Here is a 144,179-nt window from a genome sequence, read left to right on the forward strand (position 1 = left end):
TCCTGCAAGGGCCATGCACCTCTCAGAACCAATGTGACATTGTCCAGCTGTCCCCTCTGGCCCAGAATATCAACCTAGAGGAGTCTGCTATGCTGGATACCACTCCAACACAAGGGCCTGGCAGCAGTCCCACTGGCCTTTGAGTACCCCTCAGGGCCTATGCCAATCTGTCCATAACATGATAAATAATCGTGGCTCTCTGGGCACTACCATGTTGGATTGCCAGTTTACATTGATGGAGCCTTGACTGGTGGGTGTGGAGGCAGCCTTCAAGAGGGTCACCTCCCATAGTTTTATTAAATTGGAATGAAGATACTCTGCCTTCTGTTTTCCCCAGAATCACTACCCGTCCCTCTGGTTGTCTGCCCCTGCCTTTTTCTCCATTTCTTCTACCAGATATTGTGTGGCTAGAAGAGGCAAATTTATCTCTACTTCCCTTCTGCATCCATTGGGATTCCCATGTTGTATCTTGTCCCCTTGGCAGATGGGAACCTTGCAGATAAGGAGACCTAACTTAGGAAGAATTTATGATTGTCCTCATTACAAATTAACTTCCACAAATTCTTCTTTCACATGTTCTTGGCTATTCTTATCCATTTACTCTTCCAGTAGCAGAATCTAGAAGACTTACAATTCTGGAATATAGTTCTTTCTATTAGACCTGTTACCCTTTGAGGCAACAGGCAGTCACTTAGAGTGGCCCAATTCTGTAAGATAAACTCCACTGTGACAGTACTGGGGACATCTGCAAGAGCTCCTTGAGTGTCATAGCTGCTATAAAAGAATCTCATATTTGGCTTAGAAGAAAAGGATATGATATTCACCAGAGCTGTTCAAGATGTTCTGGCTTTCTCTCTTTCTGGATGGAAGAAATCACATCTTCACCTGCTGGGAATTAGCTGTGGTCATGAGACTTGCTTTGGCCAAGGAGATACAAAGGCTGATTCTGGCCAGCCATTGGGAGCCACTTTGAGCTTCACCATTGCCTTGGTGTACCCTTCCAATATCTTAGGCAATGTTCCAGGTGGAGGCTGCTCTACCAGCTGGGATCCTGGCTGGGATCCTGGATGGAGAACATCACTCAGTGGAACCCCACATGACCCTCAGTAGACGTGTGGCATGAGTGAGAAATAAACCTTAGTCTTTTGAAGCCTCTGAGATTTGATATAGTTTGTTACAGCTGAGCCTATCCTGAATGAAGAGAAGAATAAGAAGCATGGTGTTTGGTATTTGTGCATATGCAACCACGAACAAGTACCACAGCCTCCACCCAACTCAATCCTTTTTTAAAATTTACTGTGCCTCTTTTAAAATTATTTTATACGTATTAAAAACAGATAAGTCCAAATTCACTCTTTTTTTTTTTTTTTTTGAGACAAGGTCTCACTCTTGCCCAGGCTGGAGTGCAGTGGTGCAAGCATGGCTTACTGCAGCCGTGAACTTCTGGGCTCAAGCGGTTCTCCTACCTTAGCCTCCTAAGTAGCTGGGACTACAGGTGTGCACCACTGTGTCTGTCTAACTTTTTAATTTTTAGTAGAGACAAGGTCTCCCTATATTACCCAGACTGGTCTGAAATTCCTGAACTCAAGAGATCTTCCTATCTCAGACCTATAATCCCAGCACTTTGGGAGGCCTCCCAAAGTGCTGGGATTATAGGTGTGAGCTACTGTGCCCAGCCTTCAAAATCACTCTTATCAGAAAATTGAACCCTTTTGCATTGTTGATGGAAATGTAATTGGTACAGCCATTAAGGAAAACAGTATGGAGTTTCCTTTAAAAATTAAAAAATAGAACCACCATATGATCCAACCATCCTACTTCTGAATATATGTCTGAAAGAAATGAAATCAGTATTTCAATTCATGTTCATTGCAGCATTATTCATAACAGCCAAGATATAGAAACAACCTAAGTGTCCATTTACAGATAAATGGATAAAGAAAACATGATGTGTATATATACATATATACGTGTGTGTGTGTGTACATATATATACATATATACACATATATACACATACACACACACACACACACACACACACATATATATATGTATGATGGAATATTATTCAACCATAAAAAGAAATAGCCTGCTATTGGTTGACATCACGGACAAACATGGAGAGCATGATACTGAGTGAAGTCAGTGAGACATGGAAAGACAAATACTGCATGATCTCACTCATATGTGGAAAAGACAGTAGAAATCGAGAGTGGAAGGGTGGTTGCCAGGAGCCAGTGGTGAGGACAATGGAGAGGTGTTGGTTAACAGGTACAAAGTTTCAGTTAGAAGATGAATAAGTTCTGGAAGTCTAATGGTGGCTATAGTTAATAATACTGCATATTTAGCTGAAGTTCGAAAGATTTAAAGTGTCCTCAAGACACACACACTCACACACACACACATACACAAAGGGTAACTGTGGGTGGTGATGGACATGTTAATTAACTTGATTGTGGTAATCATTACACTATACATACGTATCGCAAATCATCATGTTGTAACCTTGAATACATATGATTTTTAGTTGTTGGTTAAACATTTTAAAATAAAAAAAACCAAAAGCAAAAAGTCATCAATTGAAGAAATAGTCTAAAACAAGGACTGTGGAAAATGAACAACTGCCACAGAGAAAGAGATGCTCTGCATCCTCCCCTCCTGCTCCGTGCTTGCCTCCACACTTCCTAACAAACACGGAGCAAGGAGTGCTCCAGGCACAGACGCAGCTTCCCCTGGCCAATACCCATCGAGATCCTGTCCTGCCTCTCGCCCTGCCCTATCAGACCCTCCTGACCAGTGTAGGGAAAAGCCTGAGGGACTCTTAGTCATTCTGTTTTTGGAATGTGGAATTGAGAGCTAGCTGGTCCCAAGCACGCAGCCCTCTGCGCCTTCTCACTGGGGCCTCACGTTGTTTTCTAGCCAAACAGCGCACAGGAATTTTTAAGCACCCCCCTCCTCTATCACAAAGCCTGTGATTCCTTTAAAGAATTTCAAAGCAAAGCATCTTTCTAGTTAAAAAGCCCAAACTGAAATGTGATGGCATCTAAATGTCTTTAACTATCCCCAATTATTAGCCCTTTTCCTGCCAGGCCCTCCCATCTGCCTCTATGCCTAGAAAGAAGCTGCCTGCTACTTCATCCCCGTTTTCTTTTCTTTTTCTTTTTCTTTCTTTCCTTTTTTTTTGAGAAAGAATCTTGCTCTGTTGCCCAGGCTGGAGTGCAGTGGTGTGATCTTGGCTCACTGCAAGCTCCGCCTCCCGGGTTCATGCCATTCTCCTGCCTCAGCCTCCCAAGTAGCTGGGACTACAGGCACCCACCACCGCACCCAGCCAACTTTTTTGTATTTTTTAGTAGGGACGAGTTTTCACTGTTAGCCAGAATGGTCTTGATCTCCTGACCTCGTGATCCGCCTGCCTTGGCCTCCCAACAGTTGTCTTATTTTTAAGGGATTTATCTTTTGGTCACTATATATTATTAGATTGGTGCAAAAGTTATTGTGATTTTTGCCATTAAAAGTAATGTACTTTTGTACTAATCTAAAATAAATATTATTTATTCCAAACTTACTTAAAAGAGGACTCAAGGAGGACAAGAAAGATGTGTTTGTATTTCAGATAAAAAAGGAAATATATGAGGCCGGGCACAGTGGCTCATGCCTGTATTCCCAGCACCTTGGGAGTCTGAGGTGGGAGAATCACTTGAGCTTAGGAGTTCGAGACTAGCCTGGGCAATATAGGGAGACCTCATCTCTACAAAAAGTAAACAAAAAAAAATTTTTCTTTTAAACTTTTAAGCCCAGGGGTACATGTGCGTGTTTGTTACATAGGTAAATGTGTGTCATGGGGGTTTGTTGTACAGATTATTTCATCACCCAGGTATTAAGTCTAGTACCCATTAGTTATTTTTCTGATCCTCTCCCACCTCCCACCACCCGACTCTCCAATAGGCCCCAGTAGGTGTTGTTCCCGTTTATCAGCCATGTGTTCTTATCATTTAATTCCCACTTATAAGTGAGAACAGGTAGTAGTTGGTTTTCTCTTCCTGCGTTAGTTTGCTAAGGGTAACAGCTTCCAGCTCCATTCATGTCCCTGTAAAAGACAAGATCTTGTTCAAAAAGTACAAAAATTAGCTGGGTGTGGTGGCACGTGCCTGTAGTCCCAGCTACTCAGGAGGCTGAGGTGGGAGGATCACTTGAGTCCAGGAGGTCAGAGCTGCAGTGGGCCCTTATGGCACCACTGCACTTTAGCCTGGGCCACAAAGCAAGACCTTGTCAAAAGTAAGGAAGGAAGGAAGGAGGGAAGGAAGGAATGAAGGAAGGAAGGGAATATATGAAAGGCTGAGCAAAGTAGCCCTCAGCCAGAATGAAAAAGTGACATGAATGTACACCGTGAAATATTTTCTTCTTGCTGGATGTGGGCCAAAACCTGATTTTCCTAAAAATGTCTTTAAAGTGTCATAGTATCCATAGAATTAAATAAAATTAGTTCAGGAAAAGAATAACTATTTCTTATAGCGAGACTAAAGACAATTTCCCCAGGGCTCCTCACAGAAACGAGACCGAATAAAAAAATGACAGTAGGCCGGGTGCAGTGGCTTATGCCGGCCTGTAATCCCAGCACTTTGGGAGGCTGAGGCAGGCAGATCACCTGAGGTCAGGAGTTCGAGTCCAGCCTGGCCAACATGGTGATACCCTGTCACTACTAAAAAAATATACAAAAATTAGCCTGGTGTAGTGGTGTGCACCTCTAATTCCGGCTACCCGGAAGGCTGAGGCAGGAGAATTGCTTGAACCCAGGAGGAGGAGGTTGCAGTGAGCCAAGATCGTGCCACTGCACTCCAGCCTGGGTGACAGAGTGAGATTCTGGCTCAAAAAAAAAAAAAAAAAGACCGTATCCTTTTTCTATACATGTGACAGATTTCACAGAGTGGACACTTATATTTCTCTTAATATAGAATGATGATAACACCTGTGATTTCACTCTGGTAAAACACCATGGATAGTATGTCCTATCCAGGAACTCAGCTCCCAATCAGCTGGCTTGATGCAACAATGAAATTCGAAGTATCTGTAAGGGAAAGATTAGCCCTCCATGAATTCCTGTTTATGTGGCCAAGCTTCAGAAAGGCGTAGGGCAACAATGAATTTGCAAGTATCCCTGTTAACTAAACATGAACTACAGATATATGTGGCTAGTGAAGTGCAGAGCCGTATGTTCTTCGTAGCCAGCCTGCTTCATACAAACAATAAAATGGGATTGGGGCGAGGGACAGTTCACCAAAGAAATCTAACTAACTGGTTAAGAAAAAAAAAAAACAAAAAAAACGCAGGCTTTCTTAGTGCTGGTGGTCACATAAGCTGGTATAATATTGTTGTTGGGCATTTTGTTAATAGATAGACATACATCTTTGATCTTGCAATTCTATTTCTAGATTGTCACCTAAGGAATTATTTAAGAGTGTGTGCAAATATTAATGATAATGATATTTGTCCTAAAAGAATGAAAACACTGTAAATGTCCACCTCTAAATTGTGGTACCTGCATGTAATGGAATACGATTCCACTATTAAGTATGACGTCTTAGATGAACACACATGGGTATGGTCAGTGTTCACTATACATTGCTAAGTTTTATATAAAACAGTTTACTAAAGAATACAAGTATAATAATAGTACTAGTGTGTTGTTATGCTTGTGTAATAGTTATTTTTAATATCAGATTTTTTTTCCTTCTACATACTGCTTCCCACAAAGCCTTTTGAGTCCCATTCCTTTTTTCTTTAACTGCATCAGATCCCATATATGTCTAGTCACTTTCAATTATCAAGTATTCTCCAGTTTAAATTTCCAATCTCAATCCAACTCCAATGTCATCACCTGCCCCCTGGGTGTCAGCTTGAGACATTTGGAAGGTGAAGGGAGGGCCTGCTTCGCTTCTTAAGAGGAGGAGACAAGAAAGAGCTTCTTTTTCCTTGATGATTTGGTCATGGTCACAGTCGTCTGCTTGCTGGAGTCTTTGCTGCTCTGGCTAAAATACACTGACAGCGCTGCCCTCTATGGGGTGGGTATCCAAACGCAGACCCTTCGAGGGCCCCCAGCGGAGGCTCACTACGCCTGCCAACTGCACACTTCCCTGATGTGGTAGATCCACCCTTCCACTCCCTGTCAATTCCCACCATGCTCAATCACATGGGCTTTCCTCCTGGTTACCCTTCTAAGTGGGGCAAGATGAGCTCTACTCAGGTCCCTTCTGCGGTTTCCCCATGAGCACACAGGAGGCACAGGCCTTCAGGACATGCCAGTGCCACTGTGCAGACGCAAGCGGCCCCACTGACACCCCCTCTTGGTACCCTGCTCTCTCTCTTATGTTCATTTCCTTTTCCAATTAGGCAGAGTCAGGCAAGCCAGTCCTCCACCTGAATAGATATCCAAGTGGAGCATAGGCCAGTCATTCCTTGTTGCAAATACTCCCAAGCTGCTTCAGTAATTCTCTTGGAGCTGCCCCACTTGACTTTGAAGAGGAAAGTGCATGACCACCTCACCAGACAAAAAGACACACACAAAATTATTCCTACTCTACATCTAAATAACCTACAAAGCCAACAATCTCAATACTTCCGCCTTCCTCTGCTTACACAGACTCTGAAGGAAGGAGCATTGGGATGGTGCCTGGCCATGGGGGTGAGGATTCTGTCACCTCTTACTAAGTCTTGGGATACAGTGTCTAGTCTCAGGGATTGACTCTTTGTCTCATTAGGGGATCTTAGTGCTTTTTTTTGTTTTTTGTTTTTTGTTTTTAATTTCAGCATTGGAGCTTTAGGTAAATTTCAGGAAAAAAATGGAAAAGGCTTCAAATATCTTAAAAATAGAAACATACTTATACACGGCCCCAGAAAGAGTTTTGAAGCTATACATCAAAGTGTTAACATTTCCATAGTAAAATATGAGTTTTATAATTTTTTGCCTCTTTGTGGCCTACATGTTTTAATTTTTCTATCCAAAACCTGTTTTGGTTTTATAATGAAGGGGATACACAAACATTATTTTTATAAAAAAAAAAAAAACTATTCATCCCGAAAGGTAAAAGGTTAAATAAGTTGTAGTATATCTATCCAATCAAATACTACTAAGTAATAAAATGGAGCAAATTACTAATAGAAGCAACAACATAAATCAATCAAAATATATTATGCTGAAAAAAAAATCTGACACAAGGAGTTCATCATTTGTATGACTTTATTTATATGAGATTCTAGACCAGATAAAGCTCATCTATAGTGATACAAATCAGATCAGTGATTGCATAGATGGGAGGGTTGGGAAGACTGACTGCAAGGGGGTCAAGGAAGCTTTCTGGGGTAATGGAAATGTTCATGTCTTTATTGTGGTTAATTGGGGTAGACACTTGTCTAAACTCATTAAATTGTATACTTAAAATTGAGTGCATTTTTTAAATTTTACTTTAAGTTCTGGGATACATGTGCAGAATATGCAGGTTTGTTACAGAGGTATACATGTGCCATGGTGGTTTGCTGCACCTGTCAATCCATCACCAGGTTTTAAGCCCCACATGCATCAGGTATTTGTCTTAATGTTCTCCTTCCCCTTTCTTCCACCCTCTGACAGGCCCCGGTGTGTGATGTTCCCCTCCCTGTGTCCATGTGCTCTCATTGTTTACCTCCCACTTATGAGTGAGAACATGCAGTGTTTGCTTTTCTGCTCCTGTGTTAGTTTGCTGAGAATGATGGCTTCCAGCTTCATCCATGTCCCTGCAAAGGACATGATCGTTCTTTTTTATGGCTTCATAGTATTCCATGGTGTATATGTGCTATATTTTCTTTATCCAGTCTATCATTGATGGACATTTGAGTTGGTTTCAAGTCTTTGCTATTGTAAATAGTGCTGCAACAAACATATGTGTGCATATGTCTTTATAGTAGAATGATTTATAATCCTCTGGGTATATACCCAGTAATGGGATTGCTGGGTCAAATGGTATGAGTGCATTTTATCATATGTAAATTACACTTCAGTAAAGTTGATGTTTAGAAAAAGTTTTGGTTTTGTTTTATTTTTGGAAAATCAGTGAGATTTCAGAGCTAAAACTATGAAACTCTTAGAAGAAAACATGGGATAAATCTTTATCATCTTAGCTTTGGCAGTGTTTTCTTAGATATGACATCAAAAAGCATAAGGAACAAAAGAAGGACAGATAAGTTGGATTTCATCTAAATTAAAAATTTTATGCATTGAAGGATACTATCAAGAGAAGGAAAAGATAATCCATAGAATGGAAGAAAATATTTGTGAATTATATGTATGATAGGGTCTATTGTTCAGAATACATAAAGAGCATTTACAACTCAATAACAAAAAGTCAAACCAGCCAATTAAAAAGCGGTCAAAAAACTTGAAAAGACATTTTACCAAAGAAGTTATCCAAATGGCCAAGAAGCACATGAAAAGGCATTCAAAATCATTAGTCACTAGGGAAATGCAAATCGAAACCACAATGAGCTACCATTTCACACACACTAGGATGGCTGTATGAGTACAAAAAGGAAAACAAGTATTGGGGAGGATGTAGAGAGACTGGAACTCTCATACATTGCTGGTAGAAATGTAAAATGGCACAGCTGCTGTGGAAAAGCTTAGTGATTCCTCAAAAAGTTAAATATAAAATTACCACAAGACACACGCAATTTTACTCCTGGGTATATGCACAAAAGAACTGAAAGCAGAAGTTCAAGCCAAAACTTGTACACAAATGTTCACAGCATATTATTTACAAAAGCCAAAAGGTGGAAACAATTCAAATGTTCATCAACAGATTAACAGAGACAAAATGTGGTATATTCATACAATGGAATATTATTCAGCCACAAACAGTGAAGTTCCGATCCATGCTACATCATGAATGAAGCTTGGAGACACTAGTCAAAATGAAAGAAGCCAGATACGAAAGGTCAAATATTGTGTGATTTCATTTATATGAAACATCTAGACTAGATAAATCCATAGAGACTGGATGCAGACTGGTCGTTGGCAAAGGCTGGGGGGCAGGGGAGTGATTACTTAATGCATAAGGAGTTTTTTGGAGAGGTGATGAAAATGTTCTGGTGATAGTGGTAATGACTGTACAACAGTGTTAAGGTACTTAATGCCACCGAATTGTGCACTTTAAAAGGTTTGCATTAAAAGTGCACCTTGTGATTAAAATGGTAAATTTCGAGTTAGGTGTATTTATCACAATAAAAAAATAGTCAAATGTTACAGTGAAACTATCACATATGTTTCACCCCTCCTGTTATCATGTGAAAGAACTTCCTCAGAGTTATACTGCTGGCTTCCCAGGCTTGGTTCAGTCCCTTCCTGAGGAAGGTGTTTCTCAGGGCACTCTCCACCATGGACCTGCTCCTGCTCAGCACGCCCTGTGACTGGCTAAGTCGGCCTCATTCGGGGAGAAGTCTCAGCAAGACCATTTGTCCTATATCTAAACCATGTCACCCAGACTCGTTTTTATTAATAACAAAGCTAGCGCATTGGTCTCATCTGGATTCTTCATCTGTCTGTCTGCATTTCCGATGTTAAGTTGAAGTTGGGTGGCAAGAGGAATATTCTTCATTGAAATCTCCCCCGACCACTCTTCCTTGGCACTCAAACCCCAGGAGACAGAGAGTTTTAAACCATAATGCATGGCCACAATTAACCTCTAAACTGCTTAAAGTATGTGCAAGGAAACCCTCACCTGGGCCATTTTAAAAAGGATCAAGCCAGAAAAAAAAAAAAAAAAAAATGAACATCTATCTTTGAGCACTGAAACTTCCTGGGGTCCAAGCTAAACTTATAAAATGTGGCTTGTATAATCAAATACGTCAGGCTACTCCAAGTGGTTTATTAATTATAAACTAGTTAAAACTATGGAGACATTTAGAAAAAAACATTTTAATCTCCTTATCATTCCGTGTTTTTCTTCATTCCTCTCTATTTTCCTCCTTTACAATTTGTCACCCTTATTTGAAGAGTATGACTTCAGGGTGTTAATATAGGATTGTGAAGGCAAAATAGCATTTAGAATTGAGAAATAAGTTATCTGCTTTTCTGCAGAGAATTGCTAAAACGAAGAGAAAACAAACAAAAATAAGTTCTTAATAAATCAATAAATATGGTATCACTCTTTTAATGTTGAGAACTTCTTATTGGAATTCACCAGTGTGTTTCAAAACAAACCAAAAAACAAAAACAAAAAGAAAAAACACTCACATTTTTTAAAACTAATATCTGATTGGATGCTTTTAAAATGTTTAGTTTCACACCAAATGGCCTATAGAAAACTTGAAAAGAAATAGTATAAATAGTGTCAAGAAGAGTTAAAGAGTTCCCTTACCTTCATGGGAAGATAAGATTTGAAGAAAGAAAAGTATGATTGGCAATAAAATAAATGCCTTGAAACATCTGAAGAGCTTTTGCTGAGGGAATAATGTATTATAGTCTTTGTTTCTTTGGTCATCATTATTTAATTTTCTCCTAGAAAAGCAATGGCTGCTTTACACTGAGAATCACTAAATATAAGAGTGAATTCTCAACAGTGGCTGGAGAGTTTGAGAACAGATGGTTGGTGTCAGAGGGACATCACATTCTGATGGCTTGGTGCAGGCTTGTTGAAGGCATGGATGAAGCAGATTGGTTGACTTCCATTCTGTCCTCTAATTCTGTTAAGAATGTTACCAGCTGCTAAAGGGATGCCCAGTGGGCTGAAAGAAGAGAGTAAGACGGCAGCCTAACTGCCCCCAGAAAATTTTATTTTGTTTTCTTATAATAACAATTCTGGTTGCTATGACTATGTTCTTTACACCTGGGGATTTTTAGTACTCCTATCTGTAATCCACATGAGCTCTAATTTTATATTCTGTAATGAACTGTGCCCTCTTTCTAAGACAGGACTGTGATTCCACATTCCTGTCATAGATACAATGTGTATGAAAGTGTTAGTAACAAATGGGCTATACACACTGATACCAGTCGGATTCTCATGCCTAACATTAAGTATGACAAGCTGTGTCCCTAGACCTCACTGAAATAAAAGTGGAAAAACCCAAATTCATATGGTTAGGAAAGATATAATTTGTCCCTGTACAAGTTATTTTTTTTAAGAACCATAATGTCTATCAAAATTAGCGATGACCATAGCCTTCTGTGCAGGAATTCCTCTTCTAGGTATTTATCCTGGAGAAGAATCCATATGTTTATACAACAGGGTTTATTGAAGTGTTATCTGTTACTCTGATGAATTGACAGCAAACTTAACAAAATGAAATGGTAAATTTTCTGTGGTATAGTCATCCCATAAAATATTATACAATAATGGCTGGGCATGGTGGCTCACGCCTGTAATCCCAACACACTGGGAGGCCGAGGTGGGTGGATCACCTGAGGTCAAGAGTTCGAGACCAGCCTGACCAATATGGTGAAACCCCATCTCTACTAAAAATATAAAAATTAGCTGGGCATGGGGGGCATGCACCTGTAGCCCCAGTTACTCAGGAGGCTGAGACAGAATTGCGGGAACCCAGGAGGCGGAGGATGCAGTGAGCTGAGATCGCGCCACTTTACTCCAGCCTGGGTGACAGAGCGAGACTCCCTCTCAAAACAAACAAACAAACAAAAATTACACAATAATGACAAAGATGGAGGTAGAGCTACGTATTTGGACATAAAAGATATCTTAGATATATTGCTAAATGAAAAAGCAAGTTTCACAAAGACACGAAGAGCATGATTCCACTTGTGTAAAAAACAGAAAATAAAACCAAACTATATAGCAAGATTCAGACTTAAGAATGTTTGAAAACTCCCAATGTGCCCATCACTGTAACAATGACTTTATATATACTATCTCATTGGAAACCCACAATTGCTTCTTAGAAAGTGAACTATTATTATCCACATTAGAGATGAAGAAAGTGAGGCGCAGAGATTAAGTAATATATTCTCCAAGGGGAATAATGTAAGTAAGTGAAAATACATAGAAAGAATCCAAGACAGGGCTTGGTGCAGTGGCTCACACCTGTAATCCAAGCACTTTGGGAGGCTGAGGTGGGTGGATCATGAGGTCAGGCGTTCAAGATCAGCCTGGCCAAGATGGTGAAACCTCGTCTGTACTAAAAATACAAAAAAATTAGCTGGGCACGGTGGCAGGCGCCTGTAATCCCAGCTACTCAGGAGGCTGAGGCAGGAGAATCGCTTGAATCCAGGGGCTGAGGTTGCAGTGAGCCGAGATCGTACCACTATACTCCAGCCTGGGTGACAGAGTAAGACTCCATCTCAAAAAAAAAAAAAAAAAAAAAAAAAAAAAAAAACACTTTGGGAGGCCAAGATGGGCGGATCACTTGGTCAGGAGTTTGAGACTAACCTGACCAACATGGTGAAACCCTGTTTCTACCAAAAATACAAAAAATTAGCCGGGTGTGGTGGTGCATGCCTGTAATCCCAGCTACTCAGGAGGCCGAGGCAGGAGAATCGCTTGAACCCGGGAGGCGGAGGTTGCAGTGAGCCGAGATCGCGCCATTGCACTCCAGCCTGGGCAAAAAAAGTGAAAACTCCGTCTAAAAAAAAAAAAAGAAAAAGTCCAAGTCCAAGTCCAAGACAGGCTATATTAGTCCATTCTTGCACTGCTATAAAGAAATACCTGAGACTGGGTAACTTATAAAGAAAATGAGTTTAATTGGATCGTGGTTCTGCAGGCTCTCCAAGAAGCATGGCTGGGGGCCTCAGGAAACTTACAATCATGGCAGAAAGTGAAAGCAGGCACCTCATATGGCCAGAGCAGGAGGAAGAGAGAGAAGAGGGAAGTGCTATGCACTTTTGAACAACCAGATCTCATGAGAACTTGCTCACTATTATGAGAGCAGCAGGAGGGACCTCTGCCCCCATGATCCAATCACTTCCTATGAAACTCCTCTTCCAACATTGGGGATTACAGTTCGACATGAGATTTGGGTGAAGACACAAATCCAAACAATCTCATGTGTATACAGACAACTGATAACAGAATTTTCTTCCAGAGAGAGAATGGGATTTGATAGGATTCGGTGGTGGCTGTATTCTATATATGTATATGTATTGATGGCTTACACAACAAAGATTTCTCACAGTTCTGGAGGCTGGGAGGTCCCAGATCAAGGTGCCAGCAGATTTGGTGTCTGGTGAAGGCCCTCTTCCTGTCTTGTAGCTGTCTTCTTGCTATGTGCTCATTGGTCTTTCCTTGGTGTATGTGTATGGGGAGAGAGAGGGCTCTGATTTCTTCCTCTTCTAGTAAGAACACTAATCTCAACATGGGGACTCCATCCTCAAGATCTCATCTAAACCTATTACCTCCAAAATGCCCTGCCTGCAAATATCATCAATTACATTAGGGATCAGGCCTTCAACATGAATTTGAGGGGAGATAAACATTTTAGTCTACAACCTCACACACAATTTACTTTCTTTTAAAGTAAGAAGAAATAAAAATAGAAAGAAAACAAATAAAAAGAAAAATGACTATTGGCCGAGCAGGTAGCTCATGCCTATAATCCCAGCACTTTGGGAGGCTGAATTGAGCTGGTTGCTTGAGCCCAGGAGTTTGAGACCAGCCTAGGCAATCTAGCAAGAACTGATCTCTACAAAACAACAAAACAAAACAAAACACTCACAAAAGTTAGCTGAGCATGGTGTCACACTCTTGTGGTCCCAGCTACTCAGAAGGCTGAGGTAGAACGATTGCTTGAGCCCAGACAATGAAGGTTGCAGTGAGCCATGATCACACCAATGTACTCCAGCCTGGGTGACAGAGCAAAACTCTGTCTCAAAAAATAAACTTTTAGAAAAGTGACTATTCTTCTTTGTTTTAATTTTCCATTGACCTGAAAGTTTCCCTTTGATCCATGTCTATAATGCTCTCCTAAAGCTCTGTTAGAATCTTTTGGCCATATCTTTTGGCCAACTCTTGCTTCCTCTGGTCACACCGGCCTCAGCAATGGTGAAACGTTAAGGATCCACTAACAGTCACGGGGATAGTACAAATATTACTCTTCTCCCCCAGGCTCTGACCAAAAGATGTGAGGAATTCAAAGACCGGGAATAAATTCATTGATCTGGTATTTTCAGGCCCCACTTTGCAGAGTCACTGAGACTCCCCTCAAGTCTACATCATTTCCCTGGCAGAGTCCTTGGTAGCCCACAGAAATGGTCCTTTACGTCTGTCTTACTTCCCTGCCTGAACTAAGCCATGTTATCCTGTATGCCATGACTTTGTTCAACATTCACCTAGTGATTCTCATTGGTTCCAAGTCTACAGATCATCAGTGAAAGAATTCTCTCTGCTACCAGTATTGACCTTTTAAATTTTCCTGGTGTATGCATGCAGGCTCTTCAAAGGAAATTGTAGCACCTTCTATTGCAATAGCCCTGCTCTGGAGCACATTGTGTCAAATTCTCTCCAGAAGAACCACAGGACATTTTAAAGAAACTAACTAAAGTGTTTCCTTTATGCTTACCTCTAACCAGGAGTCAAATACAGCATCCACAAAATGAACCTCGGGATTATTCTACCCTGAGGTGTTTTCCCTGTCTACTTGGGCACTCTGCTGTCAAGTTAGGGGAAGACTTTGTCAAATTTATTTAGGAGTCTATATTTGAGTGTCCAAGAACCCCACCTTAATTTATTTTCATTAATTCTCTAAGAAGGCCTATCAGAGCCACATACGGAATTATCCCGATAAATGACTTTGGATCCCAAATTTCCAGAATTGGATGTGCCAATTAGTCTTCCCACTCTTCTTGGTCTGCTGATGCCTATACAACACTTTCCTAAGCATCAAGTTGAGAAAACAGGAAATGGTCTGGAATGTGTGTGTTCCTTAATCTCTTGAAAGGTTTTTAAAATTGGGATGCATTTTTTAAATTATACATTTAATCTTGACAGAGATAAAATTTCGAAAAACACATTTATGAATGTAAACCAAAAATAAAAACCTAAGTCCCCCAAGCGACTGAATGCACTCCCTCTTGGCTAAAGGGACTCCAAAGAAACCTGAAAAACTGCATTCCAGGCCGTGATGGGAAGGGAAGGGAGAATGAACACACCTTGTTATACCCCCTTCCTTTTGGAGTTTAGGCAAAACTGACCAGCATTGACGTTAAAATGGAGATCATAAGACTGACAGAATGGACTCTGTGGCAATAAGGTATCAAATTCCAACCTGATATGACAGATAGCAGACTCTGAAGGAAATACTAATATTTTAACTCAAATATATTTCTTTGACATGTTTTGAAATGGCCCTGCAAAGCCAACTTTCAGGAAGGAAATTTGTATCTGTAGAGAATCTCCATTAATGCAGCCAGGGCTTTCCTGGATTTAGGAGAGTCTAACTTAAGAATCAAACAGAAACATTTGCTGTTATTTATTCTCTCTGAGAATAAGAGAATAACACCTTAGTCTTTTAGACTAAGAGTCTAACACCTTTTAAGCTTCAAACAGAAACATTTGCCGTTATTTATTCTCTCTAAAGTTACTACCTGGAGGCTTCATCTACATAACTAAAACTTTGGCCTTCACAACCCCCTTATCTTAACTCAAACACTCCCTTTTACTGGCTTCAGCCTTTAGACAAAGCTTAACTCTTTCAATCAATTGCCAACCATAAAATGTTTGAATCCACCTATGACCTGTTTATTAGTCTGTTCCCACATTGCTACAAAGAACTACCTGAGACTGGATAATTTATTAAGAAAAGAGGTTTAATTGACTCACAGTTCTGCAAGCTGTACAGGAAGCATTGCTGGGAGGCCTCAGGAAACTTACAATCATGATGGAAGGTGAAGGGGAAGCAAGCACATCTTACCATGATGGAACAGGAGAGAGAGAGAGAGAGCAAAGTGCTACACACTTTAAACAACCAGATCTCATGAGAACTCCATCACTAGAAAAGCAAGCGGGAAGTCCGCCCCCATGATTCAATCACTTCCCACCAGGCCCCTTCTTCAGCACATGGGGATTACAATTCAACATGAGATATGGGTGGGAACACAGAGCCAGAGCCAAACCATATCAACCTGTAAGCCCGCACTTCAAGATATCCTGTCTTTTTAGGCTGAACCAATGTACACCTTCCATGTATTGATTTATGATTTTACCTACAATTCCTGTCTCCCTACAATGTATAAAAGCAAACTGTATTCTGACCACCTTGGGCACACTTTCTTGGGACCTCTTGAGACTGTTTCCAGGGCCATGGTCCCTCATATTGAATCGGAATAAAACTCTTTAGCTATTTTGCAGAGTTCATTTTATTTCTGTCAACATATACATATTCCATGAAGATAAAAAACAATATTTCTGCCTTCTCCTACCAGTTCAAAGCTACTACCAGTTAGTTACGTATGTGGTACACACATGTAAACACATTAACACAATACACACATAGGCAAATACAAAATGCTGAAATGAATTTACAAATATATGGAAAATAGGTCTACCCACAGAGTAGTAATCAATTGCATTATACTGGGCTTAATGAATACGCATTTCTAGGAACAAAGATAATTTGCATTATTACTCATTTTCCACAAACATAAATAATTTTAAAATAGCCCAAAGACCAAAAAAAAAAAAAAAAAGTAAAGATAATCTGGATGGGTCCATTAGACAGAACTCCAGTAGTTTCTGGCTTCATTTTAAAGTCTTTCACAATGTTTCTCTATATTTATTTCTTTGTATATTTTAGTGTTTTAGCTCTGTTGCCTAAAAATTCCCTTAACAATGACGAGCATCTTATATCTTAGGAGCAGCTGGACAGTTGAGGAGAGAAAAATAGTTATCATGTCTGATTTTAGAACATTTTTTTAAAACGTTAAAGACGTAGAAATGGAAAAAAAAGAAAAGGATTCCTGGGTGCCTTTCAGTGAAATGCCAAGCATTGCCTAGCGAACCCTCCTCTGGGAATTATCTCATTTTATAATAATGTTCAACTTTCACTTAACTATTAGCAAATATTGTACAGGAGAAGTTAACATCTAGAAGGTTGATCATAATGGAAAGAATTCATGTCTACAGCAATTCAAATGATTCCTGTTCATAGCTATTCAAATGAATTTGTCCAGTACAGAATATAAGCCTTTGTAAATCACATTCTCACTTGAAGCAGTTTTAACATCTTACTGGTTCCATTATTAACTTATAGGTTAACTGAAAGTCTTTGACACATGATCATTTTATATTTATATGAGAGTTATGATTCCAGTGCTTTGAAAACTATTCCTTTGTGATATCCTCTAATTAAACAGTTTGGAGCTATAAATAGATGGCCATCTCAGGAAGCTCACTAAATATCTCAGAGCTTTCTTCTACTCTCTTTTCAAATACATTAAAACTCAGTCTACAGAAGTCTTAGTTCAAAGGATCCAGTGTTGCTTCTAAGTACCTCCTGGAGAGGTAAGTGGAAAATCTGGAAAATCTACTAGCCTATTTTCTGTTGTCCTTTCTTCTGTCACTATGACTCAGTATCATTCTTGAATATAATTGGTCCTGCCCAGTCTGATGCAATTTCCTGCTACCTTTGAGATGCCACTGTTGGTTTTACTTAGTAATTGCTCGGTATATAGTGAGGGTAAGGAAAAGAAGAGATCCTGGCTTCTGGTGTTAACAGTTTTTCAAACACAGTGCTGCAGCAGATCAGGGTTTGAATGGGTCACAACGGTTCTTCAAGGGAGGACAACTCCATTTCCTGCAAAACGGACTCCAAAAAAAAAAAAAAAAAAAAAACCATTTGCCAAAGGAGAATGTGGGTTCTGGCTCCCTGAACCCACATTCAGAGGGCCTGGGAGCATGTTCCTAAGCAGATCTTCTGGAAGAAGGTCGGTGCTCTGGGAAAGCCATTTATGTATATTGAAAGTGTAGCTAGTTGGATGCCCAGTACAATTCTCTCTTACTGATATATTTAAAAACTAGAAAGTCTACTGGCTGCATTTTAGGAAATTTCATCTAGAGATCTGTGACTTGTCAAGATCAGTCTGTTAGAGGCTTGTGAACCAGAGCAACTCCATCTTAAACAGGAGCTAGGTAAAATGAGGCTGAAACCTACGAGGCTGCATTCCCAGACGGTTAAGGCATCTCACAGGATGAGATAGGAGGTCAGCACAAAATACAGGTCATAAAGACCTTGCTGATAAAACAGGTTGTAGTAAAGGAGCCGGCCAAAACCCGCTAAAACCAAAATGGTGATGAGAGTGATCTCTAGTCATCCTCACTGCTATGCTCCCACCAGTGCCATGACAGAGTACAAATGCCATGGCAATGTCAGTAATTTATATGGCTTAACAAGGGGAGGCATAAATAATTCACCTATTGTTTAGCATATCATGAAGAAATAACCATAAAAATGGGCAACTATCAGCCCTCGAGGCTACTCTGTCTATGGAGTAGCCATTCTTTCATTCCTCTACTTTCTTAATCAACTTGCTTTCACTTTGCACTGTGGACTGGCCCTGAATTCTTTCTTGCGCAAGATCCAAGAACCCTCTCTTGGGGTCTGGATCAGGACCCTTTTCCTGTAACATCTTTCTGGTGACCACAGAAAGGACTATACTGTGGAAAACCCCAACCCAAAGGCTAACTTTGGGTAAGTGGTGGGGTCCAGTAACATCTTTCTCGTGGACCACAAAAGGGACAATACTGAGGAGACCTCCTGTCCCAAAGGAAATAGACTGCAGCACTGATTGGATGACTTTAGGTAAGCGGTGGGGTACCCATGTAAAGAATGGGATTGGGTTAGAGGCCCAAATTGGGGGAGTTAGAGTTCTCTCCTAAGACAGAGTGGGTTAGAGGCGCCCTCTTAATAAAAGGCAAGGGCCCTTGACCAACCTTGGGTTAGAGGCCCAACTTGGGAGGGTTAGAGTCCCTTCTAAGATTTAGGAGGTTAGAGGCTCCTCTCGGGAAAAGTCCCCCTTGGCTGAGAACAGGTTTGGCACTATGGGGGCTTAACTGCTATTCTCTTTGGATTAATCTTCCTTGCACTCTTTGCTGATGGCTGTGGGTGACAGGGTTAGGCATATATAGGATTGTGGGATATGGGGAGTTTTTTCCTCCCTAAAAGGGGAAACTTGAGAGCTGATGGGACTGCAGGAAAAGATCCCTTTGCTACTGACAAGCAGCTGCCTGAACTTCTCATTGTCAGCTTCAATGAGTAGGTCTTTTCTCTGGCCTCCCTAAGCTCTTCACCTTCCCCACCCTGCCACAGGAAGTACTTTCCTTCTCTACTTTTCCTTTCCGTATTTTCTGTTACCCAGGGCAACCATCTTGCCCAGAGGCCATGTGTTGAAACTCCAAGTCAAAGGTTAGATTAAAGATGACAAGGCCCACCTGGGGGCAAATTTAAGCCTTGACAGTTTAATATTGGGTGCTAAGCAGAGTGGATAATGTCTATGTTTCATCACACATATTTTGCTCTGACCATAATGAAAAAAAATAATTTTCTTTTATGACGTGGCGTGGCCCCCAGGGTGATGGTTTCGCAAGCCCGATCACTAGGGCCACCCAGGGAAAGGGAACCCAGAAGCCTGGCATGCCAGCAAAAGGGTGAAATTTCTTACCAGTCGGGTTTCTGGTTTCTCTCTCTCTGTGCAAATGGTTAAATGAATGGAAAAAAAAAATCAGTGTTTATCTCCTCTGTAAAAGTTTGGATTAATGCGAAAAAGAATTCTAAGGCTAGTCTTAAGCTGGTGTGTTTTGTGCTATGAATTCTTTTTTCTGTGTCAAGGGGTATTTTAGGATAAAACACGAGCTTGAGCACCTGCTTTTCAAGATGACCTAGCAAGCTGGTCAGTAACAAACTTGGTTGCAGATCCCTGAAACAAACAAAAAAACTGGATGAAGTCTCCACCTTGTTTTATGTCCTTGGGAGCTTGACATTTTAACCATGTGGCAGTACTTTCTCTAGGTCTCTGCCTTCCAGGGAACAGGGATTTTAGGGTTCAAGTCATAGTTAACTATAAAAATCACATTAAATAGTTACAAGCCTTTGCAAGCCCAAAATCAACTACTCTAGACTACTTCTGGGAAAGAAAATGGAGACTGCCCTGTGCTGTAGTTCAGTAGCTAAAGTTTTGCACTTTCACAGTGGTGGTCTGGGTTCGATTCTTCACCCAGGAATTAAGTTATTTCTGGTTTAATATATACATGACCTTGTCTACTCTCTTCTCCGCCTTGGACTGTCTTAAATTTTCCTTTCTCTAAGCACCTGGGAGGTTACCTTTGGTAAAGTTCAAAAACCAGAAATATTGGCGGTTTGGCATAAGAAATTCTAAAAGAACTTTATTAAAGAATGCTATGGTTAAAAATCAGTTTAATTAAAAGCAGATATTCAAGCTCTTAGAGCCTGGGCTCCTTGGGAAAAACAGGAGGCACCAGAGACTCCTTTCCTGGCCCTGTTTTTCCAAGGGCTCCACCCTAAAGCCAGTAATCCAATAAGAAACTTAAAGACTGACAAATAAAAAAATCTTGCAATTACTGCAGTAATCTTCTTCTGTCTTTCTGTGTAGCTATATATGTGTTGTGGGTAATGTTTATATAAAAGGGCTCTAATTAATCGGCTTAAACAAAAATAAGCACTTAAATATCTTGAAAGCAAAATAAAAACTTAATGCCTTTTAATTCATGTAACTTTAGTAATCTTTGGGAAATAAAAACAGCTTCAAAAAGTATTGATAAAAATATTTAGACTAAATTATGTAGGTCAGATATTAAGTTTGCTAAATGCTTTAAAGTTATAAACTGCCTCTTTAGCTTTTAAAAAAAATTACTTACCTTAAAGCCATTAGATTCTAGATAAGGTCTGGGGACATGTGGAATTAGCCATGCCCCCTAGCTATACAAGAAGATTATAAAGAAAGAGATTTTATATAAGAAAGGATCTTGTATGGTGAATTCTTGTCCTAAAGTAAAATGACTGGTTGTTTAAATGGGCAAGTCAGAAAGTCCAATAATGTCTCAGATGGTCGTGTAAGTCATGAAAAGATTTGTGAAAGGGAATTTATGCAAGAAATGTTTTACAATTCAAAGATTGTTAGGCCTCCTAAATGCTTCGTGAAATGCCACTATGACGCTTACTGAACAACTTGACTGCTTTACAGCTAGGCAAGGCCTGGGGACATGTGGAGTTAGCCACACCCCTTAGCTATGCTGGAGACTCAGCTCTTATCTGCACCTTTGCCTGGTGTGTCCTAGGCTAGGCTCCACACCTAGTACACAATTAAAATCTCGAACTTACCAAGGTTTTCACCAAAAATAAAAGTTGCTAAGGGTTAACATTATAATATGTAAGTGAAACTACTAAAGAAACAATTTTACATGGAAGTTGTGTAAAGAAAGTAAAATGTGTTTTTGGTGAAAGATTATAAGAAGTCACAGAAGTGTGGATTTTTTTCTGCCTAAAGTGTTAAAGGATTGTTTTAAGTAAGAAAAAAAATCTAAAGGTTTAAACAAGTTGTGGAAGGTTTATAAAAATTAATCGTAAGAGATTCTGTATGTGAATATATTGGCTAAAGTTAAAGGGGTATTATTCATTTTTTCTGTGAATTAAACATTAGAATAAAAGCACAATGGGTCCAGGAGCAGTGGCTCATGCCTGTAATCCCAGCACTTTGGGAGGCTGAGGTGGGTGGATCACCTAAGGTCAGGAGTTCAAGACCAGCCTGACCTATATGGTGAAACCCCATCTCTACTAAAAAATACAAAAATTAACTGTGCACCTGTAGTCCCAGCTACTTGGGAAGCTGAGACAGGAAAATCGCCCGAACCCAGGAGGCGGAGGTTGCAGTGAGCTGAGATTACACCACTGCATTCCAGCCTGGGGCGACAGAGTGAGGCTCCATCTTAAAAAAAAAAAAAGCACAATAGATTTTTCTTAGAGCACTGAGCTGCTCTTTCACACACACAAAAATGTAAGTGGTTATAAAAGGTTTATAAGAATCTTACCTTACGGTTAAACACTAAAATTGGGTAAATATGTCCATAAGGTTTTATTAAAAATTGTGTTTAACATTAATAGTACATTAATGTATAGGTGAAATTAGGCTTATTTGGTATAAAGGTCATACAGGAAGCATTATCAAATGTAAAATGGTGTTTTGCTTTCTTTGGGCTATATTTGCATAAATATGTTTTTGTTATATGTTTTAAAGTTTTAGGAAACTCCTATAATTCTAATGACTTAGTGTATGTTATTAATAATTATAATTGTTATGTAAAATTTTGTGTGCCACAGAAGTAACCAATTTCCTTATCAATTGTGGCTTTAATAGTGGCTGTCCTAAAACTTTTTATCATCCACAGACAATTGTTGCCTTCTTTTAATTCTCTTTAGAAGGTGGTTTATAATCAACTATAGAACTCTAGCAGGTGTTCTTAAATGCAGGTTTCTAATAACTTTGGAAATTGTAAAATTTGATTAGAGGAAACAACTTTCAGAACTCTCATGAAGAGCTGGAATGTTCATGAATACCAAATAGAATGTTCATGAATACCAAACAGGAGTTAACTGAATTAACTGAACCAATCAAAAACTGAAGTAATCTTTTTAACTTTGCTGAAAACACTGCTGATCCTTTGTTTTGTTTTTCAGAGTCATGGAAACTTTTCTTTTGAGCTATTTACAGCTTTTAGCAATTGAGTAAAGTATACTCCTGTGAACAAAATTTGGAGTATATTTGTTCCTCTCTACCTGATTCCTCCAAAATTTGGAAACTATTTTTGAGTATTCTTGATTTATGGCAATATAGTTACTTGCATAAATGCAATAAGAATCTGTTTTCTTTTGTAACAGGACACAATTGGAGAAATTGGTTATTTTACCAATGCTTTAACTAAAATGTTGTGTTTTCCTTTAAGGAATCAAACTTGACTTTTAAAGCCAACAAAAACCCCTTGGAGAATTGGCCTCAGACCTTGTCTGCAACAGTCCCTGTACAGGGTTTCTGAGCTGTGGTAAGTAAAGAATGTGACTTTCTGACAGGTCCAGGAGCCCCAAGTTATCTTGAGACCACAAGGGGAAAGGAATTTACTCAACTCATAGGTGTTTGAGGGTACAAACCCATGGCTGAGCTTGGTTTTAAAAAGTCTTATGTAAGATTCCTTCTGTAAAACAGAGTTCCATCAAGGCCCATTTAAAAAGATCCTACGTGAAAATAATTATTGTTGCTACACTTAATACAAATAACCAGGCCAAATATAATAAAGCAAATCAATCTTACCATGATTTGTCTTTAGTAAAAATGGGAAACTGGAGAGAAAAATATTGTTTCAAGAACTATGGTACACTTGTTATTAAATTCTAGTCTCATTTGTTGTTTTTAAGTTTGTTTCTGCAATTTAGGCTAATGCTGCTTATTCCTGTGACCCAATCAGTTTTTTTTGTAGGAAGACAGGACAAGCTTACTGAATGTTTTCTTAAATTAAACACTTATTAATCTTCCAGATATCACCTTTTGTTGAAACTCAGGAGTTATGAATGGACCTTGCCATACTGATGCTTTCTCACTGAAGTCATCTCTTCCCTGAATGCAAGAGACACCCATAGTTAGGCAGGAATATCATTGCCTCTGTTCAGCCTGAAGAAGTTACAGAAGATGGATCTTTGTCTCTCTGCAACCCTTAGGATTAAGTGTTCTCTTACAAAAGGGAGAGAGTAAATGTGAGAGGCATGTGAACCAGAGCAAATCTATCTTAAACAGGAGCTGGGTAAAATGAGGCTGAAATGTACAAGGCTCCATTCGTGGACAGTTAAGGCATTCTAAGTCACAGGAAGAGATAGGAGATCAGCACAAAATACAGGTTATAAAGACCTTGCTGATAAAACAGCTTGCGGTAAAGGAGCTGGCCAAAACCCACCGAAACCAAAATAGCAATGAGAGTGACCACTGGTAATCCAGACTGCTACACTCCCACGAGCGCCATGACAGTTTACAAACGCCATGTCAATGTCAGGAATTTACGCTATATTATCTAAAAAGGGGAGGCCTGAATAATCCACCCCTTATTTAGCATATCACCAAGAAATAACCAAAAAAATGGGCAACCATCAGCCCTTGGGGCTGCTCTGCCTATGGAGTAGCCATTCATTCATTCCTTTACTTTCTTAATAAACTTGCTTTCACTTTGCACTGTGGACTCACCCTGAATTCTTTTTTGTGCAAGATCCAAGAACCCTCTCTTGGGGTCTGGATTGGGACCCCTTTCCTTTAACAAGTCTTGTGTGTCCTTCTCAATTTAGCCTGGCTTTCCCCATGAGAATAAAGTGTTTAGACAAATGTGATGTTCACATCTTAGCTAATTTCCTTTATCCTGATCAAAGAATTAAATATGTGACTGGAAATTCCTGATTCCATTTAAAAATCTCATTACTGTCTGTCTCATTGTTTTAAAAATATTTTTAAAGAAGCAAATCTTAGGATGATAACTGCCCATTCACATGATTATTTATATCTCTTCCAGCATCACAACTAAACTTGTTTTCTTTTCCTGGTGCCGTTTTTCCCCTTCTGCTTCTTTATTGCTCTTATTCTCATTGCCAATGTTTCATTTTCTCACCAGTGCCCCTCCAATGAAAGGAGTCCTTCATATTTTACTCCAAATAACTTATCTGTCCTTAGCCCCCTAGAGACCTTCTTCATGTTCTCTGTAGTTAACCTTTTCTTAACTTTGGCAGTTCTATGAGCCCTCAAAAGAGCTCTTGAGAATCTCTCTTTCTGAGGTTATTACCTGGTAATCAATGTCACTGCCTTGCATTGTAAAAGGCATAAATTCTATGAGCATCTTTATAAACTTCCAATCATTTCGGCAATAAGCAACTATAACTTCTCACTATCTTCTAAACTACACATTTTCTCTTTAGAAAAAGAAAAAAAATGTTTCTGGGATATTAGATGGCTGGATGCTTTGCTTTGCTAACTCTTACCATTTAGTTATTTATTGGAAAATATTTATCAAGTGCTGACTATGTGTCAGGTACTGGTATCAATACTTAGAATAGAAAATGGGGAATTTACTAGCTCTGGCTGCTAGGAGCTCCTGGTCTAGTGGCTGCAGCAAATACATACGCAAGTGTAAGATAGTGAGGTTGTCAGAGATTTTTGAACCACAGCGACTCTATTTTGAGTGAAGGTTAGAGAAATGAGGTTGAGACTTGCTGGGCTGCATTCTCAGAAAGTTAGGCATTCCTGGCCTCTAGATGTTTATGGTTAAGGGAACAAACTAATAATGTTTACTAAACAGACCAGACTTGAGAGTGTCCAGATATTCTGATATCTGGACAATAAAGGCCTTCCTAATTTTGCTTTAAAGATAATAATACAAATTATTGCAAAATATAATAATTAAGACAAGTAATCCTTTATCACAAACCCTTGTAGCAGAGCACATCTCCTCATATATACAAGCATTGTACTTAGGGTGGATGCCTTCCTCCTCTTACTTTAGGGAACATCCTGCTCTGTCTATGGAGTAGCTGTCCTTTCACCACTTTACTTTCTTAATAACCTTGCTTTTATTTGCACTGCAGACTCACCTTGAATTCTTTCTTGCGTGAGATCCAAGAACCCTCTCTTGGGGTCTGGATCAGGACCCCTTTCCTGTAAGAAGATTACTAATAGAATTAGAGAAAAATCATCTGACAACACCATAAATGCCTTCTGTTGAGAGACTGGAGATGAAAGAGCGCATAGAAGGGAAAAGAATGTCATCATATTCCCACAAAATATTTGAACAAAGTTTTGAGAAATGACTAGGAGTTCTCCAGGCAGGGCACACAGCTGGGGGTGGGGCATACAAGGAAGAAAAAGCAGCAAGTGGGAAGGTAAGGAGACCTGGAGAACCCTGGTATTCTGAGAAAGCCATAGTTAGCTGTAATGGAGACTCTGTTTGGGGGCATAAGAGGAGACGAGGGTGGAAAGGTACTCAGGGGTCAGAGAAAAAAACTGAAAGTTTGCTGAAAAATCATCTGATAAAAGGCAGATTAATAAGGGGGAAGGCATATGAATTAATTAGTCTGCAGAGGGGAAAATCACAGAATGATTACCCAATATTCCACAGAGGCCCAGGTACTTACGTAGCTAATTTAGGGGGTTGGGAAATATAGGTAATTCTATTGAGGGGCAATAAATGATTACTAGGGAAAAATAAATGGATCAGAGAATGAATATCAACTTGTAAATAGTTTGCTTTGGAAATTGAATGAATCTGATAGCCAGACATTATCTTGTGAAAGGGACTGTTGAGGTGTGGTTACATTCTTCACCAGATAAGATAACAGGGAGGAGAAAGAAAAATAATTATTTTCCTTGGTGGGCACCTTGGGTCTTCATGTAGGTAGGGGAAAATTCTTGAAACCACCTTTGCAAAAAAAAAAAATTATGATCTCAGGTGAAATATGACATAGCTAACTCCATCTTTCTTCTAACCTCACTAGCTCACTACCTTTGTTAACTTTAAAACATAGCTGATAACAGTCCCTTCCCAAAATAAACCCTCTCCTTACTTGGGGACCAAAACTGTCCTTGTAAGACTAATGAAAGTCCACAAGTTTAGGATTTGGGAGGGGCCTGAATTCTGCCAAGATGTAGGTGTAGTTTCAAGATAACCAGTCATTGTTCCTAGAATTTCTTACTGTTTAATAACCACGCAGTTGGAGGTCACAAGGTTTGTAACTTCCCCAATTGCTTCTCTAGATGATATCACTGTCAGAGACGTTTGAACCAGAGCAACTCCATTTTGAACAGGGGCTGGGTAAAATAAGGCTGAGACCTGCTGGGCTGCATTCCCAGAAGGTGAGGTATTCTAAGTCACAGGATGAGATAGGAGGTCAGTACAATATACAGGTCATAAACACCTTGCTGATAAAACAGGTTGTGATAAAGAAGCTGGCCAAAACCCACCAAAACCAAGATGGCAATGACAGTGACCTCTGGTCATCCTCACTGGTCATTGTATGCTAATTATAATGTATTAGCATGCTAAAAGACATTCTCACCAGCGCTGTGACAGTTTACAGATGCCAAGGCAACATCAAACAGTTATCCTTTATGGTCTACAATGGAACTCTCAATTCTGGGAATTGCCCACACTTTTCTGGGGGAACTCATGAATAATCCACCCCTTGTTTGGCATACAACCTAGAAGTAACAATAAGTATCTTTGGTCAAGCAACCCAAGCTGCTGCTGTACCTATGGAGTAGCCATTCTTAATAAATTTGCTTTCACTTTATGAACTCACCCAGAATTCTTTCTTGTGCAAGATCCAAGAACCCTCACTTGGGGTCTGGATTGGAACCCCTTTCCAGTAAGATCTTTCTAGTGACCACAAAGGGACAATACTGAAGAGACCCCTGACCCAAAGGAAAATTGTCTGAATGCCCCAACTGGCCAACTTTGGGTTAGTGGGGTGCATTTACACGGGTAGAGGATGGGATTGAGTTAGAGGCCCAACTTAGAAGAGTTAGAGTCTCTCCTAAGATGAAGAGAGTTAAAGTCCCCTTTTAATAAAAGGAAGGACACTTGACCAAACTTGGGTTTAAGGCCCAATTTAGGAAGATTAGAGTCCCTTCTAAAATTTTGGGCATTAGAGGCCTCCCTCAGTAAAGTCCCTCTCAGCTAAGAAAAGATTTGGCACTATAGGATGTTAACTAGTATTTTCCTTGGATTAATCTGCCTTGTACTCTTTGCTGATGACTATGGGTGATAGGATTAGGCATGTACAGGAACATAGGGCATGGGGAGCTTTTGCCTTCCCAAAAGGGGAAACCTGAGAACTGATGAGACTGCTGGAAAAGATCCCCTGTGAGCGGCCACCTGAGCTTTACAGTGTCTCTGCAATGGGTGGGTCTTTCTCTGGCCTCTCTAAGAATGCTTTTCTCCCTTTCTCTTCTTTGCCTTTGTTATCTTTTCTGCTACTCAGGGCGACCATCTTGCCCAGAGATCACATGTTGAAGAATGTCACTGAAAGCTTGACCTTTTAACCATGTGACGGTACCTTCTCTCTGCCACCTGGAGGACAGAAATCTTGGGGCTCATGTCATAGCCCTAAAAATTATCTTGAGCAGTTAAAAACCTTTGCAAGCTCAGAATTGACTGCTATAGGCTCCTTCTGGGAAGGGCAATGAAAACTGTCTAATGGCTGTAGCTCAGTAACTAAGGCTTTGTCTTTTCACAATGGTGGCCTGGGTTCAGGGTTCAGTTCCTGACTTAGGGAATGAGTCCTTCCTAATTGACATATGTGTGACCTTCACCACCTGTTAATTCTCTTCTCATCCATGAACCATCTTGAATTTTTCTTTCTCTGAGCACCTGGGTGGTTACTTTTGGTAAAATTTAAAAGCCAGAAATATTGGCCTTTTGGTCTGGCTGAAGTTGGGTAATAAGAAATTTAAAAGAATTTTTTTTTTTTAAGAGCACTATGGTTAAAAGTCAGCTTAATTAAAAGCAGCTATTCAAGTTCTAACAGCCTGGAACTCCTTGGAAAAAAACAGAGGAGGTGGCATAGACCCTGTTTTGGGAAAAACATCTGTTTTCCTCATGAAACCTCAAGAATGGAAAGTGGATAGATCTCTCTCTCAAAAATCTAAGGCTCTGATCTGTTTTGCGTGCATTATCTGATGTTTTTGACTTTTGGGGATATCAGAAATTACCTTGCATTATGAAAGAACTTTGGTGTGTAATAACTACTACGGAGGAAATACACTTTTGGGGATAGCTAGTGGCAATTATGGGGAAATACATGGCTTTTTGCACGTTTGGATCAGAGAAACATGCTCCTGGCCACTTGGAAGGTATGAAGATATTGCCACCCTCTCACTGAGAGGTAAGACTGTCATGGGGGATCAGCTAATCACAGAATGGGCTTTGGGTTATTTTGCAATGAAATGCATGGTAAAACCATGTCACTGTCTTGTTCTGTAGCATTTCTCTTTTTGGGGATCTAGGATCTGATATAAAAATGGGACCCTTAATTTTTAGGATCTGTTTTGTCTTCCAGCTGTGCCTGCTTATTGAGCTGTAGAAACTGCATGCTTTCCTGGCCCTGTTCCTCTAAGAGCTCCACCCTGAAGCCAATAATCCAATTAAGAAACTGGCAAATGAAAAATCTTACAACTATTGGATCTTCTTCCGTCTGTCTGTGTATTTATGTGTGTTGTGTATGTGATGTTTATATATGAAAAATTTCCAATTAATTGGCTTAAAAATAATAAGAGCTTAGGCGAGTTATTGTGGCTCATGCCTATAATCCCAACACTTTGGGAAGCTGAAGCGGGTGGATCACCTGAGGTCAGGAGTTCAAAACCAACCTGGCCAACATGATGAAACCCCATCTCTACTAAAAATACAAAATTAGCCCATGCCTGTAATCCCAGCTACTCAGGAGGCTGAGGCAGGAGAATCACCTGAGCCAAGGAGGCAGAGGCTGCAGTGAGCCGAGATTGCACCACTAAACTCCAGCCTGGGCAACAGAGTCAGACTCCATCTCAAAAATAAAAATAATAATCGTTAAGTGCTTAAATAAAACGTGTCAGAAAAATAAAACTAATGCCTTTTAGTTCACATGCCTTTGGTAAGCTTTGGGAAATAAAGGCAGTTTTAAGGATTATTGATAAAATAAAAATATCTTCAAAATTAAGACATTTGGTTAAATTATGCAAGTCAGATATTAGGTTTGCTCAATGCTTTAAGGTCATAAGCTTTTGACCTTCTTTAGCTTTTGAAAACAGTTCAACTCGCCTGCTTAACAGCTAGTTAAGGCCTGAGGACATGTGGGGTTAGCCACACCCTCTAGCTATGCTGGAAAAAGTCAGACCTTATCTGCACTTCTGTCTGGTGCCCCAGGTGCCACACCTGGTACATAATTAAAATAGCTTACCATCCAGGTTTTTCACCAAAAGTAAAAGTTGCTAAGAGTTAACAGCGTAACATGTATTTGAGACTACTGAAGAAACAGTTCTATACACAGGCATGTAAGGAAAGTAGAATGCAATTTTACCAAAAGAAGGCATGGGAATGTGGATTTCTTGCCTAAGTTTAGAGGGTTAAAGGATTGTTTTAAGTGAGATAGGAAAAATCTAAAGGTTTGAACAAGTTGTTGAAGATGTATGAAAATTAATTGTGAAAGAGATTCTGTGTGTGACTATATTGGCTAAAGTGAAATGGGTATTATTCAGTTATTCCATAAACTGAACATTGGAATAAAAGCACAACAGAGTTTTCTTAGAACATTGTTCTGCTCTTTCACAACAACAACAACAACAACAAGTTGTATAGGGTTATAAAAGGTTTATAAGAATCTTACCTTATGGTCATACTGATTAATATTGGATAGATTTGTCTATAAGGTTTTATTAGGAATTAGGTTTGACATCAATAGTGCACTCATGCAAGGGTAAGACTGGCTTTCTCTCTTGAACAAGATTTTCATGTAATGTTTTTTAAAATGAAAGATTTTTGTCTTCTTTTTTTTTTTTTTGAGACAGAGTCTCACTCTGTCACCCAGGCTGGAGTGCAGTGGTGCCATCTTGGCTCACTACAAGCTCCGCCTCCCGGGTTCCCGCCATTCTCCCGCCTCAGCCTCCTGAGTAGCTGGGACTACAGGCACCCGCCACCACGCCCGGCTAATTTCTGTAGTTTTAGTAGAGATGGGGTTTCACCGTGTTAGCCAGGATGGTCTCGATCTCCTGACCTTGTGATCCGCCTGCCTCAGCCTCCCAAAGTGCTGGGATTACAGGCATGAGCCACTGCGCCTGGCCTTGTCTTCCCTTTTGAATAAACTGTAGGAAAAAGAAAGGAAAGAAAAGAGACACATTGTTTGGAAAGCTAGGTCTCCCCTTGTAACGAGGAAAAGTTTTTGCCTTTTAAAATTTTTGATTGATTATTTTGGCTAAATTCCTGACTTATGGTTACCTGGGATTTGATATTTGACAGTTTCCAAAATCAAATGATAAATTATGTCTTTTTCTGACCTGATTAATCTTTTAGTTATTAGGTCCTCTAAAGTCCAAATTGGCTTATTTAGTATAAAAATCATACAGGATGCATTGTCAAATATGAAATGGTACTTGGCTTTCTTTGGGCTTTGTGTAAATATGTTAGTGGTATGTGTTCCAAAATTATGGGAAACTTTTATGATCGTGATATGACTTAGTGTATGTTATTAATAGTTATAATTGTTGTGTTAAAATTGTTGTATTCCACAGAAGTAATCAAAATTGCTAGTCCATTGTAGCTTTAATAGTAGCTGTCCTAAAACTTTTTGTCATCCACAGACAACTGTTGTTTTATTTTAATCCTCTTCAAAAGGTCATTCATAATCAGCTACAGGGCTTTGACAGGTGCTGTTGAATACAGGCTTCTAATAACTTCGGAGATTGTACACTAGAATAGAGGAAAAACTTTCAGGACTCTCATGGAGAGCTGGAATGTTCATGAATATCAAGCAGAACAGGAGTTAACTGCATGAACTGAACTAATAGAAGACTGACATAATGTTTTTGACTTTTTTTGCTTAAAACTAAGGGTCTTCAACCCAAAATACTCTTTTGTTTTTGACTTTTTTTGCTTTTTTTTTGCAAAAAAGGAAAAAACACTTTTTTTTGCTGATCCTTTGTTTTGTTTTTCAAACTCAAGGAAACTTTCCTTTTGAGCTATTTACAGCTTGTAGCAATTGAGTAAAGTATACTCCTGTGAACGAAATTTGGAGCATTCTTGTTTCTCTCTACGGATTTCTCCAGAATTTGGAGAAGACAAGAGTGATAACAGTGACCTCTGGTCATCCTCACTGCTCATTGTACGATAACTGTAATGCATTTGCATGCTAAAAGACACTCCTGCCAGTGCCATGACAGTCTACAAATGCCATGGCAACGTCAGGAAGTTAACCAATATGGTCTAAAATGGGGAGGAAGCCCCAGTTCTAGGAATTGCCTACCTTTCTCAGAAAACTCCTGAATAATTCACCGTTGTTTGTCATATAATCGAGAAGCAATAATAAGTATCCTTGACTGAGCAACCCAAGCAGCTGCCCTGCCTATGGAGTAGCCATTCTTTTATTCCTTCACTTTCTTAATACACTTGCATTAACTTTATGGACTCACCCTGAATTCTTCCTTGTATGAGATCCAAGATCTTCTCTTGGTGTCTAGATTAGGACCCCTTTCCAGTAACACCAGTATTGTCAAAACCTAAGACTGGTCTTTGAGATATTTTTCAAACTTTTGCATTATGGCAACCAAATGATTTCAGTCAGGCCTGTGAGTCAGACCAAGAAACTGACTCCCACCCAGGAACTTTCATCCAGAAACTGACTTAGCACAAAGACAGTCTGGATACTTCCATTATTTCATCCTATCCTATCAGCAGCACTAATTCACTAGCCCTCACCTGCCAAATAATCTTTAAAACCCTAACCTCTGAGTTTCCTAAGAGGCAGACTTGAGAAATGTCTCCTGTCCTTTTGCTTAGCTGGACTTGCAATTATTAAACTCTTTCTTTGCTGCAAAACCTGCTGTTCTCAGTGCACTGGCTTTTCTGGGCAGTGGGCAGGAAGAACCTGCTGGGCTGTTATAGTCTGTTGTTTTCTAAGGGTCTTTAACTCAAAATAATCTTTATAGCAAGGAGCCATATTTTGGGGTGATGTTCCCTACACTCTTTCAGATGCTACTGGATTTCCATTTACTCTGCAAGTGATGATAGGATATTGAAGACTTTAAAGACTGAATGGGCTTGAAGTGAGGAATCAATTTGACAGGCTCTTGGAGAAATGAGAGTCCCAGGAAAGGAAAACTATTTCAGCAGTTTAGGTGAGAGATTAAAGGCCATGGCAATGGAAATGAGAGAGCAAATTTTTTAACAACAGGCATTCAACAAAGCCTTGTTGACATCCATCAGCCAGACACTACAATTAAAGAAAGCAAAATGGCAGAGCATGGGTGCTGATGAAATCTGTGGAGGGAGGGACAGGAAAGAGTTAAAGTTCTTTGACAAGATTTTGACTTGGGGCCCCTGTGTAAACTCTGGTGCATTAACCAAGATGTGAATTCAGAAGGAAGAGAAGGATGGGTGGTGGTGAAGTGGGAACTTGGTTCAGTTTTCAACATAATAGAATGTGAGTTTCCTAATGGTCATCAGAGTAAGGTCTGAACTTAAGAGAGAAGACATTGCTGGAAAGGAAAAGGGAAGAGATAATTCATTTTTTATGCTAGATGCTAAGCCTTGTTCTAGTTACTTAGGCTGCTGCAGGGGCCCAGTGGAAAGGGATTTTAATGATTTAGTGAAGGTATTAACATTCTGGGTTCTGGTCGTTTCCTGTACTGGAGATTTCGCTTGATTTTAAAAATTCACACTGGGCCCTCTAGTTACATAAAAGTAATGAAAAAAATTACTCCATGATTCTTGGATAAAAATGTAAAGGCATTATAAATACAAATGCAGATGCCGTAACATAAGATGCTAAGTGGTCTGTTTAATCATGTAAATTGGGTATCTCCGTGGCTGAACTATGGCCTTGAAGGGTTACAGGCAAGTTTTCCATACATTCCAACTTAGTCTGGCCCTTTGGTATTTCCCACGTGGTATTTTTTAAGACTGACAAATCTAGACTTTGTCAAATTCACGACAGACAATTATGGGCTGTGGAGGACACAAGAGCACACAGCCTGTGGGAAAAATGCGGGTGGGAGTCCTTCTGAAAGAATCCAAAGAAAACGAGTACAACTCTTTCTTTCTTTCAATAAGAATCTGGTAAAAACAGACACAAAAGTAAAATCCAAAGAAAACTGGTGATTTCAGTGAAAGAGACAGAGATTTGAGCAGGGCATGTGGGACCCTTATGGGAGATACACAACTCAGTAACAGTTGGAATAAGGTAGGGGTAAGGGGGAGACCCGGGAAATGCTTAAAGGAGGTGATGTTGGCCCTGAGTCTTGGGTGGTGAGCAATAGTTAGCCAGATCAAAAGGTGTGTGGAAGGCATTGCAGGGAGAGAAAAGGGTGAAAGGCAGCATGTTGCAGGGGTACACAGGTGCAGAGGCAAGACAGCTGAATGAGCAGGAAGAGCTTCATACACTTCAGTGTCCTAGTCTAGAGGATTAGAATGGGAAGGGTGGGGAGTAGTGGGTTGGGCTAAAAAACTTGAGCTACATCTATGGAGGATCATAGTAAGCCATTGTATGATTTTAAGCAGGGGACCAATATGCCATCCCAGCAGTTGGGTGGAGGATTGAGTGGAGAACAGTCTAGAGAAGGGGAACACAGATAGCTCTCACAGTAGATCAGGCCAAAAAAGTTGAAGACCTGAATCAGGTCAGGGTAACAGGGTTGGAGAGGAGGAGCAGATCTAAAATGGATATTAGGGTGGTAAAACTGATGGTCAGCTGAGACTTTGGTGCTATTGATCAAAGTGTGGAATAAAAAAATAGCTTTAGATGTACTAAACTTGAGTTTCTATGGACATCAAGAGAGACATCTAGGCTAGAAACAGACTAAAGACCCTCATAGCAGGTGATGGGGAGGACTATGATAGCATTTATTGAGCACTTAATTTATGTCAGCCTCTGTGCTGATTGCTTTGCATTTATCAGGTCATTCATTCTTGCCTTGCTTTATTCTTCATAGCTCCTATGACTGTTATGTATTAAATAATTCATTGGCTCATTAGTTCAGTGTCTGCCCCACACCATTAATAGAAGTGCACCAATGATGAGGATTTTTAATATGTCTTGTTTATTCCTGCATGGCATATATGAGGTATTCAATACTTTTGGTGAATAAATAAGGGAAGCTTTGTGATAACTGTATCAGGTAGGGATGATTATTTTGCCCATTTGATGGATGTGAAAACTGTGGCTTAAGAGATTACATCTATTGTCCCACATCGCATGGCTAGCCAGAACAAATATAGACCTTCAGATCTATATTTGGATAAATGACCTTTGAAATCACAGGGAAGTATTGAACTGGTTTCCTAGAAAGAATGCAAAGAGTGAGAAATGGTCAAAGAGGAAATCCTAGGGGAGCCCCAACCACTGTGGGAGAAAGAAGAATCTCCAAAGGAGACTGAAGAGCAGTGCCAGGGACGTAAGAGGAAGCCAGGAAAGGAACTGTGTTCTAGAAACCAAAGAGGGAGAGCCTGCCCTGAATGAGGGGATTGTAGGCAATGCCACACTCAACTTGGGTTTTAGGGAAGATGTGCTCTGGAAATCAGGGATCTCTGTGGCAGAACTTTGGCCTTGAGGAGTGAGAGGCCAAGTTTTGCTTAGGGCACTAATGAGTGTTGGAGGACATGGTGAGTGCTTTGTCAGTGGGATGGCAGTGACAGAGTTGGCCTGGGGTAAGAACTGAAGGGAAGGGAGTGGAGACCCTGGGGGTCAACAGTGTCCATGAGTCACCCATTAGAGAAAAGAGGAAAACAGACAGTGACAAGTAAGAAAGAGGTGATTAAAGATTCCCTTATTACATGGGAGAGGATCCAGTTCTGTGGCTTGTGCTTGCTGCAGAATAAAAATGTGTGCATATGTGGGGGATGTATATGTATGTGTGGGTGTGCGTAGGTGGGGTGGGTGTATGTATGTTTGCATGTGTGTGTTTCATTAGTGAATCAATAAAATCTAATAATGGCTGTAAACCTCCTTTGTACATTGCAGAATGCAAAACAAATTTGAAGACTTATTACTTTCTGCTTAGTTTAACTTTGAGGAGATGATGCCTTCAGACTTCCCACCTTATGCCACATAAGCAGAAGGTTATGGCTGTGGCAAAGATCCTCATCACTCCTCCTGTCACAGGGAACTGTGCATTCTGCCCAATGCTGTTGTTTAGAGGGAGGTTATGTGAAGGAAATTTTTCCTCCTTTTAAGGAGAGAAAGTGCATCGTGCATCTGTTACTGAAAAACCAGGGGTTCAGTCTAGGTCCTGATGCCCACACACAAAAAACCAATCACTGAGACAACAAGTATTGCCAGGGAAGAAGGCTTCAATTGGGTGCTGCAGCAGAAAAGTGTCAAATCCATCTCCTCGACTGACAAAAATTGGGGGGCTTTATATGATGGGTAAGGCAAGAAAACAGGAGTTAGAGAAGGGCAAGGGCAAGGGAGCAATCATAAAAAATGAGAGGCCCAGATGCAGTGATCTGGTGAGTTTCAGTCCCTTACCTTAGGGTCAGTTTCCTGAGGAAGAAACTCAGATGAGACAGATGTTAAGTTTCAAATTTTAAGACCAGGGAAGGTCAACTTCTGTGTTTATCAAAAAAACCTGTAAATATCAGTGCTATGAGACAATTGAGCTGATATCACATCATTCCTCTCTCTGCAAGTGTTCCTATGCCTGGAGCAGACCTGAGAGGAGCCGCAGTGAAGGCCTCCCTGGCAATGTGGTCAGTGGGCTCCTCCTAAGCTTAGGCAGCAAGCTGCCTTCTCACTTCTAGCAAAAAGAGAAAGTGGAGATGGTCCTCCACTCCATTCCACACACAGGCTTACCTGTGGACACAACCAACTACACAATTTGCAGGGCCCAGTGCAAAATGCAAATGTGAAGGCCCTTCTTTAGCTATGATTATGAACACAAAGTCAGTGACCACAGAGCATTAAACCAAAAGTGGGTCCTTCTCAGCACACCATCCTTTCCAAGGGCCCAGGCATGAGCTCTGCAGCTGGCCCTGCTGCAGACTGGACTATGAAACATCGTCAGTTTGGATGGATGCTTGAGTTCTCAGCATGTGTGATATCTTTGCAAACCTGGCCATTACAGAATTTCTTATATTACCAAAAAAAAAAAAAATTATTTGCTCAGACTGATGCAAACTCAGGTGATTTATCCCCCCCACCTTTCTGGCAGGTTCTTTTCACTCTCTGTTGTTGTGGGCTCCTTGTCCCTGCATCTGAAGTACCATCTTCGACTTTCTTTTCTCCTTACCCACTACACTATTTAGGCAGTATTGGAAATTTAATTACTTTCAATCCTGGGAACCGAGACAAAAATATCCTTTGCTTACATATTTGGTGAGTTCCTGAAAATGTGAGCCCACAGCTATTATTTATATTTGATATTTTATCCTCCCACAGGTGTCCATTACATTTTCAAAGACTTCCCCACAGGTGACTGCAGAGCATCCCAAACACTTTAAAGAACACAGGTGCACAATCATTCAAAAATCTGAGAAAGAAAATACAAGTCTGCAAACTTTTTAAAAAAATTATTTGATTTAAATGATCAAATTATGTGAAATAATTTAATAGTGTTTATCTCACTTAGTGTGAATATTTTCATGTTTTACTGAAGAAAATTTAATGTGTTTGAATGCTTCCCCCAACTCCTGATGGGGGGTGTTACACAATACACAGTTTGTGCTCACATTACCATTCAAAAAATACAACAGATCCCAAAGTATGGCCCACATGGGTTATGGTTCAAGAATTGTAACCCTATATTAATATTCACTTTGGGAAGCAATTTGTGCCAGTCAATGTATAATCTGTTATCATCTGATTTGTACACAAACTCTCTAGGAATGTAATTTAACGGTCATTTAAGCCACCTCTTTTATATTCAAATAAAGGCCAAAAAACATGGTTATATACTTCCAAGATATTTCCATTTCTTTGGGAATATTTAGTGACTGCATGAAATTTTAATATTTAGCTCATAAATCTTTATCTACCAATTCCTCATGAATTTATTGGAGTTAATAATCCTATATGTAAATACTACAATAAAGAGGTTTCTCTTTTAAAAAATTCTGACATTACTGCAATTAATAAACATTTCTAACTTCACTGTAGACAAACAAACAAACAAAATATAACCCACAAACAGATGTATTCTATAGGTTGAATCATTTAGGAAGAAATGAAGGCATTTTATTTTTCTGGAAAGCTATGTATATGTATACACACCTAATGAGCACTTTTAGTATTGTAGTTAGTGAGTGAATACTAACAATAGTTATAAATTCTGCAAAGATATAAATCTCTACTAAGCAACGGTGATTTGAGCTGTTATCCCTATTTACCAGATAAGCAAATTGAGGCACAGGAAGAAGGAAAATATTCTGTATTCGACCTTCGAGTTTACTGTTGGTCCAAAGAGTAACTGCTTAGTTCCTATGTGTTCCTTAGTTCCTCCTCTCCCTCTCCCTTCCCTCCTCCCCCTCCTCCTCTCTTTCCCCTCCTTTTTCTCCTCCTCCTCTTCTTGTTCTCTCCTTCTTCTCCTGTAGTTGAATGCCATTAGCCCACTGTTCATTCTTTTGTGACTTAGATTTTCTATTATCTTCATTGTCACTAAGCATTTTTCATTCCTATGTGAAACATAAAATTGATGTCTTCAAGATTAATAGTTCTGTCTTCCTGAAGACAGAATTAAATACAGTGATAACTTATGAGAATTGGATGAGTTTTACTGGCCAACTCAAAAACCCATTACTTGATAGAGCCATTGAGGTTTAATACAATGAATGCCAAGAAAGATCTAGCAGCCATAATTACAAATGCTACTAAAATGCTACTAAAAATGAGTAATATTTTAAAACATTCCTGTAATTATGTCTTGGTAAATCTTAATTTATGGAGAGCCACAGTTCATAAAATATCAGAGGGGCTGATGCTGGACAGGTTGAAGAATCATACAAATCTCAACTAGACTTGACAGAGGACTTCACAATAATTTGGTGTTCCTTATAATTTGGTGAAGTGAGTTTTCCCTTCAAGGAGACAGAGGCATGGAGACATTTGATAGTATACCTATTACAGAAATGAAGTCAGTGGTAGAGCCAGAATTAAAACTCAGGGCATCTGAGGATCCTATATCTGATATCACCCATTTAGCCACATAGAGGATGAATTGAGTCACCAGTGAAAATTCTGGGGGAGGGGGCCCTAAAATAATTTCTTCTGACTATGCTACATCTTATCTTGCCACACTGTGGGTGACAGAGCCTGTCCTCATTATCTTATGCCCAACCATGAGCCCTTGTGTAGGAGAAGTGAGAAAAATGAAGTCTGTGGTGTGATTTTGATTGTCATGTGGGAAGAGGATGTAAACGGCTCCCTCCTCATGGACTGGGGATCTGAGTGTGCAGGCCTTTAAACATGGATCCAGGGCACGGCTCTCTCTTCTCTGCCTGACAGCTGAGAGCGCACCTCCTACTTCCTTGGCCACAAGCACACATTTTTAATAAGACATCAGTTGAGCAGTAGAATATCGGATATGAGTTTTAATTGCATTCTGCTTCCCATAAGTTCTACCCCCTCATTGTTAAGGAAAGTATCACTACCTTTGGGTTCACAAGGAAGCTTTCTTGATGGGCAGTCTCCAAATTTTACATAAAAATTCCGATGAAGATAATACCCACTTCACGAGTGTGTGGTGCAAAATAATGTCTCCTTTCTTCTGGTGTCCAAATTCTATTGACTCCAAGCCTTTGTTCCACTGATCGCAAGAAGGCTCTCCCTCTGCACGTGCTTCAAATACATTCTAAGTGTAAGGGGACCCATGGTGATTAATAACCCTTTGCAGAGGAGGAAACTGGGAAGTCTGGCCATTTTCTCTGAGGGAGTGCTTTCTCTACTGCCATTGCCACTGCCTGGTGTGGTCAGCAGGCAAATATTCTAGGGCAAGGCCACAAGCCCCAAAGCACTGAAGAGCACCTGGCCTTACTTCTGAATCCAGGGTGAGGAAGAAACTGCTTTTCCTCTCAGGCTTATTCTCATCTATGGGTGCTTCACACCACTCCCAGCCCAAATTCCAAGATATAATTCTATCACTTTATACTCAGACACAGACATTTTCTCCAGGGCGCATCATGGTGCCTGGACACTGGTTCGGGGGCGGGGAGGGGAGGTTACAGAACCTGCTTTGCCAGAAAGTGCTCATCCCACCAACAACAAGGCCCCGGCTTTAAGCCTAAATCCAACTCTCCTGGGAGCCCCTTGTCTCATCTGTTGGCCTCATCCAGAACAACACCATGATATCAGATATCCTCTAATAACTCAGAACCTCAAAGCTTTCATTTCTTTCCTTGTAGATGGCTATTTGGCCCTTAATAGAAATCTGTTGCTACAAATAGATGAAGAGGAGAAGGGCAGTGCCCAGCTTTATCCACCTGGGAAAATTGTGCCTCAGCAACTTGCTGTATTCACAAGATCATGGTTTGCTTGCCTCATATCACAAATGGCTACCTATTCTCCCCCCCAAAAAAATTATTTGTTTTGCTGCTAAAACTAGAAATAACTAGAGCTGTTTGATGTCAGTTTTCAAAAAAATAAAAATAAAAATAAAACAAACTAACTAATCAAAAATATCCACTAACATGTCTTGGGCTAAGTGGTCATCTCAATAGAAACGTTGTTGAGGAAGAAGAGAGAGCTCTGATAAAATAGTTTTGTGTATGAAACAGTAACCATCAACATAGATGTTCTGAATATGTTATGGACCAAGAGAAAGCTCATGAAATCTAATATGGCAAGGAAGTTGAGGGTTGGAGGAAGAAAACTCCACCTCAGTCATATAGCTCCCAGAAGATGCCCAAGTGCTGGATAATGAGGAAACAGATATGAGAGTGACCTGCCAGGACCAAAGCGGACCAGAGTTAAGAACATTCCACACATCCTTTCTGTGGACAAAGTTAAGGCTGGGCAGCTTGCACCCCACTCAAGCTTAGGTAGGGTGGAATAGCATCTAACATAAGACTAGATTCAGCATATAAGGCAAATGTTATGTATAATTAAAATGTCTTGAAAAATCTCACAATCCATCCATAGGTTAAGAAAGTATTGTTTTGTGGGCATAACCCCAAAAGAACATCAGGTTCGCATCTATTTCTCTATTCTTGGGCATATGCATTGAGTGGCAGGTGGTATCACCTACGATATTGTCATGTTCTCTCTTTTCTCAAGTGCCTAGAGTTGGAGTCACGTGAGTTGCGTGTGCATATGATGTGGCTACATTGTATGTGGGAAGGGGAAGCATGTCCATGTGGCATCTTGAAATAACTAATCACACAAGGGAAAGGCAGTATCTGTCAGAAAATACAAAAGAAAAGCATACCTCTAAAATAGTTTTGGTACTGAAACACAGAAAAACTTTTTTTTTTTTTTTTTTTTTTTTGGCTGTTGCCAATAATCTGCCTATCTGAGATAAAGCCAAAAAATTACAGGAGCTAAAGAAGAGATTGACACAATTCTTGAAACACTTTTTAGAACATTTCTAAACTTTCTAAACACTTTCTAAAGTGTTTCTAAATCTGGCTCCCAGGGCACTACACTAGTTCTGCTCTGATTGTACTGGTCATTCCCTGTCGGTCTCTGTTGCTCCTTCCCCCTCATCTTCTCAACCTCCAGAGATTGACGTCTCACTAGGCTTAGCCTTTGGATCCCTTCTTTTCCATGTATTCACTCACTTGCGTGGTGATTACTTTTGTTCCCATGGCTTTATATGCCACATAGCCCCACATGTGTACGCTGATGGCTCTGCATTTATGTCTCTAGCCCAGAGCTCCAGACTCACATGCATAACCAGTTACCTAACATTTCCACTTTGATGTAGCAAAAATCTTAGGCAAACGTGTCTAAAACCAAACCCTTGAGTTGTTGTTTTAATCATATTGGCTCTTCTTCCTCTAGTATATCCCCTCTCTGTCAAAGGCACCACTGTTCACCAAGTTGCTCAGGTCAAATATCTGGAGTCATTCAGTTCTCTCTCTCTCCCATGCAGTGTCTAATCTATCAGCAAATCCTGTTGTCTGGATCTTAAAATTTTCTGCATCATCATCTCTTTGGACACCACTCTCATCCAGGCCACTGACATCTCCTGCCTGGACCTTCGCTATCCTTCTCTAACTAGTCTTCCTTCTTATACTCTTGCCCCTCACAGACCATTCTCCTCACAATGGCCAGAGATGCCTTTTAAAGATATAAATTAGATTACAAGTGACTCCCTTGTTCGAAAGTTTTAGATGGCTTTCCATTGTGGTTGGGATAAAATCTCAAGTCTCTTCATGGCTTTCAAAACTCTTCATGATCTGGTTCCTATCTAACTTTTCAAACACATCTCATGCCTTTGGGTTCTTATAAAACTAATCTCAAGTTTATTTGGCCTCTAACAGTTTCTAGATCCACACCAAACTTTTCACCTCATCAGAACATTTGTGTTTGCTAGTCCCGTAAGCCTGGAACCACCTTCTGCAGTTTTAGCATAGATGGCTCCAAGCCTAAAAATCTATACATAGAGCAGAAGGAAGAGTGTAATTAAAAGAGCTAACCAGGTCTTACTTCACACTTCAGATCCTTAGCACCATGGATCAGACCTGTGTTGGGAAGAAAGAAGTCATTTAAATCGAGTTTATGATTGAATCTTTAATCTAGATACATGTTAATACAGAAAACATTGTGGAATTTGCTTAAGATGTTATTGAAAAATACAGATGGGAAATTCACTATACCATGATTGAAGGCAAAGTTTGGGGGAAAATTAAGAAAAAATAATAAAAAGTACATCATATCTATAGTGTCGCCATTTAACCCTTCTCAACAAACAGTTTTTGTGGTTTAGGAAAAGCCACAGATGCACACTCATATCAGAACCAAGCACATAGTGAAACTTCCGCCTTGGTTCTAATAATATTCCAGTTGACTCCTTTTAGTTTTCTAAGGAATGTATCTGGGATGTATTATAAGAATCTTATACCCTAATTAAGTAGTATTATGTGTTAAGCAATAAAAACAATTCTCACAATGCAAGCAGTCAAAAAATGGAACTCTTGAATATATTTACTAAAATAAAACAAAAAAAGTAAAGGTGTACTTCAACTGATGGAGGTGAAAACTTAAAACAACTCAAGAATAAAAAAGATGTATGGTAAATATTAAAACCAATAAGTATATAGAGTGATGTATACTGCTTATAAATATTAATTGGAAATATAAATGCACAAATCAGTATGGTTCTTTAAAAAACAATGGCATATTATACAATTAGTCATGTAGTTGAAAAATGGATTTAATATCCCAGGTGAATTAATAGCAAGTAAGAAGTAAAACAAGTAGAGAAGAGATGAAGTAAAAACGTACCAAATTCTTTACTACAAATATTGTCAGACTTAAAAGTTCTTGAGAATTAGAGACATGTAGATTTAGATGTGTGGCTTGATACTCTGAAAGAGATTCAAGTGGAATAAAAAATATATGTAACTTGCAAATCACTATAAAATATTAAAGAAAAGCCTTAATATTGATAGTCTCAAGAGTTTTTTGTGAACTGAAGGAAAAATCACTTTCATTTTAAACAAAAGTTGTTTGCAAATATAGGAAAACATAGGGAAATGTAAGAGTGTTGCAGTTATTAACACTGTGTCTGTTAAAGAAAGTTACTTTTTTAAGTGAAGGCACATAAAATACATATTAATATAATGATAAATTAGTATACATTTATTTACTTTTGACTTAAAAATAAGAGTATATCTTCTCTTTACATGTTCATAAAATATTTGTCATATATTAGTGTACAAAACAGTAATTTTCCAACAACAGATATTGCACAAAATATCAGATCAAAATTCCTTAAAGTTATACCAAAATATGCATTTTTAAAACTTCAGTCTCATTAGTTTCTTTGGATCTTTCGTTAGCATTTAATATATAAAATTTCAAATACCAACTCTCAGTTTTCTCCTTAGTAATGGAACCTCCAATTTTTGGCTACACAGATGGCCAACTAGAATAAGGACTCCCCTTGCACCTAGGTTAGACATGTGACTACATTCAAGCCAATGAGATGTGACATGTACCTTCTGGTACATGTCCTTCAAGAGAAGAGATATCCCTTTCCTTGTCATTTTCTTTTTCCTGCTGCCACAGCAATGAGTTGGAGCATAAGTAGCTGTCCTGGGCTCTGGAGCATCAGCTAACGATGGCTGAGCAACACAGCAGATAATCCTGGGAACCTGAAGGTACTGAGACCTCTCTGGTTACGTTTGTTGGGAGCCTTTTCTGGTTAGTGATAGAAAAATCAACCCAAACTGGGTTGTGTGGAAGCAGAAGTGGTTGACAAGAAGCAACAGCAAGGAGTGCAGGCTACTGTTTCTAAAAGTTTCACAGTGAAGCAAGGAAAATGTGGAGCAGTAGTTTGTGGGAGATCAAGACTGGGAGAGGGACAACCCTTTCTGGGGGCATTCCAGAAGAATCTGGAATGTTTATAGTCTGAGTTCAAGAGAGAATTACCTGGGAAGAGAGTGAAAAATTGAAAAAACTGTTGGAACAAAATCTAAGAAGGGCTAGGAGGGAATAGAATCAAAAGCAAACGGGGAAGAGACTAATCTCCTGTGGCAGAAGGGAAGAATACAGATAAAGACACATTTGGCTTAATACCTAGGTGATGGGTTGATCTGTGCAGCAAACCACCATGACACAGGTTTACCTATGTAACAAACCTGCACATCCTGCACATGTACCCCAGAACTTAAAATAAAAGTTGAAGAAAAAAAAGACACATTTTAAAGTTCAGGGTAAGTAAATTAAGGATGCAGTAGTCTCCATTTTTTCCCCAAAACTTGAGAAACAAAGCAAGTCTTAAGAACGAAGAAAGTAGTCAAGGTTTGAATAATCCCTGAGGGATTTGAAAGACAAGCAAACAGAAGAAAAGAAAAGAAAAAACCATTCTTGAGCATTCCCAAGGTCTCACCTGAAGGCCATAGAATTTGTCGTTTCCCAGTGAGCAAAGCAAAATGACTTCCTTCAGCAGTGCTTCACAGCTTAGAAATCAGAGTCAGTCAGAATGAATCATTAGGCTGTTGTAGAATAGACTATTTGCAAGGCTTATACAGCAGAAGATCAAAGGGGTGGTGGAAATGAGTGTGTTCATTACAGTGTGGTGGAAACAATAAACCATGAAGTCCAGACAAGTTAGGAAATACATTGAAATAAGAAGGGACCGAGAGTCTCATTCAATAGAGACAAGGTAAGGAGATTAGGCTTGGGCACATTGACAGTGAGTGGAGCAGGCATGAAGACATGGCGGTGACAATGGAAAGAGGGAACCTGGTGGTTCGCACCGGAAAGGTCATGGCAGAATACGGGAAGTCAGAGGTGGAGCGGAGAGGCCAAGGGGTGGCTGCAAATGAAGTTACAGCAGAGAGGGGGGACAGCGGTCAGAGCAGAGGGGATCAAATGACTGTGAAGCTGGGAAGTGAAGTGCCTCATCCAAATGAAAGTTGAAATCACCCTTGGTTTTGGAAGGAAAAGGCTTAGAAAAGAAAATGGATCCAGAGTCCAGCCTTGTTCCAGAGGCTATGACTATCAACCCAAAACTCATAACATGGAGACAAGCAGCCACTGGAAATAAGAGAACAGCCCAACTAGCTAAAGAGATGCTTCTTGTCAATATCACCCAGGACTTTCCATAAACGTAAAACCCACAAAATGCGCACTGTTAGGTCTGCTTTAAAGTAATTTTTAGAAAAATATTTTATTACTATTAAATCACTGTGAGTGAGATATGTTGAGTTCTTACTGTTATTATTGTTTTCCTAATAATCATATCTTAGTAGTTAACGACAGAACCATGCAAGATCAAGGTAGTATTGATTTTTTACTTTTTCTCTTGTTCCAGTAGAGGGCACTCAAAGCTCAAATAAATGCATGCAATCATTTTTAACAGCAATTGTTGTTTTATATAATTAAAACTCATCTTTAAATGAAAAAGAGAACGTCTAATTTAATAAAACTTAATTACTAGTCATGCATGTAAATTTTACTAAAATGAGATGAGATCTTATAAGTGTCTAAATGAGGACATGCCTCCCCAGACACACTTCTTTCATTTTCACTCAGCACACACTAAAAGCGGAAAGGAAATTCTCTTGTCTAAGAAGCAAGTTGGGCTTTTGAAACACCAAGTCTGCCACAGACACCTGATCCTCAAGTTCTATTTTCATTCCTCTCTGGACTTCTTTGATAAGCGTTTTCGATAAACTGGAAAATAATCCTGTGGGCTAATGGACAAATATCCTTCAATGGAGAACATCTAAGAAAGAGTTAATAAGACAGAAATGACATTGGAACTAGAGAAGCCACCCTCTGAAATATGTACAACCAATGAATGAGATGGTTAATACTGAGGTTGCTGCCACTGCACAGTCCACAAGAAGTTCTCAGGAAAGTTTCAAGAAGACCTTATGTTTTAGAGAGTTAAGAAAATGCAAGTATTATTACTGCTTGAGGGAAGACTATCTTCCAAGCACAAGATTAACTCTGTGTGGCTTTGGTTGCCATTTGGCAGAATGACGGTGGAAGATTTGAACAGTGGGGATGTTGCTGTCCTCCTAGAGGAACTAGGCCCTGGGGTCAAATGATTCTACCGCTGACGTCTTTGCCATGGTGGGGCTGCTATGATCCAAACATGGCAGCTTTTCCAGACACAGAGGACATTTCAGTTTGGATTTATTTTTTATGTTGGAGTAATGATTATTTGCGGGGAGCAAATGGGAATCATACCAGCATCCTTCAATAATGGTGATGCATCAAAATGAATCCACCTCTTCGGTAGGGTTCAGGATGCTACAGAGGGGAGAAGACTGTCTCCAGAAAAGTCTTTTTGGCAAGGATGGTAGCCCTGGCATTATAAAGAGTATGTTAGGACTTATTTATAACAGATTTTTTAAAACAACTAGTTGCAAGACTCTGAAACATTATGATTTAAGAACTCCCTTTATCTGCACCTCACCCTGACTAGACACACAGTCCTCCCTGCACTCAGAAACCAAGTCCCTTCTCCTCAGGAATAGTGCGGTGCTGGGATTCTCCTGTCATATCAGAGATCCATCAACGCTGTTACACTGAGGATGCAAAGGCCAAAGTCTAAGAAGCTATGCAAAATTGAGTTTTTTTTTTTTAAAGAAGCACTTTCCCTTTTTCCTAATAACATGGCAGTACAAGATAAGGGATTTAGAACTGAAGACCCTGAGGATGTCCACACATCAATAATGAAAATCAAAGTACTTTAAGACTATAGGTTAAATATAGAATATTTATGGGTTGGTGTTATTGTTGGCCATATCTAGCCTTGCCATCTATCGTTAAAAGACCAGGCAGCTGCTGTCTCATTGTTTATTCTTCTTCTCTGCTCTCTGACAGTGGCTTGGTTTATAGTTGTAGGCAATAAATTACAAGGTTGAGTCTAGTTTCTAACCTTGTAGCTAAAGAGTTCCCGTTACCTGGTTAGGCAAGCTAAATATTTTATTTAAAGTGACATCCATAATCATTATAAGAAAATCATTCAAATGAGAGTGAATGCTGATGGCCTTAACATGAACAAGCAATTCCCTATACAACAGTGTGGTAGAGTGGCAAACACACAGTAGTGCAGCCAGAAGGTCTGCCTTCTATAATTTAGGCAAGTGTTTCTTCCCTATGAGTCTCAGTTACTCTTCTTCACCCAAACCAAATAATATCTAGATTCTGTGCCTATAGGGATGATTTTTATATCGCCTAGGATGCATTCTGCTGCAAGCAACAATAACAACAAAAAACCTAGCTAAAAGTGGCTTAATAAATAAAGGTGCATCTGATCTTACCCAACAGGAAGTCTAGGCACCAGAAAATTCCAGGGAAGTTCAGTCAGGAGCTCAGTGATGTCAACCATCTCTGCAATCATCTTGGCTTTTGCTTCAAGATCACAAGATGGCTGTTCCCAGTATCATATCCTCACACAGTGACATTTAGAGACAGAAAAATTTGTATTTTTCTTATTTCCATTTTCTTAAGGGCTGGAAACACTACTCCAGAAGTTCCAGACTTCACCTCACTGGCCAGAATTGTGCAAACTGCCCATTCCTGGGTGAACCACTTGTCTAGGATATAGAATTACCATAGTTAGCCTGGATCAATCAACATTCTCCCCCTGTGGTGGGAAAGAGTTCCAGACTGCCCTGCCATACAAGGTGAGCATGAACAAAATCAGGGTTCAGTGAGGAAAGGGTGGTGGCAGGTGGCTGTGGTTCCTTCCCCATCTCTATTTGCATGGAAACATATACACAGATGTACTCATTCATACCCCTAATGACAAGTGTTTCTATCTAACTAACACAGTTCCATCAGGTAAACTCTGCCCTCTTTGCTGCACAGTTTGGAAACTCTCCTTTTTAGAACATAATCGCAGTTTGGTCAAAGTACTTAGAAGCACATACAAGGCCCTACATATTAAATTCCTCAAGCAGGATCTACTAAGCCTGCTTTAACTTTATTGAATCCCAATCCCTGTAATTAATGACATTCCATGATATCAGTTATGGGGAGAGTTGATCTCTCATCACTGCTAGAGCCTCGCTAAGTGGAGATGGCATAGAAGGGGAGAGGAACATAGGGTTGCTTTTAAAACTCATCATGATCAAAAGATCAACTTCATATAACCAGTTTTTTTCTGTCCCTGTGGTTGGATACTTTCCTTCAGAAAAGACCCAGAAGCCTCCCTTTACCATATATGTCCTCATCTTTCCATTTCAGGAAACTGCTTCAATTCACGATGGTCTCGCCTGTGTCCAGCATGGTCTTCTGTCTTCCCTTACCTCTACTAGGACGGTTCCACAGATGGAAACAGAGGCAATTTATGGCCGGGGCAAAGTGACATGGCTTCTATTCTTTACCCTTTTACCTCTGGCTTCAGTGTCTTTGTCTGAAATCCTGTTACTGGGGATGGAGGGGAATGGAGCTTTTCTTCTGGAGTTGGGCTGGAGTTCCTTCTCATTTCAGTCCAGCTGAGCTGGGACTGCAATTTGTTCTAGGAGACTGTCACACTGGAAGAGTAACCGAACTCATACATTAGAAGAGAGCTGAGGTCCAAAATACCAGAGAGTGAATCAGGATGTTCTCAACAGTCAGAGAAGCACGGCAGAGGCAGATATCAGTTGGGAAATGGATCCAGAAATTCAGCGCCAGGACAGTGTAAGTGGGAGAAAGCACCCCACAGTCAAGGAACAAATATCGAGAAGGGGACGGAGCAACTGATGGACATGTGGGTCAGCCAGTCTGGCTTAACCAAGAGTCGTTTGGATAAAAAAAGTCTTCCAAGTTGTTTACGTCATCAATCTATTGGGGCTTTGAGAATGGCAGTCATAAAAATAAGAATGCATTCCTAATTTTCTTGTTTGAAATAGAGAGCGATTGCTTTGGGATTGAAAGCTATTTATTCTTAGAGTAATCTGAAGTTCTCCCTTGTTCTCATACTTTAACCTCATCTTACTCAAGATTCTTTCTAGATTTAGGGATCATTATTGTCATGCAGTTAAATTGTATCTTCAGGGAAAATGAGTTGACATGGAATTTGTTGTGTCTGTCTCCCTATTATTGCTGTGGATTTAGATGTGCTATTTTGTAGAACGTGTTAAAGAAATAACCTGGAGACACTACGCATGTACATTTGGGTTCAGATGACAATTTAGTCTATCGATTCATTCTGTGTAGAGTAATTAAGCTGTATTTTCTTATACATGCCTGTATTGAAAAAGAATTGTTTTCTAGGGATAAATCTATCTATTGATAACTATATCTATATCTATGTGTACATCTATAGCTATACCTAATCTCTATCTATATTTACATCTATCTTAGTTGAGAAACCTTTTGGCTTCAAGGAATAGAAAACTTGACTAACTTAGCCAAGCAGAGGCTTACATGTCTCAGTTAACAATACACTTGGAGCCAGACAGTCCAAAAGCTGCTCTGTTTATCTTTTTGCTCTGTCATTCTCAGCATGATGGCATATTGCCTCAGTGTCAAAAGATGGCTGCTCCAGCTCTAGCCATCTCATCTGTGTCCAAGTCAGGAGAAAAAGAAAATTGCTGGCACCTTCTATACTTTTATCAGGAAACGATGGGCCTCAGTGGCCAGAACTAAGTCACATGGGCTTGCTACCTACAGAGAAAGCTGGGAAAATGTGCATTTTATTTTTCCAGCCTTTAGGGAAGAGGTGGCCCCGGAAGAATGGGGCTGAGGATGATTTTGAAGTAAAGCAGCTAACAATGACCCACACCTTGCTGCAGTGAAGGCCCAACACAGGGCAGCAGTGACAGTCTAAGGACAAGATCTTGTTTGTTGGTTTTAACTTGGGCATTTTTATAGGGTTTTCTTATTTAAAGGAAACTTTGCTTGGAATGCCATAACAGCCCTGAACAATAGTAGACGCATAGAGCTTCAGAAGCTGGATTTAGAAACAGCCTGAGGGCTGGCAAGTGGGAATGTTAAAAACAAATTTTTAAATCTAATGTTTACTTATTTGCCTTGCGTTTCTTCACTTATACCTATCTTTTCATAAAGAGATTTCAGGAGCCTTATAAAGGAACATAAATTATTACAAAGTAGCACAAGTTAAAGTTGGAGCAAAAAAGTGTATGGAGGAGAGCAAACTGGAAGCAGAAATTTAACCAGAAATGCACTTCATGTTGAGATAAACATGTACTCTGGGAGGGACCTAAATCTGCCCTTAATCTTTTTATCTGTCAAAAAGGACAATCATGGCAGTGACATACATAGGTCACAGGGCCTATGAGGTGCAAACAGAGCCAAGGTATCAAGGAAGAGCACAGAAGAGGATCCTACATCGAAGTATTTCATCTACTTGCCCAATTTCTCTTCCTTATTTTTTGCCGCCTGTTTTCTCTAGAACAGACCCCATCTAGGTTTCCTTCTGCTGTAGTGGGAATGACTCCCTGGGTCCTGGAGCTGAATCAGGGGGAGAGCAGGCATCATCCATGGGTGCCCTCCTGCCTCCCAGTATTATTAATATTTGCACCTCCCTCTTGGTCCCGAGGGCTCCACAGCTGTTTGGCCATGTGGAGTATTTTTTCTAGTGCCTCTCTTGTGAAGGGACATTATTTTTGCTTTACTTCTTTTCTTGGGTTACCGGAGAAAGAAGACGTATTTTTTAGAACACGTAAGGTATCAGGTACTGGTTCTATGTCTTCTAGAAGCTCATTTAATCTTCCTGCTGGCTGGGAAGGAGTCACATATTACAGTTGGGTTGAATTATTTGCCCAAGGTTAGAGCTAATCACTGGCAGAGCTGGGATTTGAGCTTGGATATGTCTCTGAAGCCTTTCCATTATACCGCTTTTTTTTTTTTTTAAACTTGCATTTATTTATAAAACCGACTTCCACTGCTGAAGTTGGGCATCTGAGGTTAGATTAATCTCTCCTCTTACCTCTACTCCCCAGCCAATTTCTCTGAAGCCTGTGCTCAGAAGTTTCCTGGAGTTGGAATTGGAAGGCTCATTTATTATTTCATATTCTTTTACTGAGTAGCTGTGTGACCATCAGTAATTCACTGAAGCCTTCTCAAAGCCTGTGGAGTGGGAACTACGATTACAACCCCACTGGCTCCATGGTAGTGGCAGTGGGAGGGAGGGGTTGGTGTCAAACTCAGACTAGATCGTATTTGTTGTAATTACTATGGAAAAATATAAGCTTTAATCACATTCAATGCATTATTTTTTACTTATTATTATGACCTCAAGATGTTGTTTTTGAGAAAAATCCTACTTCTCCTTTGGTTTTCAGCCCTTGGGTCACTTTTTAAGGAAAATCTGTCTGTCTTGTCTCCAGGAGTGCTGACTCCATGAGCTCCCTGTTCTGTTAATGTCTGCATTCTTCCTGCAAAAAGGGGAGGTTGGCTGTTTTATTCAGGGCTGTATTCCTAGCCTCTACCACAGGAGTTAATACAGATCAATAGGAATATCTCTGAATTTTAATATCAGGTTTACTGTCAGGTTGAGAGATCACTCCTCAAACCTAGAAGAGTGAAACTTTTTTAGCAGATATTTCTTGCAGTGAGGTAGTTGCTTTGGGAAGGAAGGGCTTTTGGGGTCATGTCAAAGGTGAATAGTTTGTAACTCAGACATCTCATAAGGCTGATCCCGCTCACAGCTCTAAGAGGAAGGACTCACGCTGGGGAAGTAAGCACAGGAGCTACTGGATAAAACAGATCCTAACTGACATTTTAGTGCCTCTCTAAAACAGAAATTGCTGATGTATTGTATTTACACACACAAAGCTATGTACACTTACACCCATCTCTGTGGGCTCATGTACACAGACACATGACACCGTAGTTGGACTCTGAGGAGCACAACCTGTGAGGAAAGGGCTTTGGAAATTCAGCTAATTATTCTTGCAGATCCCTCAGTTATTAGCAGGGACAGCGGCCATCCTGCAACCACAGTTGGGCAGCCTCTGCCCCTGGCTGCTCCACATAGCTCTGCAGCTCCCCAGTCCTCTGCCTTGGCAGAGTTTCCAACATTTAAAAATAAATAAGTAAAGAATTTTCTTTTTCTCATAATGAATGGTTGCAAATCAAGCTCAGCTTATACCTAGAATCCAGGAACATATTCTTGGACTTGACTACCTGGAAACAAGAAATTTGAGGCAATGTCTTCCCAGCATGACTTCCTAACCACCAACGTAGTTTAGGGTAGTATCCATGCACAAGACAAGGAGGAACAGGCTGAGCTGCAAAAAGAAAATGGAAACATTCAAGAGAGACAGTAGGAAAATTTTTTTGACTATGCAGCCAATCGGGCAATGGAATAAATGACTTGGGGAAATATTTGTGGCTCCCTAAATAGAGGTGTTCAGGAGAAAAGTGAGACGGAACACATATTCTCATTGTCATTATTAAGCAGCATTTATTGAGTGTGGACAGAGTACAAAGTAGCTTTCCAAAGGCTGAGACACCCCCAGTTCCTGTGGAAAAGTGTGGGGAAGAACTGCATTTTGGCAGCTCTGGGCCATGGCAGAACTCATGACTCACGAGGACCCTGCTGGCGGTCAGAGTCTGTGACTTCGTGGCAAGTTTACAAACTCTGAGATGCCTTCTGCTCAGAAAACTGAGTCTCAGGCTGGTTATGAACATGAAAACATTAGTAATTGCTGTGATCATTAACGGTAACTCTAACAGTTTAGTTAGAATTCTATGTGGGATTTTTGCTATTGTGTTTTAAAACATTATTAATCAGACACATCATTTTTCTTATTTGATAGAGAAGATTGTGATTGGGAATAACCACTAAGCATTGATGTATTCTGCCTCATTTTGAATTGAAACAGGAGGGCTAACAGAGAATGGTATGAATAAAGGGGAATGGGCTGGAAAAGTGCATGTGAGACAGAGAAAGGTATGAAAAGTCTAGGACTTTGTTCTTGTCCAGAATCTTATCATGTATTAGAAGGAGGAAAAGTAGTTGGTCAAAATGCTCTATGAAAACCTTCCTCATGACCTGCTTTTCCTTAGAACTATGGCAGGGGTAAAAGACAGAAACATAGAATTGTCTCATTATTTCACAGAAAAGCCATCCTCCTAGTTCCCTTTTTTGGTTACCTTAAATAACCAAACAACCAAACTGATAATTTGGGAGATATTTTCATTAACTCTGATTTCCTGGGGCCGGACTGGCTAACTTATGCATTGACTCATGAAATAAAACAGCACTTTTCGTCAGAAAGAAGACGGGGCTGGGTGTGGTAGCTCATTCCTGTAATCCCAGCATTTTGGGATGCTAAGGCAGGAGGATCACTTGAGGCCAGGGGTTCAAGACCAGTCTGGGCAACATGGCAAGACCCCCTCTCTACAAAAAAATTTTTAAAAAAATTAGCCAGATGGGGTGGTTCATTTTGTAGTCCTAGCTACTCAGGAGGCTGAGGTGGGAGGATCACTTGAGCCCAGGAGTTTAAGGCTGCAGTGAACTATGATCACCCCTCTGCACTCCAGCCTGGGTGACAGAATGAAACCCCATTTCTAAGGAAAAAAAAGTTGAAGTTAAAAATTTTAAATATTAAAGAAAGGAAAACACTATATCCTTCCTCCTGATTTTTGACTCTTAACTAAAACTAATCATCCTCTCCCCACTTTCACTGCACAGAGAGGACTTTCCAGATGGGCTATAACATTGCCTTTTTCCCTCTCTCCCCTCTTTTCTACCCTTGTTACTTTCTGCATCAATCTTGGGGCTGTCCCTTCCAGAAAACAAGGGAAAACTGACACATTAAATCTTGAAAACACCACCCCTTAGTGAAGCCTTCCTTTAGGGTAAGAAATGGAAGTATCTCTGTAGAAGTGTGTCTTGGGAATTGCAGGTTTCCGTGTATACCACTGATGTAGAATATCACAGAATCAATGATCCTAAGAAGAATGCTTAACAGATTCTAGGAATTACTAATTATCTTCCTTCCAGGGTATTTTACCAGGTTACAAAAGTCAGAGAACAAAGCCAAAGAATCTGTATTACCTGTATAATTGCAGACATCAAGTGTGAATGGCTCTCTTTCCAGATGAAAAGGAAAAAAGAAAAAACAACAACAGCAAAAGAACTATATGTTTGAAAAAGAGAAGTGTCCAGGATATTTAGCATTCAGTGGAAAAGCATTCTTCTTAAAGTTATTTACTAATAGAAGAACATTTTAGAAATCTGATACCCTGAAGCAGTCCATGAAAAAGTGGCCTGAAAAAGAGAGAATGATAAGATTAAAAGCAGTGGAATAATTTAGAAAGAAATCCAGGATAAAAAAGGGCCAAGTGAGATAAAAAGGATAAAAAGTTGACAATTGCAGAATTAAAATCTGTACTAGAGATTATAAAGGACAGGATGGGTATTGAATGAAATTCCACACAGATGAGAGTGATACACTTCAGTAGCTCTTCCAGTAAAAAGAGGAAATATACCAACAGTTGAATACTCACAGAGGAAGATATGGGGTTCACAAAATGGAAAACCAACCTAGGAACTGGAGAGGAAACCAGACTAATTGGAAGAAAATGTTCTTGAGCTAAAAGAAACCACCAAAGTGTGCAGACTGAAAAGGGCTAAACATGTTTCAGGAAATGTTAATAGAAAATATCACATATCATTCCACCACGGTGAGTTTTTGAATTATGAAGAGAAATGAAAACAAAATAAAATAGAGCTAAGAAGTATCCATGAAGAAAATTTAAAAAGACAGTAACAAGCTAACTTTGAGAACAGCAAAAAAAAAAACAACACAAAAATCAGGCTGACTTTAGACTTCTCCAGAAGCAAACAGAAGGCCATAGAAGGGTGACATCAATAGAGTGCTAAGATTAAAAGATTATTACCTGAGAATTTGATTCAATCAAGTCTTGATTCATGTCTGACAACCCAGGAACACATTCTCTGATATGTGCCAGTTAACACAGTATGTTATCACAGGCTTTTTTTGAAGGAACACTTGTAAACATAGGCTATGGTACAATTATGAGTTTAAAAATGAAGCCTGGTAAAGTGTATTTGTAAAATGAATTGTTTCTAAGATGACTGAAATATAAACTATTTACTTAAATTCCCACAAAACCCTGGGAAGCAAGCAGATAATGTTTAGGGCCTCTGTATTTACAGAAACTAAGATTTAGAGAGTTAAGGGATGTATCTCAGGATCTCACTAATAGAAATGGAATCAGGATTCATATCTAATTCTCAATGCAGAGGGTGTGAGCTATCAGATCAGCATTGCCCCTTTCTGTTTTAATTTGATTTTGGGAAGTTTCTGAAATAAAAGAACATTGGCTTGAAGGGTTGACCACGCTTAAAATACATTCCTCCTTCTTTCCCAGGATTAGCTTAGTGCCTATGTTTCATTAGAAGTCCCTTTAGATTCCATTAACAATCTTGTCAACTACAATAGGAAAAGCCCTTCAATAACAATGTGCTTTTATTTTGGGAGTCCTTGTTATGTGCCAGATACTCTTTTAGGCATAGAGTTCAAGATAAAGAGAAATAAACCAAACAAAATCACCTACTCATGTTTCCTATCAAGAATTAGATGACAGGAAACAAACTACTTAGACAACAGCAAAAGGCACTCACTCTAGCTCTGGTAATTAACATGCCCATTATAATAATTAGCATATTCCATCTTGAATACAAAGGGACAAGCTAGGATCACTAGGTATGAGAAAAACCAAAGTTATGAAAGGTGAACAAACAAAAAAATAGATGATGTGGAAAACAGAAATTACTCAGAACACAAAACAGAAAATGTCTTTTCTAAGGGCACCTTGAAAAAATGTTCTTAGAAATATTTTAAAAGAAATTAAACCTGAAGACAGGAAGGAAACAGCAATTCAAATGCTTTTCCAAATTAAAAATATTAGTTAAAACAAAAGTAAAAGGAAGGATAGAGGGTTAAGTTGAAGAAGTCTCACTAAACACAGAGCAAAGATATGGAAATATGAAAGAAAAAAAAGGACACAATAGGGACATTAATTAAAAAGATCCAGCATCTAATTAACAGCCATGGTCTGCAGTGGCACAGTCAGTGTGTCTCTGTTGTGGTAGTGACTATTGTCATTGTTTATATATTAGTAAAAACAATACCCAACATTTCTTGAGAGTTTTCATTGTGCTAGAACCTGGGCTAAGGTCCTAACCTGCAATGTCTTGTTTTATCATCCTTTAAAACTACATATAAGGTAAATGGTTATGATGCAGTTATTGATTGCATTTAGTTGTGCGGACTGAAAAGAAAGTAGTCAAGAAAGAACTCTTGGGTGATTGGACACCAATAACAGATCAAAATTCAAAAGTAGGAGCTTGTTTAGGGAGAAAGAAGTTGGTTAAATTTTAACATGTTGAGTTGAAGGTGCCTAAAAGACACCTGAATGGATAAAATCAATATAAGGTTGTTTGTATGAGTCTGAAGCTCAGATAAAAGATGTTGCCAGAGAGAGACTGGGAATCACCAATATTACCAGTTAAAACCAGGAAGTAGATGCAATCACTCAAAAAGAGAACACTGAAATGTTCTGTAGAGAGGATTATTGGTAATATTTGTCAGAACAATTTTAATGGCATTCTTGGCACACACCAGATTACAGTCAAAGAATGAATGAAGAATTAGTTCATCACATTCTTCATCTGCCTCAGATGCAAAATGGATTAATAACACCTATGTGAGTGGATACTGTAGAATTAAAAGATATCACGTTTGAAGACTCTTTAGCAAGTGCCTGATACATAGTACATGCTCAACAAATGCAGGAGAGAGATATATACATAACTCTCCATATATCACCCAATCACTCTAACATAATACTGGAATATATCACTTTATTATGGCAATATGCTATAGTGATTGAGTGCATGGAGTTGGAACTGGATAGACTTGGGTTTGTAGTCTAGCTCTGCCACTGTATAGGTGCATAAAGTTGGACTAGTCACTCTGTTTATGCAGGTTTTCTTTCATCTATAAAATGGAGAGTAGAGAAACAACTATCTTCTAAAATAATTTCTAGGCATTGTATATTATTTTGTCCTATAAAATGTTATATATTTTCTAAATATTTGTGTTCTGTTATCTGGCTGAACTCTTATGTAAGTTTGTAAATTAACATAGTTAGGGTTTGTTGTGGTCACACAATGGTGAATACAATTTGTTTTAATATTGGTTTGTGTTTATCTTTCGTATTGTTCTTTTTCATGTATGAAAGGTAGAAAGCCAGGGCTTTGTATATCTTTGCCTCAGATGCTTCTGCAGAGCACACTCTTACTAAATTTGGAACAGGCAATGGTGAGTATCTGGCACATGCAGTGCAGAAAGGAAAATGAACTGGGCATGGCCAAGGGAGGAGAGGAAGAGGTGGGTGAGAGGCTGGCACACCCCTCACAGGAGCAGTGGAGATTTGCAGGTGGCTGGGCAGTACCTAGGAGAGCAGCAAGGTCTCAGTCCTTGTGGGACCTCTCGGAGAGCACTGGCACCCCAGCACTAGCCAGTGGGGACCCATGAACAGAGGAACTTTCCTTTGCCAAGACCAGGAAACTTTAGAATGGGGGGAGGGCAAAAAACCATGAGAGATTTGACTTCCCACTGATTTGTGTTGATTTCGGAACTAAAGAAATGTCACATGTTTTGCATATGAATTTACGCACTGAAAAATTATACCTGTAGCACACTCACACCATCTACTAAGAAATAAAGATAATTTTGTCATCACTTTGTTGTGTTTTGCTCATTATTTTTATTTTTTGCCTTATTATACTGACCAGAACTTGAAAAATATTATAATAAAAGGCCTCACAGTTATCAATGAGGAACAAGTTGGCTCTGATCTGCCTAGAGCAGGAAGGAAGAAAAGTTCTCCATGGACAAAGGGAAGATAGGTGCTAAGCCACATGTTACACTCTCTAGCCCAAGACTGAAAAAACTAGACAAGCTCTCTCATCCCTCGGCTCCATCCACCCTCCCCCATTCCTGAATTTAGGTACAGAAAAAAATGTGAGGACTTCAAAGAGAGTGAGGCTTATTTACTAGCATATGGCAAATTGAAGGCTCAGGGTAGGAATTTAATGCAATCACAGAAAAATAAAGTAAATTACCTATCCTGACCACCTGTGTTTGTAGATTAAGATTCATCCCCACTCTTATCTCAGCGCTTCTGGAAGTTTTTATCTTGTGTAATACTCTCATGGAAGCAGGTGTAGCAAGAACCGGTTGAATGCCACTATGCTAACCAGGCACTCTTAAATTTAAAAATGTTTCCTGTTTAGTGCCATTCTAATATCTGTTAATATATGTAAGCATTATACTTAAATGTTTCTCATGGCATGAGATATGAGTATTGTGCATGCCATATATATTATATTTTAAGTATGAAAGTTTAAGGTCAATTAATATTAGCTTGTCAGCCTTTTGCACCATCCCAAGTAAAGGCCTTCCAAGGACTCTCCTTTCCAGGAATCTCATCCAGTGGGCTCCATATCCCCACCCTCTTCCTCCTACCACATCCCTTCCTACTTTCTCACTTGTTCCATTGTAATCTGCTGCCATAACTCTCAGTTTCCACCCTAAGCTTGCCCACCAGCTAACTTCTCTGACATGCCATCCTCCATGGACATTCCACCTCCTAGCAAGCATGCATGTTTTCCTGCGGCTCCTTGATCTGGGAGACATGGATGAGGATGGGGGTGGGTGATAGCCACTAAGGACTCTTACTGGACCACTGCTGCTCCAAGTATGAAGGCTCAGATGAGAACATGAAATATATAAAGAAAAAAGAAGAAAGCAACGGAGCTTAGTGCTGGACAGCATGAGCTTTCTTGTTTTTGTTTGTTTGTTTGTTTGTTTTTTTGAGACAGAGTCTCACTCCGTTGCCCAGGCTGGAGTGCAGTGGTGCAATCTCGGCTCACTGCAACCTCCACCTCCCAGGTTCAAGTGATTCTCCTGCCTCAGCCTCCAGAGTAGCTGGGACTACCCAGTAGTACCACCATACCCAGCTAATTTTTTGTATTTTTAGTAGAGATGGGGTTTCACCATGTAAACCAGGCTGGTCTCGAACTCCCAACTTCAAGTGATCCACACGCCTCGAGCATCCCAAAGTGTTGGGATTAAAGGCATGAACCACTGCATCCGGCCAGCATGAGCTTTCATGCCAAGCTGCCTGGATTGAAATCCTAGCTCCATCACACCTTCAGGGTATATCCTTGGACAAGTTATCTGGTCTTTCCAAGCCTCAGTGGCTTCATCTGTAATTAGCAATAATAAGAAAACCTATTTCAAATTGTTATTTGAAGGGTGAAAGGATATTACACATATATCAAGCACTTTGTTCCATGCCTAGCAGAAATGAGTGCTTGATCAATGATAACTAACAGAGCATCATCTTCATCATATTTCCACCTTCGTATAAAAACAGCCTTGAGGCTGTGGCTATCACATTATACATCTCTGTGCCAGACATCTACCCCAGGTTTTTTATTCAGCCAACCCTCTCTTACAGACCTTTGAATCCCTTAACACCAAAGACTTTCACAACCACTCCACATAAGAAACACATCCTATGCCCATGCCCTGGGCTGTTTCACTATTCACAATGGTTTGTCCTTTGAAATCTTAATCTTCAGCATTCCATTTTCTGAGACCCAATGCCCATCAGCTCTCACTCTCTCTCAACATACCTGCATTTCACATCATCAATATCTCTGATTCCTGGATGATGCTATTTTTCACAAACTATCAGTTGCTTTCTGGCTTCACTTCTTTCTTCACCTGGTTCAGATTCCTGAGGGCACAGCTCAGTTTCTTTACTGACCTTTCCTCTTACTCCCATTCTTTGTTGTCCTTTCTCAGCTCCTGCTCTGCCAGAATCTGAGTCTGGATCGCCCAATGTGCACTGTGTAGTGTGCAGCCAGTCACAATAGCCACATTCAATATGTTCAATAAGCACACGTGGCCAGTGGCTATTCGATTGCATGGTACAGATTGTAGAAACTTTTCATGATTGCAGAAAGTTCTACTGGACAGGAGTGCTATATCTAAACAATTGACCTTCTCTCTTCTACACCTTACAGTGAAGAACACTTCTGGATAAGACAGAACAACTCTGTGGTTTGGTGTTCCTGAAACTTCTGTGCTTTCAGTCTCAATGACTTCCAGAATGCCTGGAGGTGTTCAGAAGCCCCCTCATCTCCTATCTTCTTCTGCCACTATTATAACATTTCATCTGTCTTTTCAAACCTTCCACTCCACCACCTCCACCAGCTTTGACATCTATCTCAGCAGATGAGCTTACCTTCTTTTGTACTGAAAATCAATGAGATGAAAATTCTCTTAATTCCCTTCTCTGTCAGTTATTATCATGTCTCTCTATGCCTATCCTTTATTTTTTTCTTCTTGTTTAAGGCTAATCCTACCACCTATGCTTAGGATTAATTCATCAGCTAACAAATATTTATTGAGCAACTACTACATGTCAGACACAGTTTTAGGTGCCAAGATTTAGCTGTTAACAAAACAATGTCTCTACCCTCATTCTAGTGTTGTCACATAGACAATAAACAAATACCTCAGATGGTGATAAATATAACAGAGAAAAATGAAACAGGCTGGGTGTTAGGGTGTACCAGGGTGGAGTCCATTGCTATTTTATATTGAGTGGTCCAAAAAGGCTTCAGTGATCTGGAAACAAATAACAAGAAATTCAGGGAGTGAACTGCGAGGGTGTCTGATGGAAAATGATGAAATTCCTGGCAGAGGCGATGTCAAGCACAAAGGCTTGGGACATGTACAAGCTCATTCTGTTGGAAGGATAGCAAGGAGGATCACATGGGAAGAAGACAGAGACCAAGGAGAAACAGAGAAGAAGGCACGTTTGGGGATGTGGCCAGGTCACGTAGCTTCTCTCTGGCCACAATAGTGAGGGAGTGGAGAAGCCACGGGAGGGTAGGAGCAAAGGAGAGACCTCATCTGCCTTGCATTTTTGAGTGTTGGATTCCAGATACTCTATGCGGGCAAGGATGGGAGTAGGGAGATTTGCTAGGAGGCTGTTGCACTTATTCAGGTGTGGTGGTATATTTAGGTCAATAGGGATGGCAGTTTGGCCCGAGGGACAGTGATGGAGGTGCTAAGGAGTGGTGTGAACATGGGTCTATTTTGGAATCAATCCATCATTCCTCACTTCAGCAGGAAACTTGCTTATCTGTCTTCTCTCATATTGTAAAATTATTTACCTTTAGCAGCTCACTTCTCTCTGAAGAGAAGCTTTAATCTCTATCTTAAAATTTAAAAGGGCTTTCTCTCAATCCTCAGTGTCTCCTTCTCTAGTCATTACTCAATTTCTTCTTCACAACGTTTGACAGAATACATCTCCTTAGTCTTCTCATTCCCTCCTCGTCCCACTAAAATCTGTCCCCAAGTAACAAAGCTGATCTGCTCAGGCTAGCACCGGCACTGATTAGAATATTGCCAGATCTATTGGGCCTTTCTGTCAGTGTCTTACTTGACCACATCGTGTCATCTGACATTTTCAAACTCTCACTTTTCTTGGCTTCCTTGACAATGTTCCCTACTTGTTTTTCTCCTACATGTCTGACTCCTTCTCAAAGCTCCTCACAGACTCCTCTTCCTCCACTCACCTCGTAAATATGAAGGTTCCCAAGCCTCTGCCTTTAAATTTCTCATCTTCTGCTCTTCTCTCTCTTGAAGGTAAAAGTTGCTAGAAGAAATAGATCCCAAAATGATGATGCCTCAAAATCAATAAAGGCTTATTTCTCACTCAAGCAACAATAGAAAACAAATATTTAGTGTTTTAAAATTAGTATAATGTTTTAAAATTGAAATTCTAACCCAGGGGCCAAGATACCAGATAGCGATCAGATACCAGAATGAAGGGGATAGAGACCACTGCAAAGTAATCTTTAAAGTAGGTATCTGAGAACAGGTTCCATTAGTTTTAAGACTCTGGAGAGATGTTGAGAATATAAAAGTTTAAGAGAGTGGAGAGCAAGGCGGGGAGGGGGGTGAATTTTGGGAGACGCCTTCAGAAGAAGCACCTGCCAGGTGTGTGTCAGTCCCAGCTCTCCCAGCAGGGCAGGGTTAATTAATCTTCTTCAACTCCAGGGAAGATAACTAACACAGGCTTCAACAGCACCTTCTGCAGTTGAGGGACCCTGCATACTGATGCCTGACTCATGCCTGAATAAATGTAAATCGGTCTAAGGCAAGGTAAAGGATAAAAGGAGGAGGGGGCTATGTTTATGAAGAAACCACATTCCCATCAATAGTGGGCTAGAAATGCATGAGTTTCCCGTGCAGCAGGGTCTACATGGGAGGGAAGGCAGGCCTGGCGCTGTTTTAGATGCTGCCCAAGAAGATGGCCTGGGAGGAGAATATGGCTTACAGAAAGAGTCTGTATGCAAAGGACTGCAGAGAAGCAGGGTCCAAGTGGGGACCGGGGAACAGCTGGCCAATAGACAGCTGTGGCAGCTGTTGGGTGAAGGACCCGAAAACAAGAGAATGAGTCAGGTGTGAGCGTCTGCCGAGCCTGGAGTGCATGGGTGATTTTAGTTTTCTCTCCCTAAGTTTTGTTAATGGTGGCATAAGCTTACATCCAAGGATGGAGGAACAGAGGCTTTGTCACAGGTAAGAAAAGGAAATGAGGAGCGAGAGCAGTCAGCTTGAGACATGATGAAGAATTAAACACATGCAGCAGTACAAAAGAAAAAGGCTGCAAACTCCAACATCTCTCCAACCCAGTCCATTCTAAAACTAGGGAAAAAGCTGAGACCTGAAGGGTATTCCTCCAACAGAAGGGACAGGCTCCTAAGTTGGCAAGACAAGCCCTGGCTGCAGGGTCACTGGAAAGCTCCGACCCATGACCTCAGCTCTTGTCCTAGGCCCCAGAGGCTACCCAACCCTTAGACAAGACGTAGATGATGTTCAGAGAAGTAGAAAGGAGGATAGATGAGAACACACCTATGCTATTTTAGGGCAAACGGTAGACCTGCTGTCTTATCACATTCAAAAATGAGTTAACAGAAAAGAATAAACAGCAACATAGGGCTTATGCATAAATCCCTCAACTAACAAGAAGAAACGAAACAAAGAGCAAAGAAAGCTAAAGAGCACATTCAAAAAATAAAGAATCTTTAAATCAACAATTTACACATTCAAGAACATTTTAGAAACAAACAAAAACACTTGTCAAAAATGCAATAGAAGAAAATGTTCCTGAAATGAGGAAAGATCTTTCCATTTCTGGAAAGACATAAACCATAATTTTGTTTCTGGTTTTCTTTGGATGATTAAATTGTAGGAGCCCTCTGTCCCTCCCTCCCTCTTTTCCCGCCCTCCTTCTCTCCCTTTCTTTGTTTCCTCTTTACCTCCCTCCTCTTTCTCTTTCTTCTTTCCTTTCTTTTTTCCTCGATGGTGCTTGTATTTGAAAAATGAATACCTATTATTTTTAGAATTAGGAAGAAGCTTTTTCAATTAAAAACACTGTTTAAGGCCAGGCACGGTGGTTCACGCCTGTAATCCTAGCACTTTGGGAGGCCGAGGCAGGTGGATTGCCTGAGCTCAGGAGTTCGAGACCAGCCTGGTCAACATGATGAAACCCCGTCTTTACTAAAAATACAAAAAGTTAGCCAGGCATGGTGGTGCGTGCCTGTAGTCCCAGCTACTCAGGAGGCTGAGGCACGAGAATCACTTGAACCCAGGAGATGGAGGTTGTAGTGAGCCGAGATTGCGCCACTTCACTCCAGCCTGGGCGACAGAGCGAGACACAGTCTCAACAAACAAACAAACAAACAAATAAACACACTGTTCAATAATATGCTACCATTAAATGACAAACTTTGAGTAACTGCAGGTAGAGAAAAACCTAGAATTATCTACGTTGTTATAAAGCCCCGGCATTAGGAAATGATATTTTAATCAAGATAACTGTTGGGTTGTGGATTTGAGTCACATACATAAAAAGACCTGGGATAGGACAGAACCAGAGTTAAAAGAAAAACATTAAAACTGGAAAAAGATATTAATGGAATGGGATCACAAGCTTAGCAACACACTGCAGATCAATTGAATGAAATTAGTGCTCATATTTATACACATTCAATAGGTGATGAAAATGGCGTTCCAAAGTGAAAAGTTCATAAATGGTGCTCATTCAATCTTTGGAAAAATTTCGAAAAAGTCATAGCTCTTCCTTGTTCTGTATGCCAAAATATATTCCAGATATGTTAGATTAAAGAATAAAGTGCCAAAAAATATTTAGCGAAAAATATACATGAGTATCAATTTGATTTCCTGATGGAGAAGCCTCAGCAAAAAGATAGCAATTCCTAGATTCGTTCATATAAAAGTGTAAACTCTCTTTTGGCCTGAAACACTATTAATATAAACAAAATTAAAGGGCCAGGAACTAACAGGGAAAAAAATTACAATAATATGTAGCAGACAGTAGGTTAGGATCTTTAATATAAAAAGAGTTCTCATTAATAATAAAATATACTTTACTATAGATAATATAAATGTATATACAATGAAATTTTATTTAAAATATAAAAATGAGAATAAGATTCTTACTAATAAAAGAGAAACAATGGGCAAAGAGCATGAACAGTGACTCAAAAGAAAGTTGTTCAAATGGACAACAAAGTGTCTATTTTAAATAATAATTTAAAAATTCAAATTAAAACAAAGCATATACCATACTTGGCCTCGGTAGGAGAGAACTTTGATAACATCCATCCCAAAACACAGGGAAAGAGTCATGCCCTTACACTATTGGTTGGAATGTAACAAGTAAAACTTTCAGGAGGGCAGTTGGTAATATATATGAAGATCTTAAATATGTCCACATTTTTATTTTTTATTTATCTTATTTAATTTTAATTTTATTTATTTGTTTATTTTTGAGATGAAGTCTTACTCTGTCACCCAGACTGGAGTGCAGTGGTGCCATCTCGGCTCACTGCAACCTCCGCCTCTTGGGTTCAAGTGATTCTTATGCCTCAGCCTCCTGAGTAGCTGGGATTACAGTCGTGTGCCACCACACCTGGCTAATTTTTGTAATTTTAGTTGAGATGGGGTTTCACGATGTTGGCCAGGCTGGTCTCGAACTCCTGACCTCAAGTGATCCACCTGCTTCGGTCTCCCAAAGTGCTGGGATTACAGGCATGATCCACCGTGTCTGGCACAAATATGTCTACATTTTTAGATCCAGTGATTCCACTTCTAGGAACTTATCTCAAGGAAATAATAAGAGATGCATTTAAATACATATAAAGATGGATGCAATACTTATACGTACAAAATTTGGGAAATGATTTCAATATACAATAATTGTGGACTGGTTTAAAAATAAAGACATACCTATTTGAAAGGTTACTCCCAAGTCACTAATATTTTCAAGAAATAATTTGACTATTGAAAATTCTCAACATACAGTGATAGGTGAAAAATATCAGTATACAGGATTATATTACGGTAGGATTGCAATGTTTTTTTACACACACACAGAAATTTTAATAATGATTATTTCTGGAAGGGATGATTACATGTGATTTACATTTTTTGTTCTGCGTCTTCCACATTTTATACAAATAATATGTGTTTTTTTTAAGCTTAGGATGGATGTCATTTAAAAAGCAACAATTTTGGTATTGGAAGTGAACAGATCACAGAGAAGGTGCCCAGTTGCTACAGGGTTTCTTTCTACACAGGGTTTCTTACTATTCAGATGCACCAGAAGGGGGCGCCTCAGCCTCTTCCCACTGACAGCTGGATCACCTGGTAAGTCTGGAATGTTCAAGTCTGCAGGATTCACTTTTCCTCGTGGTTACGCTCCTTTTCTGGGTCTCTCAGAAATTTCCATAGAAGACGGATATGGAAATTTGAATGCCACCATAAGAGTTTTCTCTAGTCACATGATTAACAGTCTGTGTTGGTGATGTGTGCTTTGGTCAACACTGTTCTACCTGGGCAGCTGCTGCAAATCAGGAGTACCTCTCCATCAGGAAAAGACAGAAACAAAACAGGACTCTACCCAATGACTTTGCCTTAATCACAACAAACAGGTTCATGGAAATGGCCAAATTCACAACTATAACTTAGGAGGTTGACTCAGCCACTAACTGTACCTGAATCAGACTTTCTTTGTTTCTTAAAAAGTTATGTGCTGTTCTTCATGGTACCAGTTAGGGGGCAGCAGATATCCTGGCATCTTTTGTTGTCTAAAGGAAGCTTCCAATTAGGAGATCCTAAAGTTTCTATGTATTATTATTTTATTTACCATGTGACATGGTCTGACAGTTCCATCCTGCGCCAGCTGTTCATTTTGGAAGCCAAACCTCTCACCTAGTAGAGTGCTTATAATTCACTACTGAGCAAAGGTGAACCCAAATAATAAAGTATCCTATATAATTACTGCACTCTGCATCAGCCGTTTCAGTTTCATCATTATCTAAATATTACGAAGCCCTAGCCTTGTCTTTTGGTCTATCATTCTGTCTCTCACACACGCCTAAGTAAACTTTATTTTGACTCCTTAAAATACCCTCAGGATGAGATGCAAGGGGATGAGTGCAGGCATCTATAAAATGGCTTCTGCAAAGACCTCAAGATGCTAGTTGAAGAGGATGAAGCATAGCCCAGCCTGCGGTAAAAACATTTGCTTTCCTGATGCATGCAACATTGTGGAAATGCTACTTTTGTGTGTGGGGGGTGTGTGTGTATGTGTGTGTGTGTCTGTGTGTAGCTACTGAACACTCTGAGAATTTTGTCTATTCAAAAAGAAACAACAGAAACATGATGCTGAGCTCTTGAGGATACTTGAACCAATGTCTTCTTTTGGTTTTGATTACGTACCTTTTTTAGTTTCCAGAAGCTCCTCATGGGATAAAGAGTAGTAGGTGTGGAAACTGGACCACAGAGAGGTAGGCTGACTTATAACTTTCTAGCCAGGGACAGAGCCAAATGTGTAGTAGGGTCTTTTCAGTACCGGTCTACCCTGGTGGCTTGTCACAGAGCATTTTCCCATCTTTCCAAAGCTCTACAAAATAGGATGCAGGGAGTTCAGGTCAGCCAATAAAGCTTTTTTAAAAAAGGAAGAGAAATAATACCAGTAAGCAACATTGACTATGTACCAGCACATTCTATGTGGCTCACACGACTAACTCAGCTATCCCTGAGAACAATCCTATCTATGAAGGGGGTGCTATTATTGTCCACATTTGTTATACTAATTGGGGAATCAAGTCATTTGCCCAGCAGTTTGAAAGTGTTGAATCCTAAATTTGAACCCAGTCAGTCTGACTGCAGGACCCACACATTCAACCACTACCTTTTGCCTCATCTTCAAATGGTGTTTTGCATACTTCAGAGCACTGAGGTGGCTGTGCCCTTGGTCACTGGGAGGCCATACTTTGCCGCACCCATCTGGACCGTCAGGGTCTTCTCCAGTCAGAGGCAACCGCCAGGGCCAGAGACAATGGAGAATTATTTAGTATCCAGTGGTTCTAGAAACTGCCTCTGTTTCAAGCCCAGGAAGAAGGCGTTCTGAGGAGGACCTTCCTTCTTGGGACAAGGACCCTTGGTGAGATTTGGCCTTTATGCACCTCCATCTGAAAAGCTAAGCTTTTCTCTGGGAATTTGAATTGAAGGTTAGGGATGATTGCTCAGATGGGGAAAGTGTGAAATGGTAATCACTTTCATATGACACTCGAGAAATGTTATAATAAAGCTGAGTAAATTGGAGCATGAGTTAGCCGGTCCTTTGCCTAATGATGTCACTCACTTTGTGCTTCCTCCAGCCTATGATTAATAAAAGAGGGGTTATGACAGTAACTCACTCCTAGTGGGCAGCAGTGACGTCAGCAGCAGCTGAGCAAACTGACTACATTTAGTTGTGCGTGTGTATGTGGGCATTTTTTTTTTCCTGTGACTAACATGAAGCTAACAGCATCTAATAAAACAAAAGCTCCTTGAAATTTGGGAAACTTATTGGGTGAACTCTTTTCTACAGGGAGCACCATTTTAATTATTCTCAGCTCATAGTTAAGTGATGTTGGAGTTGGCCAAAATTACCTTGTTGGCTTTCTGCCCCTGTTTCATTAAGGGATCACAAATGAACCCCTGGCCTTTGGGAGAGAGGTTTTCTGGAGTGTTTTTTTCCTTCTACTATAGAGGCTCCCCCTTCATTCATTATACTCTTCCATCTTTCAAGAGGAACTCAATGAGTAGAAGAGGGATTGTAGCCATAAGTTATTTTTTGAAAGTTTAAAGCTGGTTGTAGAATTCAGTGATTTCATTTTAAACTCTGTAAGAATATTGTGCTTAATTACAGTTTGCTTTTCCAATCTGATAAAGTGACAGAAGTCCTATTTGCTATTTCACCTTTGCAAACTTGACCTTCCTAAAATTAGAGTGGGCCACCTGGAAATATTTACTCACCTAGCTGAGCTGCTGCCAGTGTCCACGCGAGTCCACAAGACTCGTGAACAGCGGCACTCAGCCCATGCCTTGGAGCTGCTCCCACAGAGGGCAGAAACTTTGGACTCTATTAGGACACGAGGGAGGCAGCAATTCACTGATTAAAAAAAATACACACAGAACTGCCCCCAGGCTTTTCTGTCGGGCTTTTTCCCTCCAAGCAGCAATTTGGGAACAGGTTGTGGGGGGATCTTTGTGGACAGCCAAAAGTGGATGCAAATCAAGATTGCTGCTCTCTTATCAGTCCAATGGAATCTACATGCTAAACCATCATGTCTTCAAGTCAGCAATGGAACTTATTACCCAAGGGGATCCAGGTGAGAAAAATGATTACAACAATCTGTTCCGCGTTCCTTGGGGAGTATTTTTCAATAATCTTCTGGGGCAATAGGAAGATAAATTGTTGAAGCAGATGTTTCCTGATTGGGTTAGAACTGAGTCATGATAAACAATTTTGAAATATATATTGGTCAGGAAGAATGTTGAGGGCATATTTCTTCAGGTTGAGTTAGTCTGGGTTTTTTTCAATATATGTTTTTATATAGCAGTTGTAAATGAGTATTTCTTCCAATATTGAATTTTTTTGCATGTACTACATGGTTACTTCTTGGGAAGAAGTCCAGGCATTTCTGAATCATTTGAAAGTTGATTGAGGCCTTTGGTTCCAAAATGACCATTTACCTGAGGAGACGGTGATTCACACGTTGGAAGACATGACACGGCGTCAGAGTGTCTAAGACATTCCCCTCATGGCTCCCTTCATCTTAAAACGATCTCTGACCTACCCTTTCCTTTCTGGATGACCCATGTCACTCAGGAGCTAAGTGATGAACCAGGGAAGTAAGCACTCACTATCTGGACAACAGGATTTCAGTTCTAAGCTAGTTTCATCCAGGCAACTTCCCTTTTGTGCATTTCACAAATACTTGTTGATTACTCTTATGATTTTCCATGAGATGGAATCCTTCACAATAGTTTCCCCAGTCCTCACAGGAGAGCAACACCTGGAAGGGCATGGCCTTCCTTTAACAGCCACACCGCTTCCTTTTACAAAGGAAGTTTGAAGAATATAATGTTGCTTGCAACAGCCATTAAGATTTAGCAAAACACTGTTTTATCTCTTTGGATATTGATTGCATGTCATTCCCCTAAGGTATTAAACAAATAAAATCAAGCTACATCATATTTGTTTGCTCTAGGAGAAAGGCATGGTAAGCTTACTTTCGTGAATTTTACTTCAGGGAATGCTCTATTGCATGGATTTATCTGATACTGAATTGCTAAAATGAACAACTCAATCCTTTATTCATTTACTCTTTTGCATGAGTTTCTTGTCTCCTAACAACTTGGGTGTGGGCCAGCCCATCTCATTTTGTTGCTGGTCACCAAGATTCTGCTTTAGGTTAGAATAAAAAGCCAGCAGGAAAATGTATTGAGGCCATACGTTAAAGTTGGTTGGAACAATGAGGTTGCCCAAGAGGAACATTGTATCTGTAGTCTCCAGTAATCAGAAAACATAAGATGCAAGAGGAAGCAGAATCACTTGAATTATTAGTATTTTGTGGAGTTGCAATTTTTTTTTCTTGGTTTCCAAGGCCTCTTGGAGATGGATAGGGAGAAAGTTGGGTGAAACGTTACAATTATAATATGAAATCAGGGTATCTCAATTGCAGAACAATGAACACTGTAGGCCAGATAATTTCTTGTTGTTAGGGGCTGTCCTGTGCATGGTAGGATATTCAGCGCATCCCTGGGCCCTACCCACTAATGATCAGTAGAACCTCCCTCCCAGCTGTAACAACCGAAATGTCTTCAAACATGGCCAGATGTCCCCCCGGGGGGCAAAATCGCCCCGGTTGAGAACCACTGCTGTAGAATGAAGAGTAATAGGTTACTTACTGGGTTTTCTTCCTCCTTCTCTTTTCCCTAATTGTTTTAGTTCTAGTATCTGGGTTCCCTTGGTTCAGAAAGCAACATTTCCAAATAATCTAAAAACAGAGTGCTCTTACATAGCAGAAGGCCTTGTGGGATATTCTGGTGGTTCTGAAAGAAATGTGAAGCTTAGGAGTCAAGTTTCAGATTAACCATTTCTGACCCTGTTGTTCTCAATGAATTTTAGGGGACTTTTTAATGCTTTCCTCTCTCTCTCTGTTTCGAGCTATTCATTCATTGATTTAACTTAAAAGCAAAACAGCTTCCCAGTTCAATTTTGAATGTGAAACGCTGATTCTCCTTTGTCCCAAATCTTTCTACCTAACATTCAGTCAAAGCTATGTACAGGCTTTGGCTGTCCAGGAAACAGGCAGGGTTTGCCAATCCCATGTTCGATTTAAACCATTTGATGAGACCCTTCATCACAGACTCTCGCAGTCTCCCTGCAGCAAATAGTACTCTGGATCCTGCCCACGTTCTCTGGATTCTGAGCTGCCTCTGGAGGGAGTCACCTCTCACCAACAAGGCCAGGTTTTCCGGCCTGAGCCCCAGAATAACACATCAGCTGCTGGGAACACCTCGAGTCCTTTTGATTTCTCTCCATAGTCACGTTTTATGTTCTGTTTCCCAGACGGGATGAACCAGAAATCATGCTTTTTTGGAAACAGATTTTTTCATAGGAAGGAACGAAAACACCGTGACTCGTCAGCACTCTTGTCCGTGCCTCTGAACCCCCAGACTTGTGTCATTTCAGCTGAATCAGAGAACAACATCCCAGTCACCTGCTTGGGGCGTTCGCGTCTCCTGGCTTGTATCTTTGACTGAATAACAGCAATCCGTGAGCAGCAGCTAAAATAATAGAGCCCTGAAAAATACCCCAACCCCCCTCCCTTTCCTGGGCCTGTATCCTTGCTCCAGGAGTAGTGAGGAAAGAGACCAATTAATAGCGTGGATGAAAGCTGAAGGACAGACGGTTTGCTTGAGAAGAAAAGTGAACATTCTTGCTTCCTTATCTATGCCAATTTTGAACAGGGACAGCTGCTGCCACAGGTAAACACCACTATAGGGTTGGCCGTGGCCCTAAGCTAGGTGTCACAGTAAGCCATGGGCCGGCACACGAACGCTGGCCTCTCCCCCATTCGCACAATTGAGCTCTTATCCTTAAACGAACTTTGTTTTTTGACCAGCTCACTAATTGTGATTGAAAACACCAGCTCCCCAGCAATGCACACGCATTGGAGTTAGCAGCAGCAAGACAGGCCCTAATTGCTCCATTTACATAAAAGTAGAAACATACAACTTCTAAATATAAATCTCTGGCACATCGTTCCTTTTGCAATTACAGTAAAATAAGGTACCACAGTTTCCCTCCCGGCTCCTTCTCGCAGCAAGCTGCTCCACCGGGTTCGCTAGTGGCTGCTCCTCGAGGCGAGAACAGAGCCATGCAAATGCTCCAGCGTGGAGTTGGGTTTGTGAAGTCGCCAGTAAATCAGGCCGCCTCCACTAGGTGAATAACGCGGTGGCAGCGGGCCACTTTGTTAGTGCAGTCGCTGGAGGACCGCGCTCCGCACTCAGAAGGGGGCAGTTGGCTGGTGCGCGAGCGCTCCCGGCTCGCCTCTGTCCGCGGGGAGCCAGCCGGCCCCTCCGCAGGTCCCGCTCCCTGACATTTGCTGTGGTTTCACTCCCTGGCACTGAGGGCTGGGTTCAGAGATTCCCAGCTGCACTCACTGAACAGTGATTTTTTTCCCCTCCCTGAATTCTTTAGCTGCCAAAAGGGGGGAAAAAATCAAGAGCTGCTCTTAAAAGAAGTTGCCCTTGCTGGTGCTCAGGGTAAAAATAGAGGCTGCCGCTTAGACCGGCTTGGCCCTGGCTCCAGGCATCCTGCGAGCTGGGCTCGAGCAGCGGCCGCGTTCCGGCGTGATCCCTGGAAGCTGCCAGCAGGTGCTGCTCAAGGTACAGTAGCAGGGCCGAGAAGCCGGGACCCTAAGGGCCTGGGGTGCGGGGAAGCTCCGGGGGAGGGGGAAGTGAAAGAGAAACCAAACCCAGGAAGGAGAAGGAGATTCTGGTCAGGACTGGGTTGACCAGCTTGTGCCCCGGGCCCTTGAGTTCCGCAGGGAAAAGCTGATTCCCAGTCTAGAATATTCCACAGACGCTATTTTAACCTGCCTGCTTCCTCCACCACCCCCACCTTGATTTGCACCGAGCTAGGAGGCATTGCCACTGTGGTGCAGGTGGTTGCAGAGGGGTTGCAGCACGGCTGGTAGGCTGGCCTGGCAGGTGGGCACTCGGTGGCATCAGATGGCCAGCGGAGTTTCAGAGTCACACTTGTGTTGTGGCTCCTCTGGTCAGAGAGCTGCAGATTCCTGTGACACCCATGTTTAAGAAGAGCCACCAGGCTTCTCAGAAATAGTATCACTTATTATCTGATGGCTGCACTTGACCCCCCACAGGTTCATATCATGGATCCCATTTTATAGATGGGAACACTGAGGCCTGAGTTTACACGGTGAGTGAGCAGAGGAACTGGGATCTGATCTGGGTTTGTTTTTACACACACACACACACACACACACACACAACTTTGTGTGGGGACGGAGGGGATGTTTTCAGGACACTAGGGTTCATGTGTGGGTCAGGGGTGAGTTTAGATGCCCTGAAGGTCATTGACTCCACTAATTCTTAGCAAAAAGGGTGGAGAAGTTCCTTTCTTATAAAGGGTTTGAGTTCACCCAGTGCTAAGCTGAGGGGCAGGTTTGGAGTTCACCATCATTAATCCTATTTCTGTCTTTGCCACTCAGATTCACTCTCTTCCTCTACAACCTAATGATTTTTTTCCTACTTCATTTCTGCATATGCAGTTCTTAGAATACTCCTTTCCCCCACCCCCATGCAGCTCAGCACCCACACTTTCTCTGTATCTAGCCAAGAGAGACCCTTTTACACAGAAAACTTCTGGTGTCCTAATGGAACCTGCTTAAGCCACACATCAGGAGGCCAGAGCCTCTATATTTTGCTTGTGGGCACAGTGAAAAGTTTATTTTATGCATGTTAAATCCTGCATACAAAACAACATATCTGGTCATATGGCTCTCATTAGCTCCCAATTTTGCACATTTTATCCAACTTGTCATGAGAACTGGGCTTATGCTTCAACTATAGTCCTTCAAACAACCCTTCACCATTCTTGTCAGAGGACCCCTTCCTCCTGTGTTATTTACCAGACTTACCAACACCCCTCCCCCACAAAAAAAAGCCTGACCAGCTTTACCCCTATTTCAAGGAGTGTTCACTTCTTTTCATTAATCTGCTGTTATATTTGTAACAATTTAGAAATTATAGGAGTTGAAGTTCTGGTAAAAAGAATGATGCATGAGGGTTTTTGTTGTTGTTGTTGTGTGTGTGTGTGTGTTTGGTTAGTTAGAATGGGATTCTAAAGACCTGGGAAGGATACCCATGAAGTTCACTTAAAGAGAATTACTATTTCCAAAGTTCTTGATTTATGAAGCAGGCACTCAATTTCAAGATGTAAAATAATAGTGTAAGTTGGTTGGGGTAGGGGGAGACCATCATCATATGATTATACAGATTTTCCCAACTTTTTTCCTCAATGAAATAGCTTATTTTAAAAATATAAAATTAGAATCCCTATAAAGAACACTAACAATTTTCTTTCCTGAAAGAAACAATAAAATACTTTGTAAATAGAAGCAACTTCATGAAGTAACAGATGTTTTATGTAAAGACATAAAACCGAACCTGAATATAATGAGACGTGTGTGCGAGTAGTAAAAGTTGAAAGTTGGACACACTCATTGAGACATATCTATTTGATTCCAATGTTTTTCTAAAAGGTAGAGTAATCCTAGCCAGAGGTTTCACTGGCTCAGTGCATCACCCAGTAGTGTCTCAGAAGCCAGGAAGGGCTTTCCATTAGATAATGAATTATGAAATGTCTCACACTGGAAAAACCAGTCATCCGCTGATGTCATGCTGATTCCAACCAATCCCAAACAAAGCCCCAGCCCTCCTCTGTTTCAGTGGTACCAATGTGTGGTGTACAAATAAGTAGTACAGTATAAAACTTCACAGTGCCAATACCATGAAGAGGAGCTCAGACAGCTCTTACCACATGATACAAGAGCCGGCTGGTGGAAGAGTGGGGACCAGAAAGGTAATGCTTTTTAACTCTTACTTCTGAGCTCTTTACACATTCAAAGATAGGATAGCTAGGAGGAATTTTACAACTAATTGGCATTTCCAATGTGCATTGTGATGTGTACCTTTTTATATTATTCAGGCAGGTTAATATAGCTTTTAATAGTCCTAGAGAATGCAAATAGATTATATGTTTATACAACCCACTCAGCACATATATACAAGTACATATGCCAAAGAGAAAGCTATTTTTAAGAGTTACATTCGCAAACAGTAAATTCAGGGAACACACACATACTCAGATGCAGAGAGAATCCAAATATTGATAAGTTGCACTTATCTAAATGCTGCTATTAGGACTCTTGAGTTGTTTAGAGCCATTAAACTTTTGGTTGTATTTCAGACTTTCTTGTAAAACTTAATTGGACTACAAAACATTTTGGGTAGTGTATATGTGACTCCAAATAGGTGGATGATGTTAAGTATTATAGTACAAAGATTTTTTATAAAACCATTGTAACACAAACGTCCCCTGCCTCCCCCATTCTCTTTCACCATCCCCGTAAAAGATATGAGGCTTTTTAGGCAATGTTGACAAAGTCTTAACAATAATGGTGGAGTAATTGATGTTTCTGGAGCTGAAACCCCAAAGGTGTTAGGTTACTTGTAACAGAAAAAGTCTTACAAATAGTTGTTTTGGAAAAGGGGACAGTATGTATAATTCAGAAAGCATTGTTAACCTATGCAAACTGTAATTGTAACTTAGTGTCACAATTTTCTTGCCCTCTTCCCCTTGCACTCAGATCTTATCTTGTAGTAATGATATTTATTAACTCTTTCCACCTAAACTGCATTGCTTGACTATAATGCTATGAACACACTAGGTGTCAGATATAAGCTGAGTGTATCTTCAGAAACCAAGAGGGCTTATGTGTGGGAAAGAAACCGAGAGGGAAGAACGCTTTAACAGATGGACCCCTTAAAGATTCTTCTGCAAGATAAAAGCAATAAGACAGAAAATGAAAAAAAGGGGAGGGGGAAGAATTTTTTTTAAGTCTTAGGAAGGCATTGTTAAAAAATTCACATTTTTCTTTTTCTGTGCACACTAAAATCCATGATGATTTCATTTGCACTGTTTCTTTGAGGGAAAAAGAAGCAGTCAAGGAGGCTGTCTATGAATGCACTGGTCGGGACAGGCTTGGGGCAAGCTGAAAAAACTACCACATGACAGAGAAAAATAATTTGCCAATATATTTTAGAGAGTCTTTTCCCATGGGACCAGTTATTCAAGTCATAGGAGTGCACTCTTTTTATAAAAGGATGTGGGAAAGGCCAAGAGAATTTTGCATTTTATCTGTGAAGTCCGGCGAGTGGTGGTAGGCTGTAATGTGTGAGAGTGAGTGGGTCCCCGGCAGGAGGGGGCAGCTGAACGCGATGGAGAAAGCGCTTCTGGAACTTGGGCTTGTGACAGGCTGCCTGCCCTCTGGTCCTTCAGTGCCCTGCTGCATTTCACAGTTGGGAAGAGTGGAGTGTATTATATGACCCCAAACAAAAGTTCCATTGCGCTCTCCTCAGATCGCCTGCCAGTGTTGATGACCTGAACATTTAATATGAATGAATGGGGGGAAAGGACCATCTCCCCTGGATCCCATCAGAGGCCAGAACAATCCACTGGCCCAGGCACCCTCTGTTACCCCTGAGTCCCTCTTCCCTGACCTCCACTACCTGTCCACCGGACCTCCCTGCACCCTCTGCCCCACCACGCGGCCAGGTGGGCGTTTTACCACCTAGGGCTGTGGCTTCGCAGGCTGGAGGGGCGGTGGGAACAGACTTTTTCAATCAAGTCATCCCTGTTGATTGAGACACTGTGTTTGTTTGGGGTTTCTTTTCCCCCCTCCAAAAAAGGAAGAAGGTGAAACCAGGAGACTGGGCAGAGAAAGAAAAAAAAATAGTGAACAAAATTAGGAGAATTTATTTTAGAAGAGAAAGTAGAACCCCCGAAAATGGTGATATTTGAAGAGAGGTGTCTGTGAGGAAGCTAAGAGCAGAAGGAGAGCAGCCTGTCAGAAAACGGGCTGTCCCTCCCTCCCTAATCACAGCCCTACTCACAGCAAACTCCCTCCCTCTCCATTCACTCACTTACTTAGGGCCAATCCGTTCTCTCTCTCTCTCTCTCTCTCTCTCTTCCTTTCCCTCTCTCCCTCTCCCCCTCCCTTTCCTCCCTCTCTCCCTCTCTCTCCCCCCTTCTTTCCCTCTCTCTTCTCTCCCCCTCTCTCCTCTCTCTCTGTCTCTCTCTCCCTCCCATCCTCTCTCTGTCTCTGTCTGTCTCCCCCCCACCCTGTCTCTCCCTCCCTCCCTGTCTCCCTCCCTCCCTCCCTCCCTCCTTCCTTCTCTCTTACTCGGAGACAGTCAGAACTCTCCTCCCTGACAGCCACAAACCTACAGCACTGACTGCATTCAGAGAGGAACCTGCAAACAAAACTTCACAGAAAACTTTTTGTTCTTGTTCCAGAGAATTTGCTGAAGAGGAGAAGGAAAAAAAAAAAAAACCAAAAAAAAAAAAAAAACCCACACACACAAAAAAACCTGCGCGTGAGGGGGGAGGAAAAGCAGGGCCTTTTAAAAAGGCAATCACAACAACTTTTGCTGCCAGGATGCCCTTGCTTTGGCTGAGAGGATTTCTGTTGGCAAGTTGCTGGATTATAGTGAGGAGTTCCCCCACCCCAGGATCCGAGGGGCACAGCGCAGCCCCCGACTGTCCGTCCTGTGCGCTGGCCGCCCTCCCAAAGGATGTACCCAACTCTCAGCCAGAGATGGTGGAGGCCGTCAAGAAGCACATTTTAAACATGCTGCACTTGAAGAAGAGACCCGATGTCACCCAGCCGGTGCCCAAGGCGGCGCTTCTGAATGCGATCAGAAAGCTTCATGTGGGTAAAGTCGGGGAGAACGGGTATGTGGAGATAGAGGATGACATTGGAAGGAGGGCAGAAATGAATGAACTTATGGAGCAGACCTCGGAGATCATCACGTTTGCCGAGTCAGGTTGGTGCTGGCATTGGCAGGGGGTGGGGAGGGGTGGGGGGATGGAGGGTAAAATATGTTTCTTTGACAGTCCCAGGAGGAACTTCTTTTCCCTTCAGCTGGAAACTGCCTGGGAAGGTTATTAGTTATTAGGTGATGGTAGCGGACTAGCCGACGGACGGCAGGCAGGGGAGGGGGAGAGGACTTTACAGAAAAGGAATTCTCTGTCGAGCTCTGCCTGGAGATGACTGGCTTACACTTACTAAACTCAGCGGGTCACACAGAGAGGAAGCTCGGGGCCAATGCTGAGCTGGAAGGCAGACTGTGAGGGGCTGCCTTGCCCTGCCCGTGAAACCAGATCTAAGCAGCCGGAGGAAAGCCGGGGCATTTTCGGGTGCTTGGGGAGCAGAGGAGGCTTCGGGACCCCATCCAAGTTTTTATTGAGGGTAGAGGGGTGAGTGTGCCAGGATTGGAGTGGAATGGCACAGATGAAGTCACTCTCTTAAAACAAACCTTCCCCTTTAAAAGTCCAATCTGGGGCCACATTGGAGAAGCAGGGCATATTTATGAGTGACAGTCATTTTTACCTTTAGAAACTGTCTATAAGTGCACAGGCATCACATTCAAGACAGGGAAGAGCTACTTTGGGGGACAGTTGTCATTGAACCAGCAGTTACTTTTGGGACACTGACTTTTGCTCTCTGAAAGAAAAATAAATAAATAAATAAACCAGTTTTGTTCTTTCTAAAGTTACTAAGAGCTCTCTGCCAAGGAACGCAACCTTGACAAAGTACTCTCAGATACTACGCTGAACTCACTCAATCCTTAAGAGGAAGAACTTTAATAAATAGATTCTAATCGTTGGCCCAGGACCACACTAACCTGTTGCTGAATAGCAATACCTGTCAAAAGTATGGGCCCATGGACTTGGAGCCAGGCTATTTTTATAGTTAAGTGACACAGATCATTTACACGCCTGCAAGCCCATGCACGTCCGGCACACAGATGTGTTAATACCGTGTTACTTTCATGGTAATGCCAGGCTAAAGAATTGCATCTTTTGCCAACTCCATTTGAAAGGAATGCCATTGTTTTGTTTGGTAGAGCATATGGCCAGTAAAGTATGTGCAGGGACTCCCAGCATTTTTGTTTAAAAGTTTGCCGCAGCAGTATAAACAATTAAGGCAACACTCAGAATTTCCAATCTGAAAACCTGTTGACTCAGATGTTCTGTTTTCAAGAAAACCATGAAAGACCGGGGCATCTTTCTGGGGGTGCAAATAGCCTGCTGGCTGCGTGGCTTCCCCTTGCAGGAGAAGCCCTGGTGTCCTACAAGTCTCCAGAAGCCTCTCTCACTTAGGGAAGATCCTACTTTCTTTCCCTAAAGCTCTTTCTTAACCCAGCCCCAAAAGGCATGATCATTAAGACTTTATCTTCTGGAGTTTTTTGAGGAAGAAAGCTAGGTTGGAACTTTTCAAGTTGACACCCATTTTTTTTTTCTCAACTTTTCTGGTGGGAAAAGGTAAAAAAGAAAATATTTGTGATATTTGGCTGCACGTGTGAAACAGATTTCAGTGGTCTAGAGGGTTGCTTCGTGTTTTTATATACCAGCCTCCACACATGATGGATTCAATGACAGCTCCTATCCAGTTGCCTTTAACCATGTCATATGACTAAGTGTACCTATGCCTTTGACCACTTTTAACCGCACTACTGTTACTAGCAATATGCCCCTCTTTCTGACTTACTGGACTTGTATAGCAAATCATTCTCTTAGCATTTAGAGATTTGGCAGTGAAAAAATTTGACCATTTACATTCTTTCTTGTGTGTGGTCTTCCTTCCTGTGCCAATCTTCTCTCAGTTGTATGAGATCTTGTCATTTTTTTACTTCTCAGTTAGGTGTTTAGTTTGAAAGAAAACGAGCGACTTTTAAAAAAGCAGTTCGTTGGACGTTCACGTTGAGTCAAGTTTAAGATTTGTAATGGGAAACTCATGGTTGACTTTACAACTTGACTTTGGATTCTTAGAAAACGTTTATTACAATTGCTTATTTTTCTCTGAGGGATTTCACACATCAACTTCAAGTTGATTTAATGTAATTTCACATATTTAATGAATCGCTATATGGACAGTCTACTGTTCAAGCAGAAAACCACGTGAGCATTTTGCTGCTGATTTTGTTAATCCAGGAAAAGATATTTATCATCTGAATGATTGTAGCAAATATATGAACATGAATAGCAAAGACCTATGTCTTGTTGCTTTTGGAATAATTCAACTTTAATAACATTCCAACTATGTGGAATGTCAAGAGTTTTTGGAGAATAGAAAAAGGAATGCATTTTTCATTCCCTTATAACCATTTTGTGCAGCATAGAATCCAGACATTGTCGCCCATGAGCATGCCACAGATGCAGACCCATAGCGGCCCCTTTCAACCTCAAGATTCTTCAGTTTGAGGCTACGTTTAATTTTTGCCTTTTCTCTCCTTCATTGTTGGATAAAGCCAAGGCATGGCTACAGAAGTAGAGAGCCTGCAAAAACTGAAGTGCTGAGAACTCTTTTAACTGAGTTTGTCCCATCCTGTTTAGGTAGAAAGTGCCCAATTTTTGTAAAGTTGATGCGAGTTGTTATTGACTAAACAGCAGGGAATCACTCTAAGGCTCTCTGAAATGTATCCCAACAAACAAAAATGATTTTATTTTTATGTATGTCACATCACCCAAGATTTCTCACCAAGGTTAGTGTGTTCTTTGCATGGCTGGCACAAAACCCTCAATGTTTACCTTAAGGCCTACAGAGTTCTTCACAATGAAAGATAGAAGGGATGGGTAAGCCAAACTATCACTATAAATGTCAATGAAGCTAAATTCAGTGGCCTTTTTGGCTGATACAGCTTATTTTTATTTTATTTTGACTCATGACAGTAGCTGGTCAATCAATGCACAATAATAATGTAACTCTGAGTCTCCATATGCTGTCAAACCTGGATGTGGGTTCTGGTAATTAGCTTAGCAATTGATAGCACTTGTTGTAGAAAGAATAGGGAAAGACAAATGAAACACCAAGAAATGGATGTGCTCACGTAGCCTAGGTGTTGTTGAGTGCAACACTTAAGTCTACCCCTTGGAGGATACTATGTATGGAAGATTTGAGTTAGAAGTTTGCATTGCTCAGACAGGGATCCAAGAAGCTTTGCTTGGATAACCATTTTCCCCACCCCAAGAAAGCCATCTCAAAATGAAGCTGACTCCCACCATTCCATTCCCATCTTCTGAACTTTTCTGTGAATCACCCCTCCCTTAGGGATTCCTTGGGGTTACACGCTCTCTTCCGTGAATAATGGGGAAGAGCGGCCACAAGAGGGCGCGTTCCAAAGACTTTTGCTCCTTGTCAGTGTATCCAGGGAAAGGCAGTTGCGCCTACTGGAAGCCCCTGTCTGTAGCGCCCTAATCTTGGTGATTATCAGTTACCTCCTGCTCCCTCTCATCCTGCAGAAAAAGTTAGGAATTTATGAGATGGGAGAAGCATGACTACCTGTAACACATTAAATGAGACAGAAGGAAAGGAAATGGAAATTCTAGTGATACATGTGAACATTCCGGAGCTCTATGGAAGGCAGACGAGTGATAAATTTCAAAAGCAAACAAAGCGGAGCAGGGAGAAATGTGACCATGAATCATCAGCGATACTGATTTGCTCACAAGTCTCTCCCTAATACGGTCTCCCGGGTCGTAACAAAAACATCTTCCGTCTCCCCTGATTTTGTTGCCTAGTTTTCCTGCCTTATCAACAGTTTCCACCACCGACAAATGACAAGTGACTTCAAACAGGGAGGAAAAAAGCTTCTTTCTTTAATGCCTTGTGGGAACATGGTGTTCAGCTTCTGAGGATGCGTTTGTTTCCGAACTGAGGGTGTGGAGAGAAATGGTGGGGAAAGATGGGAAAAGAGATTAATAGTGGTCTGCGGCCTGTGCAATAGATGGACTGGGCTGGGAGTGGTGGAGATGCCAGGGTGGAAAGTCCGTTGTAATATTTAAAGAACTGCAGTAATACCTTCCCAGGCACTTTTCTTGAAAACACATATTTGTCTTGGCCCCTGTTCTGCTAAAAAATACTTGCACATGATCTCCTAGCTGTAGTTCTGAATTCTTCGTATTCTGCTGGTTCCTAGGTCCAAAATCAAAAGTGCCAAAGTTCTCAGGAACTTTGGAAGAAGTCTCTGAAATTTTGTGAGTTGAACCTTAAGAATTTTTGCTACTTGTAGGAACCTAAAACCCCTTTCCTCCCGAAATATTTAACCTTTTTCATCACCATTTTAATGGAAGAGGCATGGATGATATATGTTTGCGGCTGGGCATTTATAAATCAATAATGGACCCTAAGGAGGGACATTAAAGCTAAAAATTAATCAAGATAATTTATGGTCAAACCTATAGTTTACTGCAGGAAAGATCCCCTACTGTAGGTCAAAGGAGGAATAACCTTAAGATCTCACTTGCTGCTTTCTGCAGAAACCCCTGGAAGCAGTCCAAATGCAGTTAGAGCTTCAGAGAACGCACCCTGTAAATAGTAGTTGTGTATACCCTTACCATTGACTATACCATATCTAGGCACAGTGAAATCTTGATGAAGAATGGAAAATTAAAGGAACAGATGCTTTTTACAGGGAGGCTTCCCCCAACCCCCACCCCATGGTAAGTTTAAATGTGTTCTATAAACAACGAGGCTTTCCACATTCACATTAGAGACATAATTATTGCCCATATGTAAAAGAGCAACATATTTTAAGCAGGACCCTGGTGAGGAAAACAAAACCAAATCGAAACACTGCATGTGTGTGTTGCTTATTTAACTGAAAATGTTCATACCCACAAATCTGAGATGCTGGACTTTTGGATGAGTCCAGCATTTTGCATCTTAGTATAGGGGGAGGGAACAACAACGGGCTTAGTTGCTTAACCCTTGGCATGCCTTCATGATTGACTTATTCAAAACATTTTTAAAATTCTGAAAGCAAAGGAAAATGTGCTGCAAACACCCTTCCAGCTATCTTTCCTTCCAGCTTACACAGTCCCTCTTCTGTCCAATCCTTCCCACCCGGCAGCATTTCAGAGGTATTCCCTGTGAGGTACAAAATTTCTCTTTGCCCATTTTTCTGTACCTCTTTTTCTCTGTCTTTGGTATGTGTCCACCGAGCTCATAGAGGTTTAAGTGATGAAATATTATCACCCACATGGGTTTGCGTGGGACTTCTTTAGTGAATTACTCAGGCAGAGCAGGCTGTGATACAGCCTTGCTCACAAGCAACGGGAGGGAACAAATAGCACAGAGGATGAAAAGAATATTATCAGAGAGTAGGTAATGAAAGTTTAGCAAAGCAACCAGCTATATCTGGTTAGCTAGGTAATAGTGCAGGAACCTAGGTCGCACCTGTACAAACTAATGCAGAACCTGCTCACGGCGCATTATGGGATGGCATTCATTTCAAGATTTTACAGCATGAGATATTTGAGTGAAACCTGAAACTGATTAGAAATTGATCCTGAACATCCTAGCCTTAGTCAACCTTCCCTTTTTCAAATTGTTATGCATGGAGATTGGAGGATTGGGGCATCTCGAAAGTGTCACTGCCGTATAGCAATCTCTCTCAGGTAATACAGAGATAAAGGGAATATAATAAATTGACCTGTTATTTTTTTATATTTTTCATACCTAGGACATTCCGAGGCTGTAATATATTTCTGAAGCCTACAGCCCTGATAAACATCAATCCCACGTCAGTTTCCAGCAGTCTCATCTCCCCACACCCTTCTGCAATGAAAGCTAATGTAAAAGAAAGAAATATGCACTGCTTAATAAGTCAGAATACAATAGAACTTGTAAAATGTACCTGCATATAAGGTAGACATTAGGAAGACTTGAATCTCTCTCTTCCCCCTGTTCTCCTGAGCATTATGGCAACAGCATTTTCATGAAATTAGATCTGTTTTATTTTTTTTCCTGATAAAATATCATGCAATATACAAATAGCAGTTCCAGAAATGGACACCAGGAGAAGGAGGCGACAGGCATGTCAATTAGTAGGGGGAAAATCCAAATGTCAGAAATATGGGGGAGAGAGAAAGCACGCAGGCAGTGGATGCAAATACAGGGAACAGTCTTTCAATTCAGATAATTAAACGGATGCATAAATCAGCGCCCTTGCCTCTCCACAATACGCAGGCGATGCCATGCCGTTAATTATCAGCCAAGACCAGCATGAAAGTCATTTTATGATGACTCTCTGATCCTAATATAACAGCACCTGACAGATTGAGCCCCCTCTAATGAGTACTCTCTTTGTACAATCCTCTCTCAGGAACACTAAATCATTTGCTTCCAAGTACAGCTGCCTGTGAAGAAGGGGTGGGGCTAGATCATGCATCAGAAACCTGCTCTTGTGAAATGAGGGGCTGTCCTGTAGGCTGTGTAACTGGAAGCCAGCAGCCTCAGCCTCTCTAGCCCTACAAAAGCAATTTGCACACGGCTGTACCTAATTCTAGTCAGCCAAGTAACCCTCCCTCGGCACCCCCACCCAAACATCTGTAATCGGCCTTGGGTGTTATTCATGGAAAGTCCACTGCGTGCAGGTCAGCACTGCTGTCCATTGGCCTTCACCCTGACCCCTTCTGGCAGGTATGGATGAGAGTAGAGTAGAGCTCATGGGGATGAGTTACCCCAAACCCAGTGAGCTTCCCTATCCGGGGAACTAGTCAGATGCTCCAGTTTCACACTCTTTCCTAGAAAAACAAAATCCAACCTTGTGCCCTCTGGGTTCCCTAATTTAGCAGCTACTATCTCTGTTTTTGGAGTGACACCCTGTGCAGTTTAGGATTTCAGAAGCTGTCCTGCATAGAGGCAGAAGGGAAACAGCAGGTATCTTGTTAACATTCTCCATGGGGCAAGGCAGATGTGCCCACGCTGGAGGTAATCTGCACACCCTCCAGGCCAGTTATCCGAGGCTTGGGAGGTTTCCCTCGGCCTTCCCCTAAGGCCTTGGCAGGACCCTGCCACCCTAAAATCAGCTGCTGATTGCCTTTTTAGATTTACATGATGAAGCTCTGCTTCTGGGAATCTTCTTCTCTTTTACTTTGTTAAGAAACAAACAACAACAACAAAACCCACACCAATTCTTAGCAAAGGGGAATATCGAATTCAGATTTTGAAAAAATAAGTCATCATGCTTCCTAAAATAAGACAGCTTCTCCCTCTAACTGCTCTCTGCTCTGGTATTCTATCTAATCATAAACCCAGCTTTATTATTCATTTCAACTCCTGCCAAAGACATGAGGTCGGAGTCAGAGGAACTCCCCTTACCACCACCACCATCATCATGGCCAGCATCCTCGTAAGTTTGTAGAAAGATGCCAGAGAACCTTTCATATCCATCTGCAGCCCTGCTTGGCCCTTGCCTCAGTGAATTTACCACTATCATAATCACAGTGTGCAGTGTGTTAAATTAAGAACAGAATCTACAGTACGCAATGCACAGAAAAGCCTGCCTTCTGCTGCAGAGAACTTGAAACTGTGCCTAAAATTTATAGTACCGTAAACATCTCAGGGCCTCGAGTGGTAAGTATGGCTGGATTTCCGTTAACTATAGAAATCCAGGCAGGGAGATCCTCCCAGGGAGTTGCAAGTTCTAAGATGAACTTCTTGAAGATTGTTCCCAGATTTGTGCATGGGATACATGTATGGCGGACAGTTGTAAGGAGGTCCGTGGTCATGGAAAAGAGGATATGTTTCTATATGCCACCAAGTGGGAAAAATGGAAGTGAGGGAAAATATTTGATTAATCAAAAAATTTTAGTTTGGATACCTGCTTTCATAGTAATTATTGCTGTGTCATTAAACGTACAGTTGCTTAGGAAAAGAGAAGGAAATAGGTGACTTTCTAATTTTAGCGTTAGGCTAGAACTGAGTGGTTGCTAAATTCAATTGCCCTGACAATGTGGAGATTTCCTGTCCATTAGCAGCGATTGCTATTTGACATATGTTTCTGGTGCCCATTAATCGCACTGTAATGGGTCAGAGGCAAAAATGGGGGATTCAGAGGTACAAGATGGCTCTCTTAATTTAATAGGACTCAATGCTAAGGATGCCTTCATTTGTTAATAAGTAATCAAGTCATTGGCTACTTTCTGCTAAACACTAGACTATGATAGTGACCTTAGACCCTGGGCATTCTAAACTAGGCTGGCAGGAGGGTGGTGGCGGAGGTGATGTGAGGGAAGCCTCCTAGATGAACTGTCATCCAAACAATCTGAAAATTGAAACATTATTGAAGGCAGCACTAAGGGTGGTATGTTGGAGTTGGGGCAAGAGCACTTGAGGCAGAAGGAACAGCAGGTGTCACTGCCTGCAGGTGAGAGAGGGGGTGGAATTCTCAAGGCCTTAGACCCCAGAGAACAGGACTGGGCAAGAGCTGACATTCAAGGGAGGAACAGAATGTACAGAGCCCAAAGTCCCAAGCACTTTCTGTTGGATACTGAGCAATAGGAATTCAGTAAAGGACTTTCAAGAAGTGATGTGATCAGATCCACCTGCGGGAAAGATGCCTTTAGCTGCTTCATGGAGAAATGACTGGAGAGGAGGCCTTCCTTAGTGCTGCAGAGGCAAAGTAAAGAAAATGCTGCTGCAGTGACCCAGCAAAGAGGTGATGGGGGACGAATCAGGCTGTGACAAGGGAAGAGGAGGCTGGCTCACTGTGTCTCGACTGCACAGACCTACACAGCGAGGCGGGGCCAGGGGCTGCATTTTTGTCTGAGAATAGTATTTCCTTAGCTTTCTAGAGCTTACAGTGTCTTTTCGTTTATGTTATCTCATTTGACCTTCCTAAACCTGTGAGATTAACAGGTCAAATGTCCTTATGTCACTCCCATTTTTATAGAAGATGAAACTGAGGTTAAGCAATTAGTCAACAGACACAGACCCGCAGGCCCTCTTCATTCTAAAGCAAGGGTCCAAAACCTTTTTTCTATAAAGGGCCAGAGAGTAAATAATTTAGGCTTTGTGAGCCAGACAGTCTGTTGCAGCTACGCAGTTCTTGGTTATTACAGTGCAAAAACAGCCATAGATAGCATGTACAGAAATGAGCATAACTGTGCTCCAACAAAACTTTATTTACAGGCACTAACGTTTAAATTTCAGATAATTTTCACATGTCACAAAATATCACTTTTCTTTAACCACTTAAAAGTATAAAAGCCATTCTTAGTTTGGAGGCAGTGCAGAAACAGTTTCAGCCCGTGGGCCGTCATTTGCTGACCCCTATTCAAGAGGGTCTATCACGGAAGACTCCTGCTTGCCTGAAATTTGTGAGTGCATGTAAATGTTGGAATTAACAGGTGTCCCTGTTTTCTCTTATGCTGTCTTTCATCTTCAGGAACAGCCAGGAAGACACTGCACTTCGAGATTTCCAAGGAAGGCAGTGACCTGTCAGTGGTGGAGCGTGCAGAAGTCTGGCTCTTCCTAAAAGTCCCCAAGGCCAACAGGACCAGGACCAAAGTCACCATCCGCCTCTTCCAGCAGCAGAAGCACCCGCAGGGCAGCTTGGACACAGGGGAAGAGGCCGAGGAAGTGGGCTTAAAGGGGGAGAGGAGTGAACTGTTGCTCTCTGAAAAAGTAGTAGACGCTCGGAAGAGCACCTGGCACGTCTTCCCTGTCTCCAGCAGCATCCAGAGGTTGCTGGACCAGGGCAAGAGCTCCCTGGACGTTCGGATTGCCTGTGAGCAGTGCCAGGAGAGTGGCGCCAGCCTGGTTCTCCTGGGCAAGAAGAAGAAGAAAGAAGAGGAGGGGGAAGGGAAAAAGAAGGGTGGAGGTGAAGGTGGGGCAGGAGCAGATGAGGAAAAGGAGCAGTCGCACAGACCTTTCCTCATGCTGCAGGCCCGGCAGTCTGAAGACCACCCTCATCGCCGGCGTCGGCGGGGCTTGGAGTGTGATGGCAAGGTCAACATCTGCTGTAAGAAACAGTTCTTTGTCAGTTTCAAGGACATCGGCTGGAATGACTGGATCATTGCTCCCTCTGGCTATCATGCCAACTACTGCGAGGGTGAGTGCCCGAGCCATATAGCAGGCACGTCCGGATCCTCACTGTCCTTCCACTCAACAGTCATCAACCACTACCGCATGCGGGGCCATAGCCCCTTTGCCAACCTCAAATCGTGCTGTGTGCCCACCAAGCTGAGACCCATGTCCATGTTGTACTATGATGATGGTCAAAACATCATCAAAAAGGACATTCAGAACATGATCGTGGAGGAGTGTGGGTGCTCATAGAGTTGCCCAGCCCAGGGGGAAAGGGAGCAAGAGTTGTCCAGAGAAGACAGTGGCAAAATGAAGAAATTTTTAAGGTTTCTGAGTTAACCAGAAAAATAGAAATTAAAAAAAAAAACAAAAAAACAAAAGTAAATTAAAAACAAAACCTGATGAAACAGATGAAGGAAGATGTGGAAAAAATCCTTAGCCAGGGCTCAGAGATGAAGCAGTGAAAAAGAAGGAATTGGGAGGGAAAGGGAGAATGGTGTACCCTTTATTTCTTCTGAAATCACACTGATGACATCAGTTGTTTAAACGGGGTATTGTCCTTTCCCCCCTTGCGGTTCCCTTGTGAGCCTTGAATCAACAAATCTAGTCTGCAGTAGTGTGGACTAGAACAACCCAAATAGCATCTAGAAAGCCATGAGTTTGAAAGGGCCCATCACAGGCACTTTCCTACCCAATTACCCAGGTCATAAGGTATGTCTGTGTGACACTTATCTCTGTGTATATCAGCATACACACACACACACACACACACACACACACATACACACACACACAGGCATTTCCACACATTACATATATACACATACTGGTGAAAGAACAATTGTGTGCAGGTGGTCACACTTCCTTTTTCTGTACCACTTTTGCAGCAAAACAAAACAACATTAAAAAATTGAGAACAAGTATGGAAAGAATGAAAGATCAAGGAAAAAAGAATACCAAGTTACATTTCGTTAAGGTGCTTATGATCTTAGAACTATGCAACCTAATAGGTTTGAAACTGTTTACCTGAGAGAGAACAAAAAGAGAGACTTTTTTGTATTGGAAGTAATCTGATTAATTTTTATTTTCTTCAAGGAGAGATACTTGAAAGGAATATGTTTGTCCATCTGTTGGATCCAAACATTTCTATATTTTGTAAATGTTGTTGTTGTTTTTTTTTTAATCGTTTACTATTTGCACTACAATGGTGTTTGACCTGTCTAATCCTTATTTAACAAGTATTTTCTTTGGTTGGGGGTGGGGGTGGGGTTTAAGAGCTGCACTTAATGTGAGCTATAAAAGAACTGCTACAGCACACAAAATAGCTATTTTTATTATTATAATTATAATTATTATTATTATTTTGTACCTTAAAAAATAGACACATACACCAAAGACATTTGTGTGAGCCTTTAAACAGTCTGTCTGTGGTTGGTATCATTCACCATCAATGAGTCAGGGGTTGGGATTCAAGGTTGAGAAGTGTGGATTGTGTTCAGGCTTAAAAGACCTGAGAAGTTTGGTTTTTGACTCCTTTTACATCCATGAAACAGGACATTTCATACTGGATGTACAGTAGTTGTACACTGTTGGATATCAAGTTCAATCAAATTCATGGAACTACATGCTTGTATGTGTATATATACATTGCTTGTGCATATGCATATCTGTATGTATATACACATGTATTGTACCATGTCCATACACATTTTAAGCACTTCAGGCTGTCATTTTTTAATGTTCTTAAAGCAATGAATGTTTGTGTGCAAAACACAGTATTTTTAAGAAGGATAGGCTATAGTTTTTGCTTTTACTCTGAAATAGGTGGGCACATTTCAAAAATTCGGATGGGAAAAAGCCTGGAAATTCCAGTGAATATTCAGCAAGGCCCTCTTTCGTTGTACAGGGATCAAATTTCCTCCTGTTTTTTGTGCCCCCTCCCACTTCTACAAGTTATCCCCTGTGGGGAAAACAGGATGATAATCAAAACTCTGGGCTGATGTTTTTCCAACTTAGTGTCTATTGGAATCAATCTTAAATCAGAAGCTTTTTCAGAAAAATAATATTTAGGCCAGAATTAGAGTTGAGTGTATTTTTTAAAAATGATTAAGTCTTGGTTGTGAGAAATATTACCTGTACCAGCTGGGAAAAATAATGTCGTCACTAACTAAAAGATAATTAATTCGGGAGAAGGTGTTAAGAGAGGGAGAGTAAGGAAGAGAACAGTTAAGAGGAGGCAGAGATGAGGGCAGTAGTAAAAATCTCTAAAATTTTAATTTATAGCCAAAACTCTTCATGTGTAAATTTGTATTGATTCAGATGCAGAAAAGAAAAAAAAAAAACCTTTGTTTTATAAATATCAAAGTACATGCTTAAAGCCAAGTTTTTATCTAGTTTATTCTAGTATTTAGCTTGCCTGGAATAGCTAATAAATTATTCATGTATGTGCTTTTGAAAATCCAGAGCCCTGTTTTTACACACTTGTGTGAAGTTGGCAAATATTTTGAAAAATGGAAAAAAGTTTCTAATAGTTGGGAACAATTACATTAATTAATATTTTGTAAAATATTGAAGCTTTTAGCCCTATGTCAATTTGTAAATTAAAATAAATTAATTACAGGAAAGGAAGATAACAGTGAGAAACCAAACATTACAAAAGGTGGTTTAGCTCTCCTTGAAAAATATACTAAGTTGGTATACTATAACACTTGGCTATATGTAGGCAACGTCACTACTGGGCAAATAAACTTACTGTGTTCTACAGGCCACCCTTTCTTATGCAGAAAATACAATATGCACTGCATGAGAAGCTTGAGAGTGGATTCTAACCCAGGTCTATCGACCTTGGATATCATGCATGTGGGAAGGTGGGTGTGGTAAGAAAAGTTTTAATGCAAGAGTAGATGGCCATGTTCAACTTGACAAAATTTCTTGGAAAACTGGCAGTATTTTGAACCGCGTCTTCTTTGGTACTGGAACCTGCAGAAACAGTGTAAGAGATTAAGTCCTGGTTCACTGCGCAGTAGCAAAGATGGTCAAGGCCATGGAAAAAGCAGAAATTTACCAAGAAAGCTGATACCCATGTACAGTTCCCGTTCATCTCAAATACAACTGCTGTCTTTTTAAGCTAAGTCCTAGACTTAGCTTAGGGATAACATGGGGGTTGATTAGTGACCACAGTTATCAGAAGCAGAGAAATGTAATTCCATATTTTATTTGAAACTTATTCCATATTTTAATTGGATATTGAGTGGTTTATCAAACACCCACAAACTTTAATTTTGTCAAATTTATATGGCTTTGAAATAGAAGTATAAATTGCTACCATTTTTTTGATAACATTGAAAGATAGCATTTTACCATCTTTAATAATCTTGGAAAATACAAGCCCTGTGAACAACCACTCTTCCACCTAGCAGCATGAGGCCAAAAGTAAAGGCTTTAAATTCTAACATATGGGATTCTTAGTAGTATGTTTTTTTCTTGAAACTGAGTGGCTCTGTCTAACCTTACTATCTCCTCACTCTTTCTCTAAGACTAAACTCTAGGCTCTTAAAAATCTGCCCACACCAATCTTAGAAGCTCTGAAAAGAATTTGTCTCTAAATATCTTTTAATAGTAATATGTGTTTTATGGACCAAATTGACATTTTCTATTTTTTTTTTCCAAAAAAGTCAGGTGAATTTCAGCACACTGAGTTGGGAATTTCTTATCCCAGAAGACCAACCAATTTCATATTTATTTAAGATTGATTCCATACTCCATTTTCAAGGAGAATCCCTGCAGTCTCCTTAAAGGTAGAACAAGTCCTTTTTATTTTTTTTTCACCATTGTGGGATTGGACTTTAAGAGGTGACTCTAAAAAACAGAGAACAAATATGTCTCAGTTGTATTAAGCACAGACCCATATTATCATACTCACTTAAAAAAAATGATTTCCTGTGCACCTTTTGGCAACTTCTCTTTTCAATGTAGAGAAAAACTTAGTCACCCTGAAAACCCACAAAATAGATAAAACTTGTAGATGTGGGCAGAAGGTTTGGGGGTGGACATTGTATGTGTTTAAATTAAACCCTGTATCACTGAGAAGCTGTTGTATGGGTCAGAGAAAATGAATGCTTAGAAGCTGTTCACATCTTCAAGAGCAGAAGCAAACCACATGTCTCAGCTATATTATTATTTATTTTTTATGCATAAAGTGAATCATTTCTTCTGTATTAATTTCCAATGGGTTTTACCCTCTATTTAAATGCTTTGAAAAACAGTGCATTGACAATGGGTTGATATTTTTCTTTAAAAGAAAAATATAATTATGAAAGCCAAGATAATCTGAAGCCTGTTTTATTTTAAAACTTTTTATGTTCTGTGGTTGATGTTGTTTGTTTGTTTGTTTCTATTTTGTTGGTTTTTTACTTTGTTTTTTGTTTTGTTTTGTTTTGTTTGCATACTACATGCAGTTCTTTAACCAATGTCTGTTTGGCTAATGTAATTAAAGTTGTTAATTTATATGAGTGCATTTCAACTATGTCAATGGTTTCTTAATATTTATTGTGTAGAAGTACTGGTAATTTTTTTATTTACAATATGTTTAAAGAGATAACAGTTTGATATGTTTTCATGTGTTTATAGCAGAAGTTATTTATTTCTATGGCATTCCAGCGGATATTTTGGTGTTTGCGAGGCATGCAGTCAATATTTTGTACAGTTAGTGGACAGTATTCAGCAACGCCTGATAGCTTCTTTGGCCTTATGTTAAATAAAAAGACCTGTTTGGGATGTATTTTTTATTTTTATTTTTATTTTATGTCTTATTCATTTTCCGTGATCAACTTTGCACACATATTGACACGTCCTTTGCTGGGTGATAATTTTGTTTTTACTGTAATTATCCAGAAGAGGATGAGAAACAGACTGAATGTGGGAGAGAACAAAAGCTGGAGTGAGAGAGCTCAAGTAGAAAAAGAATAGATATTGCCATGGCAGAGGCTGGTAATGGGCTGCAGATGCTTGGATCAGCAATATTTATATTTTATTCTTTTGTTGATTTCCCATTTCTTCAAGTGTACTGGCAACTACCCACAGGAAATAAAGAGATATTCATTCCTTCCCTCCCTCCTTCCTTCTTCCTCCTTTCCTTTCTGGCTAGAAAACTGGAAATGCATGGAGCAACTAGAGTTAGAGAACTATACACATGGGGAAAAATGTACTTAGTCTTATTACCGGGACCAACAGAGTTGGAATTTGGAATTACAGATGTAAGGTCAAACATTAATTCATAGGTTGACCTTTTCTTCTATAATTTTTCTCTATTATCTGTGCCCATCTCAGAGTTTGTATGGAGAAAGTAACTTCCAACACTGCTCATTTGGACCAGGAATGTCCCATGTATGGCCTCATTTGATGTTCACATATCATCGTTTTAACTATCCTGCACAATAGGTGTCATTGCTGCTTTTACAGATGAATTTGAGGCATGATTGAGTAATATTAATTGGAATTAAAATTCCAGCTGAGGTCTATATTCAAATCTAAAGTTAATTTTCTTTTTGTTCTTCCATAATTGCATTTTTGTGTTAATTTTCTTAGGTAGTAAAAAAAAAGGGGTAAGTGGATTGAGTGTTGAAGTCACTTCTAACTTTTTAACGCAGAGATACTTCATACTCACCAGATAGTTCACTGGCACTTAATCTTGAAGTGAAATGCCAAGTTCATGTAAATTTATCCTAAACCCTTTTTACTTTAGTAGGAAAGTTTCTATTTTTAAATTAGAAAATGGGAATTGTTGGTTTTGCTTTATATTTATTACTTTGTCTTATCTTGCTATTCTCATATTTTGTTAGGGGTATTCCAAAGTACTTTATTTTACTTTGTGGACAGTGGGACATTTGTGTGTGCATGTATGTGTGTGTGCGCCTGCAGGTACATATATGAGCACTTGCATTAGCCTTTATTTCTTGCCAAGTTTAATAATGAATACATTTTAGGGATGAAGTAAACGCTTCACTGAATTATAAACTAGTAACCTTGTAATGAAATTTATATGGATATTATCATAATCAAGGTGAAAATTACTGAAAGTAAACAAAGTTAAAGTCAGGTATAGAAAAATACTTCGAATATGCATATATATGAATATATAGACACACATATGTATACATGATATATATGATTATGTGTGTGTATATATGATATCTGTACACATATATATGGGACTGAGAAAGAGAATGTGTCATCATTTAACATCAAAATCCATTTCATATAGGAGTTTAATCCTTTCTTAGAAAACAATTGTCTGAGGAGTTTTACAAACTGAAAAAGGGAATAGAACAGTGTAATAATTCTTTTTTTCTATCAAATCAAGCGCCAGCTCCTTTAATAGAATTCCAGTGTTTCTACATTAATCCAACTCCAAGTCTTCTTTCAGCCATGGTAAGTCAGGATTCATTAGAAATTCTCCATTACACTCTTTTAGGCTTTTGTTAATTGTTTTGATTGTTTTGTAATTAGTGCCTACAGTAAGAAAAATAGGAAAGGCAAACTGTTTGTCCATAAGCAAAGAACCACAGAGCTGTTTCAGGCTTCTTAGAAATGAACAATTACCTCGTTTGATGATGTCCAATTTCAAGAAGAGCCCATAATCCTGGGCGTTCCACCCTGACTTCAAATTATCTCAACAGATACCAGAGAAGCATCTTTCTTGCAGAAAACTTGGCAGTTGAAGTCTGGAGGTGGTTTTGTGAAATATTAGGCCAACTGAGTGAACAAAAATGATGAAGAATGTTTTTTTGGTTTAGCTAACTTCTCAGGAAGACATCAGGGGAAGCGTTGAGAGAAGGTCCCATCATTGTCAGAAAAGAGCAATGAAAAAGCCACCCAGGGCTAGAGTTAATTTCCTGCTGTAATTCTTGCTGTCATGGTGGTGGTGGTGCCTGCATCACTGTTATATAGGGGACCCAATGTTCTAACACGAATATTATAGTGTGGCAACAAAAGTTCCCATGGAAAACACCTTTCATTAATGAAGTTTTATCAACACGGTTGAGTCCCACAGCCTAAACCATTTAAAAAGTTTGGTACTTACATGGGATAAAGGCAGTCATTAAGGAGAAACTCTTCCATTGTGAAAGGAAGAAAGGAAAAAAAGAAAGAAAGGGAAAAAAAGACAAATAGTGCTAATCTATGCCAGAAACAGGCAGGCCTAAGGCAGGAGAAGGACAAAGGATTGTGCTTCAAAGTGTTTATTGTGTTAGAGCTTCCAACCACTTTGAAGACAACCATCAAACCCTCCTAAATGAAACCAGGAAGGCTTCTTGCCATTGATGTGACAACAAATGTTTGTGTTTCATGGCTGATCTACTTATCCCTCAAAGACTCAAAGTTGTCAGTACATAAGATATTTTTTAAAGATAAAGCTAATTTTCCATCTGAGTAATCATATTCTAAATGTGATCTAATTGCCAACAAGATGAAATGCTTAGGTTCTCTCAGTGGCATACATTTAGTAGCTATTAATATACCAAATATTATGGAGTTCACACTTCTGAAATCAATTAACTTCTATGTTCTCAAAAGAGTGAATTTAAACCAGTCTCCATCAGATCATGGACTAGCCCATACTGCCATGAAGTTACTAATGGCCTCAGATTGAAAACATGGAGTAGGCAAATAGAGTCCTTTCCTTCTGGGCTTTGGATAATACGATATATATTACAATTAAAAATCTAGCTAATTGGGCTGATTGAATCATTAATTTAACCACTGTATGAAAACATCCTGGGGTAGAGGACTTAAGAGTGATCTACAAGCTAAATACTGCCAAGGTTAACAGATAGGGTGGCTTTTTGATTGACTTAAAGAGGAAGGGACAGCAAATGTTAGCTGGTCCAACCAATGTCCCCAGCAAGCCAAGTGTCAGCAGCTTCAAAGAAACAAGACAAGCTTGCCTTCCTTTTCCTAAGACAGCCAGTTCCCAGTCCACCACCTGACCACCCCAGCTTACTCCTGCTATTAGGCATCACCGGTGAGTGAGAAAAGGTGATAGGTGAACAGCTTTTATCTTTGGGATTTAAACATTTTACAAAACAGGATACGTAACCTTAACCCGTTATTGTATTGAACAAGCACACATTTATGATTCTGACTCAATTCATCCATCACCCAGAAGACTGATTTTTAAAGTAATGAGCCCAGAATTGATGGTAGATGGATTAAGCATTGGAAGTAAATTTTATGGAAAAAAAATCCCTGTAATAAACACCATTCAGATGATCATATAAGGGAAAAAAAGTAGATGCAATCTAGGAGCAATCAGGTCAAGATCAAGTGTCAAGATCCTCTACTGTGACTTAGATGTGTCAGGGAATAGTCTGATGAAGGCATGAGCTGGCCTTTGGGAATCAAATTTCTTGAGATTTCCGCCAGGTGTGGTGACTCACGCCTGTAATCCCAGCACTTCGGGAGGCCGAGGCGGGTGGATCACTTGAGGTCAGGAATTTGAGACCAGCTTGGCCAACATGGTGAAATCTCGTCTCTACTAAAATTTGCCGGGCATGGTGGCAGGCACCTGTAATCCCAGCTACTCAGGAGGCTGAGGCAGGAGAATGGCTTGAACCCAGGAGGTGGAGGTTGCAGTGAGCCCATTGCACCACTGGACTCCAGCCTGGAGACAGAGCAAGACTCCATCTAAAAAAAAAAAAAAACAACCAACCAACCAACCAACCAAAAAAAAAAAAAAAACAAATTGCTTGAGGTTTTGTGTTGTTGTTTTCCTGAAGGAGTAGGTGCCTGGAGAAAATAGGGTGGGGAAAGTCACATCCTCCACCAGTCAGGCTTCAAGGACTTATGCCCAGACCAGTGGAGAGAAGGGCTGCAGGCAGCAATGGAAGAATCCTTTTACATCAAGAACTCAATGTAAAGGGGGCACTCTTGGTCCCCAGGTAATAAATTGTGATACTCCATGGGAGGGGGGAGCATTTTCTCTGATTTTGCTTCAAAAACAACGTCATGGATGCTGCATGAAAAATAGGCCAAACAGCTTTGGGGGATCTGGGAGAATGGATCTTCCCCAGATTTTGGCATTCACAAGATATCCCCTGGAAGTAGTGGTGGTGTGATGGATCTCCGTGAGAGTGGGGCTCACGTGAGATGCCTGAGGGTTCCCAGACACAAGCTTAGGGATGGGGTATGGAGCTGACTAACATCTGTCTTTGAGGCGGTGAGGCAAGAGCTAATGAAATTGGGTCCATTTCACTTAGTATAACCTTGTCTGCTTTTACAGACTTGTAAGAATGGAAGGAACTCCATTTATAGTAGACTTGCACACAGTGACACAGAAAAGTGTGGTAGATCCTTAAGGAATGTTAGTTGAACCCAAATTAAAAAAAAGTTACAAAAGAATTTGTCTTACTAATGGAGATCTTTACAAGCAACTCATTTTTTGACAATTTGAGTGACGAATCTTAGTCAATTTGAGGGAGATTTTGTGTAAAAAATGAAGCTCAGGAAATAATATCTATGAATTACTGAAGGAAGGAGTTAGACCAAGTTAGGAGCCAGACTTGTAAACAGTGCCTCCCGGACTAGGGTACCTGAGAGACACTATCTACAATGTGTATGAGTATACCACATATTTATTTGAAAAACTCCTATGATGGTGTTATGTGCTGGGCATTGTTCTGAATGTTTTATGCCTTGTAAAAACTCTATGAGGTAGAGCTTCTGCCCTTGGCTTTTTCAAAGGTAGATCTTAGCCACCATTCCATAGGTTAGAAAAACAAACTGTTTTGGCAAAGAGTAGTGCAATAACTTATCCAAGGTCAAACACCTATGATGTGACAGAGCTGGGGTTCAAACCCAGGGAAGCCCTTTACCAGCCATTGACCTTCAGCCATGTGTCCTACTACAGTCCACCATGAGCATGATTCCTGCTCCCCCATAAGTCTGCTGACATCACAACCGTGTCCTTCCACTTCAATATATGATTTGCATATTTACAGCTGATACAACTACTTATCCGGCTGGTGATCTACAGAGAGGAGACACTAGTGAGGAGGAAAGAATGCTGTATCATGAGTCAAGAAATCCAAGCTTTATCCTTTCTCAGTCACTAAATAACTCTGTCATTAAGTTAATATTTACATTTTTGATTTCGGTGTCCACATCTATAAGAAAGGGCGAGTGAGAATCTCTCAAGTGTGATTCAGCCTTAAGACACTAAAATACAAAGTAGCTAGACATGGATAAGACGTGGACCTCTTGGACACAGCTTCTGCATCTCCCTTTGTAACAGATCTTATCACAAAGACCTACCTAATCATCAGATATATTTTTAAATGGACTGTTACTGTGTGTTTGACATCCCAATAAGTACTTTTTGTCATAACAGCGATAACAGTAAAATATTTGACTTCAATACTTGCTGTAGGACAAAAACAATTGTCAAGACCATTCAACCAAATTGGCTAGAAAAATTACTGCCGAATAACCCATGTTGCTTTTAAAGAAGAGATTAAAGCAAAGAGATGAGGTTTGGATAGATGAAATGTGTTTCACACTTAGTTATGATTAGACAGATATGTTCAGATACAGCTTTCTATTTTGTTTTGGGCATGTTGTCCAGCTATCTTTTGCTTGTATTTCTATATTTCTGGGTCTGTGTTTCACTTTGCACATGACTGGATTTTAATCTCTTTTCTCTTTCACTCTCTTGATAGAGTTTCTGCTTCTATGTTTTTCTTTTCTATCATTTTTCATATTTCTAGAGAGCATTCTTTCTTTGGCTCCTAAAAGCCAGAAAGGAAGGTCATTAAGAGTAAAACTACTTGGGCAGGGAAAGTTTCAGATGGGACTTCATTCTTTAGCCCAGAAATTCTCCAACTTTAGTGTACACAGTCATCTGGGAACCTTATTAAAAATATTAACAATAAATATTCCATGCTTCACCCACCAGAAATTTTGAGACAATAGATAAGGAATAGGACCAGAGAATCTACATTTTTAGAGAAGTTCTGGAGTACAGACTTAGTGCTTTTCATTTTAAAAATTATTCAGCAAGTAAATAGAGGAGGAGGCCTCTGTGAAGATGAGGTTCTTGTTTTTTGTTTTTGCCAAAAGGTAAAGATAGACCAACTAGAAAAACTGAAAAGTGCTATACCATATTGGTGACCCTGAATTCTTCTTTGGAAGCAAATAAGTGGAATGTTAGTATGAACTGTCCAAAAGCCACATTTGTTCACATCTGGGTGTTTCCTCTGCTCAGATAGTCTTTTCCAGGTTCATTAAGAAGTATGAGCACATAGTGTAATAACTGCAGAAGTAGAAGTAAAAGATTATTTACCTTGATCTAATTAAAGATGCATAGGGTTTTAAATGGTATGTTCAGGGCTTAGTGATATATTTCCACCTCTGCTTTGTCTTTAGATATAAGATAAAGACAATTTTATTAACTGTATAACTTTATCTTTGAGAAATATGAACTTGGTTTTATATGCCTGGTTAATATGAAGCATTAACATTACTAGAAATTGTGTACACATGAAGAAGTAGGAGATGTGTTGAGTCCTGGAGTGAGTACTAAGTGTATTTCTTCCAGGCTGTCTTTTTACTCAATAATGTGACCTTGAACTAGATGATTTGATTCTAGATTTATTCTTCTGTAGGGTAGAGCCAATTATACCTATTTTGCTTATGTCCCTGTGGTGCTTAGAGTGAGCTCATGTCAAACCACTTTAGTAATTTAAGAATCAGAATAGTGATGAGTATACTCCTTTTATTTCTTTAATCCATAAACACAATTTTCCAGGCCATTGATTTGTTTCTAATCTTTACTTTTCTAATTCAATAGCTGAATGTTGTACCCAAACCACCTCAATGAACCACTGATCGATGAGTTTATGATAAAGAATCATAATCTGTTTGATACATAGTTTTTTTGTTTGTTTGTTTTTGTTTTTGTTTTGAGACAGGGTCTCACTCTGTCACCCAGAGTGGAGTGCAGTGGTGCAATCTAAGCTCACGGCAACCTCTGTCTCCCAGGCTCAAGTGATTCTCCTGCCTCAGCCTCCCGAGTAGCTGGGATTACGGGTGCATGCCACTACCACTGGGCTAATGTGTTTTTTGTTTGTTTGTTTGTTTGTTTTGAGACAGAGTCTCACTCTGTCACCCAGGCTGGAGTGCAGTGGTATGATCTTGGCTCACTGCAACCTCCACCTGCCGAGTTCATGCCATTCTCCTGCCTCAGCCTCCCGAATAGCTGGGACTACAGGCACGTGCCACCATGCCTGGCTATTTTTTTGTTTTTTTAGTAGAGATGGGATTTCACTGTGTTAACCAGGATGGTCTTGACCTCCTGACCTCATGATCTGCCGGCCTCAGCCTCTCAAAGTGCTGGGATTACAGACATGAGCCACCATGCCTGGCCCCCAATGGGCTCATTTTTGTATTTTTAGTAGAGATGGGGTTTTCCCATGTTGTCCAGGTTGGTCTTGAACTCCTGACCTCAAACGATCCACCCACCTTGGCCTCCCAAAGTGCTGGGATTACAAGTGTGAGTCACCATGCCTGGCCTGATATATAGTTTTCAAAGTATGATAAATATACTATTTTCAATGTAGTTCTTAAAGAATGATAGTGACCATGTGACACAACCTTGGTTAAGGTGTATTTCTGATCACACATTTTTAAACCTTGAAAGCTGTATTTTCCATAGTGTTTTCAAGTAGAGCCAATCTCAAAGTCTCTTTGGATTGATATGCTACACATTTACCATGTCACTCTAATGTAAAGTCATTGGAAATGCTCTTATTGTAGACCTGTCACTTCCCGACGACCTACAACAAAAAACTTTTCTCCTTGAAAAGATGGAAGCGCCCCTTTGGCCCATTGAGAGGGTACATGCTATTAGAACAGGTGAAGCTGAGTTAACTGTCAGGAGAGGAAAGTGTTGGTAGATGTTTCTAATCATTAGAGTTATACATGCTGTAATGTTTGGCTTCCACGTAGTTTTTTTTTTCTTAGCGAGTGAATTTAAAAATAAGTAAATAAAATCAAAACATAATGAAGAGAATAGCTCCCTAGTTAAATAATAACAAATTTTAGGTTAGCCACTTAGCAGCTCTGTGGCATTGGACAAGTTATTTAAATTCAATAACCATTTTTCCTTCTCTTTACATTTGGAATAGAAATGTATATTCTTGATAGAGCTATCTGAAAAATTTCAAGTGGAAAGACATCTAAATAGTGGAGCCTAGTGTTTGACATGGTGAGTTCACCATCAATCCCCGCTAGAAATATTTAATTATATTTATATGGCTCCAATCTCTAAGAATGTTCAGAAATACCTCCCTCGATCATACCCTGGGCCCAGGCATTCCAAGACACTGGTTTTGACAGTGGCCTCATGGGATGTTTTAGGAATAGTTGTGGCTGTTGTTTACTCTCCCAAATGTGGTTGTTAATAAATCATAGAGTTGTTTTTGACCCAAACATCTTTCTTTAATGATCCTACTATAAATATTCATTTGAGCTTAGGTTACCTCTCGAGATAACAAATTCTATTAGTTTAACATATAAATTAAAGTAGCAGCTAATTTATTTGAATTCATAGAAACTGAAGTGTGTCTTGCAAAGAATGCTTATTTTGTATATAATTGAAGAAGGGTCTTTTAAATACTGAAAAAAATAGTGAGCTAGGCATGGTGTCTCACACCTGTAATCCTAGCACTTTGGGAGGCCGAGGTGGGTGGATCACTTGAGGTCAGGAGTTAGAGACCAGCTGGGCCAACATGGTGAAACCCCATCTCTACTAAAAATACAAAAATTTGCTGGGCATGATGGCATGCCTGTAATCCCAGCTACTCGGAGAGCTGAGGCGGGAGAATTGCTTGAACCTGGGAGGCAGAGGTTGCAGTGAGCCAAGATTGTGCCACTGCACTCCAGCCTGGGTGACGAGAATGAAACTCTGTCTCAAAAAAAAAAAAAAATAGTGTATTTGTGGCTCTAAGAAGTAGAAATCCGACCAAGCAGGTTTAAATAATAAGGGCATTTGTTGTTCACATAGTTGAAGAACAAATTTTCAGGAACATTGTAATCATGGCACCAGCTCTATGACCTTATCGTCTTCTGATAGCTCCATTCATCAGTATTTCGACTTGTCATCAGGCATATGATCACAAAAGGACCCTTAGGAAAATCCTGGGCATTATTCATCTTCACTTGTGTTCAGGATAGATTGCTTCTGTTGAATCAAATTTAGCCTAAAGCTGCCTCCTTACATATTTTAAGTTCAGCCTAAAGGTTTCTCTGTACATCATGGAGTATTTTAAGTGGAAGTGTAAACAGGTGGTAGCGTACACTTGTGCCAATCACCGAGTTTTGGCCAATCAAATGTGGACAATTGTTCGAACTGTGTTCAAATAAGGTAAACGCCAAACCATAACCAATCCAGTTGTTTCTGAACCTCACTTCCGTTTTCTGTACGTCGCTTTCCTTTTTCTGTCCATAAATCTTCGTCCATCATGTGGCTGCACTGGAGTCCCAGAGCCTACTCTGGCTGCGGAGGCTGTCAGATTTACGAATAGTTCATTGCTCAATTAAACTCCTTTAAATTTAATTTGGCTGAAGTTTTTCTTTCAACACTTCCCATGGCATTCTTTTAAAAGCAAGGAAAACATTTCAAAAAAGTTACTGGTAAGTCTTACCTAGTCACTTTCTGCACCAAGTTGGCACAGACCAACCACAAGGACAGGAATCCATGATTGACTTAAGACAAATCGAACCAACTTCCAGAGATAGGGTCAATTCCCTACATTGCTTTGCTACTAGATAATGTGGGACTGGATAGGGTGAATGATAGAGAGTCAAACATCACAAGTGCCAGAATTTTATTTTAATATACTTGAGGGAACTCTTTGTACAGTTTTCCTATGTTCTATATCCTTAAATAGACAACACCGAACATAATTTTTCCTTAGCTTTTGGATGATGATTCAGAAATTGTTCAGGTATAATCTCAGTCACTTCTATTTAATGAGGCAGGTCTATTTTTTCTTAAACTAAATAGTTTCTGGATCTTTTTGAATTCCATGACTACTCTTCTAAATACTTTGTCTCTTCAGTCATTGTGATGCTAACAACTTAAGTTCTTGGGATAGATAGCAATCTCCTTCCCAATTTTATTTTGCTATGGGAGAAAATATTATGGGAAACCTCTTAATGGATCCCACTTAATTTACTTTGTGATTGATGGGCGATTCTGATTTCCACCTAAAACACTTTGCCTGATGCTCTCAGAAGATTGAATAAGTGAGTCACTCTGTGCAATACCTGTGCATTTTTGCTCTCACTGGCTGAACTGTATGCTTATTGAGGGTCGGGCATGTTCGTTTCCAAACCTGTTTCTGCCAGTTCTATTTGGGAGTGTATCGCATAAAAATTTAAGAAATCAAAGAAAAGCAAAACAAAACTCAAGTTAACAAACAAGTACATTGTTTCTGTAAGAGTTAAAGGAAAGTCACTAAAACAAAACCAAAAAAAAAAAAAAATGGCCATAGAAGAGACAGCTATAAAACAAAAAACACTAAATATAGAAAGGTTCTACATACACAGGTTTTTGCAGGGATCTTTAAGTTTGTGTTCTACTTAAAAGAATCCCAAACTGGACATTGTAGAATATGCATTATAAATGTGATTCATACAAGAAAGATAATGGCAACCTCTGATTAATAGATCTAGTCTCGAAGAAGAGGCCTTGGCCATGAATCAAAAGCTTACTGAATGAACATACAATGACATATTTTAAGTTAAAACCTAATGTTAAGTGTATATATTATTTTGTGTAATTACCCTGTTTAACTAACTTCTATTAACTAACCAACTTCACATCAGCCAAGAAGACTCATGGTATACTGGAAGGGTGAAGTAGGAAGTGTGTGTGTGTGTTTGTGTGTGTGTGTGTGTGTGTGTTTACATGTGTGTTTGTTGGTGACGGATGGTTTTTGGGATTTAAGAGTCAGAATGCTAAGTCCTTATCCAATGTCTAAGTCATTTAGACTTTAGACACTTTCTAAAGTTCATGAATCAAAAATCATATAAATATACATTCTTTAGCACTTAAAAATAACTACTCAAAAAAAGCTAAAAGCGTTAAAAAGTATTTGTCTTTGGAAAGTGGGGTTATGATAGTGGAGGGTGGGCTACATATAAAGGCTATTGTTTTCACTATGTGCTTATTGTTTCTGAGTTTTTTAATGATGTATAAATTTTACTCTTATAAATATTAACATATTAAACAGGAGCATCTACCAGTCCTGATTTTGCTGTGGCAGCCAGTCTCTAACATAGCCCCCACAGACCTTGGCTTCCTGTATCACACCCATGTGTCCTCCCCTCCCACATCTCATGCCATAGTAGGTTGGTATATGTGGCCAATAAGATGCTGCAGAGGATGGCAAGTCAGTTCTGAGATTAGATTATAAAAGACCCTGTGGCTTTGTCAGAGGCATTGGAACCAGAGCAACTCCATTTTGAGTGAGGGCTAGGGCAATGAGGATGAGACGTGCTGGGCTGCATTCTCAGAAAGTTACGCTTTCCTGGACTCTAGATGTTTACAGTTAAGGGAACAAATTAATGATGTTTACTAAACAGACCCAGACTTGGGAGTGTCCAGATATCCGGATACCTGGATGACAAAGGCATTCCTAATTTTGCTTTAAAGATAATAGAATCTTGCAAAGTATAGTAATTAAGACAAGTAATCCTTTATCACAAACTCTTGTAGCCGAGCACGTCTCCCCATTTAAATAAGCATTGTACCTAGGGTAGATGCGTTCCTCCTGTTACTTTCAGGAACACTCTACTCTGTCTATGGGGTAGCTGTTCTTTCACCACTTTACATTCTTAATACACTTGTTTTTAATTTGCACTGCAGACTCGCCCTGAATTCTTTCTTGGGGGAGATCCAAGAACACTCTCTTGGGGTCTGGATCGGGACCCCTTTCCTGTAACAGCTTCTGTCTCCCTCTTTCTTTCTCTCTCCCCAAGTGCTCCTTCAGGGGGAAGCCAGATGCTGTCTTATGAGAAGCCTTGTGAAGAGGCACCTGAAGTGAGGAACTGAAACCTCCTCCCACATCTTTTAAATCTCATTTCTTATTTGCAAATTTTAGATAATAATACCTTCCTTGTGACTTATTGTAAAGTTCAGATATAAAGTGTTTAAAGTTCAAGATATAGACCCACAATCATAGCTGACCTTATCATTCTAAATATTTTAATTATCAATATATTTCTTAAACTTGCCAAAGTCATTCAGCTTGTATGTGGCAGACATACGAATCTAGAACAGAAGTCCATTATCTGGGGTGAGTACTGTGGAACTGCACGCTTCCAGAAAAGGCAAGATAGAGAAGAAAATAAATATTGTGTATATCAACTCAGACTGATGGGAATGGAGGAAATAACCTACTAGAAGCCTTTTGAACAAGAAAGAAGCTTGGTGGCATGGTGGCGGCAAGAGGAGAGGAGTCAAATGTGTGGGCATGGATTAGCTTTTTACTGGAAATATGGAGAAAGGTCTTCATGTCTATCATTAGAAGAAAGACCAACCAGAAACTTCCTGGAAATTTGAACCAGAGTCTCAGAGCCTTCCAGGTTTGTAGTAAGGCAAGTAAGGGCTGGTGAAGTTGTTAAAATTGAGCCAAAAACAGATGACAGGCTTTGGTAGGAAGTTAGAAGCACTCATTTTGACTGGAAGGCAGAAATGAAGCAAGTTTAGAAAACAGACAGTGACTCCAGCAGTGAGAGATTAAAGGCTAAATGAAGAGAACAGAGGACAGGACATGGAAGGCCCAAAATGAAAGGCTTGTGCTGGGTCTTGTGAGCTGAGAATCAAGAGACTGATCATTTTAAGGATCACAGTCTCTAAAATGTGGCAAAAAAATTAGTTGTGCATTTGAACAATTGGGTGAGCTGGATAGGATAAATGCTGCTCAAGACTTGGGCAGAGGAATCTGATGTCGGTGGTACAGGATTTGAGGAAGAGCATTTTCCTTTCCTTGCACTTGGTCACTAACCATGGTTCACTCTGGTATCCTGAGAGTGAGAGGACACCCCACAATGGAGACCAGCTGCACCTGGTAGGGAGTCCATTTGGCCTTAGGTAGTGTGAGTCAAGGTGGGGCTACGGTTTTCTTTCTGTGGTGCTTTGGTGGATGGAGTAGAACAGTAATTTCCTAAAGGTTTCTGGCTTGCTAGGCCACCCCTTTCCTGGTCCTTTGATTAGAAAAAACAGGCTTTGTTGGGCTTTTTTGTCTGTGTATGTTGTTGTTTCCAGATTGCCAACTTCTTCAGTTTCAGGTCTGAGATCTAGGAAAAAAACAAACAAACCCAGAGAACTCACCATTATGCTGTTCCTCTCGTCGTAAGGTTCCAATAGTTCTGCATCCTTTTTTTCCATCCTTCAAAGTCTTCTTGTGTTTATTTTATACGTAACATCCAGGGTTTTTAGTTCTACTTAGTGGGAGGAAGAGGAAAAAGTAAGTCTACTTCATCTACCCAAAAGTAGAATTCTGCTCCTCCGAACAGTATTTTAAATTTCTTGTTACCATTCTCAAATCCATATTGCTCAAATAGATCTGTTCCAAAGAGCTCTGGCAAGTGAGCTTGCCTATTGAATGTTTTCACCTGGACAGATCGTGAAAAGCTCAAATTAAACATAAATGTATGGGCTCACTCCTTGTTCCTTAGCACCTTAGCACTCCTCCTCCTTTTACTCTATTCTGGTTATTATTACCACATGGCCATCCAAGCTGGAAATCAGGAGCTATTCCTGTCTGCCTTTCTTTCCCTCACCTGCCATATCTTAGCCAGCTAAGTACTAAGCTGTGCCCACCTTTCCTTTCTTACCCATTACCGCTGTGGGTTTCAGCATATTCCGTCTCCAGTAATTTGTATCATCTTTTGTTCTAAACATTCTCCTCTTGCATGTTTGAACCTTAATGTGAACCTCATTTTTCTTTCTTTCTTTCTTTCTTTCTTTTCTTCTTTTTTTTTTTTCTGAGACAGAGTCTCACTCTGTCACCGGGACTGGAGTACAATGGTGTGATCTTGGCTCACTGCAACCTTCACCTTTCAGGTTCAAGCGATGCTTCTGCCTCAGCCTCCCCAGTGAGTAGCTGGGATTACAGGCACTCGCCACCATGTCCAGACAATTTTTTGTGTTTTTAGTAGAGGCGAAGTTTCACCATGTTGGCCAGGCTGGCCTTGAATTCCTGACCTCAGGTGATCCACCCACCTGGGCCTCCCAAAGTGCTGGGATTACAAGTGCGAGCCACCACACCCAGCCCATTTTTCTATTCACTATTGTTCCACATTTTTTCTGTCCTGTATGGTTACTCACCTTTGCCTATACCCAAAAGTTCCAAATGTCATCAACTCTATGATTGACATCTCTCCCATCAGCACCTTCCTATCTATTTTCACTCTCATCATCTGGATCTTAAATACTAACAGAGCTGTACTCATGTCCGGGTCTGCATCCCCTCTCATCTGTGTTATCGCAGTTGCCTCCTAATTGATCCTTCCTCCTCCCGTCTGCAGCAGTCTTTCATGTACACTGTCTGATTCATATCCTTGAAGCAATATTTCTCAATGAGGTTCTTCTGCTTCAAAACTTCTAGTGGCTCTTGATTACCAGTAAAATTATGTCCAGGGGTTTTAGTTTGCTGCTGGAGATTCTCCATGATCACATCTTTTATGTTGAGTTTCTCTTCTGAGTTTTGTTCGTTTCTCTTCCCCCAGACCCTGTCGGCCCTTTGCAGCAACCCCAGGCAGGTCATGAATGATCAGCTAGCTCATCCTGAACCAATGCTTTAATTCAAGGGCAACACAGATTAGGTTGTTTGGTTTAGTACTTCTGGCCTTCACTGCATGAGACGTAAGGTGAAGGAGGGAAAAAATATAACAGAGCAAAGATGAGCAATGTGAGAAGATGTAGATTTTTTTAAAAATCACTCCACGTTGAAGCTATCCTGATGTAAACAAGAGTGCTGGGGAAGTCATCCTCCACAGGCCAGAGGAGGGAGGTGTGGGCTCCCAGTGGGCCATGCCTGTGACTTCAAAGAGAATGTACCAGTTGGCAATAAATATTTATAAAATGAGACATAGGTATTTAGACCATTAGCCTGCCACATAGTCCTTCTGCACAATAAAACACAAAGCTTAAGTCATGATAAAAACAGGCAGAACAAATAGTAGTGGACCTAAATTGAGGCTCGGGTAAATGTTCAGATTTATTTTAAAACACGGATCTGTGCACATGGGCATTACAGACAAAACCAGATTTTCAAATGGCCACAACTGTTTTGCATTCATCTCCCTTTGTTTCTTTTTTATTTTTTATGAAAGGAAAAGGTTTTCTCTAAACTCATGGTCTCTTTTGTTTTGTCTTATAACACTTCATCATATCCAATATGACTTGGGATATCTTTGCCTTGTCAAGTGGTGTGATTCATTTGGTTAAATGAAAGAGACACTTGACTCTCAGGAGGCACAATTTTTTCATCCAAACCAAATTTTTAAACTTTCTTCAAAGTGTAAGCTAAGTAATTTCCAGCTATGTGTCTAATGTACAGCCTTTCTTCTCCACAGATCTTTCTTTAAATTTACCTACCACAATCACAAACTAATAAGCTTCAGGAATGAACACAGGCTGTTAAGTTCATAGAAAGATTTAGGTGAAGTGTAGGGTTTATTCCAAATTCTGGCCTTTCTGAAGTCCTTGCTGATTATAAACTAATGGTTGCATTATCTTTACTTTGAGACCGTGGGAAACAACTAGAAAACGAGACAAACTCACTTAAGTGAAGCAGCTAGTGCCTGACAGAGGTTTCATGTGCTATACCTTCCAAATGAAAGAGACTGCCTTCCCAGGCACCCTCAGCATCTCTACCTCTGAGGCATGGCTGCAGGCTGGGGGGTCTCCCAGTCTGGGGCACTGTCCAAACCCTGTCACTGAGATCACCTTTGTAAAAATTATGACAGTGAGAAAATTTTGACCATGAAAGAGATCCGCCATAACTAACTCTATCTTGCCTTTAACCTCCAAACTGCCCTTGCCTTTAACCTCCAAATTGTCATTTCTGAGTGTGGGAAAAACTAACTTTGGGAGGAATTTAGTTTATAGTTTAAATGACAATTGTTCTTCCCCAAACTAAACTACCTTTATAAAACTAATAAAAGACCAAAAGTTTAGGAGGATGAGAGGGGCCTGAATGCTGCTAAGATGTTGGTGGATTACCAGCCATTGTTATGGAGGTCATGAGATTTTTTAACTTCTCCAAGTACTCCTATAAACAGCATCACTATTGTATTAGGTTGGTGCAAAAATAATTGTGATTTTTGCCATAATGGCTAAAAACCATGATTACTTTTGCATTAATCTAATAGAGCCTAAGATTGGCCTTTTGAGATGTCTTTTCAGACTGTGGATTTCTGATGACTGGATGGCTCCACTCAGACCCATGACTCATGACAGTCCTGTGCCCCCCACCCAGGAACAGACTCAGCATACAAGTACCATTTTTCACACCCCTACCAATCAGCAGGACCCATTCTCTAGCCCCTTCCCACCAAACTATCTTTAAAAACCTCTAGCCTTCACATTTCTAGAAAGGCTGATCTGAGTAATAATACAACTGCAGTCTCCTGTTTAACCATGTCTACATGTATTAAACTCTTTCTCTATTGCAGTTTTCTTGTCTTAATAAATCAGCTGTATCTGAGAAGTGGCAGAGAAGAACCCATCAGGCAGTTACATCATTTCAGCAAGGACTTTTATCGATTGATGTGGGGATTCTGGAGTATAAGCTCCAGAATCACAGGATACGGCATGGAAAAATGAACATACAGCTTAGAGTTTAGTGGTAAAAGATTGAGTTTCACGTAAATGAACTTGAACCAATGATTTGGAATTTCTGGCCTTTAGTTCTCTTACTTATAAAATGGGAACAATATTGAGTTCTCAGTGTTTTTGTGAGGATTCACTGTGGAAGGCCTATGCCCTCTTCTCCCTGCTGCTCTCATTGCACAAAGGAATGGCTTCAGCCATGAGTGACAGTGGCACACATCTCACTAAAGGCAGAGAAGGACAAGTTGAAAACATGGATTTTTGTGTTGTACCATGTCTTACGACGGCATCATTCAACAATTTTTAAAATTAGATTTTGGAAAACATTTTCTTATCTTCTACCTCATTGTATTCTTTCAACCACCCAGTGAAGCCAGGTAAAAGAATTATGCTCACCAGCAAAAAATGAGATATACACACAAGAATTCTCCACAGCCACATTGCTATTTTGTTTAGAAGCCTGTCAAGAAACTTCTTCATGTACTCCTTTATGTAATTCAATAGAATTACAAATTCTACTGGCAAAGCCCTTTTCAATCGAATAAGAGGAATTAAGAAATTTCCAGGCAAGAAACCTTTGATGGTGGCATCCATCAAAAGTTTTAGGGATGCAAGAAGTTTTCCATAAATAAACTTATTATTTTTAATTTTCAGTTGAGCCCAGCTTACAAAATCTTTGTAAGAGAACATGAAAGAAGAATAAGTCTAGTTTTGATACATTTTATGTTTGACCAGAAGGGCTCCTCAGTTCAATTACTTGGTTTCCAGGTCAGAATTTCCAGGTCAGACTGATTGTGGCACCCATCAATCAGTATTTGTAGCCCTGAACTGAAGTTCACTGGATACCATTTTCATACATTGACAATGGGTAATTGTAACATCTTGAAAATGTGTATTTTAAAGATGAGTATGATTGAAATCTCTTCCATTTGTATTTCTCCTTCCTGCAGTACTTTAAGCCTCACTGCCAATTTACAGAGCACAGAATAAAACAGAAGAGAATAAAATGATATGGGTTGCAACTTCCCAGTTGTAATGAGCAAAAGGATAGGGGCCTCAGACCCTTAGTTCTGAACCCTGCCTGGGTTCCTCCCCAGCTCTGTGACTTTGACCAAGTTATTTGATGTCATGAGCTTCAATTTCCTCATATACAGTAAGTCCTCACTTAACATCATTGATAATTTCTTGGAAATGGTGACTTTAAGAGAATCAACTATGAGAAAACCAATTTTCCCATAGGCAAATTGATATAAAAAAAACTTAGGTTCTTACGGCATATTTCTGGTCACACAAACATTACCAAACTTCTAGATAAAGACCAAAACATTACACATTGAAATAAATGCGAGCAATACATACATTTAGGAAGATTAATTAAAACAAGATAATTATTGTATTTACTGAGTTATTTTAGTTCAGGGTCTTGGGTGGCTGGAGTATACCCCAGCAGCTCAGAGCACAAGGTGGAACCAGTCCTGGACAAGACACCCTCCAATCTCAGGGTACACTCACACCAGGACACTTTAGACATACCACTTAGCCCAACATGCACATCTTTGGGATACGGGAAAAAACTGGAGGGCCTGGAGAAAACCTACAACAGACATGGGGAGAATGTGGGAACCCCACACAGTCAGTGTCAGAACAAAAAAATGTGTAATGACCTTATAACAAGACCACGTTGAAAGAAGAGAGGTTATTTGAGGACCGGCTGTACAAGGATGGTGATGAAGTTGAGGAGGATGATAACTACATCCTAGGATTATTGTGAAAATTAATTAAAAAGTGTTTGAAAATTGCTAGCACACCATCAGGAACATGATAAACACTCAATAAACGTATGCGGTTGTTTTCTTTCCTCCTACGTATTGTCTTCAGAGTATCTTTTTGGGGGCTCAATATGCCAAATTCCAGTTTGGATAGAAGCTTAGAAAGTTTCAACTTCCTTATAGAGTAGGATTTTAACTAGCTAGATCTTTAATTCTTGCATTCAATGAATGCACAAGCAATTTAGCTAAATAAAGAGTTTCATGTAACCATTTCCTATAAGAATGTGCTTAAATTTGTTTTTGAGGTTGCAAGAGCATTGATGAACTTTTGGAGAGGGGATTTTGTTTATTTGCTTTTTGCTTTCTTTTTAAAAATACTTACTAATGAGATTGGTAAAGACAGCTGGTCTACCCTTGAGAAAACCCAAGAACAGGAAAAAGAGATCCACTGAAATTCTTACCTGGAAACCAAGCAATTGAACTGCGGAGCCCTTCTGGTCAAACATAAAATGTACCAAAACTAGACTTGTTCTTCTTTCATGTTCTCTTACTAAGATTTTGTAAGCTGGGCTCAGCTAAAAATTGAAAATAATAAGTTTCTTTATGGAAAACTTCCTGTGTCCTTTAATGTCCAATGAAGTATATAAAAAGCTCATTTGTAATTAGGCCCCCAGGCCTTCTAGATTCCAAGATTTTTGAAAATGCCGGGAGGAAAACAAGCCAGCAGGGTTTTTTTTGGTTGTTTGTTTTTTTCCCCCGGTACCAAAAGGTAGAAACTTGAATTTACCTTGGGGGCTTTCAAAAAAACAAAACACTATAGGTATGCTTATTATGTAAATATAATGTAAGAATCCACTTACTGTTTTGGTGATTGACTGGAGCCTTGAAGAAAGGTGAAGATATGCAGTTAAGCATTCTACTTAAAACATAACGTGATGGCAAATTTCATATGAAGTCTCAAAGACTATGCTATATTTTGAGATAATCACGTTTTTCTCTGTGTAGGTTTAGATGCCTTTATTTCTATGCAGCTATTGCATGTACTGGTGAAGTTTTTAATTCATTTATTCAACAAGAATTTACTAAATGCTTATGATGTCCTAGCCAGTGTTCGAGACATGAGAGATATAGCAACGAAAGGAAGTGTAGAAATGTTTGCCTTTAAGGAACTTACATTCTAATATAGGAAGTTAGCCATATTTTAATACTAGTTAGTATATTAATATAGAATATGAGTATATAGTTGCTGGCAAAACTTAATGTGTCCAAGACGAGCCTGGGTAAAAGGAATCACTGGTTGTCCTCTCAGTGGAATGCCTTGTCTACTCCAGAGTTTATTGGAATCTATAAGATGTTCACCTTGAACTGTTTTTGATTGACTAGGCTATTTTACAACTCTATAGGGACAGAATTTAAGAGTAGAAACTGATATGAATGCATAACTTCCTATCCATAGCAAAGCAAATTCTTCCTGGGCATAGCAATGAATATTAATTTTCTCAAGTAAAGAATATAAATCTCAATGAACCAGCTTTAACATCTTACTGTTCACTCATTAGTTAATAAACAAAATAAAATCTTTGACTTGTTTTTATTTTATATTTGTATGAGATACACATTAGCATTATGCTGTTTATATATTTATGTACAATATTATATTAGTACATAGTATGGCATATTATAAGATGATAATGTGCTAGGAAGCAAAACAATATAGGGAAAAGAGATGGAGGGAGAATTTCAGGCAGAGGGAATTGCTAGTGTAAAGGCCCAGAGATGTAAACCTGTCTATGTATCCCCGGAACAGCAAGGAGGCTCAGAAGTTTGGTACAGACGAGATTGGAGAGATACGGGGGCGGGACAAATACGATATAGCCTTGGAGGACTTTAAAAGCTATGACTTTTCTCTGGGGACGTGGGAAGCACAGATCAGTCTCTTAGAGCTCTGGGACCAGGGCAAGAGGGAAAATAGAGATCCACAGCCACACCCTTGACCTTGCCCCTTCGCCATCTTTTAAGCTTAGAGGTATAGACAGATCTTACTCAGGTTATCCTAGAGAGGATAGACAGAGAAGAGGCTCTTGCAGAAGTGATCTGGGGTCATTTGGTCAGAGAATTCCTGTCCAAGCTACTCATATTGCAGCAGCAGGGGGAGAGAGAAAAGAGAGGGACTCTGTATGATCACCATCTCTTGGCTCTTGAAGACAACTGTCAGTGAGAGGAGGGGCTGAGTGAGGCTTAAAAATGTGGGGCTCAAGCCGGGGCTGGTAATAGGGAAGGAGTGGAGGGTCCCAAGTAGCGTTGTAAAATAAGTAGACCTAAATAGTAAAAGTGTCTTTTTAACTCTTGGGTGGAGAACATAGCATTGGGGTAGGGAAAGCAAGGTCTAGACAAGGCGTCAAATTAGGAGGCTACTTCATTAAGTCAGACAAAATGTGATGGGTGCTTGGAATAAATGGTAACAGGAGAGTCTGAGAAGAGTTCAGTTTCTGGATATATATTGAAATTAGAAGTAACAAGATTTGACAGAGCCCACATCCAATGTGAGAGAAAGGGAGAAATCAGAGATGACTCTCAAAGTATTGGCTTGGTTATCTGGAAAGAAGGAGGAGTTACCACAGGATGAGATGAACTTTAGCTAAACATTTTGCTTTCAACATGTTTTTTCTTTTGTTCAAAGGAGGTTAGGCTGGGATAGAGAGGAGTATGATGATTGATTTTGGTAGTCCTCTTTCTATTTTGAAGCCTGGTTTTTGAGGCTGAGGAGAAATTCTTTTTTGTTGTTTTGGAGATGGAATCTCACTCTGTCGCCCAGGCTGGAGTCAGTGGTGTGACCCTGGCTGACTGCAACCTCTGCCTCTTGGTTCAAGCGATTCTTCTGCCTCAGCCTCCTGAGTAGCCCACCACCACGCCCAGCTAATTTTTGTATTTTTAATAGAGACAGGGTTTCACCATGTTGGCCATGCTGGTCTTGAATCCCTGACCTCAGGTGATCCACTTGCCTCGGCTTCCCAAAGTGCTGGGATTACAGGTGTGAGCCACCGGGCCTGCCAGGAGAAATTTTTATTTGGAGGAGGAGCCTATCAAAATGATAGAAATCTGGGAGTGAAGCTGTGGTGTCACCCTTGTTGGCTTGGGAGACTGGGAGCACAATTAGTCATAGTCAAAGTTGTTTCTCTCTTTCAATTTTTCCCCGATTCAAGTAAAATCTCTTAAAGGTGGAAACCAGTCTTCACTATCACTCTGGGGAATTGGGACAAGGGCCTGTGTTCAAATTTGAGGCAAAGCAATGTAGAAAAAAATAAATAAATAACATCTTGAAAGACTCCATGCCTAAGATGGCAAGGGGTGACCTGCCAGGAACTTCCGATAAGACCACAGAATCTATTCAAGGCAAGATGTCTCCTCAGACGAAAATGACAACACAGTGAAACCGCAGCTCATTCTTGGGGAGGGAAGCCCCAGCTCAATCCTGGATTTCCCACAGTCAATCAGCATGGACGCTGACACTCTTATACCATGGGCAGTGAATCCTCATAGACTGATACCATCAAGAAGACACTTGTGGCCAGGCGCAGTGGCTCATGCCTGTAATCCCAGCAGTTTGGGAGGCCAAGGCAGGTGGATCACCTGATGCCAGGAGTTTGAGACCATCCTGGCCAACATGGTGAAACCCTATCTCTACTAGAAATACAAAAAATTAGCCAGGCATGGTGGCGGGTGGGGGTAATCCCAGCTACTTGGGAGGCTGAGGCAGGAGAATCGCTTGATCCTGGGAGGTGTAGGTTGCAGTGAGCTGAGATTGCGCCACTCCACTCCAGCCTGGGCAATAAGAGCAAAACATCTTCTCAACAACAACAAAAAAGACACTTGCCTTAGTTCACAATTAAAGAGAAATCATGGTGCAGAACCAAAAATAGAACTGTTTGAACTAAAAAATATTATTTCAAAAAAAAAAATGAACTGGAACAATACAAACAATAAAATACACGGGGAGTTTTGGAGTTTTGTGCCTATATCTGTAGATCGTCCAGAATACAATCTGTGAGCAGACACACACATTGGATCAACCCATGAGGAGCCTGTGTATTCATTTCAGGAAACCCTATCAGAAGACAAAATCAAGACACACTGGGAACCCCCTCACTCCTTTTCACACATTCTTGGAAATGTGCTAATTATTCAATCTTGCATATGAAGGTTTTATAAGATTTTTCTCTATGTAGTGTTTTTAGTTATAGATCAATCAATCTATTAAAATATTTTGTCCTAATGATTCAGTATGTCTGACTTATGATGTTAAACTTTCCTCCAGGTCAGTTAATTTGCCTTTTGCTTTCTTCTTTGGTTGTCTATATGTCATTCCTCCTAGCTTGAAATGGAACAGCCTACCCCACTGTCAATTCTATACCATTCATAAAACATTTTCCATTTTCCAGGCTTCCACTTATAGCTCAGGCTTGCTTTTCCTCTCTAAACTGAAAGGTAACACTTATTGACACTCAATGATTCTATATTTTTATCTGCTGTTTCAGAAGGGCTTGCACATCATGGTGCATTAATTTCCTGCAGCTGCCATAACAATTTATCATGAATTTGGTAGCTTAAAACAAAACAAAACAAAATTTTCTCACAGTTCTAGAGGCCAGAAGTCCAAAAACAAGGTGTCCACAGGGCTATGCTGACTCCAAAGTCTCTAGAGGAGAATCTTTTCTTATCCCCTGCAGCTCCAGTGGCTCCAGGCATTCCCTGATTTGTGGTCCATCACTCCAGTCTGCCTCAGTCTTCACAGGGACTTCTACTGTAGCCCACATCCTCTCTCTTCTGTCTGCCTTCAATCTCCCTCTGTCTTTTCCTGATATTCGTCATTAGATTAGGTTCAATTACATAATCCAAGATGAACCTATCTCAAGATTTTTAACTTACTTAGATTTGTTTAGATTCTTTTTCCAAATAAGATCACATTTATAGGTTATAGGGTTTAGGGCATGGACATATCTTTTTAGAAGCCACAGTTCAATTCACAGCACTTACTGGGTGAATGATCTCTGCTCCCAGGTCTTTGTTACTACAGCGGCTATTGGTTATCAAAAGCGATGTTGCCAATGTGAATTTCAGGGAGTAACAGGCATCACTGGGTTCCAGGATGAGCAGCTATTGATATAAGTCTGCGCTTCATTAAGTACCTACATTTAAACCATCATTGGCTAAACACAAATGTCCCTTCTTTTTTGCAAAATTATAAACCAGGGACATATATTATGTTAAATAGAAATTGTTCACTTAAGAATCATACCCAGTCTTGATTAGATTTATATAGTCGTCTTTCTGTATTTCCATTTTTTTCAGAGTAGAAAACACTTGAAATTTCAACAATGTACAGCAGGTTGTCAGATTTAGCAGGTATCCAAAGGAATTATGAAACTTCACTGAAGGTAAGTATTTTCTGGTATGATGTCTCTAATACTTCAAAGAAAGATTTCAGCTGGGCACATTATTACTACAGCAGACAAGGGCATAGTGACCACAAGCTGTAATTGATTTGGACTGAAAACTTCCAAGAGATAGAAAGCCACAACTTGAATTCAGGAATAGTAAATGAGTCTATTAGTTAAGATGGCAACACTGTAAATAAATATAGCAATATAAGCCTTCCATTTTAAACAAGCTTTATTAATTATGTGAATTAGAAGAGTCAGTCTTCAAATGCTCATCTATAACTTTCATTGGCCAGATGGGTTATAGTCCCAATAGCACACTTTGACTCAAAGTATGTTCATGTGTATGTCTGTGTGCTAACATATGCTCATCATTTAGACATGTGCAATGCACTCCTTCTTCTGTAAGAAATGACTTGTGAGTGGCTGAAATTTGAAACACATGTTGTTGCCATAATAAGATAGGGTACCAAGGAAGAATTTACTAATATGATTAGCAAAGATCTAGGGGTTTCTAAGCAATTCTATTATATATAGATGTTCTGGTGCAAAGACATGAAAATTGATGAATGGTTTTGATTTAGAAGTATAAAACTCTAATTATAGCACAGAAATGAGTTATAAATCTATTAAGAATTAGAAATGTCAGAATGCATAGGATTTTGAGACATCTCAACCACACTTAAATATAGTGGATTAGGAATGTTCTACAAGGGATAGTAAACTATCTAGTTCAAAAAAACAAGGAAATTTGGAGTATTCACCTCTCCATCACATGAATTAATTATGGCCAATATTGTAAGTTCCCTAAGTCTTAAGGGTTTAAGTTTGAGTTACAATGAAAAATGTTTCCATTTAAACTAGGTTTAGTAACTGAATCCCTGAGGCAATGCCTGAAATTTACCATGAAAGTATAAAAGAAAGACACCTATGAGATTTCCTTGTATTTGTAATTTAGACAAGAAGTAGCTGTTCTGTGGGGTTGGGCAAAGGAACTGCAAAGATGGGAAATTAGTGGTGGTGGTGAGGTTTCTTTAGGAACCTGGCATATGAAAAGAATCCACATATTATCTCTTGAGGAAGCAAGTTGAAGACTGAGACAAATGTAGAACTCCAAGGACTTAGATTCCCTTGTTTTTGTACTTTCCTCTGCAGAGCTGACATAACTAAAATAATTTCCACCGACAGTTATGGCCCTCCAAGAGAAGCAAAGAAATTGACACTATGCCGGTTGCCTAGGTTAATGTACTCTTGCAATGGGGTATTACGGGGGATGAAAGAGACAGGTTGATTGAGACATTAAGCCTTCTGATTTTTTTCACTTGACTTGAAGGAATGCCAAGGAGGCCCCATCATGAATATCATCTGAAAAATCATGCTAAATAGCACCATAAGGTATGATAATTTAGAAGGTGGTTTTCAAACTGTCTTATGCCCCAGACTCCAAATAATTTTCTGGGAACCAGTTACATCTACAGTAGAAATTATTATTTGAGAAGCAGTGGAGCCTGGACCTGGAAACTCATTTCACTTCTCCCTCACCTCAGCTCCCCCTCCCCTGGGGTCCCCAGAGGCAGAATTGTAACTCCCCATGAAACATTGTTTGGGTTTGAAAAATCACTCATCTACCAGGAAGATCAAGGGAAATGCTGCCTTAGGCTTAGGAAATGATTTTATCTCCTATTTTTCTCTTTTATTCTCCTGTCATGTTGTCCTCCTTTTTCTTTTTGTCTCTCTTTTTCTGACACTTTTGTTTTAAAAGTTTGGTGTGTCATTTTTCCCAAAATTACATAATCATAATAACTTGAATTTTAAGGTTAGCTCAGTCTTACCCTTGGGAGAAGGAGTTTCATATTTTGTTGTATACCACAATCATGTCATCAGAGCTTGGTCCATAGTCCATTATCACCTCTTCAGCCTCATTTTTCCTCTGGAAAACCAGATTTCTGTGGTCTTGACTGTGAAGACTTGGTAATCCCCTTCCGTAAGGTTGTTTTTCCTCTCCCTCTTACTAGAGTTCAAATTCATTGTTTTCCTGCTTATGTCCTTGGTCATTCTCTCTCTCTCTTCCTAATAGTTGGTATAGAATCTGCTGCAGAAAACCCAGTGGGTATTATTATTTTGTAAGTAATACCCAATCTTTTCAAAATCAAAATTCTTATAAAATAAAATAAAGTAAGTAATAGTGAGAACTCTAACCCCGAATAAGTTCAAGTCATAATCGCTATATGCATGTTCAGTGTTCCCCTTCATCTAACTCTTTTGCTCCCAGTCACTATTTACAACAGCAAAACAAATTAAAAATAGTAAATCATAGAAGAGAAGTGTGCCCACTATGACTCTACAGAAAGCGTGTTTCTCGAGGGCAACAAGCCTAGGAATGTTTCATTAGTATACTCTGCTGTGTGCACCTAAGCTCTTAATGCTCAGCACAATTGAATGCTGATGTGCGTTGAGCCAGATCACTTTCAAAGTCTTATTGGGAACTGAGCCCTGGCTTATTAAGGTGCTGTCTCTCATTATTGCTGCAGCCTCTGCAGATGGAGAAAACACACCCTTTACACTTGTAGACAACCCCTGTATAATTTTCCTTCTGGGTAGCCTTGCCTTCATTATACATGGACATACTCATGGAATTTATACTACCACAGTGCTTCTTTTTCTCCATCATACAACATGGTTTGGTGATCTGCTGAGTAAGTACCAGGAGTAGGGAAGTTAGTGACCCCTAGGATTTTAGCAGGAAAGGCAGAGTGTTTTGCCAAGCCTCCCTTGGGCAGGACTGTCTCTGCATTCATGGCTGTCTCTTCCCAACCTATGTTCTCCAGTAGGAAAGAATGTTTAACACTGATGCTCTACTGTGGCCTGACATGCATTCTTCTGACTGAATGAGGAACCATCTTGTCTATCCACATTTAAGCCTGGAAGAAAAAATACTAAAATAGATCCAAGAAAAATTCTTCTCCAAACTCCTTAGATTTGTGGCTAGTGCTCTCCTGAAAGAATAATGAAGTTGTTCATTAAGTGCCTGGTATGCTCCTAGGAGCTGGCTTTGGTTCCATGGAATGGGGATGAGGGTAGAGAAAAAAGCCACAGTCCTCTCTGCCAGAGAACAGACATGGCTGACCTTTCCAGTGGACAGATGTGCCTGTTCTCTGGCAGAGAAGACTGTGGCTTTTTCTCTACCCCCATCTCCGCCCAACTGCCTGCCCCAGTTTCAGGAATGGCACCATTAGAGTTTAATTCCTTTGGGTCTGGAAGGCTTTTTAGTCTAAAAACAGTCCATATTTACCCCTCCCCACAATAAAATGTAGATATGTAGGTACCCTTGGGATTGTTCAGTTCAGTAAGGTCGAAGAAAAGTGGAAATATTTAGGTGTCCTAAATTATAAATGGGGAGAATGTTTATTATCTTTTTGTAGCAAGAGTTCTGAGTTTATCTTCATCAATTTGAGTAAAAAATTTGAAATACAATCTCCTACAAGGTAAGGCATTAGTTCATTTCTTTTCTTTGTACAGAGGCTGTCATAAGAATGTTCATGAGATTCTGAGTAAGTGGCTCTTGGAAATCTGGGATTGGAAAGCAAAGCCCTTAAATGTCTTCTAATAATTATCCACAAGTGGAATACACTGGCATCCATTAAAAATTACAGAGGTTTTTATTCCAATATGAAAAACTAGTTTTGCAATTTTGTTTCCTATGGTGAGTTTCATTTTAAACTGAAATTAAAATGTGTTAGTTCCTATTGATACAGTCTCAAGTATTGTCAAAACCAACAAACACATTAGAAAGCTATCTAAGACAAAGCTGAAACGGAAAGAGACAAACACAAATACTGAGTGGTTGAAGCATAATGGAGCTCTCTTTTTGTTGAATCTGTGATACAGTGGTAAAAACTAGCTTTGCAAAAGTACGACATGAGAGTGTATTTCCTATTCTTTGGTTTGATTTCTGTTAGGTGTTTGAAGCATATTACATTCTTTCTGGGTGTTCACACTATCAATATTTGCAATGGGAAGATCAATGTTAGACATTGGGTGAGGGATTCTGGATATAGGTAATGAGGAAACACCTATAAATTGTCTTCCCTCCCAACTTCTCCCCTCAGCGAATGCTCTGTTCTTTTATCCACGAGGGGCCATTTCTGGTGACCTACTTGTACATTTGGGATGTGTTATAGAATGAATGCCAACTGGCCTGCGGACCAAGCTGGAAGATACACACACCCAGAGGACTCTATGGTAGCACTGGGCATAAAAAACATGCCTCCTGGAAGTGTGCCTGCCAGCATTCTCTGGTTATTTTATAAGACATGGCCTTTCTTGAATGTATCTACAGTTCAGAGAAAATTCAGCCTGCAACTGGAACCCTGAATTCACTCAGGAAATGTGGCAGTAATATGTGAGACATATTTCTGGTTCTGAGCCAGCATCGTAGGCACAGTAACACCAGGGACTTAAGGTTGAAAATGTGGTTTCAATAAGAATGTTCTCAAGGAAATGTGTGTATTGGAGATAATTTAGATCTACGTGGAGACTTGCACAGACCTCTACAAAGCCCCAGGAAGAATATCCGAGATCTGTATAACATAAAAACAGTGAATCTAGTAAAAAGCTCAGATTCCTTATTAGAGCCTTTCCTTTTTTGCTCAGTATGACAGTCTGCCAGATAGTGTGGTTTCTCTGGAAAATCTTGATTTTTATTAAGGGCTTATCTAGAACAAATTATATGACAGACATAAAAAATTGAATCATGAAATTTTTAACTACTAAGTAGCTTTAGAGTATATGTAAATCATAAATTATTTTATACACAATGACACACACACTCTTCACTTATGAAACACAAATCAGTAAATAATCTTCTCCCTTACAAAGAATACTAAAAATTAGTCTATAACTTCCTGGGGCAAAGTGGAAATGTTCACATTTAAAAGGTTTGTGTTAGCTCTTATAGCTTTAAAAGCACAAAACAGACAAACAAAACACTCCAGATGGTTTTGGGGGGTGTACACTACAAAGCTGAGACAGTAATAAGAATCTTTATCCAGGTGAGGTACAGCACATATTCTATCAACGTTTTTGCCATTTTCTGTGAGTTTAGGTTTGGCACATGCGATCAGAGCTCAATGCCTTTTCGTGTTGCTGTTTTTGGGAAAGAGAAGGATCTGATTGTAGCTAGAAGTTTGGCTCCAGAGCAATGAGATGTGTTGAACCTCAGAAAATCTCAGACAGGAAGATTAGTTCCTCTATAAGTATTCAAAGGTTTATGGACACAAAGCTCATCTGAACTCTCTAAACCTATGGAGTCTGCCAAGTTGGCTAGAATAACTGACAGGATTGGGCTTTTTCCCAAGCCTTCCATCACTTTCACTCTGATCCCTGCCAGAAATCAAACAAGAAAAAGCCTTTCTTGTCGTGTTTTGACACCCCCTGCTTTAGTCCCTGCTATAAACTCGGCATCCAAATATTTCAGCATATCAACTGAAGGTTGATAATATACATGGGCAAAGGTTCAAAGGGTGGCTAAGAGCCTGAAAAAGGGTCACTCAACCTTACATAAATAACATACTCCGAGAATACATTACAAAGTGACTGATTCCAGGTCCGGCCATGTTACCAGAGTGTTTTCCTATAGCCTGGATGTCTCCAGTAGCACTATGCTGGGTGTAGTGTCCAGTTTAATAGGCATACTCTATGGCTGCAAAAAATACTATCTATAATTGAAAATTTTCCTTCTATGTGAAAGAAAAAGTTTTAGAAAACAAAAGCCAGCATTCAGTAAATCGGTTAGGTGTGAATATTTCCCTAGTCATGGTATATACTGGTCACAGAAAAAGCGAACTTTTTTCTTTCTTTTTTATCGAGATGGGGTCTGCTAAGTTGCCTAGGCTGGTTTTAAGCTCCCGGGGCTCAAATGATATTCCTGTGTAGCTGGGATTACAGGTGCACACCACTGCATCCTGCTTTAATATTTCATTCTTTAATTAAACTTTTAACACATTTTATACACACTGATTTCTAATGTGCACTACAACTATATTTTATTTCCTTCCCACTTAATATTTGACCTTAGTTTATCTAATATGACAGCTTAATCCATAGTTTAAGGACCTATATCTCTGGTTTACTTGAAGCTAAATATTGTCATCAGTTGCTTCTACCACAAGAACGTATTGGACTTAATATTATCTCCATTATGTTGCAAACTAATGGATCTCTGCCTTATCTAGGGTATTCAGTACCAAGACAGCTATGGACCACCGTATATACACGATGCAACACTATGGCCAAAGATCCCTTTTCAAGTGTTTTCAAAACTGCAGATTAAAACTGATATACTCATAAAGTCAATTTATTGGGTGACAAACAGACATTTTGAAAGTGAAATAGAGTAACCTAAACTAGGATAGAAAACATCAGAGTTCATCCTATGTAGCAGGAGTAACCAAGCAACCAGTGTCATTATAGAATTCTGCAGTAGTTACATTATAGAATTCTGATATATGTGTGTGCATATATCCTAGTCATCATGTAGAATGTGTTCCTTCCCATGAATCACAATCCAAAAGTTTGAGAGCCATTGATCTAGTGAGGCATCTAGCTACTGTCGGTTTAAATTTTTATTTATGTCTATTCTCACCACAGAGGACAGAGTGGGGGACCTTTTCAAACCTAAGTCAGTCCAGGTTTGCTCATTTGCTCAGAACTCACCAATGGCTTCCCCCTTTAACTCCCAGGCACTTCTGACCTGGAAGCTCTCCACTGTCCCCTTCATGTGCTCAGTCCCAGTCATGAATGACTCCACTCTGGTCCTCAAATGCATCGGGTGTGAGCCTGCCTCAGCCCTAGCCCAGGTTGTTCTCTTGGCTGGGATTCTCTTTTCCAAGATCTGGTTCTTTCTCTCACATCTTTAAATCTTGCTCCAATATCTCTTTGTGTGTGAGGCCTCCCCTGACTATCCTATTTGAAATTGTGACCAATACCCCTGGCTAGCCCTATGCACCCCCTTCCTCTGCCCTTTTTTTCCAGCGACACTTACCACCATCCTGTATGACTGGCTTGTTGTGACATTTAGTCTCGTCTCCCAACTAAGATATGAACTCCAGAAAGACAAGAATTTCCTCTGTTCATGCCTATAGACCTTTGATACTTAAACCTGTGCATTCTACAAAGTAAGCAATTAATTTCTATTTGTGGAATTCACTGCGTTTAGGGAAGAACTGCATTAAAATCCATGAACTGGAGCACTTTTCCTTGCCTCCAGGCAATTGGAGGTGTTAGAGATCTTCAAACTGTGCCTAATTCCCATTAATTCCAGCTCATCCCTCTATTCTGCTATGGAGTGGAATTCATGAGTGTCCGCCCATGGCTCATGCTAAGCCGAGAGACTGACTAGATGAAAGGCACATATCATAGCAAATAAATTCACACTTTCTGATCACCGACAGTGTCCTTTTGTGCTTTAGTCCCCACTGACTTTTGTAGTCTCATTCCTCATTTCCCCTGGCTCTTCACAGACTCCACCTGTGTACCCAGAGCCTATTTTCTAGATCCAGTGCAGCAACTGTAGTTGTCTGTCTACATTGTCTTCATGATTTCATACTTTTAAACATACTATTCCCATTGCCTGGTGGGAATGAGATTTTCTTGCCCTTTGCCATTTGCAGAACTTTTATTTACTTATCTAGAATAGAAACTTTCCCTCATTTGTGGACAACTTTCTGGCCTGCCATCCAGGTGTTCTTGCTGCTCAGGAGACAGCCTGGTTGAGTAGAGAGAGGATAAGGCAAGAGGAACCAAACTTTGCCGTATACTAGCCTTGTGAACTTAGCAAAGTACTTTTGCCTCAGTTTTCTCACCTGTTAGTGGGAGAATAGGGCTATTTTATGGGGCTGTCTTAAACTTACTGAGATGTCATTGCCAAGCCTGACGCCAGTGTGTGGCAATGGTCGGGGGGTGTAAGTGTCACTTTCCGCTCCCCTCTTCTGAAACACTGTGTGCACATCCCTGTCAGCACTCATCCACTCTGAGCAATTAGTGGTTTATTTCTCAGTCTCCTATAATTGACTGAAGTTTCTGAAAACCATGACCAGGTTCTACTCATGTTTGCATTGCAGGACACAGCAAAGCTCCAGGCATAGCACAGGTGCTCAGTCAATGTTTGTGTAATAGAAAGGTGATGACAATGAAATTAATAATTATAAATGGCTAGCATTTATTATGGGCTATTGAGTCAGTATGTCACATGGATCACCTCTTGTATTCCTCACAACAATTCTGCACGCCTGTGTTCCTTCTTATTCTCCCCATCTTACAGATGAAGTAACTAATTCTCAGAGAGTTTGAATAACTTGCCCAAAAGCACAGAGCTCTGATGGAATGGAGCTGGAGTTTAAAGCCAGTCAGTGCACTGAATGAGCTTCAAGCTATAGACCACACCTCTGACTGGAATTTTCTTATTTCAGGGGTAAGCCCTTGGTCAATCCTGATGCTATTTCCATGGTTCCCCACTCTACATACAAAACAATCCTGCTGGACAGGCCCAGACATCTGGCCAGTGGGAACTGGACAAAGCTCCATCTGGAAGCCATCAGCACCTCTCATGGGTCAGCTGCGAGAGATTTTATTTCAAATGACCCAATACATTTCCTCTGCTTCCCCCTCACAGACAAATTTGTTGGCTGCACTGTTCTGATAGTTTAGGGGTAAAGGCCCCTCTTAAATGGCAACTTAATCTCAAATCAGTGAGTCCCCAAATGCTATTTGCTATTGTCTGGGCGTATGTTTCCATTTTCCAACCAAATCTACTTCAGAGGCACTCAGATGGCTTCCATGGTTTCCAGGTACTATAGATCTGAGAGCTGAGAGCTCAGACTGGTCCTAATTATGCATTTTTTTTAATGTTCATCTAAACAGCTTAAGGTGGATTGCCTTATTGCACACCAATTTTCTGCTTTCAAGTTTAAGAATTTGATGGCACATATTCCCTCTGCTTCCTAAAACTGACCACGGGCCTGAAAGTCAGAGAGTCAGAGATGACCATGAATCCCTGTAGACAATATTAATCACATCCTTATATTTCACACCTCATTGGAGAGCAAAATGAAGGTGGTGGGGCAAGTGGAGCCATAATGAAGTATTTGATTCCTGTTCCACTGTCATAACTCATAGTTATCAACCCAGCCAGAAAATCACAACTGAATACTTAATAAAACACATTCAGATTCTTTACCCTCAAGATTCAGAGACTTAAAAATCATCAAAGTACACAAATTCCTTATTCTACTCTTAACAGTAACACTTGTCTTGATTCTTATATTTTAATATTCAAAAATACTTTGTTCAGGAAACAGAACATCAGAATCAAAGATGAATTTTCTAAGCACCCAGGGAAGCATCCCCCAAAATTTCAAAAATCTTGCTGATATAATCAGGAAGGAAAGCTTTGAGACCAAACACTCTGTCTGTGCAACAACATACAGTTACGATTGAAAATTCATGCTTATTTTTCACGTGACTTCTTTTGCTAATGAAAGCATGTATTTTCCTAAAGCCCTCTTACTCAAAGAATGTTGTGGCTGCAGTTTTCTTGTAAAATATAATATGATTTTTTAATTAAAAATTTTTAAATTTTGCATACACACATACACACCCACACCTTGGTTTATCTCTCCAAAATCACATCCTAGAAGTGGATTTGTGAATCGAGACATATGCACACTTAAGAAAGCACATCTTTAATCAAATGGCCCTCCAGGAAAATTGTACCAATCTATACAAACAATAGGAAATGAATTCCAATATTTGAAATGAGAGAAATAGTTACATGGATAAATTATATTCAAACCAAACAATATTTAACACATATCTACCATGTACAACTCCAACTTGTAAGGCAATAGAGTCTAGTTATCTTGGTTTAACTTTAGAGCTTAATGGCATGGGGTGGTTTGTGTTCTCTTGCTTCCCAGAAAAAAGCACAAAGTGTGATAGGATCAATGGTTGCAATTGCAGGTGTAAGCTGGGACTAAAACTTTCATCCTCTGTGATACCCTCCTCATGCATCCTGATTTTCTAGGCAAGTATATTTGACGATTTCTGGATAATCGAAAATTATTGAGCAAATTTAATGGAAAAATATCATGACTGGTGAATTTCAGGCTAAAAAAATAAAGAAATGTGATTCCTATATAAAATAACTTGGTATGTCAGCTTTGTAGGCTTATAGAAAATAGTGAGTCTCATTTTATTTATTCAGTAGATATTTACTGAGTGCCTACCAGGTATCAAACACTGTGCTACAGGCTTGAGATCCAGTGATGAGCTGCATAACTATTGTTCATAGAGTCCACATCCAGGTAACTATGGAATCACAAATTTACCAATTTCTATGAAGTACTGTGTGTTATGACAGGGAAAAATAGGGGAATTAGAGCAGATAAAGAGTAGGGACATTTCTGGATAAGTGTCTTTTGAAGGAAGAGGAATTAACCAGATCAACAATGGGAGTTCTGGCAGTTCCTTAAAAGTTAAACTTTGAGTTACAATATGACCTGGCAATTCCACTCCTATGTATGTACCCAAGAAAAATAAAAACACACACCCGCACAAAATCTTGTACCTGAAAGTTCATAGCAGTATTATTCATAATAGCTAAAAAGTAAATACAGTTAATGAAGGGATAAATACAATATGTTATTTCCATACAATGGAATATTATTTGGCAATAAAAAGAAATATACAATTGATACATGCTACAATGTGGATAAACCTCACAAACACTATGCTTAATGAAAGAAGCCAGACACTAAGGCCATGTATTATACAGTCCCTTTTATATTAATTGTCTATAATAGACAAATCTATAAAGACAAAATATAATAGTAGTTGCCTGAGCTTGAGATGAGGAGATTGGGAGAAAATGGGGAGTGACTGCTAATGGATACAGAATTTCTTTTGGGGATGATGAAAATGTTTCAGCATGGAATCTAATGATGGCTTGCATAAATCTGTGAATACACTAAAAACCGCTGAATTTTACATTTTGAGTGGATATATTGTATGAGATGTGAATTATATCTCAATAAAGCTGTAATATTACAAAAAAAGGAAAGGAAAAAAAAGGAGCTACTTTGAGAGATTCATTAATCACATATAAGTCCATTAGTGAAAGCCCGTGAAGAAAGGAGTGGGGGCTTGTTTCCTCTGCCTTGGGCTCCCTGGAAACTCATTTTCCCATGGAAAAAATGAGAATAAAACTCATCAAATTTTACATCCATCAAGGCACTTTATTATGTGTCATTTTAGCTGCCAAAAAACACAGGTCGAGCTAACATGTAATCATTGATCAGTGGACCTTATTTCTTATATGCCTCTCCCTCATTGTCTGTTTATATTAGATCATAGCCACAGTGGAGGTTAAAGTGGAGTCACAGGACTTTAAAATGTACTAAAGTTGTCAGTGAACCTTCTAGCATACAGTAAAGGCCTGAGTTTTCCTTTGAGTTTTTGTTAAGTTAGCTACTTCCATGTAAGTCATGGTCAGCAAGCAATAGTGGCTGAATACTGAACCGGGTTTTTTCTAAAGTGATAAAAGGTCCTCAAGCCATTGTTGAGTTTTTAATTTTTTTCAGATAGTTTATCTGTTTAACCACCAAGTATAATGCTGGTAGGTACAATTGTACTAAGAAACTTGGTCCCAGGAGAGGAGATCCAGGGAAAGATCCTGAAGAGATCCTCCGAAATACAGAACAATGGACTATGGATATGAAATTGCTACAGTCCGAGAACTTTGGAGCAAAACAGAAGGTCCTTCTAACAGTAGCCAAACTTTTTGGATTCTTTTAAATTTATACGCACTGACATAGGTCATGGATTTTGAATGACTTGTTCAATCACTGGCATGAGATAGGACTGTTATAAGGAGCTGGAGGTTATCCTTGCCAAGATCTCAGTGGGATGTGGCTCTGTATTTGAGGTTGGAGTAGATTCCCTTTGAACTGTCCTAGGATTTTTCTTTTTTCTTTATGCTGTTTTTTTTTTAAGAAGAGAAATGTAAATTGCTTTTCCTTATGCCTTGAAAAATTTATTCAAATAAACTGGTAGGAAATATACCATAATTTAAATAGTGGTTATTTATAGTTTACAATATCTTGTTCTGAAATTTTTTGTAATGAAGTTTTATTACATCTGGGTCAGAGAAAAAAAAATATGTGCCCTTGAATTTCTCTAGGAAAGTCAATTGCTTATTTGCTTCTTAATTCAAGATAGCATCTGGAATTCTAGTTGCTCTAATGCCCTCAGTTTTCTCTTTATTTATTACATCATACAGCATGGGTTTTGGAGTCAAACAAACTAAGGTTTAAATCTCTCCTTTGGCTGACAGAAGAGGACTAATATAAGATGCTGCCTCTTGATGCCAAAACCAACTCTGGAGATGAAACAAAAGCAGAACAGGAGTTGATTGCTCTCAGATCTTTAAAACTGAAAAATTCAGAGAGAGACGAATATGGAAAGGAAAGGAAACAGCAGGCAGTAGAAGTGGATCAAGTACCCGAGGGAAGGAAAATTAGTGGGAATTCTGCCTCTGGGGTGCAAAACAGCAGCTGTGGCAGCTGGGGTGAGCAGAGAACGTTAAGGTTAGTCTTGCCTTCCTTCCACCCCAGGTGCTTACGGCAGAGAAAGGTTGATCTTTCTCAGGCAAATGTAAGGGCAAGTTCCCTTAGGGATAAGGGAAATGGAGGGAGGTGGGCCTAGGTTGTAACTTTCTAGTTTTCTCACTTGAACTACACCCCCACAGTGAAACTACTCTGTATGGCATTATAATAATGAACGCATGTTGTTATGCATTTGTCCAAACACACAGAGTACACAGCACCAATGGTGAACCCTAATATAAACTCTGAAGGGTGGGTGATAATGATGTGTCAGTGTAGGTCCATCAGCTGCAAATGGACCACTGTGTGCCTGATAGCAGGGAAGGGTGTGTATGTGTGGGAACAGGCAGGATATGGAAACTCTCTGTACTTTCTGCTCAACTTTGTTTAAACCTCAAACTGCTCTAAAAAGTAAAGTTTACTAATTTTAAAAGACAGAAAGGTTGATTCAAGAATTTGAATATTGTTTAATATAAAAATTATCAATTTACCCTCCAGGGTGGAAAACTAGGCTAATGGAAAAATATCTTATTATTATCTCAATCGTTATTAAAAATACTTAAAATTCCATGTCTATGAATGACATAATTTTTTTAGAAGGACTAGAAGGATATTTTCCTAACTTTATTCAATCATTACTTTTAATGCCAAAAACTGCAATTACTCTCGCACCAACCTAATATTTATTTTAAAAAGCTACAATGAACACCAGTTGTAATAATGAGTATTATATGCATTCTTTTTAGATAAGGAGTAAGACAAGGATGGTGTTCTTACCATAAACCCTGAAGGTCCTGGCTAAAATGATAACCCATGAAAAAGAAGAACTTTAAGAATTGAGAAGCAAAAGACAGAAGTATTTTATCTGCAGCTAACATAATCATCCATATGGAAACCCCAGCAGAACTAACAAATTCATTGGCTATTAGTAAAAAATAAATTAAGTTGCCAAATAAGATCAACTTATAAGAATCAATAGCCTCTTTTCACACTAACAATAATTGAGTAGAAAATTTACTAGAATGTAAGACCTAGCCAGGTGTGGTGGCTCACGCCTGTAATCCCAGCACTTTGGGAGGCTGAGGCCGGTGGATTACCTGAGGTAAGGAGTTTGAGACCAGCCTGGCCAATATGGTGAAACCCCATCTCTACTAAAAATACCAGAAAAATTAGCAGGGCTTGGTGGGGGGTACTGTAATCCCAGCTGCTCGGGAGACCAAGGCAGGAGAATCAGTTGAGCCCTGGGGGCAGAGGTTTCAGTGAGCTGAGATCTCACCACTGCACTCCAGCCTGGGCGACAGAGTGATACTCTGTCTCAAAAAAAGAAAGAAAGTGGCCGGGCGCGGTGGCTCACACTTGTAATCCTAGCACTTTGGGAGGCCGAGGCAGGCGGATCACGAGGTCAGGAGATCGAGACCACGGTGAAACCCCGTCTCTACTAAAAATACAAAAAAATTAGCCGGGCGTGGTGGCGGGCGCCTGTAGTCCCAGCTACTCGGAGAGGCTGAGGCAGGAGAATGGCGTGAACCCGGGAGGCGGAGCTTGCAGTGAGCCGAGATTGTGCCACTGCACTCCAGCCTGGGCGACAGAGCGAGACTCTGTCTCAAAAAAAAAAAAAAAAAAAAGAAAAAGAAAAAAAAAAAGAAAGAAAGTAAGATCCATTTCCCAAAACAGCAGCAACTATAAAGTAGGTAGGAATTAACCTATTTAAAAAGCACAGAGGAAATTTTTAAAAATAGAGGAAAATATGAAGCACTATTAAAAGAACCAAAAGAAGACTGGAATAAATAGAAAGTATAGACCATGTACACGGATGAGGCAACTTAACATTATTTTTATATCAATTCTTACCAAAATTAATCTATACATTCAATGCAATTTCATGCAAAACTCAAGGAGAGTTTTTTCAAAAGTGATTCCAAGTGGATATGAAAATATAAATGTGCCCCTTATGTTAATCAAAGTTTGAAAAGGAAAATAAAAAAAATGACCCCAGGATTTGAAGATGGAGTGAGCAGCACACTTGTTTTACAAGTTATTTAGAAAAACTGCAAAATTTTTTTAAAAGTAGTGTGCTATTGGTATAGTAATAAACAGAACCCATGCAATAGACTAGAGATTCTGGTATGTATGGGAACTGGTATAAAAGTGATACCACAAATTGGTGAATAAAAAATGGTTTGCTTAGTAGAAACTCAGGAAAATTGGCTCACTATGTGGAGAAACATAAAACTCATCATATATAGAAGTGAACTGACTTCTAAATGTGAAAGGCAAAATATAAAATTTAGGAGAAGAAAATGCAAAAGAATATCTTTGTGACTTTTGGATAAAAATTTGAACTCAGATTCAAAAATCATAAACCATGAAAAGGAAAAATTGATAAATTTCTCTACATTTGAAGTAATGATTATTCTTAGCTGGGCATGGTGGCATGTGCCTGTAGTCCCAGCTACTTGAGAGGCTAAAATGGGAGGACTGCTTGAGCCCAGGAGTTTGAGTCCAACCTGGGCAACTCAACTTTGTAAGACCCCCATCTCTAAAAAAACAAAAATAAAAAAAGGTAAATATTATTCTTCAAGGAAGGAATTTTACACAAAAATAACCAATGGATAACAGACTAAGAGAAGACGTTTAATACAAATAAAAAGTTAAGAGCTGGGCACAGCTTCACACACGAAGCCAAGGGGGTAGGATGGCTTGAGGCTAGGAGTTCAAGACCAGCCTGGGCAACATAGCAGGACCCCATCTCTACAAAAAAAACAATTAGCTGGGCATGGTAGGGTGTGCCTGTTGCCCCAGCTACTTGGGAGACTGAGGCAGGAGGATTTGCTTGAGCCCGAGAGGTGGAGGCTGCAGTGAGCCATGATCATGCCGTAGCACTCCAGCCTGGGCAACAGAGCAAGAGCCTCTCTCTAAATAAATAAATATATAAAACAAAAAATATAAAAATAAAAACCTTTGGTCCATTAAAGGTTATATTTGAGGTTGTTTACTGCTTCCTGGAGGCAACAGTGATTTGGAGAAACATAATAATATTTAGTAAAGAGGAGTGGACCTGCATGATGGAATACTACACAGCTATCAGGAGCCACGAATCAGCTACAGCCTTGTAGATTGATCATGAAAACAGCGTGGGGTTAAAAAACAGAGTTGTATCTATCATATAATATCATTTAGATGAATTAAGAAAACAAATTAAAAAATTTCAAAGAAACACAGCTGAGGAGCTATCTGAATTACATTAGAATAGTAGCTTTATGGGGGTGATGAATGGCAGTGTGGATGGGGAAATGCTGAGTAAAAAATGAATTTAAACACAAGAGGGATCTTGCTAAATTGATAATTAGTGTACCACAAACTGAATGGTAAGAAGATCTCACATCTCTGTACTACACGGACACACACAAATATCCCACAAAAAAATCCAAATCATTGCTTCGTGCGCTACAGCCGTGGTACTCATGGCTAAGTCACCTCACCTCTCACAACGTTAGTTTTCTGGACCATAAAAGGTGAGGCAAAATAATTGCCTCATTCTTTAGAATTATGATTAAATGAGATAAAGTATAGCAAGCTCTTAGAACACAACCAGAACACGTGATGGGGTTACATGTCAGCCACTGGGAAACTGTGTGACTTAATGGTTTAGGACAGCATTCTTGATGCCGGGCAGGCTTGCTGCTTTCAAAACTTGCTCTGCCAGCTACCAGCTATGAGCTTGTTCAGTTATTTGTACTCCTGAAGCCACAGGTCTATTCTCTGTAAAATGGGCTTAGAATAACATAATCTCAGCTATGCCTTGAGGATCACCTACGGTCACGGTAAACAAAGTTGTTAGCTAAGAGCAGGCGCAAAATAAAGCCTCAATGAATTATTTTAATTTGTTATTTATTAAAATGTTTAAAATTAGTTCACTTAAACATTTTATTCAGGTAATGGCTGATGTAAAAATAATAGTGAATCAAGTTTCAATTGTTATCTTTTATTCATCCAATCCAATGGTTCCAAAAATTTTGGTCTCAGGACCCCTTACGTTTTTAAAAATTACTGAGACCTCCAAAGAATATTTGTTTATATGGGCACTATCTATCAATATGTACCAAATTTCAAATTAAAATGGAGACATTTGAAAATATTTATTAGTTTGGCTAATATTACAATGACAAACTTATTACATGCTAACAAAAATAATGCATTTTATGAAAAATAAATTCTATAAAACAAAAGGAAGAGTGAGAAGAGTGATGTTGTTTTACATTTTTGCAAAACTCTTAATAGAAAACAGTTGGAAGCTCATCTCTGCTTTGGCATTTAGTCTGTTGTGATATGTTGTTTTGGTTGAAGTATATGAAGAAAATCCAGACATAGATATGTAGTTGGCAAAGACAGGAGTTTTAAAATAGCCTTTTCAGATCACTGTGGATATTCTTCTTTCATGTTGTACCAAAATAAGTAGTAGTTTTCTAAAGGTTAGTTGCAAAATCCACAAATCAGGTGGTATCCGAAATTGTATCAACACAATTTTATTTTCTATTAGATTAAAATCCATTGATCTAACTTATACTTTAAATGAATTTTCATATTGCCATGTGATTTTGTATTGCTATGCACTGGTCGTTTGGAAAATATTGGTTCACTGAGTTAATATTGACACATTTCATTAAATGATATCAAAAAATCATATTTGTTAACATAATCACCAAATCTCATCTGGAAACGCTTCAAGTAAAAGGAAGCTGTCTAGCTCTTTGTGGCAGATACACATTTTCCGAAATTCTAATTTTTACTTGAAAGCTCCAATTTTATCATTAACAAATACTGTCAGTTGTTTTCCTTGAAGTGACAGGTTCATCTTTGAGAACATGTCTGCCACATATTAAAGACTGAAGAGCCATGTGGTTTTTTTCAGGTGTTCTTTCAAATAAAATTGGTGTTCCCTGAAAAAAAGCAGCTGCTTCAGCTAGACACCCAATCAGACAAGTCCTTTTCTTGAGACAACCGTGATACTTTAATATACAGCAAAGGATTTTATGCATACTTTCCATCTCATTATCCAGGATATAAAAATTGTATTCAAATGTTAAGATGTAATATAATTAATAATTTTTGTTGCTTCATCAAAGGCATTTTACATTTTTTGGTATTATGTATTGTGGTAAAAAGTAGAATGACTACTAGTACAGTTTGGTGTTACTACTTAATTCATACTAAAGTGTCAACAGTCTTACCCACTACTTATTCTGCAAATAAGACTTTACTGGTATTCTTAAAATAGTTGTGACCTCATGAACTCCTGGACCCCATCAGGAGTGCTGTGCATCTTATCTGTTGAAATAAGTATTTCCTTCTCATTTCCAAGGTGGTGTCTTCCATCTTTGACATCCAATTTCTACCTATGGTGCAATATGAAGGGAATCTAGGGAAGTAAATTATTTAATGCAGACAGGTGAGAGAAGAACAAGAAGAAAGATGTCAAGTGTGTAGGGAAATAAGTTTAGTAGGGCTCTATCACCTTCCCACGTAAGAAAAACTGAAGCCTGAAATTCATGAATTATAAGCTTTGGTAAAGGAAAACAGAACAGATGCTACTCGACTATGGTGGGGTTACTTTTTTTCTTTTTTTTTTTGAGATGGAGTGTCACTCTGTCACCCAGGCTAGAGTGCAGTGATGTGAACTCGGTTCATTGCAACCTCCGCCTCCTGGGTTCAGGTGATTCTTCTGCCTCAGCCTCCCAAGTAGCTGGGATTACAGGCGCCCACTACTATGCCCGGCTAATTTTTGTATCTTTAGTAGGGACAGGGTTTCACCATCTTGGCCAGGCTGGTCTCGAACACCTGCCCTCAGGTGATCCACCCATCTTGGCCTCCCAAAGTGCTGGGATTACAAGCGTGAGCCACTGCACCCAGCCAGGTTATGTCTTGATAAGCCCATAGTTAAGTTGAAAATATCATTAAGTCAAAAATACATTTAAACCTATCGAACATCGTGGCTCAGCTCAGCCTACTTTAAACGTGCTGGGTACACTTACATTAGCCTACAGTTGGGCAAAATCATCTAACACAAAGCCTAGTTTATAATGAAGTGTTGAATAGCTCATGTAATTTATTGAATATTGTACTGAAAGTGTAAAACAGAATGGTTGTGTCAGTACTCAAAGTACGGTTTCTACTGAATATGTATTGCTTTCACATCATTGTAAAGTAAAAAAATGTAAGTTGAACCATCCTGAGTTAGGGACCGTCTGTATAACCTGTCTTCAATTCTTGCTGATTTTACGTGCAGTGAATAATAGGGCCCAGAGCAATTGGCCTTCTCTGTTTAAGGCAGCCTCATCATTGTCATCTGAGCTGCAGAAGGATTAAACAATAAACCTCGAATCCTTCCCCACTGGCAGACCATCCTTCTTCTGTCATTTACAGCAAAGACTGTTGGGTAGAAAGGAAAGGAGATGCATGCACATCCATTAGGACTTTTTAAATGCCTCTTGATACCTCCCTTAAGACAAAGTGCCATTTAGGACATTCTGATTGCCCACAACTATCATCACCAATTATCTCCTTTATGAATAGATGCCCACTGTCAGGTTCAACATTCCACACACAGTCCTTATATTTCAGGAATATATATGTTGTCCCCCACATTTATCTTATTTTCACTCTGCTTTTCCACCATCCCTCCCAGTCTTCCCATTCAACCCTGTAATTATTAGCTGCTTGGTAATGAGGAATAAATCACTTTTTTATGGCTTCTTCACCGTACTTCTGCTAACAGATACCATGCCACATTAACATTATGTTACACACCCTCAAGGAAAGGGTATGACCCCCTCCCATTCACATTGTAACAGATTTATTACATGGCCAGACCACTAGGCCATGAGCCTATTTATCTTGCAGCACCAGGAGCTTAATATATATCCTGCTTTCCCAAACCAGAAGCACTTCAAGAAAAGTCAATGTAGAAAACCCCGATAGTGTGCAATCCATTGGAATATTTGACATTTTAACAAAGGAGATAATACATCCCTAGCCTTGTTTAATCCTCAGACAAATTAAAATTATTTTTAAAACATAAAATAAATTATTTTATTTTAAAACATTAAATATTACTTACTGTTTTATTAAATATTAAATATTAATGCATATTTAATGCTTTATTAAATATTAAATAACGTATTATTACCATTGTTTAATCCTCAGACAAATTAATATTATTTTAAAAACATATTAAAATAAGTCCTTTCCTTTAGCACCCAACTCCACTTTCACGTACATACACAAAAACTCAGGCAATGCTGAGTTCTAATTGTTTCTCTGACCAGAGACACCGGATTTGAGACTTCATTGCATTTTCAAACTTGGCCCTGATTTGCATCAAGGAGACACGTTGCTAGCGCAGAAGCCCCTGCTGGGAAGACAGACATGGGAATGAGGCAGAGCCATTCCCACTGTGAGGGTGGTAACTGGAGCCTCTTCCAAGTGAGCGTTCACCACAGAGAATGCTTGGAAATTTGATCTCAGAGCAAATTTATCTGAGAATATAGAAAAAGGAAGCAGTTGTTCTCAGACTCAAGATCCATCCAAGAAAGGCAATTCGGCAGTAGGACAGAGGAAACTTGTAGTACCCTGTGCTGTTTTAACGTCATAGCTTCACTTATGCCACCCCACTTACGTGCAGTGAACTTCCGCCACCCTGGAACGCTGACTGGGAATGCAGTCCAGGGGCTAGTTGAGAAGGGGTTAGAGAACGGACAAAGTGTGAGAGATCTACGGTTGGGCCCCTTCCTGCCGCTCCCCATGTCGTGAATTTGGGAAATGGCAGTACCCACTGGCTGTTGGCGTCCTCGTTGTAGAGGAGGCATTAGACCAGACATTTGGCCTGGGCCTGGCACTTGGGTTGAGTAACTTGGATGAAGTCACCAATGAGGTCATTCTTGAGCTGAGATGAGAATGGTGGACTGGTTCTCTGTCCAGTGCCGTTGCTATGACACTGTGTGGTGGGGAGTGGAGGTGGAAGAACATCAAAGTACTGAAGGGAATGTGCTCTGGCCATGGCCTGGTCCTGCCACTTAACTGACCACATGTGTGGGCTACTCACTCAACCTCCTTCTGTATAAACATGGATGAACCTTGGCCAGGCGCGGTGACTCATGCCTGTAATCCCGGCACTTTGGGAGACCAAGGCGGGCCCATCATGAGGTCAGGGGATCGAGACCATCCTGGCTAACACGGTGAAACTCCATCTCTACTAAAGACACAAAAAGTTAGCCTGGCGTGGTGGTGGGTGCCTGTAGTCCCAGTTACTTGGGAGGCTGAGGCAGGAGAATGGCGTGAACCCAGGAGGCGGAGCTTGCAGTGAGCCGAGATCGTGCCACTGCACTCCAGCCTGGGTGACAGAGCGAGACTCTGTCTCAAAAAAAAAAAAAAAAAGGGATGAACCTCATGAGCCTACCTCCAAAGTCAAAGGAACACAGTGCACCACACATAATAAACAGTCAAAATGTTATCATTATTATTATTGCTACACAAAACCATCTCCATCATTGTTGTTGAATTTGATGATCTCTCAAAGTATCTCATAGTAATTTTCATGTTTCTGCTCTTTTCATGAATGCTATTCTTTAATAAAATAGTTAATTGATATATATTATTAATTATATTTTTCTTACATTAGAAGTCATGCTTTTAAAACAAGAAAGCTAAAAAAAAAAAATGCAAGAGTGCTGGGTGCGGTGGCTCACACCTGTAATCCCAGCACTTTGGGAGGCCGAGGTGGGTGGATCACCTGAGGTCAGGAGTTTGAGATCAGCTTGGCCAACATGGTGAAAACCCGTCTCTACCAAAAAATACAAAAATTTGCTAGGCGTGGTAGCACACACCTGTAGTCCCAGCTACTCAAGAGGCTGAGGCAGGAGAATCGCTTGAACACAGGAGGCAGCGGTTGCAGTGAACGGAGATAGCGCCACTGCACTCCAGCCTGGGTGAGGAGAGAAACTCTGTCTCAAAGAAAATGAAAGAGCAACTAAAAAAAAAAACCTTAATAACTCTACTCAAATGATGATTAATGTCATTTTGATATTATTTCTTTCTAGTCTGTTTTCTTCTCACACACACAAACACACACACACACACACTTCTTTAGTGCAATTGTGATCATAGCATCTGTGCATTTTGTGTTTAGAAAAAAAGTAACATGAGTAGAGAGCATGTTAGGTTTTAAAAATACCAATTAATGGCTCATAAAAATATGAATTATTTATTTTTTAAATGGCTACATATCACATAGACATGGGTTAATGATGGATTAATCTATTTAATAGTGGATTCCATAGAATATTCCTTTTTCGTTGGACATTTATGCTACCTGTAGTTTTTTTCTTTTATAAATATTATTCAATAGCATCCTAATAAACAGACAATAGCATCCTCATAAACAGATTACTCATATACTTGATTATTTTCTTAAGATAATTTTGGTGTAGAATTACTGAATCAAAGTATATGATATTTTTGAATGCTCTTGATAAATATTAACAAATTAATTTTCTGGCTGGTTATACCAGGTTACTCCTACTAACTAACTGGTCACAAGAGTAGTTATCTTTCTATGCTGTTGATAGCATTTATTAGTTTTCTTCTTCTCAGTTTAATTGGCAAAATATTATCATGTTACTTTCATTTGAGTATGTCCCATTACAAATAATTAAATATTTTCTATAGATTTGTTGGTTCTTTGTTTTCTTTTTATTTAAATAGCTTTTCATGTCCATTGTTCATTTTTATATTGAGAAGTAAGTACTTACATTATGACCTGTAAGAGCTATTTAATATTAAAGGTATTTATTTGCCTATCCATTTGTTAATTTTCCACCTGGTTTGTCATTTTTTAATTTAATTTTGTTTATTGAGTCTTGTTAGGCATTTGAAATTCTAATAATTTTTCCTCCTGTGCTTTCATATAAAGAGACTTTGCCCACTTCTTTACCTTTTCAGCATCTAAGTCCAGTTTTCATTTTTGTAATTTAAATTTTACATTTATTTTGTTAAATTGGTTGGGAATTGAGTTTTGCATAAAGTCTAAAATGAGATTTTACTTGACTTTTTTCAAATAGCTATATTCTCCTCAACAATTTAGTGAATAATTTATCCTTTCCTCATTATTTTGTGATGTTAATTTATTATATAAAAAATATGTGTTTGAGAGAGACAAACCCTCTTATCGAATTCTATTGATACCACTAGTTAATTGGTAAAGCAAAAAAGCTGATTCTAAAATAAAATATGATAAGAAATGGTTCTTATTCTCCTTCCATATTTTTATATGTAACATTTTGTCAATACTTTAATGTGGTTCCAAGGCCTTTTTGAGTATATGTCATTGATTGAAATTCTCAATCCCTTTTTTTGTGTAAATTACATATATTGCATCATTTATATTTTCTGGATTTAGTTACTTTAAAGTAGATTGAGGATGTACAAAAGCAAACCAAGATAAGAATCCTTGTATTTTTAGTGGCTTAGTTTTGACTTTTTTTTTTTTTTTTAGAGAGACAAGGCCTTGCTGTGTTGCCCAGGCTAGAGTGCAGAGTGCACTGGCTACTCACAAGAGTGGTCATAGTGCACTGTAACTTCGAACTCCTGGTTATATACTTCAAGCAAACCTCTCGCCTCAGCTGCCCAAGGAGCTGGGACCACAGGTGTGAACCACTGCACCTGGATCATTTGGCCTAGTCTTTCTAGAGCATGCAACGTAGTTTTCAGTTCATCAACAATTCCCCCTTTAACACTCACGTTTCAGTGATTCCAAATAATAATAAAATAAAGTAATTATAATATTAAAAGTCAGCTACATAAACAGGTTGTAGAGAGACATCACTGACTTGGGAAGCAAGTAACTCTATGGGTGGCAAAATAATTTACACACACACACACACACACACACACACACACACACACACACATTTATTTAGTTTAATCCCTGAGTGTTCTAGGTTCTGGGCACTGGTCATTTTGCTTTACAGAGAGAATGGAGAGTGCTGAATCGCACAAGTTGGTTAAAAGAGCTTTTCACAATATGCACATACATATGTGTGCGAATATGTTTTTGTGTTTATGTAGCTCGTTTAGGGCTAGCAGTCCTATTTCAATGGTTTTTCAGCTTTCACACCAGTAAGCAGTGCTTTCATTGTATCTTTAAAATATGTTTTATAGCTTTGAGAACTCCTATGCTATTTATTTTTTTAATGTTCTTAGTGAGACTCCCCTGTGAAATCTTCCAGATGAATTTTAAAATAATTAAGAATTTAGAGTAGTTTTCCAAACTTCCATGAAAAAAAAAAAATCCCAATGGGATCTTGATTGTAATTATATCAAGCCTATATAATAGCTGGAATAATTTTTTTTTCCCATCGGCATATGAGTCAGTGACTCAGTGAATTCTTTAGTGATTCAGATCTTGTCAGGGAAATATTCTCACCTGTTTACCATATTTAGCCTGTTCCTAGGATCTGAGGATACCTTGGTGTGACAGTTAATATTGAGTGTCGACTTGATTGGATTGAAAGATGCAAAGTATTGTTCCTCGGTGTGTCTGTGAGGGTGTGGCCAAAGGATATTAACATTTGAGTGTGTAGACTGGGAAAGGCAGACCCACCCTCAATCTGGATGGGCACCATCTAATCAGCTGCCAGCCAGGCTAGGATAAAAGCAGCCAGAAGAAGATGAAAAGACTGGACTGGCTTAGCCTCCCAGCCTCCATCTTTCTCCTGTGCTGGATCCTTCCTGCCCTCGAACATCAGACTCCAAGTTCTTAGCGGTGAGACTCTTGGACCTTCAACCACAGACTGAAGGCTGCTCTGTTGGGTTCCCTACTTTTGAGGTTTTGGGACTCGGACTGGCTTCCTTGCTCCTCAGCTTGCAGACGGCCTATTGTGGGACCTTACCTTGTGACTGTGTGACTCAATATGCCTTATAAACTCCCCTTTATATATACATCTATCCTATTAGTTCTGTCCCTCTGGAGAACCCTGACTAATAAACTTGGTCAACCAGGGAACATGTTGCTGCCCCTGTGGATGGAACAGGCTGTCTGCAGTTCCCTCTTGTCCCGTATTTCTCAGCAAAGTCTCCATTTACTCTTCCTCCTACAACCAGCTCCCTTCTCTAAACAGCACCCTTCATGCAGAAAGCTCTCCACAGGCACCTTATTGTTATGTTTCTTTTCAACTGAACTCAGTTAAAGGGTTCTGTAATAATGCTTCAGCTCCAACTCCTCTCTGGGATATTTTCATTGTGATCAGATTATTAGACACTAAAAAGTGTTCAGAATTACAATAGCATAATTATATGCTAGGATTTGAAATTAAGATGTCAAGAAGACTGGGTCAGAGGAAAATGCTTTGGCCTGAGTTAATATACGGAGCCATGCTGCTATCTTGGGGAAGTAGTTTTGTCTCCTGATTTCCAGTTTCCTTTTGTGTAAAATGAGGTGACTACAATTACTTAACGTTTCCTTTTGGTTCTAGTATTTGTAGTGAACAGAAATCTTAGGCCATAAATCCATGAGTTTAAGTACTATATCTTTACATTTCTATAGCTTAACTCAAATTCTATTTTCTGCTCTCAATCTGCTGGTGGACACACAATTCATCGGACGTGTCCTCATTCTCTTTTTCTGGGCCTGTCCTTATGGTCCTGGGTTTTTGGAGTCATAGTGTGGATAGTGGGAGGGACACCCCCAAAACTTTGTACAAATTGGAAAAGAACTCCTAGCCAGGCGTAGTGGCCCAGCCCTGTACTCCCAGCACTTTGGGAGGCTAAGGTAGGTGGATCACTTGAGGTCAGGAATTTGAGATCAGCCTTTCCAAATGGTGAAACCCCATCTCTACTGAAAATACAAAAAATTAGCGGGACATGGTGGTGGGTGCCTGTAATCCTAGCTACTCAGGAGGCTGAGGCAAGAAAATTGCTTCAGCCCAGGATGTGGAGGTTGCAGTGAACTGAGTTCATGCTGCTACACTCCAGGCTGAGCAACAGAGCAAGACTCCTTCTCAAAAAAAAAAAAAAAAAAAAAGGACTCTTTATAGAAAGATTTTTTTTTTTTTTTTCCAAGAACCCTTTTCCCCCACTGGTGTAGGTTCAGGTCCACAGCCACGGAGTAGTAATCAGATCAGAGGCTCAATTCTTGGTGAAGTTAGATCCCCGGGAAGGCACACAGCAGGCACTGAACTGGGCCAGTACCCCACACACTGCTTCCTGGACATACGCCCGGAGCCAGTGGGTGGCAAGGCCATGGAGATGTGAAGTGGGTCTTTGAGAAAAGGCCCTGGTGCTCTGCTTCCCTAGCCGAGTTCATGGGAGCTGGCCAGACTACAGAGACAAGATGGCCTGTTGCAGGCACTACGCTGAGGCAGAGGACATGGGCCACCTTACAGAGATCTCAATGTCACAGCTTGGCACAGTTCAGAGTGTGAGTCCAGTAAGCACTAGTACAACAAAAGGAGACTTCTCTGCAGTCTCACCATCCACCTACTCCAAGGCTATGTACAGGAAGTGGCCATTGAGTTTCGACCTTCTGTCCCCACCAGTATGCCTGCTGCCCACACTGGTCACACAGGGCCCAGCTTAACAAAAGTGGGGAGAGGTATATTGGTCTTTCCAAATACACACTTCTTGAACTTAGCTGAATTGTAATGATTATTGCATTCTTGTAACTTATCATCTCCAAAGACTATGTTTTGCATGCTTATCTCTTATATTACATTTTCTGTTCCCACTTGACTGCAGCACCCAGCGCTAGCTTATGAAGAAGGCAGAATAGACAATTGTCCATAATCGTGTGCAGTTAGAAAATCAGTTTAGACTAATGAAATTGGCATTTTTGTGGGGCAAAATTGTTCAATGTTGGTGATTTTATGATTCAACTGAAATAGAATTATGAAATTAGTGGTACAATAAAAAACATTAGAAGTGTAAATTTGTAATTCTCTCTTATGTCTACATAGTCCCTTTCACCTCCCTTATTTGATGAAGTTGTTTGGTCCTATCCTCATTGCTTCAGGGGATGGATGTGACAGGACAGAGGTCTCTCAGGCTTTGGTGTCTGTCCCCAAAGCCCAGGCCCTTAGGGCAGTGGTTTTCAACTGGGTGAAAGTCGGTAGAGTAGGGGCAGGTGTTGAGTGTCGCAACTAGAAAGGAGGGGTGCTACTGGCATCTCATGGGTAGAGGCCAGAAATACTGCCAGACAGCCTAGATGCACATAAAAACTCCCTTCACAACGAAGACGTATCTGGCCCAAAAGGTCAACTGTGTTGAGGTTGAGAACCCCAGTCTTAGGGGAACTTAGGGAACTCAGGAATCAACAAAATATTTTGCAGAAGCATCAAAGAAGGACAGATTCCCTCCTTCCCATGCAGGCTC

The 144,179-nt window shown here is 40.0% G+C and overlaps 1 protein-coding gene and 1 long non-coding RNA gene across 2 annotated transcripts; one reads left to right on the top strand and one right to left on the bottom strand.

Moving 5' to 3' along the window:
• Positions 1–824: 824 nt before the first annotated feature.
• Positions 825–83,989, bottom strand: LOC116812521 (uncharacterized). Its single transcript, XR_004370721.2, has 4 exons — positions 83,820–83,989; positions 67,194–67,377; positions 4,970–5,068; positions 825–1,191 (listed from the first exon to the last, which is right to left on the bottom strand). It is a non-coding gene; the product is annotated as an uncharacterized LOC116812521 (long non-coding RNA).
• INHBA (inhibin subunit beta A) lies at positions 74,834–92,774 on the top strand. Its single transcript, XM_032758265.2, has 3 exons — positions 74,834–74,919; positions 77,416–77,945; positions 87,354–92,774. Exons 2-3 carry the CDS (start codon positions 77,558–77,560, stop codon positions 88,244–88,246), a joined length of 1,281 nt encoding a protein of 426 aa, XP_032614156.1. The 5' UTR covers positions 74,834–74,919; positions 77,416–77,557; the 3' UTR covers positions 88,247–92,774.
• Positions 92,775–144,179: the final 51,405 nt, after the last annotated feature.

The sequence above is a fragment of the Hylobates moloch genome, unplaced genomic scaffold, assembly GCF_009828535.3.
Source record: "Hylobates moloch isolate HMO894 unplaced genomic scaffold, HMol_V3 SCAFFOLD_1, whole genome shotgun sequence".
Lineage (NCBI taxonomy): Eukaryota > Metazoa > Chordata > Mammalia > Primates > Hylobatidae > Hylobates > Hylobates moloch.

What these genes read in the sequence shown, in the direction of transcription:
- INHBA (XM_032758265.2), top strand. Translation starts at nt 77,558, where the DNA reads ATGCCCTTGCTTTGGCTGAGAGGATTTCTGTTGGCAAGTTGCTGGATT. An exon ending in CATCACGTTTGCCGAGTCAG is followed by an intron (nt 77,946 to 87,353) that starts GTTGGTGCTGGC and finishes TTTCATCTTCAG; the next exon opens with GAACAGCCAGGAAGACACTG.